This window comes from Arachis stenosperma, chromosome 3 (genome assembly GCF_014773155.1).
Source record: "Arachis stenosperma cultivar V10309 chromosome 3, arast.V10309.gnm1.PFL2, whole genome shotgun sequence".
Taxonomy (NCBI): domain Eukaryota; kingdom Viridiplantae; phylum Streptophyta; class Magnoliopsida; order Fabales; family Fabaceae; genus Arachis; species Arachis stenosperma.
Window position 1 is genome coordinate 34,047,275 of NC_080379.1, and position 144,179 is coordinate 34,191,453.

The following is a 144,179-nucleotide window of genomic DNA, read 5'->3' on the forward strand; positions in this document are numbered from 1 at the left end:
CAGAGGGAGGAAGATGTCCAAACCACAAGAAAAGTCATCATCACAGCCCCAACCAGCCACCAGCTCAACACCCATAACCAGGTCCAAGTCATTCCATTCTCAGCCTATCTCTAAGCCCACAACACATGCATCTAGGCCCAAGACAACACCAGCAGCTACTCCCCAACGAAGGCCCAAGATGAAGCCCATCAAAAGCTTAACCCAACCACCACCAGCTACCAAGGAGAAGGGTGCATCCAGCTCAAGCCAACCAGTTATGAACAAAGTCTCCTTCACTCACAACATTGCACTACATGTTTCTCCAAGAAAGTTGAGGCTGATGGCAAAACTGCCTCCAAGGGATTGGAGAAAACTTTAACAATGTTTAGACACTATTTAAGTTGTTAGCTGGTTAATGTAGAGGTAAGTTGATCATACTGTATGGTTGTGAGATTTCATTTTGATTGCAACTTATTACATACTCTTTATGCTTAATGTTGTGTAAAAGTGAATCGAATTAGTGTTGTTTTGTTCTAAGTCCAACTGTCATCTGATTTAATGAATGGTTTAAGGTTATTACCCTTGGTTTGTTAATGAATGAAGTCACATGGTTGTGTTTTGATGTATCTGTTTTTGCTTTCATTCTGATGTTGAGCAAGTAATACATACTACATATTATGCATTATTAAACCAGACACAATTCTTCAGTCATAATTCCGGGCAACCATTTCCACTTTCATTACCAATTTCTTGTGAAATTACAAACACACACCATCACTTACATACACATAAACTAACCTACAAAAACCAGTTTCATTACCAAAATACTATCTAGCCACAGCAGCAGATTTTAATTACATAAAGTAGACTTCAATGTCTAAGTACAAACTAACTAAAATTGCCCTATTTTCTACCTAACTTTCATCAACCCAGTTTCAGAGGTAGCAAACATGGTAAACCCTGCCTGTGATTCAACAAAACCTGCAACCAGCAAAATAAACAACCAACCCAGCCAACCATGCCCAACACTGCAGCAACCTTCAACTTCCACTCAGATGCCTTCACGTCTGCCTTCAGGGCTACAACTTTCCTCTTCAACCTTGCAACATGCGGATGTTCGCTTTCAGCTTCTGGGTCTGCCCAACGAAAAAATTGACACTCATCTTTAACCTACATGAACCCACCAAAGTCAGTGCCCAGAAACAAAACGTTGGGGTCAGCTGAGAACAATACAACATGAACTCACCTCATAGTAGACGCAGCCCCAGAATCAGCGACCTGGTTTTTCTTTGGTTCCCGAAACTCGTAACACGGGTCTCTCTCCATGCCCACAAAGAAGCCCCCTTTTCTGCGCAGACCCCCTAGTCCAAGACGACCTTGAGCTCTCCGACGCCATTACTGCACTGGAACCCTAACCCTAGCTCACGCTTTATGATTCTGGTTTGGGGGTGAGGTTTTTAATTAAAAATAAAACTTAATTTTCTATACCATTATGTGGTTCAACTACCGGTAACAACCTCAGGGGTAAATGTGTCCAAAAATTTTTGTAAATGGGGGGAGGACGATTTTAATGTGTTTGTAAAGATTGAGGATGATTTTAATAATAAAAAAAAGATTAGGGACGAAATTGATTTTGACCCCAGACCTTGGGGACGAAAAAAGTACTTAACTACACATCCAAGTATTTTTGTATCCAAGTCCAATCAAGCAGGCTCAAACTCAACAAAAAACACTTTAATTACACCAGTGTGTACACACGCATTTCAATAACGCTTCTTTGTTTTCATGTTTTTTCTTCTTCGCGTTCTTCCTTCTTCTTCTTTGCCTTTCTTCCTCCTTCTTCTTCGCATGTTTTCTCTCAATCGTCTTTCTTTTATTGTTATTGTTGTCGCTGCGTTTTTTTTCCTCCTTTTAATTGAGGTTCATTTGAATCCAAAATTGAATTCAATGTGGTGTTGTTGATGATTGAGTCTTTTTTATTGCTTGTTGAAAATTGAACTAATTTCGGTTCATTTGTGAATTGATTGAGGTTCACTTGATACTGCTGATAAGTATTGACCAAATTTTTTATTTCTTAAGTAAGTTTAGTTTATTTCTTAGTTTAATTGAAAATCATTTGGATCCAGAAATAAATTATATGCGTTTTTGTTTATTATTGAGTCTTTTTTACTGCTTTGTTCAAAGCTGAACTTATTTCGGTTCATTTGTGTGTTAATTGAGGTTCAGTGGATGCTGCTGTTAGGTTTTGACAAAATTTTTTGTTCCTTAAGTAATTTTGGTTCATTTAGAATTCAATGTGTTTTTGTTGATAATTGAGTATTTTTGATTGCTTGTTCAAAATTGAACTAATTGAATGAAATAGAGTGGAATCTAATGCCATTGAATAAAGTGATAATGAATAATTTCATTCTTCTTTGCTAAAAAATTTGATCAATACTTATCTGCAAGTAAATCTCAATTAGCACACACATAAACCAAAATTAGTTTAGATTTGAACAAACAGTTAAAAAGACTCGATCATTAACAAAAACACATCGAATTCATTTTTGGATCCAAATAAACCTCAATTATATTTTTTGTCAATACTTATCAGCAGCATCAAGTGAACCTCAATTAATACACAAATGAACCGAAATAAACAAAAAATGAACCGAAATTATTTAATAATAGCATCAACTAATAAAAAAGTTAGCAAAATGTTAGTGTTATTGGTGATGAAAATAACGAAAAAGAAAAGGAAAAAAAAGAAGACGCAACATTGGGGAAGAAGAAGAAAGAGAAGGGAAAGAAGAAGGGAAGAAAAAGAACCTCCAAACACGAATTTGGAAAAAAGAAAAAGTTGAAAAAAAAAAGAGGAGAAAGAGAAAGAAAAGAAATAAAGAAGGAGAATGAGAAAATAAAGAAGAAGAAAAAGTTGAAAAGAAAAAATGAGGCACTTGATTTAAAAAGTTATTATAACAACTTAGTTAGATTTTGTTAAATATTTTGTTTAGATGTAGAGTTTTATTATTATTATTATTATTATTATTATTATTATTATTATTAATTTGATTATACGAACTCGGCGTGCCAAGCTCGTGAATGTCACTAGTTGTTGGACAAAATTGGGATATTACTCTCATTTTCAATTGACGCGAACGGACCGAAAAGAAGAAGAAAAAAGAAAAGCAAGGTGGAAGCAAGCAACATCGTCATCCTCATGGTTTTGGTAATGTGATGACGGGTTGGTGATCCACTTGTGTCCGATAGCAGCAAAACAGAGCAGAAGCAATGGCAAGGCGATCCTACAAGATCGACTTGGGCTGCATAGCCTGCGACGAGCTCATCGAAATCGGCGCCGGCAAGTCAGGCTGGCTCGTTGACAACCCAAACCTTCTCTGCGCCATCGACACTCATTCCCTCGCCCTCGCCAACCGCTCCTCTATTCTCCTCATCCTCTCCTGGTCCGACTCCAACGCATCTCGCGTCATGATCCGACCCGAATTGTCTCCTATCGAGGCCGAATTCATCTCTGCCATCGAGTGGTTCGTCTTGGATGACGTCAGCGTCGTCGTCGCCGGCACCTCCTGCGGTTACCTCCTTGTTTTTTCGCTCCGTGGGGAACTCATTCATAGACAGGTAATTGACAGAACTGGTTTGATTTGTGCATTTTGAATGGGAAACAAAAACAAAACTTTGATCTATTGATGCGTTGAATTGCTATTGTTCTTGTTGAAAAGAAAGAAAAACCTATTTTAATTCCTCATGAAGAAAGTGCCATGGGACTGATAATCTTGAAGTCCAATGTGCGTTCGTGTGCGTGCGTGTTTGTTTGGGATACAAATTTGGTTTAAAAGGTCAAATATTTTTTCTTTTCTAGATACAGCAGAGATATTCATTTCTCAGCATTTCGGTTTTCGTGAATGCATTATTCGATAATAGAAACTGTAATCTGCTTGGTATTATTATAACCTCATGCGGATGTTTTGCTTCTCTGTATCAAATAATCCATCAAAACCACCACATCTATATCAAATACTCCACCTGCAGATACAACACAGTTATTAACGCAGCACCTACTGGCAAACCATGACTACTAAATCATTAAATATAATAATCCTCTGCCCTCCTTCCTCTGTTATGACTTATGAGTGGATCTCACCGTCAAAAGGTCGCTACTCCTTTTCATTATTGTCTAAAACTGAGGCCAGTTCCTATCTCAAAGCTAGAGAGTTTGAATGTTGGGTAGAGGTGATGAAGGGGAATGTTGTGATTGCCGTTGGATGCTAGTGGGTATAAAAGAGTTGAGCTGTGTGTGGGAGGCCGGTTCCTATCTCAGAGATAGGCAATGAAGGCAAAGGGTGTGATTGCTGTTGGATTCTACATGCTAGTGGGTATATAAGATTAAGCTGTGAGTGAGCTGGTAGAAAGCTCGTCTCATTGCTACGGGCAAGGGACATTCAGACTAAAGGACTGGACATTTTTAACACCTCTCTTGTGAGAAAAAAATGTTTGTAGTTCATAGTTTGGACATTGCTGACCTGTGTAGTGGTCCAAGGGTGGTTTCTTTGTCAATTGGATGTTAATAACTCCTTGCAACGGGGGTTGGAAGGAGATGCATTAAGAAGATAACACTCACCGCTAAGTCTTGGCTAAATCATGGCAAGCATCCAAGTTACTCAAGTCATTTTATTACCTTAACAAGCATGCTGAAGGTTGCATTCACGAAATTTTCCCCATTTCTTGTTGAGTGTGGATATGTCCCAAGATATGGGAAACATTTATGTCTAGTAATGCTGATATGATAATTCAGTTGAGAAGTTGGTCATTTATCTTGCAACAGAAAATGTAATTTTCGGGTTCTTAATCATATGATCCCCAAAAATTTATTCAAATACTTTGTTCTTCTTTCAAAAAACCTTTATGACAGAATTAAAACTTTCAGTGCTACCTTGTCATCTTAAGCGTGGGAAACTCCACGGGGTATACAAATCAGATTATGATAAAAATCCTCAACACAAATTTAGATTTATATTTGTTATATTCTTTTGCTATACAAATATGTCTTATATCAATTTGCTTCTACATAGATGATTTATCCTGGACGAGTTTTAAAGTTAAGAGTTCGGGGAACAAAGAAAGACTTAATTCAAGATACTTCATCAGAAGAATTTTGTGTCATTATGCCAGGCGTAGTTGCCCGCTTTGATGGCTCGGATATTCAGGTAAACATCAACTTCTGTATTTCAGCTATTTATAACTTTCTGAACTGTAGTCCGTGTGTTAAATGTAAAACTTAGGATGCTTTCTTGGGTATTAGAATATTTTATCTTGTTTACTGTAAAAGTGTTTGCTGCATTTAAGTGGATCTTGAAAAAAATTAAAGTAAATCGGAAAAATGCTACAATCTTAAAATCTGGATTTTGAGTCTAATAGTATCCATTGCAATGTTGAAATGTAGAATATGCTTCAGAAATGGTTTGAAGAAGAATATCCTCAATTTTGGGTTCAAAAGCCAAAGAGCCAAGATTCAGAGGATTTTGAAAATCAATATGTAAAATTACCTTACCAGTTATGGAATATTGGCAAGTATGGTACTTGTGCTGATGCAGCACTCACAGGCATAATGCCTCCACCACTATTGGAAAACCAGGTAAAATCCATTCAATAATAATGTCAAGTCTGCATCACTGATGATACAAATTCGTTTCATGAAACACAAACATCATGTTGTTTGCTTTTTGCATTGTATAATCGCATATAACCTTTTTGAAGTCACCCTTTTTTATTTCTTTCTTCCATTTAGCTATTACTCCTTTAGTTGCTAGTTAGCATATTTAGGCGTTCTTTTGCCCTTCCTCCATAATCTGAATGACTATTAAATTCCTGCTGACTAGGAAAATCACATATAATTGTGTCTCTCAATACAGAAATGATAATAAATTTTATTTGATAAATTTCCTTGATTTCCTTTTCAATTTAATTTATTTGTTTTTATTTATTGATTTTTATTTTTTCAATTGCCCAGCTCATCTTTCACAGTTTCACTTTATCTTACTGTGATTTTCATCTTCCATAATGATTGTTTTTGGTTAAATCCTAGAAAGTGGATGCTTTCTGAAGTCATTTCTGGTATTTGAATTCAGCTGCTTTTATTCTTGGGCAGTCCAGTCAACGTTATTATTGTGCAGTGGCTGTTGGAGAGGATGCTGTGATCTCAGCATACAGGTACTTCGTGGATTATGTAATGTGCTTCTTCAATATTTATATGTGCCCTGATGTGCTTCATTAAGTCTTTTATTGATCAAGTTTGGTTTGACCATTTGGAAGACTCTCTGAGGACAAAGGCAGGTCTTTAGTGGGAGAACTCTTGTCTAAAGTTGTACCCGCAGCATTTTCCACAGTAGCATCTTTTTCGAAGTTGATTTGGCGGAGTGAACAGACGTCTCCCAAGAAATCTCCAAAGAAATCAGAGGAGAAGCCACAGCCCTTTGCTCGAGGTAGGAGGAACTAATATCATAGTCTTTGCTTGTTGTGGTTATAACGACACATGAACTTGCAAAATATTTTGGATATGAAATAAATAAGCTTAAACCAAGTAAAAGGAAAGGGAAATTTTATAATTTCCTGGTAGTTGGAATTATTTAGTTGCTGAAGTTTAACCATGATGCTTGAATAGAGACCCGGGGCCTCGAGTTTTTACATCAGTTTGGTCCCTGAGCTTTAAGCATACTTAATTTGGTCCTTGAGTTAATAATTGTGAATCAAGTTAATTCTTCTGTCACCAATTTAGTTAATAGAATGCTTATGTGTACCTCACCACTATTAATAAATGGTTAATAGAATGCTTATCTTGAATCAAGTGCTCCTCCCTAACCCACCTCCATTGCCTCCCTACCCACTCCACCTTCCTCTGCCCTCCTTGCTCCTCTCCCTCCTTTTTTTTCCTAGTCTTTCTTCTAAATTGACCATTTTGCCCCTAGACCACTTCTCCACCTTTGAAAACAGCAAGCGTGCTTCGACACCATCGAAGTTGCTGGGGTGAGGAATTTGGGGATTCACAGATTACGAACCCTATGAGTGTGAATGCAAATGGAAATGGGTTATCTAATCCCAAGAATGGTTTTGGAGGTAACAATGGGAGTTCAACTGCAACCGCATCTCAAATGAGTGAAGATGTGAACGTGGAGCATGTATAGAGCAATGATGGTAGTAGATAGTTGATTCTGGTGTTGGTTCGGCCAAACCAAATTGGATTGGGTTCCATTTGTTAATTGATTGTCAATTGAATGTTGAGATGAATTCTACTAATTCAGTGATGGTGATGGTTTTTATGTTGAATATAACGGAAGGGGTAGTTTGGGAATTTAACATGCCACACTTGCTTATCTCTTAATGGAGTCAACATAGATTTAACATTTGGATACTTTTTGTTAGACGAGGCTCTTTTCTGAGTACAAAGTGAGTTTAATTCTTTTGTTAATAATTTTGTGTTTTTAATTTTCATCTTTCTAGAGTAGACATAGTAGTGTTTTTGGTCAAAGGGGGCCAAAGAACCTAGAGGATATTTGAGAATCCTCTCAACCCTCCTCACTTTTTTGCTATTCATTTCAAGTCTCCCTTTATATATAGTAATTTCATACAAATCCCACCGTTGGATTAGAGGCTTATATATTGTAAATAACGTCTATAGGATTTCACATTAATCCAAAATAATTCGACATAATTTTTATAGTTCAAAATTGAAGGTAATATAAAAGTTTATAATGTGTTTGAATATGAGTTGCTAGTTCATGATTTTATTGATGTTCAAGTTTACAAGATTTGGAATGATCTTCATGATAGATGATTGTAATTCAATGGTGTCATCAATAAAACGTGTTATGTTGGTTGTGTTGCTTCTATTGTATACTATAAAACGTGTTATGTTGGTTGTTTGCTACAAGAGAGTTGTGCTCAAAGGCACAACGAGTAAAATTTACCTACATATAGAGGAGGGTAACATTTATCCCAACTAAGAAAATTTATTCCCCATATTTTGTTCATTTATTCAAACCAAAAATATATTTTTTCCAATAAAATAGGAGATACCTCTTTTAACTCAATCTTTCCTAATCTTTATTATCTATCTTCCTTGCATAATTGTCCTATTCCATCCTTTTAGATTTACTCAGGCTTCCACTTTCTCTTCAGACTTCCATTTCTTTCATAACCTTAATGATAGGGAATCTTATGAACTTAATTTTGATTCTCTTAGGTCTCCTTGATGGTTTTCCATCTTTTAACCTCGACAAAAGTATATGGTCTCTTTACATCTCTAGTAGTTTTACTTGTAAATCCTTTTCCAATTTCTTACCGATTCATCCAACACAACTTTCCATCTAGACCCCATTTGGAAGTCCAAAGCTCCTTCTAAAGTCAAATCTTTTATATGGATAGCTCTGCTTAACGGAATTAATACCCAATGGCATGTTACTGGTTTGAAGGCCACATAAGGATATCTTCCCTGATGTTTATGTTATGTGTGGGGAAAATTCAGAGTCAAATTCATGTGTTTTTTCATTGCCGGATGGCCTCTTTTATATTGAAACAATTTGTTTAGCATCTTTGATGGTCCTGCAACCCTATGCAAATTTCTATTTACTAGGTTTGTTTGGTTTGCTAGTAGAAAATATGCAAAATTTTTGTGGCACTGTGCAGTTTTTGCCATTATCTGGACAATTTGGTCGGAGCGTAATACACACACCTTCAATGACAGATTTTTTGACTAGCATATTTTATGGGCTAGGATTAGACACGTGGCATCTACTTGGTGTAAAACTCATGATTTTATAAGGGACTTCCCCCCTCAGAAGCTTATTTTGATGTAATTTGATATTAAGAAGCTTATTTTGAGTGTTCTTTTAATTAAATTCAAATGATGCACACTTGAGTCTAATCAAGAAAACGAAAGAAATGTTGTTGGACCTACCCTTTTCTAGCAATGGATGAATTGATAAACTGGTTGTAGGGTTAATGTCCTCCTTAGTTGTCTGACTTTGCTATCATTGTTAAATGCAGCTTCACCTTTGACTTGTTTTAAGGATCACCCTAGGAAGGGTGAGAAGCTTACCTTATCCCCAAGTGGTACATTGGCTGCTATAACAGATTCACTTGGTCGCATATTGCTGCTTGATACTCAAGCGCTTGTGGTTGTGCGCTTGTGGAAGGTTCTCTCTTGAACCCCAATTTTCCCTCCCTGAAATATCAAAATATAGTATTTGTTTTATTCTCTTACTATGGAATTCGCAGGGATATAGGGACGCCAGCTGTCTATTCATGGAGATGTTGGTTAATAAAGACACCACATCGTCAAGCTCTAATCACTATGAACCTGTGAAGAGTGATTACTGTTTGTGTTTGGCTATTCATGCACCTAGAAAAGGAATCATTGAGGTACATTACATATTTTACCTTTACATTGCAATTAAAAACTTGAATTACTAAAATGATATTATGACTAATTTTCTGAGTTCTCTCATTTGTTGTTAGTGTAACACTGACATTTGACAGTTGAACTTTATTAGCATGCATAAATAATTGAATAAACTTTCTTTTATGAAAAATAAATAAACAAATAAGTGAATAAACTTTTTAATTGCATGAAGTGGCTTAATTTCTTTCCTTTGTGAATGACATGAAGATCTGGCAAATGAGAACTGGACCTCGTCTTAGAACAATTCCTTGTGCAAAAGGTAGCAAAATGTTGCAACCAACGTACAGGGTTGGTGCTTCAACGTCTTCCGCTCCATATGTGCCACTTGAAGTTTTCTTCTTAAATGGGGACTCGGGTGTGATTTCAGTCTTAAGTCGAACCTTGGATTCTTGAAAGGTTTTAAGTTTATTTTATTTTTCTCTCACCTTCTATACTAAACTATAATACATGCATTGTTAAAATTTCAATTTAGTCAATGGTGATTGTTGTTTTATCTTTGTATTCAGTTAAGGTCAATGGTCGCATATTACCAAATACCAATATCACATAGTAACATTAAGATCTGTAAGTTTCTCTTAGAAAAAAATGAAAAAAAAAAGGACAAAAGGGGATCCCTAACCGTAATGATTTCCTAATAAAATTTGCATGCCGATGGGGGGTAAATGTGCTTGATTAAGGTTGACTGTATTTTCTTCGTTTTGGAATTGGTGATCATAATTGTTTTTTATTTCTTAATCAACAAATTTTCTCTAGAAAATGGTTATGGATCGATGCGATGGGGACGTGGAAGAATGATGCATTAGCTTTCACTGCACTTCTATAAGTTGAGTTGGTTCCACAATTGAATAATGTACAAAATTTGTTTCCATGGCAAATTGACTGTCAACTAATCAAATGGCTAACATGGCTCGAATGAGTTGCGCTTTTGGGCTTTTGATTTTTTCATTTAAATAAAATAAAATAAAATAAAAAAGCTGCTAAATAACCAATTTGGGTTGGTCGAGTGGTAAGCTCACTCGTTCGCTTAAGCAAGTGTCAGGGTTTGAATTCCGCCTTGTACATGCAGTAATTCATTGGCCAACGACAGACTTTTAAATGAAGCTCAGAAAAAAGCTGCTAAATGTACAAGAGTATAGTAGTATAGAAACCATGGTTCTAAATACGAACCGAATTGGCAAGTTGAATTGGTTCAACTAGATATCGATGCTTAATCCGGTTCGATTCTTAAACAAAATCGGCCTATCTTTGAATTCTGGAGGTAACTACAAAACTGTCGGAAATTGGTATCTTAGACTACAGCTTTTGAACTTTTTTCAACTTCATACTGTTAAACTCTTTCTTAATCCGAATATTTGTGTCAAAATTTTGGCTCAAAATGGTTAGGAAGCAATTCATATCTTCATTACCGATTGATAAGTACCAAGGTTTATTAATTCAATTTTTTTATTCATTGAAATTAATGATACCTACGTTCATAACCTTTCATAAATTCAAAGTGACAAGCCTTCATTTACCTTTCATGGATACTAACTTTTGTATTATATTGTACAATTTTTTTTGGCACACATGTTCTCTCTCTCATACAGTTACACCCAATCTTATCCCCTTCTAATTTGTGTATACACATCTAACACAGTGTATTGCTCAATCAACTTAAAAGGTAAAACCATAAATAGCAAAAAAAGAAAACAGCAGACAACAAAATCTAAATCAATCAACTTATGATCCATGTTTGAGAAAATCCGTGCTCAAATAGAAAACGAAAAAAAATTAAATCTATAAAACAAGGAACTCATAGTAAAAGAATTACATGCATGTATGGTTACAAAAAAATATATCCAGGTAAGATTATCCTAAACTATACATACAAATTTTTTTATGAATTAAGTCTAACTAAATTAAATAATAAAGTTTGAATGAGTAAGTAAATGAGACTATGAGAGTGATGAGAATGATTTTTATTGATATTAGACCAACTTAATTAAACTTAGTTAACAAAAAGACTTGTATGTGTAGCATTATTCTATTCTAAAAGTATCAATCAAAAAGTGTGATGTCCATTGTCACTAAACTGTCTAAATAAATATCATAATATACAATACCAAAAAATATATATATATGATAATACATATTATTATATATATTGTCTCTGAACTAAAAAAATCATTCACATAAATTAAATAATAATGTCGATTCATTTACACTAAGAGCAATGTGTCTTAGTTTACATTTTATAAATACCAAGCAATAAGAACCTTAATTCATCGACTTATTATAAACACCAAGCTAAGTTTCATTAATTTAACTTTTACATCTATGATATTAAACTAAATAATTTACCTTTTCAGTATTTTTGACTATATAATAACATAACGTTGTTAATCATTAGACCTTATTGGCATTATTGATTAAAACTTAGAAAAATGTTAAAGACTATCAGAATTTATTATTTTTGACAATCACTTAGTCATTAATATCAATTTTTTTAATCTAATAATCTAATAACATACTTTATCTCATACTTTTAAACATTAATAACTAACCAATGACCAAAACAAATAAATTCTAATAATTCTCTAACATTCTCTGATTTGACACAACAAATAAAAAAAGTGACATGCCAAACAATGGAATGAGTTTTATCTATATATACCTCTCTCCATACCCTAGAGTTGCATATATGTGAAAAATGTACCATAATTAAGGGTTGTTGGCACTGGATGTTTTATAATGGCCAAGTTCTCCACGACAAACCTCTTTTTACTTGTCCTTTTGGCTTCAGGTTCCCACATCATTCTATCACATCTGATATTCATATTTTTTGTCTAATCTGTATATATTTTCCCCCTCGTTCTATGATCTATTGAAATTCAATATTCTACATCAAAACATCATGTTTAATTTCACTCTATTTTCAGTTTTCTCAAGGACAATTCAAGTTGTTAAGGGAGCATTTTGTAGAGTACAGACGGGTAACTTTTGCATACAAGACAACATTTGCGAAGAAAAGTGTGAAAAGTTTCAACTGGGAACTTATGCCCTTGGATATTGTGGTAATTCATTTTGTATTTGCACCTACATTTGTGGATTGTAGTCTTGTAGATTAGAATTTCGGATTACCTACAATCGCAATGTTGTTACAACATGTAAGAGTAAAGATTTAAATAATTATCATTTATGTGTTTGAAGTGAAATTGTATTGAAGAATGCAATGAATATCAATAAAGTGTGTTGTCCATTACCTTTAAAATTAGTATTTTTGCCCTCTAATATTATTACGAGAATATAAATTTAAAAAATTACATTAAATTTTGTTCTAATATTATAAATTATAACAAAAAAAATATAAAATTAAACTACTTTTATAAAAAAAATTAATAAATAAATAAATAATAAATTTTTTAGTTATTATTTCATATAAAAGAGTTTAAATTTTTTTTATTAATAATAAATTTTAATATTCATTATCTAAAACTTGAAAGAATTTAATGTCTATACTTTTATATTTGATTAGGTGTTAAGTTTGTTACACAAATAAAAATAATTAACTTTTATACTTGTTATTTAAAAATAATATTTTCTTTCTCTATAAAAATATAGTTACATATTAGTATAAAAAAATATATTGATAGTTATAAAATTAATTTAAAATTAATTTTTTTAAAATAATTAAATCTTGATTCTAATTATTAATCACAATATTAGTATTCTCTTCAAATTATATCTAATAAATATTTGAAAAAAATGAAAATATAAATAAAAAAATTAAACGGTAAAAATTTAAAATTAAATAAAAAATAAAAAAAATACGCATATAATATTAATATATTTTTATGTGAATAATATTAAATAATTATTTTTTAATTATATTAAATTATACATTTAATATATTTGTATAATTTTATAAATTTATTTAAAAATACTTAAATTTATGTTTTTTATAATATTTTAAAATTTTAAAAATTATTCTACTAAATATAATTATTATTATTTGTATTTATTAAAATTTATTTTTAATTTAATTTATTAAATATAAATACTATATTTTTTAAAAATTATCTTTTAAAAATTAATTTTTATAAATTATTCTTAGAAAATAAAATTTTTACCAAAGTAAGCCTTAGTGGTAACTAAATTGCTCACCATTTCTAAAGTGTCGGCAAATCTCAATCAGCAATTGACAAAAAAACCAACTGCCACCACACGACAAAAGATTGGTAACTAGATAATATATTTCGAAAACGTGCCAATTTAGTAATTGGATCTAAAATCAGTGGCAAATAGGTTAAAAAGAACCTTGATTGACCAACAAACTCAATGTGGTTGGAGAATGGGGGAATTTAGGACAACTTTCACAATCAAAAGAAATTTTAATTATAAGATAGCATTAACAGCTTCAAAGTAACTACCAATTACTAGAAAACGTGAAAGCTTTCTTTTTTGTTTTTGGTAAGAAAAAAAATGGAATGAATCCCTCCAACAAAAGTTCAAACCCGGCCTTATCGAAAATGAGGAAGTCTTCCAACCAAAAACCCCAACATCCTACTCAGCATCATTAATCCACCTTGTCCGACACCTCCTGCATGCTGCTATTTAGAGGGTGGTAAAACGGGTCGAACCTATCGACTCGATCCGCTAAAAAATCGGATCGAACTAAGATTCGAAATCCGTCAAATTAAAAAAGTTGCCAAATCTGCATTGTCAAATTGACGGATTTTGGCAGGGTGGCGCGGGTCGATCCGCCGGGCCGAAATTTTTTATTTTATTTTATTAAATAAAAGAGTGATTATTATTATAAAATTAATAATTATAGAATTTTTAAATATTTTTTTCTTATTTTTTATTTTTATTCTTCTTTTAGTTATTAACTTTATTTATTTTATTTCACAATTTTGTATATATGCTCAAATTATGTGACTTATTTTTTAAAATAAAGATGATTCAATTGATAAATATTATTTTAAATAATTTTATTAAAGTTAAAAATTAAAAAAATAGTAAAAAAATTATATCATAATTTGATTATTTTTTATTTGTATTTGATTTTTTAATTATTATTTTTTAGTTAATTTTAATGAATTTTATTTTTCAAAAAAAAAAAAGTCAAGCATGCTGGCCCGCCAATCCGCCATAAAATGGGGCGGGCTAACATTTTGAACCCATTTTAATTGGCGGGACGGATCGGTCCGCTCTGTTTATGGGGCGGGACGAGTTGGAACGGGCCGACCCGCATTGCCACCCCTAGTGCTACTGTCACAGACGCTGAGAGACAGCATTCCACGCGTCACGATTTCCAGCTATCCACGCATCTTCCTCACCTGCAGAATAGAAATTGCTTCGTCATGTTGGCATTACCCATATATCATGGCCATCTATGGCCGATTCATTCCAAAATTGGACCAATGAATTAATTAATACTCACATTATCAATATATATTTATATTATTAAGATTATTAATATTTTATTTTAAATTGATGATAATTTTATTTATTAATTAGACTAATATTTATTTACCTGAGATTTTTTTAAAAAATTCACAAAACATTTATTTTATTCGTAGATTCATTTATTTTAAGGTTTGATGAATTAAATAATTAATTAGTTGATATAAATTATTATTATAATTAATTTAATTTAATAAATAAAATAAAATAAAACAAATTAAAAAATATATCACATCAAATTTTATTATGAAGTGTAGAAACAGAATTGCTATACATCTAAGTATTTTTTCATCAAAATTTATTCAAATAGGTCCAACACTAACAAAAACCACTCTCATTAAAAAAAAGTGTCATTACACGCGCTTTTTCTTCTGCTCCTCTCCGACGCTTCTTCTTCTTCTTCTCTTCTGCGCTTCTTTTTCTTTCAAATACACGCATACCTTCTCCTCCTTTTTCTTCTTCTTCGCACATACAGATTCTTCTTCTTCTCCTCCTCCTCCTCCTCCTCTTTTTCTTCTTCTCTCGTCATCACCAACAATATCAACATTTTGCTAATGGATTTATTTTTTCAATCGAATTGAATGGAATGCAATTGTTAAATGAATTGAATTGAATTGAATTGAATTGAATAGACGCAGGTGTTCTGAATTGAATTGAATTGATAATCTCTAAATTGTAGACACATGTGTTTTGAATTTGATTTTATATAATGGATAATGTTTCGTTTAATTAGTACTATACAATTGTTTCACCTTAATAACGTGTTCGGTTCATTATGTAGAAAATTGTTTTGAATTTGATTTTATATAATAGATAATGTTATGTTCATTTAGTACTATACAGTTGTTTCACCTTAATCACGTGTTCCGTTCATTATGCAGAAAACTGTTTTGAATTTGATTTTATATAATGGATAATGTTCCATTCATTTAGTACTATACAATTGTTTCACCTGAATAACGTATTCAGTTCATTATACAGAAAGCTGTTTGAATTTGATTTTATATAATGGATGATGTTACGTTCATTTAGTACTATACAGTTGTTTCACCTTAATAACGTGTTCAGTTCATTATGCAAAAAACTGTTTTGAATTTGATTTTATATAATGGATAATGTTCCATTCATTTAGTATTATACAATTGTTTCACCTTAATAACATGTTCGGTTCATTATGAATTGAATTGAATAGATGTATGTGTTCTGATTTACCTGCGTATGCAAATTGGAAAGAAGAAGAAGTTTGTATGTGTTTCGTTGAAAGAAGAAAAATAAGAAAGAGGAAGAAAAGAAGAAGGAAAGAAGAAGAAGGGAAGAAGAAAAATCTGCGCGAATTTAAAAAAAGAAGAAGAAGAAATACGAGGAGGGAGAGAAGGAGAAGAAGTGCGTGATTTAAAAAGTTGTTACAACAATTTTGATAAATTTAGCTAAGAATTTTATTTAAATGTAGAACTTTATTCGTGTAAAAATATGATTTCATTAATATAAAAAACTGTATAAATAGATAGATAATAAGTATCTTTTCTATTAATAAACTCTTTTTATTATTTTAAAATTTTAATTAAACTATAATTATCATATTTATTTAAAAAAATATTATTCGTATATTAAACACTATTAATATTCGTATAAAAATATAATTATTATTAATTAATTATATATTTTAATTATTTTAAAATTAAAAAATAATTCAAGTTCACAATTATGGATTATATACTTCCTAAATAATAGTTAGCATACAACCTATTCCTATCTTCTAGGATTTCGGTTTATGTTCAATTTTAATTTTTCAAATTGAACAGAATATATTATTGTACTTCCTTAAAATTTGAATTGTTAATTTTAAAATTTAAAATTTTGATTTGATTTGAAGAGAGATTTAAGGAGCGAATATTATCCCAGACACTATTGTTATTAGCGTATGTTTTCGTATCCCATATGGGATAATACATTAAATTATATAAAATTTTTTTATTAAAATTTAAATAAAAAATATATAATTATGATAATTATAAATATTTTATAATTTAAAAATATTAAAAAAATTAATATTTATTTTAATTAATTTAAATTGGTTGAATGATTATCTCATTTATTCGCTTAAGTAAGTATTTGAAGTTTGAATCTCGTCTTGTGCGTATAATAATCCATTAGTTAGCACAGACCCTTAATAAATAGAGTATAAATATGTGGTGAATTAGTTATCGACTTGCTAAGTTAGAAAATTTGTAGAAAAAATTGTATTTGTCTTTAAAATAGATTAATTTTTTATTAATAGCAATACTTATGAACTTTTATCTTTGTTAAAATTTACTTGGTACAATTTTATTTGTTGGTATCGTATTCATCCTTTAAAAAATGATGTCAATTAAAGGGCGTAGACTTAATTGAATTGTTTATCTAACAAGAGTTCGGAGTTTTAACGTTTCTTGTGGGATTTTTTTTATAGATAAATAATTTAAATATTTTATTTTAAAATATAGATAATTTATAATATATTTATTATTTTTTTATATATTTTATTTATACTATAAACGAATTAAAATTGCTTATATCTTGTTTATATTGTAAATGAGATATTTAAAATTTTAAAAAATACATATATCTCGTTTACTGTATAAACGAGATATATGTATTATTATGAGAAGAATATGATTAATATAATATTTATGGTATGATTTAAATTGATTTATAAAATAAAAAACGATACAATTTGTTACTATTTAGATCAAATTAGATAAATTTACAAGTAAAATTTGGATATAATATAAATTTAATTAAAAAAATTAGTGATAAATTGGTACTTTTACAATTTATAGACCTAGTTCTTAGAAAAGCCATTAATAATTACTTCTCTTATTCAATTTTCAAGTGCTTTCTATCTTCCAACATTGTAAAGTTAGACGATTAATCTCTCCTAAAGTTAATCGCTCTTACAAATTTATAAATCTTTTATTTTTGAGTAAACTACCATTTCTACCCACGAAAGTTAAGACGCTGACATATCTACTCATCGAAGACAAAAATTACCATTTGTACCCATAAAAAATGACTTTTGCAAATAAAATTATCCAAACCCTAAAAAATTAAATGAAATTCTTAAACTACCCTTCTCTTCAATCTCCACCACTACTACCATCGTCTTCCCCCCTCTTCCTTTTCACCTTTTCCCAGACCAAAATATGTTCCAGAGAGTCAGCCTCTCCCTTTTCTCTTCTCTCGATTACGTACTATTCTCTTTGGTGGCGTCGTCGGAACCCACGATCAGACCTTTCTATCCGAATCAGCAAGGTCCGGCACCAACGTCCAACCGAGAAGCAAATCAACAATGTCACGGAAATAAGGCTGAAAGCACCTCAAGAACTTTAATGATATCAAAGTGATAACCCAACAAGCCTATGCAACAAGCTCAATGAAGTTCTCTCATCCTCAAGTAGCACCTGACAAGCTTTGAAAATTTGCAAAGTATATCTCTCAACTCCACCAATATCCCCAACATTAAGAAACTCACGCAAACCTTTCAATGCCGATTCCTTCGTCCTATCAACGGTATTGAAATTGCTTAACAAGGGCAACGCCCAACCTATGAAACGGTCAACCAAACCACCAAGTATAACATGATTCTGTCTACTCCCATTTGATGTCACAAAAATCGAACATATCATTACATATAGTGTACCGTATGCTACAACATCTGCTTGCCTAACCTCATACAACCTAAAATAAAGAACGACAAAAGATGAAATTTTTATCAAAAAATTGGAAAAAAATTTGAAAACTGAAAATTGGAGAGTGGAGATTAGGGTTTAACTTACTTGTCGGAGAGGAGTTGGGAGAGACCTTGGGAGAGAAAGTAAGCGGAGTGAGTAACAAGGATCGAGTTGTGAGGGTAGAGGATGGTGCGGTGCAGGGAAGCGATGGCAGCGAGGCGAGGGGAAGGGTCTGGGAGCGCGACCGATGAGACGGAAGTGGTGGAGGAGGAGGGAGTGTGAGTATTGTTGTCGAAGGGGAGGGCTGCAGAGAGAAGGGTGACGAGCTGGTTTTGGTGGTGGTAGTTGGGGATGAGAGTGGCGGTGAAGAAGAGTTTGGGTGGTAATGCGATTTGAGATTAGAAAAGTGGTGGTGAAGATAAGGGTAATTTAGGGATTTTTAGGTGATTTTTTAGTGTTTGGATAATTTTGTTTTGCAGAATCCATATTTCAGGGTACAAATGGTAATTTCCTTCTTTTATGAGTAGAGCTGGGTTTGGTAAAATTTTTTCAAGAGGAGTAGAGCTGGGTTTGGTAAAATTTTTTCAAGAGGTGCTTGTGCTTTTAAAAAGCTCAAGCACCTCATTTTGAGTTTGGTAAATTAAAAAGTCCAAGTACCTGTACTTGCGGCTTTTAAAAGATAAGCGGGAGCTTTTCAAAACTGGCTTGTGCTTATCAAATTTTATTTATTTTCCCGCACCTATTTTCCACTATTATATTGCCATTGAAATCCTCATATATTTTTAACTTCTTACCCTAATATTCACAAATTCTAATACAGTCTTCATATATTTTTTAGTTTTCAACCTAATCTTCATAAATTTCAACACAAATATATCTCTATCACATATTAAGTATGAACTTCTATCTATTTATATTATTTTTTTGTGCATTGTTTTTATATTTTTTCAATAGATCTATTATGTTTGTTTGTTTTTTATCTGTTCTTTGACATGTGAAGAGGATGACTTAGTTTATGAAAACTAATCATAAAATTTTTCTTGCATGAACATTAATCAAAATTATAATAACAATATGTATATACATATGTAAATATAGATATATAATCTTAAAAGTAGTTTATTTGAGATAAGTATCCCATTTTTTGTGATCGGTAAAAGTGAGCCAATATATAGGTGGGTAATGGACATAGCCAGTGCTAATACTAAAATTTGAGTTAGGTAATTTAGTATTTTTAATGATGATGTTTAGGATAAAATAAATTTTTATGATACTTATATAAAATTTTAAAGTTAAAAAATAAAAGAGTTTATTTATTATATTTATGTTTATTATGAATTTTTTATTTTAAAATTATTTTATTTTAAAATATTATATAAAATTTTAAAGAATTTGAAAAAATAAATTATTCTTTGTTATAAATATGTTTATTATAATTTTTTTAGTGTTAAAAGCTGTTCTACCAAACATATTTGTAGTATTTGTGTTTGTTAAAAGTAATTTTTAATTTGATTTTACCAAATGTAAGTGCTGGAAAGCTGTTTTCATAAGCTACTTTCAAAAAGTAAAAACTTTACCAAATCAGACACTAAATTTAGATATGTCAACGTTTTCAATTTCTGTGGATAAAAATAATGGTTTACTTTTTATTTTTTTAACATTTTTAATATGATAAATGGCCAACTAACAAACGAAATTTGAAATATATAATTTAAATTTAAATTTAAATTTAAAAATTAATTCTCAATATATAAAAAAATTTAAAAATTTTGTTTTAAATTTTTTATGTACTCTTATGAGTACTCATCTTTAAATTTAAATTGAAAAATGTGAGAAAAATTAAAGGTTTGTAAATTTGTAGGAGGAATTAACCGAATCTTATAACTAATGATAAAAACTACTTGTGGATAGGAATGTAATTATTAACGATTTTTTTTCTTTTTCGAAAATTATGTTTGCACCAATAGAAGCTAAGCGAAATTAAAAAAAAAAACTAAAATGGAATAGTAGAGCAAGTGGCCGCGGTAGTGGTCGCCACCGACGATGACACCCATGAATTTAATGCTCTCTTATATCCTGATGTCTTGACAGTAACCGACGATAAATTCTGAAGATTCTAAAGGATATTTGCAAGTTTAATTAATTAATAGTATTAATATTATTCATATCATTTTAAATTATTACTAGGAGTATAATAAGTATAGCTTCTTTAATATTATCTTAGGAAATGATAACTATGGTAAATTAAAAAATATACACGAGAATAAATTATATTTAATAAGAATTTTTTTTATTATAAATTAAAAAAAAATACCACTTATATTCTTACATGCAATATGTATGTGATGACTTTTATAGCGGCCATATTTTGTGGTGGCTAAGTGTAACTATAGTTGTATGGCTAAGTGTGACTATAGTTGACTGACTAATAAAATTAGAACGCATACATAAAAAACAATAACTAATGTATCCTTTCAAAGTAAATACGGTAGTCCAAGAAACATCACTATAATGGGTAGAATAGTAATTACAAATTACAGGTTTTAGAACTATTTTTTTAATGGATTCGGCCTTGAGTGAAATGAACAATAAAAAGAAATGGAACTAGAGTGAAATATTCTAAAAATGTGGTCAAAATAAAAGAAAATAGTAATTGAACATTCAGTAAATTAAATGGTTAGAATGTGGTTTAAAAAAAAAAGAGTTGATACAAAATAAAGTAGTAAGCATTGTATCATATTATACAGCCCAAAAATAACAGTAAATATTGTAATGCCTAATGCTCCAAGGTTCCATCCTAAACAACAATAAAGTAGTAAAAATTATTAATTAAAATAAAAAAACCGCTCCTAGTAATATTATACTTAATACAATAGCAAATCTTTAACATTTTTTTAATAAAGTAAAATATATAAATAACATTAGTATGTTAAATTTGGGATTATTTAAATTAAGAAGCTATGTATTTGCGACTAATAGTATCAGAAGTAATATTCATGGTGTAGCCAAAATAATTTAGATCAAAAGGTTTGAGTATTCAGAAATTAGAGATTATAATAAATTAAATTTAAAAGTTGTTAAGTTAAAATTTAAGATTTAAAATTTAAAAAGTATATATATGATTCACGTTTTTATATCTAAATTATTTAATTTTATTAGTAATAAAATTAATGTACATTTTTTTATTGTTCTCATAAATAACAATTTTTTTTCTTTTTTTTAATTGTTCTCATAGCATATTTAAAATATAAGTAATATATTGTAGATAAAAAAATGAATTTTGTTTTAATTGTTCTCATAGCATATTTAACTTAATTATTAGATTTTAAAATTTACCAATTGAGAGAGAATTTACTCTTTTTTTTTTTAAATGTTAAAGACTTACAATTATATAAACATAGTATAGATTTTCACACTTTACTATTTAAGATTTTGTTTTACAAATGTTAACAATGGTTGCGACTTGCGATTTTTTTCATTTCAATTAATATTTTTACTTTAATATTATTACAAATGATAACAATTGTTTATAATAGATTCTTGAGCATTAGACATTACAATGTTTATTATTTTTATTTTTGTATTGGATACAATATTTACTATTTTATTTTGCATCGTCTTTTTTTTTTTAACCAGTTCTAGGTATTTAATTTACTGAGTATTCAATTACTATATATTTCGTCTTACTTTAACACACATTTTTTGAAATATACTATTATAATTTTATTTTTTTTTGTTTGTTGTCCATTTTACTCAAAGTCCAATTAAAAAAAAAATGGTTTTAGGACATGTGATTATTACCCTGCCATTGTGGTCATATTTCAATTTTTGAAATTAGTTATACCTAGCCAACTTTTTCATACAGATGTCTTAATCTTATTGGCCAGTCAACTATAAAACCTTAGCCACCACAAAACATAGTTACTAGAGAACTCACATATGTATAATATGTATAAAGAAATCTTTTTGTTTACTATTTCAACCACACAAATACTAAGTGTATATTTTATTTAATTATTAAAAGATTTTTTTCGTTTAAGAGAATTAAAATTTTTTTATTATTACTAATTAAAAAATTCTTAAATTTTATTATATCTTTAAAAATATTATTATTAACCTGATAGCAATTAAGTGTGAAATAAATATTTCTGTAAAAAAAATTTCGTTAAAGAATTAATAGAATTTTTGTATAATGTGTATAATAGATTATTTATTTGATTCAATATGAGTTAAAAAAATGAACATTTAAAATAAAATACTATTAATTTATCAAACACAATATATCTATATTATTCAAACTAATCATCCAAATACCAAATATTCTATTAACTCCCTATACTTTCTCCTATAAAAAAATCTAATCGTACCTTGAGATGATCTTTTTGTATTATTGGTTCTTCCAATGTGAGAAATAAATATCTCAAAATTGCGCAAACCATCCGAGGAATAAAATGAACTCCAATCCATATTAAAACCGCTTGTTAATGTGAATATTTATAGTAGGTGTTAAAATATAAGAATTCTATGCAGTTGTATTTTTTAACAACTAGATATAGATAACGTGAACGGTACTGTACCAATTTATTTTTAAATTTTATTTTGTATAGTCTAAATTATATTATATCATAATTTTTGTTATAATAATATATATATCTTATTTATGCTGTAAATGAGATATATATATATATTTTATCTTATTTATACAATAAATAAAATATATATAATTTTAATTAATTTACTGTATAAACAAAATAGATAAAAAAAATAAAAAATAATAAATATACTATAAATTATCTATATTTATAAATAAAATATTTAAATTATTTACTTATAAAGAATCCTAAAATTGGACCAATGAATTGATTAATAGTCACATTATCAATATTTATATTATTAAGATTATTAATATTTTATTTTAAATTGATGATAATTTTATTTGTTAATTAGACTAATATTTATTTACCTATTTATTAGAGAATTTTCAAAGAATTCACAAAACATTTATTTTGGTGGAAATCCAGTGCAGTCAACTTTATATAAAGTTAATAGTTAAGAATCGATAGATAAAAATTTAATTAAATCAGTCAAATTATTTAACGACTATCAACTATCAACTTCAAGTGAAGTTGATTGCACTTGAATTTTCACCTTTATTTTAATATTTGATGAATTAAATAATTAATTAATTGATATAAATTATTATTAATATAATTAATTTAATTTAATAAATAAAATAAAATAAAATAAAACAAATTAAAAAAATATATCACATCAAATTTTATTATTAAGTGTAAAAATATGATTTTATTAATATAAGAAATGTATAAATAGATAGATAATAAGTATCTTTTCTATTAATAAACTCTTTTCATTATTTAAAAAAATGTAATTAAATTATAATTAATATATTTATTTAAAAAAATATTATTCGTATACTAATATAACTATTATTAATTAATTACATATTTTAATTATTTTAAAATTAAAAAATAGGTTCAAGTTCACGCTTACATATTTTATTTTATATTTCCTAAATCATAGTTAACATACAACATATTCCTATCTTCTAGGATTTCTGTTTATGTTCAATTTTAATTTTCAAATTGAACAGAATATTATTGTATTTCTTTGAAATTTGAATTGTTAATTTTAAAATTTAAAATTTAAAATTCTAATTTTGATTTGATTTGAAAAGAGATTTAAGGAGTGAATATTATCCTAGAAACACTATCTGTTGTACTAGGGTCAAAATGATGTCAATTAAGGTTATACACTTAACTGAATTGTTTATTTAAGAACAGCTGGGAGCTTCGACATTTCTTTCGTTATACCTGTTGTGTTGTTTTGTTTCCTCCTCCGCGAGAGTAACAAGGAGGGGCATTACTATCATCGCAAATCTCCAAACCAATATGGCCGATAATGCCGTGTTCCTCTTGTTCTTCCTCTTCGTTCTGCCGAATTTCCTTCTTCAACACCCAACTTCCGCTTCAAATCTCCACAAAATGAAGCAACTCACTTCGGATTCGGTTTCCCAAGCCACACTCGCCGACGACTCTAAGACTAAACAACCAATCGAGTATTTCGAGGTGACAAAACCCATTGAACTCCCCAAAACAAAACCCTGCTCATACCTTGTTCTAAGCCATGATTTTGCTGACACATATGGCAGACCACCCGTTCTTGCGAATTACACGCCTCCCTCTGATTGTCCTTCGCAGAAGTTCTCGAAGATCGTGCTTGAGTGGAAGGCCACATGTAAAGGAAGGCAGTTCGACCGCATTTTCGGCGTTTGGCTCGGCGGCGTTGAGCTTCTCCGGAGCTGCACGGCTGAGCCTACGCCCACCGGAATTGTTTGGACTGTCAAGAAAGACATCACAAGGTACCATTCTTTGTTACTGCAAAGTGGTCAAACCCTTGCTGTTTATATGGGAAATCTTGTTGACAAAACATACACTGGGGTGTACCATGTTGATATCTCTATTCACTTTTACCCTGATGAACATGAATCCAAATCTGGAAATTTAGCCTCTGGGAACGGTTCCCCTGCGGATCTGATCTTACCTGTTTCAAGGAAGCTTCCGTTGAATGGCGGATTGTGGTTTCAAATCCAGAATTCCACTGATGTTGGTTTGAAGAATTTCAAGATCCCCCAGAATGCTTACAGGGCTGTGCTCGAGGTTTATGTGTCTTTTCATGAGAATGATGAGTTTTGGTATACTAATCCTCCCAATGATTATTCCGATGCGAATAATCTTTCGTTAGTGAACGGAGCCTTTAGGGAGGTGCTGGTTACTCTTGATGATAATCTTGTTGGATCAGTTTGGCCATTCACTGTGATTTTCACCGGAGGTGTTAATCCCCTCATGTGGAGACCCATTACTGGGATTGGCTCCTTTGATCTTCCAACTTATGATATCGAAATTACGCCCTTCTTGGGGACTATTTTAGATGGGAAGGTTCACTCATTCGGATTCAGTGTGACTAATGCTGTGAATGTTTGGTATATAGATGCAAATTTGCATCTTTGGTTGGACAGTAAAAGCAGTAGAACAGAGGGGAAAGTGCTCAATTACATGGCTCAACCTTTGGTTGAACATTTGGTATCAGACTTCAGTGGACCGAATGGAACTTTTTTAACAAAGACAAGTAGGTCGATTTCGGCTACTGGGTGGGTGAGATCTTCCTATGGTAACATCACAACCACTTTGGTTCAAGACTTCATTTACAACAATTCTATGGAAATGGGGAACAATGGTAACAAAGAGACTGTAAATCAATCAATCTCTTTCAACGACAGCGTTCATTCCGAATCTCCATCACAGTCTCATAATTTTATTGATGAAACCTTCAGAACATTTATCCTTTACGTGAACGAAGACGACACGGATCAGGGCAATGATACTTTTTTATCTCTTACAAATGTTACTCTTGGATTCTATGAGAACAAGTCGAAGACTTCAGATTTAGGTTTATCAAAGAGCTCTCTCAAGAATGTTCAAGAAGGCCAGGGTACTATTCTTGTTAAAAATAATTTGGTCCTTGTGGGACAAGGCAAAAATAAGCAGGATTACAGCTACATAAGCAATGAAGAAGCTTGCTATTCTAGAAAAGTTGGCAGCTCAAATTTATCTATTGTATATGATAAAGTCAGTGATCCATGCCACACAAGAGGACAATCACGTTTTGGTGTTGGTTTTATCAACAAGCCACCTGTTATGCTCTAAGTTCCTTCTTTATGCAAAAGTTTACACTGTCACTGTTTTGTTTTATGAAGGTTTCGCTCTCCGTAATGCAATGCAATTATGTGCTTTAGTTATGTGCTGGCTGTGCTCCTAATTTCTTTATGAGTTTGAACTTTCAATTTTTCCATGTTGTCCTAGAATGTTTAAGCTGCTATCGTTCTGCACCATAGCAGGTTTATTGGCATCCCTGGTAAAGGATATTAGGAAATTAAAAGAAAACTATAAAATCGATCCTAAAAGAATTTTAGATGGACCCTTTATTTTTCAATAAATTTTTTTTTTAAAAGTTCTTGAGTATTATTCCCGAATCCTAATTCGTCTTATAATGATATTTTTTAGACTTAATCACTTTCAATCAAATTTTTAATAAATGCATAACAAAATTTTATTATAAGATTATTAAGAGACCATTTTATTTTATGGGAGTAATTTTTAAGAAACTATAGAGAATAAAAAAACGGTTAGAAACTAAAATATCTAATTTAAAATTCATTGAAAACAAATTTAGGTATTAACTTACGTATGAGAAAATTATTTGAAATTGAGTTTAAAATTAAGTTCTCTACTTTTGAAAGAAAGTATCAGACAACTATAACATATCATAGAACTATATTTCAAAGATAGAAAGGGTTTTTGAACCAAAATGATTAAATTTTTTTATTTCTCAACAAATTTTAAATCTTTGAACTTTTTCAATTATCTTATAAACAGACACAATAGTGATCTCTAGACCATTGTGAATGGCATATGAAAACTCAAGTTTGTTTAATCTTTTGATTATTGACTAACCATTAGTAACTTTAAAATTTAATATGCACCTATGCTTATGAATGTTATTTTCAAGTTGAATGGTTATGAGTAAGTTTGCCTGAATTTGATTATGTTGTTTTGATATGTTTAGCTTTCTTGTTTTCTTTTGGGGAAATATGCATAGTTTCGCAAATTTATTTAGATATACTAGATATAATGTGAATATTTTCTTTTGGGAATAATTTTAAAAGTTTTTCTGGGTAAAATTTCCTGTTAATAATAGCACCTAATTTATATATTTATAGGAATAACTTTATTTCAGTTTATTTAAATTTTTTATTTTAAAATTTCGTTAGTTTCTTTTCTCAATAATGTTACATATGATCAAATTAATCAAGTTAGTCTAATAATTTATTGGCACAATAAAAATCAATTAGAAAAAAAGACACTAAATTTTTTTTTATTAAAATTCATTGCAAAATAATTTGATCACCTAACATTTTTTCTTCTCATATATTTTTACCTTTGAAGCATATTTTGCCAAGTTTAACATGATTAATTTCAACTTGAAAATAATCCCCGTTAAATTAATAATAAAAGTATTAGTTAATAGACATCATTAGAGTATATGTTGATATTATTATTGATAGGAGTTTTTAAATTCTTAGTGTATATATATAATTAATGTATTAATAATTTAATTAAAATAAGAAGGGCAAGATAGACATTTCATACCAAACCCTTTCTTCCACCTCTGCCTATAAAAGCACACTGTAATCTTAGGCAGGTTGCAAAGTGCCTTTGAAAGAACCAGGCGGCCTTGATTCAGCATTGGCTCCTGTGTTCCGTTGCGGGCACAAATTAAAACCCTAAATTCCCTTCTTCCGTCTGCAGTTAGATTGGCTGGCTTCTAATAAGCGACATGGTAGAAGGGATTTACATATTCATATTGTAATATAATATCTACTGTATAAGTGTGCTGTATTTTTCTAGTCTTATGTATATGTTTTGATTTGTGGTTCATGTTGATGGCCGTTCCAATGGGATCTCAGCAAAATGGTGTGTGAGAGCTCAATTTCACCCGGCTTAAATGTGGTTTTTGTGGGCAGCTTCAAGGTTTGACATGTCTTTTGCATCATGTTTCAATTTAGGGAAACTGCCCTAAATCTATTTTTTCTTTTAATCGTTTATTTGAAACTATTTTTCTAAAACCGTTACTTTCATGGCTTCACCTATGTCGATCCATTATACGTTTTTATGAAAATCAAATGAGGAATTGGCATCTAGATTTGTTCCTTCTGGTTTAAAGGGTGTGTCAACTGTAAGGGCTCAAAATTTCAGGCTTTATTTGGACTTATTTTCTATTGGATTCATCTAATATGTCCGTAGATCACTTGAGATCCCATTTCATTGTGAAGGTCATATTGTAACCATTCTCCTGCTGTGAACATGGGGATAGAATGATAGATTGAAAACTAGGTCTACCTGATTGAGAGCGGCAGCCTTGGATGTGGAGTACTTTTTTTTTCCTACCCAACATGGATACTGAATGTCTTTGTTTTGTATTTTTTTTTTGGCACGCATATTTATCTGTTTGAATCCAACATGAACACAAATTTAGCTACCCTAACACCACAACAAACCACCTGCAAGTGAGATCTGATTTCTAGAAATGAGATCTGATTTCTAGAAATCTGACGGATCGATTTTTGTACCATCAGATTCGTGGTTGAAACGTGTGGCGTGATCCACTGGTCAAGGAACTAATATTAAAATTAAAAAGCGGAAAAATATGAGTATATGTATATTAGATATTACACATCTCGATTACTTATATACACATATTAAGATATTTGTATATTTTATTTATCTTTATCTCCTATGCAGCGACCACGAATTTGAATTTAATTTTAATTGATTTATTAAAAAAAAAATCAGTTTCGCTAAGAACTAGGAGGTAGTCAATTAGTTGAAAACAGAAAGTCTGTTATAATAAAAATCTTTTATTAACCTAATTTTTCGAATAGTTAGTTTTTTAGATTTAAAAAAAAAATTGATATAATTTATTTTTTTATTTTTAATATAATTCAATTTTATTCAGACAATTTAAAATTTTTGAATTATAAATTTTATAATTTAAAAATTTTAAGTAAGTTTACCATTAAAAATGTCTTTGAAATATAATCTCCATTTTTATTAAAAAAATATCTTTAATTAATTTAAAAATAGAGATAATACTCAATTCAATTTGTCAACTAGTATACGAATTTTAATTTAGTCTCTAAAATTTCAATTGTTTCTATTTAGTCCTCAAATTTTATAAATGTGACTTATATTAGTTTTTGGGATAATTTTCGACAAACATTAATAGAGGCGTCGTTTTGGGTTATTCAAATGCTAAAACCAAATAAAACTAGCGTTGTTTTGGGTTATTTGAGCGCTAAAATTAAAACTACACCGTTTTACAAGTTTCAGCATAGTATTTAGTTGTTTATGTCAGTATTTGGTTGTTTATGTCAACGCCTTATTTACATTTTTGTGCCCAAAATTGTCTTGTAAGTTACGTTTACAAAATTTGAAAAAATTGACCCAAATAATTCATATGGTTACAATTTTATTCCTAAAACCACTACGATCATAATTATAACCAAAACTTATTTCAATTACATTTTTAGCCTTCTTTTTATTCGAAAATGATCAAAACACCCTTTTTACTTTATCACACCCAAATCATTAGATTGAAATTATTCCTTCTAAACTTTTTTAAAACTTTTTACACATTACTTTTCAGATTTTTAGTGGTTGAGATTTTTAGAGGTGCAATTTTATATTTTTATCCACCTTTTAGAGAAAAATAAATTTCATATTTTACTTAAATAATAAGTCAAAAATAAAATTAGATCACAGAATTTTCAAAATTTTAAAATAAGTACAAATTTACCATAAAGTAACTCATATGAACACCAAATCAAGCACAAATATATTTTAACTGATTCTAACCCTTACTTCTAGTTTAATTTAGTCCTTACACACTTTAAACTTCAAAATTTACTCAAATAAATGGAAAAAGACAATTAATAAATTTTTAGTGCTTCTTGGCCAAAATAGTATCATAAAAAATGATGAACTTCAACTACTTTGAGCTTGAATTTCTTTGATTTTTTAGGTGTGTTTCATATGTGCTTTAAGAGGAATTTTCTAGACGTGGAAGAGAGCAAGAATTTACCTTAAAATTAGTTTGAAAAAACGAAAAAAAGGCATAAAGAATAAGGGTTTACCATGTTGGAATTTCGGTTAAAGTGCAAGAATTAGCAAGAATGAGCAAGGAATTGTTCTTGAATAGCTTGGATTCTTGAAGAATAGCTTGAATGTGGGTTGGAAGTCCAGAAAAAAGTGTCAAATCCTCTCTGCCTCTCTCTAAAACACAATTATCTTTCTCTTTTTGCCTAATATTTTTGTCAAATTGTTGTTTAATGATTCTCTTAACTAAAAGGCTAAAATTAATTTAATGTGGTAAATGGATGAAAAAAATCAGAGGAGAATGGGCTGAAAAAAAGAGAAGGGGCGTGATTTCAAGGAAGCACAGTCAATCTCATAATGATGTAATTATCTGTAGTTAACTGTGGTTAGTTACTCAAGATTAAAAATACTGTAAATAGGAGATATATAGCAGAAATAATCTCAGCTATATGAGTGAGAGAGAGAGAGACATTTTGCTTGAAAAACAAGCAAAACTATTCAGGATATCTAAAAAGTATTTGTAGAATGCTAGTCAAAAGTTCGTTTAGAAATAATTTTTACTGCATAGTAAAATAATGAGCAATTGAAATTTATTATTAAAGAAATAAATTAAGAATGAATGTCTAATAATTACTAGCTTTTATTTATTTTTATTTTTCTTTATCATTAGATTTGTCTCCCTAATCCTTAATGGACCATAGTCATAAATTTTACGAAATAAATTATAAAATAGTAAAAAAAATGAGTTTACCAAAAATTGAAATAGAACTTATACATCAAAGAGTGCAGTATCGTGGAAGCAGGAATTAGATGACATGTAGCAAGCCGGTGTACGTGCTCAACATCTCTTATTGTTAATTATGTTATGGAAAAGTATGAGGAGCCAATAGAATACTTGTACAATGTATACAATGAAAGTTTATGGAGTATTAGAGATATAATTATTAGTATTACCTTTTTTCATCAGCTGAAATTTTTGGGATGAGTGGTATCATGACATGGTATTAAAACGCTAGATTCGAAAGGTCAAGAGTTTGATCCTTGTTGAACTCCAAAATCAGTTTAATTTTTCGGGAAGATGTTTATTATCCTTAATACTCGAATAATTATTCTAGATAATATAGAAGATGTTTATAACTCAATAGTCCATTGTCTCCCTAGCGAAATCTTTATGTTATTTATTTTCTAATTATCTGGTGATAACCTTGTTCAAAAAATAAAATATTGTAGATTGGTGTTATTTTAGTGTGTCAAATAGTATAGTGCAGACCAAGTAATAGACAGTTCATTTATGTACAATTCACTTCTAATGTTTTAAAAATGATTGAAATATCTGACTATTGCGTGACTCTGTATTGAATTATAATTCAAATAACATAATTTTTTTTATATTCATCTAAAGATTGCAATTTTAAGTCTTTCTAATTTTGTTAAAAAAAAAGCAATTCTCCTAGTTCCAGGTTGACATTCTCAAAGGCGGTGAAAATGTACCTACAAGATACGCTAATATTCAAATCAATAATAGTTTAAGGATATTAGGATTAGATATAGATGACATATTTCGTAACACCAATTTAAATCAAATTAATCATTTTATTCACTTTTTTCTAACATGTTACACTAAATAACAAGTGATATATTAAGAACGTAACATGAAATAGACTTTACCTCTGATGATGTTAGTGACACATCAATAGAAAACTTTTTTTTTTAAAGATAGATATTATTTTATTACTATAAAATAATAATATTTTCATAAGAAAGTATAAAAGAAGTTGGGTATTTTTAATTATCATCAAATGTGATTGAAAGACAAATAACTTAAGAAAGAATAAAGTAAGAATAAAGAGAAATTGTTAGCATTTATGTATGGCTATTGAGTTCACGCACTAGACTCTTGGCTTCTTTCACTATCTCCGGCGCTAGGCTTATTAGTTTCTCAAAGACATATCTATTCCTCGCTTTCCAAGTGCTCCAACACACCACCGCGATGAAGAGAATCTTTTGTCTACCTTCGATTTGAGTCGCTACCCAAGATAAGGCTCGTTGCCACCAATTGATGAAGGTCTCCTCTTCTCTCTGCCATAAATCAGGGGTTATTAAGTTTAGACTCCAAATTATTGAAGACAGAGGGCATTGGAACAAGGCATGAGAAATTGATTCATCTTTCAACATGCATCTTGGGCAAGTGGAAGGGGTGGATGCAAACCGGCTATGAATTTGTTGCAAAATCGGAAGCTTTTCATGAAGTCTCTTCCATAAAAAGATCTTAATTTTATGAGGTAATTTCAATTCCCAAATGCTAATTCATAATATGTTGTTCTGTATGTTCTGAGGCATCAATGAAGTAGGAGAATGAAAGAACTCATAAGCAACTTTGTATCCTGACCCAACTTTGTATATACTAGATTTTGTCCAACACCAATTAACTTCATCTTCCTCCTCTGTTGGTTTGATGAAAAATTTTTTTATTGCATATATCAATTGGAAAAATTGACTCAATCAAGTTTCTGTTCCAACTTCTATCAGGATTTAGTAGCGCGAATAAATGACCATTTGTACGCATGAGAGATGAAAACGCTGACATTTGTACCCATGAAAGCTCGAAACTAATCTTGTACCCATGATAGATGTTGTCCGTGTGACAAAAGTGCTCTGGCTTGGATCTGAGCTTGGTTCGTGAGTTTCCGAACCTACATGGCACTCCCAACCCCCCCCCCCAAAATCTGAGCCAACCATTCATCATCATCATCTTCATCTTCTTCACCATCACCATCACCATAACCTCCATAACCTCCATCACCATCACCTCAGCACCGCCATAGCCACCTCCTTTCACCACAACCTTCGGCGACAACCCACACCGTCGCACCCCTTTCTCTTCTTCTTCCCCCCTTCTCACCTTTGCTGAGCCCAGAAACCACAGCGCCAGCTCCTCCTCTCCACCAAAGTCCAGAGCGGCAGCGGCCACCTTCTCCATTCCTGGGTCTCCTCTCGTCTGTCACCAAACAGCCACGACACCCAACCTTCTCCGCAGCGTCCTTACAGCGTTCCAACCCGTCACCACTCCCCTGTCCGAACCCTAGCTCCGCCAACCATCACCGTCGGCCTCTACGAGCCACTGTAACCCTCTTCCCTTTTCTTCCCTTTGCGTGTTCTCTGTCTTCCTCAGCCACACCAATGAACCGGCCACCTTCTCCTCCCTCTCTCTCACTGACCGAACCGCCCCGCCATCGACGAGCCACAGCCACACCGACGATGAGCCCCTTTTTCCCTTTCTTCTTCCTTCTCTGTCATCCCGTCTCACCATCGCGAACCAGCCTAGCACCGTCGCGATTCCAGCCCTGTTTCCCGTTCTCCCATGGAACGACCAGAACAGGGTGCAGCCCCTGTGTCTTCATCCCCTCCGTTTTCCCCTGTTTCATGGCTGCGTTCACTCTCCGCTGCTGCAATTGAAGCAGTGCCACTACCAGGCCGCCGCTTCTGCCCCGGCCAATTCAGCCATCATCTTCCCTTCACCTGTTCATTCTCTGCTTCCTAGGTTCCCATTTTCATTTGTTGAGTTCTGTTTCTTTCATTGTATTGCTTTTAGTTCATTTTGCTTAATTTGGTTAGTTAGAAATGCATGTTAGTGGATTTAAGTTTGTTTTTATTCATGCTGGTGTTTAAAAATTTTGCTGTTTTGATTCATCCTGCTGTTTGAAAATTTTGGCTTGTCTGATGCTGCTGGGAGCTTTGGGGGAGGTATGGTTCGGACAGGGGAGTGGTGACGGGTTGGAACGTCGTAAGGACGCTGCGGAGAAGGTTGGGTGTCGCAGCTGTTTGGTGGAGAGGAGGAGCTGGCGTTGTGGTTTCTGGGCTTAGCGGAGGTGAGAAGAGGGGAAGAAGAAGAGAAAGGGGCGCTGCGGTGTGGGTTGTCGCCGGAGGTTGTGGTGAAGGGAGGTGGCTGTGGTGGTGCTGAGGTGATGGTGATGGAGGTTATGGTGGCTGGGAAGAGACAGTGATAGATGGGGATGATGGTGAAGAAGATGAAGATGATGATGGTGAATGGTTGGCTCAGATATGGCTTTGGAGGGGGGATGGGAGTGCCACGTAGGTTCGGAAACCCACGAACCAAGCTCAGATCCAAGTCAGGGCATTTTTGTCACACGGACAGCATCTATCATGGGTATAAGATTAGTTTCGAGCTTTCTGGGTACAAATGTCAGCGTTTTAATTTCTCATGGGTACAAATGGTCATTTATTCTTAGTAGCGCACTAACATAATACACTTGCAGATTCGGTGGGATTGTCACTCCAGCTTGAGGAACATTAAAGGATAATGGTGGTGGGAGCCAGGGATCATGGAAGATGCGGACATTAGCACCAGAGCTATTTTCCATAACAAGCCTTTCTCAATCACTTTATTGTCTTCAAGAACACTTCTCCAGCCCCATGACGATATGCTTCTTCTCTACATGTAAGAAATTTGTATATCTAAAATATTTAGCTTTGAACATTCTTGACAGTGTAGAATTAGGTATTTCATTAAACGCCAACATTGTTTACCCAATAATGATAAAATTAATTGACGATAATATCTTTCAAAAACTAAATTAAAATGTTGCATCTTCGAGGGAATAAATTGATTTATGCATAATATTAGAGATCAATTTAAACATTAATCCTATTCTTTATGATTTTTTAGTTTTTATTTTTCTACTAAACTTCTAGATATTATCTTTTACTTCAAATAAGAACTGGATTAATATTATTTTCACCTATTGAAACCTATAAAAACCAAAACAACTAACGCAGAAAACTTAATAAGCATTAATCCGGTGAACATTATTTTAACAAGCAGTAGCGATGTCTGTTCAAAATGAATAGTTTCAAGTTTGGCGAGATAATTGGCTGAAATTACCTTAAAATTTTCAATGTGATTCAAAGCATTTAGTTCAATCCGAACGCTTGATCAAAACGTGCAACACTTTATTTATCAATTTAAGATGATGTTCTAACATCTCAAATCTCACAACTCGCACACTAATAACTCCTCCATTATTCATTTACATTGCCAGCACTTTATTCTCAAGATCAAACAAGAACCATATCTCATTCACCCTATCATCAAATTCGAAAGGCGAATTGTACTGAGCGACGATGTAAACAGAAGCATGTCCAGCTCTGTGGCTATTTTCAATAGCACTAGCCCACTCAGTGCCAGCAATAGCATCCTTCAATGCAGCAGCTTCCGCACCAACGGTTGAATCACTCACAAAGCCACCAAACTGCCTGACAGCCACGTGCACCGCCTCCCATCGCTGGACATGGAGTCCCTTAGCAGGAGGAGGGTTTGCTTGGTTCTGTTTTGGCACAAAGAAGCTCACAACAAATGAGGATTCGCAAAAGGGTCCATCACTGGGTGACACTTCAGTGATCACTGGTGCTGTCATCTCAATTTTTTGGTTGTACTCGTTCTTACCCTGAATATAATCAAATAGGCTGCAGAAACAAAAAGCCTGCTCATCTTTAATTCAATCTAAATTTAGATATTTTTTCTTACAAAAACAAAGAGCTAAAAATGTATTTCTACACAATTGGTATGGTAATTTTTGGTTTTCACTTAATATTTTTAATAATTATATATGCACTTATTGCAGGATTGCTGATGTCACAAATACAATTAAGTTCCTATAAAAATAAATTTTCGCCATTTGATCGCTTTAAATCTTGAGGGTCATCGCATACTCTGTTTCTAGCTAGCCGAATTGTGCTTACTACGCTACATGGCAACTCCAACGGAACGGTTAAAGAATATTGTTATATATATATAAAATAATTTTTTTTCATATATAAAGAACCCAGGAATTCAGAAAATACCAAAAAGTACTAGTTAAGAAGTTGAAAAAAAAAAAAAACCGTATCTTAATTAAATTAGAGAAGAAAGAGAGACCGAAAAAAACCTGAAGAAACCAGTTCTGGTAGCTTCAACAAGAGAAATATCTGGAATTGGTGGATTTGAAATCCAGACAGTGGAATTATAGCGGCGAATTTCGTAGCCATTTCCGACGTGAACGACGTCGTAGGCAGGGCACTCTATGCGCTTGCATGTGGGAGGAGTAAACGTCACTACATTCTGGCGGGTATCTGACAACACAGTTGTGAAGATTGAAACTGAGAGGAGGCTCAAGAGTAGTGAAAGCTTGAATGCGACGCTTGTTCCCATTGCCATTCCCAGTGCTAGTGTTGCTCAACACCCCCAGAGACCACTAGGTTAAGATGATAAATATGTTGATTTTCTACGGTCACAAACAAACTTAGTTTAGCATCCACACGTTCGCCTTGCTTGATTGATTTGATGGAGCTCTCTCGTATCCTTTAGAAGAATAATAGAGGTACCACAAGACAGCTATTTTGGTGTTTTTGTTTCTTTTGTTATTGTTGTTTGTTTGTTTTTTTTTTCCCTAATAAACGCTGTCTATGGACTAATAAATATTCTTGTTTAATAATTTTTGTAGCATTCCTTTTTATTCCTATTTGGGCTTCTTCCATCATTGCCACATCGGGTGACTTAGATTACCCAAATATTTTATGGATCAAACCTTTTGTTCGGGTTCTAACTTTCCTAGCAATCACATTTGTTTTGGGTCTCCTACCATAATAAAGGCTAACGGCTAACCTCATAGTGAGGGAATATCAATAAACAAAATCTGATTAGCACTTAATCAGTAAAAAAAATGAGTAATTTCGTATTATTAGATATAATTTCACACATAATTTTATGTCTAAAACGAGCACAACAATTATATACTTATTAGATACGCCACATTTATATAGACTATTAGATTTGATTAAATAAAAATTAAAGGCTAACATAAAAGAAGAGCATTGATTGACTTTAATAAATACAGAATATCCTAATATCTAAATAAATACTTTAAATGATAGTACTTTAATACATAATATTTTAAATAGTAACAAAATCTTTTATTCTTAAATAATTAGATATAAAACATATAAATACAAAAATATGAGTTTTATTCAATAAGATTAATTATTATGCAAGAAATTTTTGTGATATTAAAAAATCATATTAAAATAAAATTTTAAACTGTAACACAAAAATATAAAATAATTAAAATTTTATTTTATATTACTTGATAAATAATTAGATTATTATACTTAAAATTTATTAATTAACTAATTTTATTAAAAATATTATTATATAATATAATTTATTTAAAATATTATATATAATACATGAAAATATTAACCTTTTTATTTTTTTCAATTTTTTATTTTAAAAAACGGAATAAATAATATAATTCTAAAAATATGCCTATCATATTACATATTTATTTATATTAGTAAGACCTAAGCTAAACAAGCTTACGTAATTAAAAATATAAAATATATAAATACAAAAAAAATAAAAGTATTTTAAAAATATTATGACATTTATACACTAATTTTATATATATATATATATATATATATATTATATATATATATATATATATTATATATATATATATATAAATTTGGTTGAATTAGAGAATGAAAAATTTAACTAAAACAATAAAAAAATATTTGGAAATAATAAAAATAAAAAATGATCTTATTATAAATATATAATTTTAAATATTATATATATGAAACTTTAAATATTAATTTTAATAAATAAAAAATATTTATTTTTTGTATTTATATGTTTTATATTTTTAATTACGTAAATTTGATTAGTTTAGATCTTACTAATATAAATAAATATATAATGTGATAGGCATATATTTAAAATTATATTATTTTTATTTCATTTTTCTAAAAAAAATTGAAAAAAATAAAAAAGGTTAATATTTTTATGTATTATATATAATATTTTAAATAAATTATATTTTTAAAATATTTTGATGAAAATTTATTTTATATAATAATATATTTAACAAAATTAGTTAATTAATAAATTTTGAATATAATAATCTAATTATTTGTCAAGTAATATAAAATAAAATTTTAATTATTTTATATTTTTATGTTATAGTTTAAAATTTTATTTTAATATAATTTTTTAATATCATAAAAATTTCTTGCTTAATAATAAATCTTATTAAATAAAGAATATTCATATTTTTGTATTTATATGTTTTATATTTAATTATTTAAGAATAAAAGATTCTATTACCATTTAAAGTATTGTCAATTACAGCATTTATTTATGTACTAGGATATTCTGTATTTATTAGAGTCTATCAATACTCTTCTTTAATTGATAGTTACAAATCAAAAAACTTATTCCCCTAACACTTCTCTAATTTAAATATAGAAAATATCTTGATTATATACCTTGAAATGAGCCTGTATTGAATAATTGTATGCAAAATGCACGATATATTTTGTAGTTTATAATTTTTATAATTTTTTTAACTGCAAAACATAAGTTATGTTTTATTTTTTATTTTTTTTCTTACAAAATATAAGCTAAGTTGCATTTTTTTTAATACACACAAAATGTAGTTTACGTTTTATTTTTATTTATTTTTTAAATAAAACACAAGTTTAGTTTTGCTTTTGCTTTTTCTTTTAATGGGTTGCTTTAGGCAAAACTTAAATTGCATACTTTTTTTCTATAATAAATAAATAAATATTATTTTTAGAAAGAAATTAAAATGACTTTATTTACTGAAATCTATTTTTTTTTATCTTACACACAATTCGCTTAGTATCTAAGCGACCTACATCATATTTTTCTAATTTACTTAAACACTGAGTAAATTGCATTACATTTTCTTCAATTCGCTTAGACATTAGGCGAATTGCATCAAAATGAAACAATTCGTCTAGTGATTAGGCGAACTGTGCCAATCCTAAATTCTATAAATACAGCGAGTATGAAGTGAATCCACTCGCACCAAATCTCACGTGCACAATTTTCACTTTTTTCTCTCACTTTGTTACTTGTAAAATATTCCAGACATTGTTGTTAGTCATTCATTATGATAAAAAATATTATTAGATCATAATTAAGAGGTTATATTTAGTTCTTCTCAACTGATATTTATTGATATGCCACCAAAAATGAGATGTGTAGTGACGCTGCATAAGTTTGTTCTATATGCTATTGGTTAGCAACACAAAAAACTGATGAAAAAAATTTACTACAAATATCCAATGGAAGTATATGACTATTTTTGTTAGGTATTATTTTAATAAGTATGAATTAATAAGTAATTTTGTTGTATTGGACTATTTGATAGCGTTATTCTTATTTGTTTAGTATAGGTATCACCTATGTGATGATGACGTAAAGTTAACCAGGAGCTAGCACAATCATTTTTCAGAATTCATATTTTGGAGTTGTTTATTTTTCTGGTTGATTTGTGTGAGGAGAGTTCTTTAGAAGTTACTGATGATACTTAGTTGGGTGGGTTTGCAAGAAAGCTAAGAATATTAGAAGATTGATGATTGATCTAAACATGCCACGTAAAGGCATCAATAAGGAGTCAAATCATGAAGATCCAAATATACTGCCAAAGGACATGTGGCAAACAGATGTTGAAAACAATGAGGACTTTGTAATTGGAGACCCAATGATCGATTCATAACAAGTTAACCTTGTATCCAATAGTGAGCAAGTAAAAACTGAACCAGTTGATATTCCTGATGAGGAGGAAGAGAATAATGAAGAGATGAACTACTTCACAAGCTTACAACTTTCACTAACTCAGCCTGCTATTTCCTAGCCATACAATCATCCCCCTCATTTTTTCACGCTGAATCTCGATGCAATGAACCAAGATTGGTCTTTTGGACAGGGAGACCTCGATAGTGATCCGACCAATAAATTCGTCATTGGGCAACTGTTTGAGAATAAGGGAAAAGTTCTTTTGGCAATTAAGAAGTATAAAATTAGGAGGACTATGTAGTATATAAGATATTAAAGAGTGACCATTTGAAGTATTCAGCTTAGTACATTAAGTTTGGAGCGAGTTGTCAATGGAGCATACACATTTTCTAATATCGAAGGAATGAAAAATGGGAGATGAGGACATACAATTGTACTCATTCTTGTATGCAAACATCAACAGGGCAGGATCGTTGAAGGTTGGAATCGAAAGTGATAGCTCAAGTGATCTTTAAAATGGTAAAAGCCGATCCAACCATTAGCATAAAGATTTTGCAAGGATCTGTTGAGACCAGCTTTGCCAACAAAGCATCCTAAAAAAAGAGTTGTCTTATAAAGTAGAGGGTAATTACTAGAATATACGGAGATTGGAAAGAATCATACAATGAGTTTGTTGGGTGGTTGCATTGCAGATGTACTTACCAAGTATGTGTCATGACCTTGCCTTTAGTTACATATGCAATATTAAACGAGTTTATGTTCTAAACATTATCGTGGTATAGGCATATGGGTTCAACTTGTAATTTAACTATACCGTGGTGATGAAGACAGTACTATATTTTATTGGATATTTTAGACATTTTCACCATGTGTTGAGGCTTACAAACACTGTAAACTACACATTTTTATTGATGGTACTCACTTGTATGGTAAATATGGAGGCACTTTATTTATGGCTATTGTCTAAGATGAAAATTCAAATATATTTCCTATTGCATTTGCAATAGTAGAGGGAGAGACGAAGGAAGCCTAGTCATTTTTTATAACTTACCTTAGGCAGCATGTCACACCTCAACCTGGCATCTTGGTAATTTATGATAAGCACAAGTCAATTGATGCCGCGTTGAAAGCTAATGGAAGTGGTTGAAAATTGTCGCTTCTAGGTCTTTTGTACAAGACATACTATGGCCAACTTCATGAAGCATTTCAAGAACAAAAATTTATGGAAGGTACTTGTCAATGTAACATATTCAAAATCATGAAGGGAGTTCACTCACTACTTTGGTTAATTAAGGAAAGAAAATGTGGCTATTACCAACTAGTTAGAGAAAATGCCACAATCAATCTAAGAACATTATGCTGATAAAGGTCATAGGTTTGAGGCATGACCACAAACATATCTAAATGTTTCAATGGTGTTATGAAGGCCACATGCAATCTACCAATCACTACTCTTATCAAGTCAACATACTTTCGTTTGGTGAGCTGTTTGCAAGAAAGGGAACCAAGGCTTAGGCATAAGTGGGTGGGGTTGAATTTTCGCAGATGCTAATGAAGGGAGTTTAATTGCACATCATCACCATGAATGTTTACTATGTTTGATCATTCTAAGTCATACTTCACTGTGGAGTAGTTGGTAGCAGTACTAGGATCTAGACAACAGAGTTACCAAGTCTTACTTGATGAAGGTAAATACGATTTTGGATATTTCCAAGCTCTTCATATTTCTTGTCGACATGTTCCAGTAGTGTGCTCCCATGATAGACTTCATTGGAAGGATTTTGTGCACCATATGTATCGCATGGATACCGTTTTTATTTATAGAATGGAGTTTAGACCGATTAGTCATCAGGAAGACTAGCCAGTATATAATGGGCCCAGTATTCGGTCCCTTAGATGATGTTAGTGAACAATTATTTAACCATCTGATGTTTTATAACATGAAAGTGCTTACAAAATAAATATTAACAAAATAAATTCTAAATCCAAGTACTAATAGCAGCATATGATGTTTCATTAAGTTGACTGAAATAATGTAACAAAATAAATCCTAATAACAAGTACTGCTAAAAATATACACCAAACTAAGCTCAATGTCGATCACCACGTCCACCATGCACTCGTCTTTTGTGGTGACTCATGACAACCATCTGTCCCACAAGCAGGAGGATGGATCTCCCTTTGTCCTCTACCGAGTGGTGGTGCATCAGCAGATGGTACATCAACGGGGGGCTCCATCTGCGGGTGGTGCATTGGTGGGGACTGCATCAATAGGGCGTGCATCAGCGGCTATTCTATCATCCATATATGGCATCATGTCTCCTTTAAGAGTCTCATATCAGAAAGATCCTGACAACGAATCATCATCCATATGTCTTGGGGCATAGAATGATAGTGGCAGGTAGGCATGCATCTATGTGAAATGGAGTGTAGTATATGCAGGGCTACCATATACACGCATGGCATCCACAGGCACATCTAGAAAGGATAGTATCTAATAAGTCAGATTTACATATTTTAAAATTTTTTAGAGATTATTTTAAAATTTTTTAACTCTTCGAAGACGATTTTGTACTTTATCTTAGGGATTGATTTGTGCAGATCACACATGTAGACACTTAACAGTCACGCGTGCAAGTTAACATTTCACGTCAGTCGTCATTGTTAGTGACTAATGGAAGATGACTGTATTGTCTAACAGAAGTAAACATTAGGGACTGTTTTGTGTATTTTAAAAATTGAAAGACTAAAATGTCCAATTTTAAAATTCTTAGATATTGATTTTGGTAATTACTCTATAGATTTTTTTGGCTTTTGAATTTCTTGAATAAATTTATTGTGAAATTGAGATTTTAGAAAAAATAATTTTGTATTATGTAAAAAATTCAATGTCTTTTGAATTAATATTAGGGTAATTTACACATTTAAAACAATTGGAACTCAAATTTACACAAATGTAACATTCTCAATTAGTTTACATTTCGATCCTAACACAAATTTATGTAAATCGTTATAGGCTATCGAATTTTTTAATTTTTCATGTAAACCGCCATATCCTTTCTGGGGATTACGTGTGAGCACTAATAAACATAAAACCGTTGCAGCTTAAAAAGAATTATGCACAAAAAATGAAGTGCAAAAACCATTATATAGTACCACGGATTATGAATAAATTTGGTGACGTAATCTGCAGTAGATTACGTATTAAATATTTTTTTGGATAAATTAAATATTTTAAGTTAAATAATTTTATAATCTTATATTAAATTTTTTAAAAAGTCTAAAATTTATTTTGTTATCTAAATAAAATTTAAGATAAATAAAAATAAAAATAAAAATAATTATACATAATTTACGTAAAATAACATGTGATATTGATATATATAATAATATATAGATGCATAGCAAGTACTAACTATTAAAATATAGAGTAAAGGACATTTTCGTCCCTGACCTTTTTTTTTGCGGACATTTTCGTCCTCAAGCAATGAAAAATACATTAAAGCCCCTGACCGTTGAAAAACGTGGACATTTGTGTCCCTCCGTTGATTTACTCCGTTTCCACTCAACGGAAAAGGCTGAGGTGGCACAGTTGGCGCTGAGGTGGCACATAACGGAGGCCACGTGGCATTGGAGCAAAAAGTTATAGGACATATAAGTCCCTGGAGACGAAAACGACGCCGTTTCGTCTCCTCCCCCATTCAAAACAGTTGAATCCCCATATACAATACCCAGAAGACCCATAGTTGAGTGAGAGAATTACAGAAAACCCTAACCCAAACGATCAAACTCCTGCGTCTCTGTTTCTCCCTCCAAAACATACAACACGTAGAAGAGTAAAAGGCCAGGGGTGATCGCTGGTGGCAGAGGCTGAGGAGAAGCTTCGTCTGAGGTCGTGGCTGGTGTCGTCGTCACAAGGTAAGATTGTTATGCTTAGCTAGGAATGCAATGTGTTTGCATGTTTACAGAGTAAGAAAGAAAGTGAAAAAGGGGTGTATTGCGTGCTGTGTAGGATTAGGGGGAGGGATTGTGTTCGGGAAATGTAGTGTCTTCCATATGTTGTGGTGTTTCCTTTTTTAATCCTAGTTCTGCACTGGTCAATTTCAGATGGTTGACGTGTTTGTGGTTCCGGTCTTTCATCATGGAGGGAACTTCGTAAGAGGAATTGGTGGAAAAATGGTTTATCAGAATGGAAAGGAGGAGAGGTTCCCTGAGATGGACCTAGACTTTGTGAATTTCGGAGACCTAGTGACACTATTTAAGGGTTTGGGCTACCAGTCATACAAGGCAGTATACTGGTATGATCCATCAAGCACTGAATTTGAATCCGGGATGAACATATTGACTGGCGATGTCGGGATCAATGCAATGCGAGAGAACCTAATGAAGCACCCAGGGCGAGGTGAGTTCCATATATACTTTGACCATCCTATCGACGAGCCGGAGGTTGTTCAGGATGCTGCCCAGGACAGAGGCACTACAGGGGAGGTGGATGAAACTGCAGAGAAAGTGAATTCTTCCTCTTCATCTAATGACGGGTACGAGAGCACAGAGGACATCTTGTACAAACCTCCACCGGCTGGAATTGAGAGTGACAGCAGTGAAAGTGACAGCAGTGAGAGTGACAGCAATGGTGGGGTCACTGCTGGAAAGAGGAAAAGATGTGTGAAGGGTAAGAAGAAGGTAGTTACTCCTAAGAAGAAGGTAAATACTCCTAGGAAGAAGGTAGTTACACCAAGGAAGCAAGGGAAGAAGAAAAGACAATTTTGCACAAGGGTTAATGAAAGAGGGGAAGGGAGTGGGAATGGGACTGATGCATGTGGTGAAACAGGGGATCAAGGACCTGATGTCCAGCCGGATTATGCAGTCGGGGGTGGGTTTTATGTCAGTGAGCTCCCAACGGAGGTGGAGGAGATAATATTTGAGTACGAGTCTGAAGACTTACATACTCCCATATCATCTGATGATGAAGGCAGAGGTGAAAAGTTTCCAGAGTTTAATGATGAGTATGCTCATGGGGAGGGCAGGTTTGAGCTAGGAACTAGGTTTGCCACTGTAGACAGGTTCAAGGAGGTAGTTAAGGATTGTTTCATCGTTGAGGGTCGGGAAGTGAAATGGATAAAAAATGACAAAGAGAGAGTGAGAGTGGGGTGTGGGGATAAGGAGTGCCCTTATCTGGTTCACTTGTCATACAACAAAAGTCTACAGTGTTATCAAGTGAAGACCTACCATCCAGAACACACTTGTGCGAGGGATTTGGGCAGCAACGCTGCTGATCAACACTGGCTAAGTAAGAAGATTGAAAAGCGGATGTCCACCCAACCACACATGAATACAAAGGAGGCTACTGATTTTCTTAAGGAGGACTTTGCCCTCTGTCCCCATCCTAAAATGGTTTATAGAGCAGTGAAGGAGGCTAGGGAGAAGATCCAAGAAAATGAAAAGGAACAATACAAGAGATCCAGGGATTATTGTGAGGAAATACTGAGAAGCAATCCAGGCTCATCAGCCAGACTTGAGCTCATGCCAATTCCAGATGGTCCCCCTGTTTTTGATAAACTATACATTTGCCTAGAAGCTTGCAAACAAGGTTTCAAAGATGGTTTCAAAGATGGTTGTCGTCCCCTGTTCCATTAGGAGGACATATGCACACTGTATTAAGCCTGTTCCAAGTCCAGAATTTTGGGTTGGAACTGAGTTCTCGAAGCCAGACCCACCTATTATCAAAAGGCCAATTGGACGGCCAAAGGTTCATAATAGGCAAAAGGATCCGGCTGAGCCACTCATGCAAGAAGGAAAACTGAAAAGGTCATTCGTTGTATCCTGCAGCAAGTGTGGTGAGAAGGGTCACAACTACAAAACATGTAAAGGAGCCCCTTCCAACCCAAACTGGAAGCCGAAGACAAGGCGCCCTAGCAAGAAATCTGCTACTGCCTCTCAGGCACTGATTGTGCTTCCACTGTCACAATCTGCTCCAGGTTCAGAGGTAAGAACCCTATAGTGATTACTTTGTCTTAGTATTAGGACTACTAATGTTAGGGATTAATCTGTCTTAGTATAGAAATAGTTAAGGACTACCATGTCTGATTACTGATATGCCTAGGGACTATTCTGTATTAGTACTGCTAAGCTTAGGGACTAATCTGTCTTCCTAATACTACTCTGTTCACATCTTACATGCATATTTGCAGGATGCATCCAGCAGCCAACCAGCCAGCTCCCCAAATCCCACTGTTGTGGAATCACCTGCCACAAGCAATCCACCTATGCCACAAGCTCCAACAAGGGTGACAAGATCCACACTTATCATTTCACCTCCAGGGCCAACAACTACTCAAACCAGGCCACCAGCCCCAACTATAGGCCGTCCATTTAAACCTCCAGCGAAAGCCAATGACACATCTCGCCCACAACAGTCCAGGTTCATACCAAAGCAGAAGATCTTCAGGCCGCCAGCTTCAGTCACTGCATCCACAATCAACACTACTACACAACAGCCAACTCCACCAACCATCCCATCTGCAGCTCCAAATCAAAAAGCTCGACCCCAAAGTTTGCCAAATTCTCCAAAAACAAAGGACTCGAAAGCATGAAGACTACTGTCATTAGGTGCTTTTTGTGATAACTTTTTGTCTATGTAATGGTTGTTGATAAGTTGTACAAACAATTTAGGTTTCTGTCCCATACTTTTTGAACACCCTTTGTGGGTCAGATAAACATGGATGTTAACTAAACAACTTTTTTGGATGACTAATGCAATGGTATGTTATGTATTAGGGAATCAATTTTAATTTCCTCCACATCTTACACAACAAGTTCAAGGCAATACAATCATCAATCATATAAATAACACTGAATTCACCTATAATTGCTGCAACAATATTACACACTTTTTTATTCATTTGTCAACTCTTACAACTTAGAACAACAAAAATCAACACAATGACAATGACACAGATACACCATTTTATTGGCTTTCTTTTCATCTCTAGAGCTAATATCCTCTTCTCCAAGCAACTTATCCTCATTTTCATGTCCTGCTGCCTGTGATAATCTTCTACATCTACAGATTCTTTCTCTCCCATATACTTTGTTGCTGTCAATCCAAGTCCAGCAACGTGCTCATCAAGCCACACAAAAAATTTGCAATACGGTTGTCTTGCCTGCAGCAAATCAACCCACATAATTCAAACCCTAAAAATTAGTAACCCTAACAAATCTTCAACCAAACGTGCATCACATTTCGTTTTCATACCTTGTAAAAGGGACAACCCAAAAACAATCTATCCGGATTGCTTCGGGTCTTCGACATGAAAAGGACTGCGTTTTCTCCACAGAAGCACTTTGGTGAGACGCCATGTTTGCTGTCTTTCTCCTTAGGACGCGAGTTCGAGGCCACCGGACCTCCCCCTCTTCTCCAGCTGGATGATACCACTTCAGATGCCATGGATGGAGGAATTTCCTTTCTGCCACAACTCCCCACTACACCCACTACGCCATCACTATGCAGACCAGGGGTGAGGGAAGACGAATTTCAAAGATTGGGGGAGGAGACGAAACGGCGTCGTTTTCGTCTCCAGGGACTTATATGTCCTATAACTTTTTGCCCCAATGCCACGTGGCCTCCGTTACGTGCCACCTCAGCGCCAACTGTGCCACCTCAGCCTTTTCCGTTGAGTGGAAACGGAGTAAATCAACGGAGGGACACAAATGTCCACGTTTTTCAACGGTCAGGGGCTTTAATGTATTTTTCATTGCTTGAGGACGAAAATGTCCACAAAAAAAAGGTCAGGAACAAAAATGTCCTTTACTCTAAAATATATGTTAACCATGTTGAATTAATTATAAATCCTATTTAGATAACTTGATGTAAATTTATTTATCAGAAAGTCCAAACATATGTTTTATAAATTTTAGAAAAATGTAGGACCATTGTTAAAATATAATTTTGTGTCTTATTTTAGATATAATTATTTAAGGTGACAAAATGATTATTATATTATATCAGCTTTTTTAAAATAGGTAAGACATGTGTATGAATTTTTAGATTAAATAAATTTACATCAAGTGATTTAAATAGGATTTATGGCTAATTCAACATAATTTATATATATATATATATATATATATATATATATATATATATATATATATATATATATATATATATATATTCAATAGTTAGTATGTATGTATCACAAGTTATTCTACGTAAATTATGTATAAATTGTTTATTGTTATTTTTATTTATTTTAAATTTTATTTAGATAACAAAATTAAGTTTTAAACTTTTTATTATAAAAAATTTAATATAAGATTATAAAATTATTTAATTTAAAAAATTAATTTATCCAAAAAAAATATTTAATATGTAATTTATGACAAACTATAACAGATTATCTCACCAAATTTATTCATAATTCGCGGTATTTTATAGCAATTTTAGCACTTCAATTCTTGCATATAATTCTCTTTAGGCGGCAGTGGTTTATGTTTACGAGTGCTCACATATAATTTGCGGTAGAGTATGAAAGTTTACATAAAAATTTAAAAAATTCTGTATTCTATAACGATTTGTATAGACTAGAGTTAGGGTCAAAATGTAAATTGTTTGAGAATGTTATATTTGTATAAATTTGAGCTCTAATTATTTTAAATGTGTGAATTGATTAGTTTAAAACTTTAAATAGTTTAATTATTTTTTCTCTTAAATCTTTTACTTTGCCGCATCAGAATCAGCAGTAGAGACATAAACCATAATCCATACTCTAATCTTATTTATAGTTAATATATGCACAAAGGTTAATAAATTAAAAGCACAGACAACAGTAAATAAATATTAAAAAATGGTGAAAAATCCAAAGTTTACTTTGACAAGTAAAAATCTAATTTTTCATTTTATAGTATACCTACATAATAAACAGACTATTAAGCGAGAAATGAAACATTATGTTAACTGTACCATGATAGATGAAATCAGAACAAAATTTATATTCTACCAAATACAAGGAGAAAGAAAATTTGAAAAAGACAGACTAGAAAAAGCAATTATGCAAGGACTCACTGATGGTCCATGGTCCACGACAACAGCGAGAACTCAAAATCAGAAGACGACGAGTGATGACTCCACGATGGTCCACGATCCACGGTGACTCGGCGACGATGAATACCCAAAATCAGAAGGCGTTTCAACGAATTGTTTCTGTTGCCGGCAACAAGGCGAGAGGATCGACGAGACGCCGACGAGTGTGAAAGAGAAGATACTCTAGTGAGACTGAGAGAGACTCTAGTGGCGGTGAGAGAGAAGAGAATTTGAGTATGAAATTTGAGAGTGTGAAAATGGGTTGAAAGAACCCACTAAAACAAAAAAGTGTTTTTTTTTAATATTTTCAGTTTTTTAGATATGTTTATTTTTTTTATATGAACAATGATGAAAAATTAGTGTTTATTAAAGTAAAATTTTTGTAGTGTGAATGAATAATTACGTGTGTTTTTGTTTTATTTTTTACATTATTTAAAGTTTAAAATTATAAAATTAAAATTAATTAAATTCTAAATTTTGATTAATTTAAAAAAATAATTTTTGTTTCATAAAAAAAGATATTTAAATTTTTTTATAAAATTAATTTTTTTTAATTTTATTAAATTAATAATATATTTTAATAAAAATATTGATATAATAAATATTTTTTTAAAATTAAATATTGACATAGAAAATATAATTTATATATCATTTTGTTATTTGTTTATATTTTTAAGGTATTGTATATATGAATTTATCATTCTACATAAGCAAACACCTATCACCTAGCTCTTAAGTTTTAAACATGTGAAAAATATTTCTCAAACTAATTACTTCTTTAATGTTTTAGTTCGTTACAAAATGAACGTATCTAGACAAATGTTTGTTCCGATACATTAATATTTTAATCAATCAATAAAATAGAAAAGTGAAGTAGATATAAAGTAGTCAAAATCCGTATTTTCTATAAATATCTTTCAACATTATTCTTTAGCAAATTTTTTGGTGTCAATCAGTTTTGTGTCGAATTTGCAAAAATTACTTTTTATAGTAAATTTTAAATATTTAAAAATTATTTAGTTTTATATTTTTTAAATTAAATATTAATTTTTATATTTTTTTAGTAAATTAGAGAATTATATATAAGCAGGATATCACGCAACTTCTTCTCATTTATCGGTGGAAGACGGGTGGGCTGGTGGTGATTCGGGGGTTGTTGGTTGTTACACCTTGCAGTTCAAATCCCCAGGTTTCCACTCCCCTCTCACTTTTCATCATTCATCCGACAGTTTCTCCCAACTAACTCCCTCTACCATCTTCGCTCAACTGCTACGCCGGAATGGAGGAACCGCCACCACCGCCCACCTCCGCCGTCCCCAACGCCCGCACCCGGAGCTACTGGCGGTGGAGTAAGCAAGACTTCTTTCCGGAGCCCTCATTTCAGAGCTTCACCACCTACCGGGCCGCCCTTGCCTCCGCGTGCCCCCGTCTCAGGGATCGCCTCCTCAGCCGCTCCTCTGACAACAACGAGCTCAACGTCCTCCCTCAGGCTAGCGAAAATCCCATGCGCCGCTGCCTCACCGCCTGGGACCTCACCTGGCTCGCTTTCGGCTCCGTCGTCGGCTCCGGAATCTTTGTAATCACCGGCCAGGAGGCCCGCACCGACGCCGGTCCCGCCATCGTTCTCTCCTACGCCATCTCTGGCTTCTCCGCCCTCCTCTCCGCCCTCTGCTACACCGAGTTCGCAGTCGACGTCCCCGTCGCCGGCGGCTCTTTCTCCTTCCTCCGCATTGAGCTTGGTGACTTCATTGCCTTCCTTGCCGCCGGAAACATCCTCCTCGAGGCTGTTGTAGGCGCTGCCGGCCTCGGCCGTTCGTGGTCCTCTTATTTTGCCAGTATGATCAAGAACGATCCGGATTTCTTCCGGATCCGGGTGAATTCCTTCCAAGAAGGGTTCAACATGCTGGATCCAATTGCTGTTGTCGTTCTTTTTATCGCCAACGGTGTTGCAATGAGCAGCACTAGGAATACCTCAATCCTGAATTCGCTCAGCTCCATTGTCACTACGCTTGTTATTGTGTTCATCATCGTAGTTGGATTTGTTCACGGTAAAGCCTCAAACCTGACGCCATTCTTTCCTATGGGGATGAAGGGAGTGTTCAATGCTGCTGCGGTTGTGTATTGGTCTTATACAGGCTTCGACATGGTGGCAACTATGGCTGAGGAAACCAAGAACCCTGCCAGGGATATACCCATTGGTTTGGTTGGTTCCATGTCGATGATCACGGTTATTTACTGCTTGATGGCTTTGGCGCTTGTGTCAATGGTGAATTACACTCAGATCGATGTAGATGCGGCTTATTCTGTGGCGTTTGTTCAGATCGGAATGAAGTGGGCTAAGTACCTTGTGAGTATCTGTGCATTGAAAGGAATGACCACAAGCTTGCTTGTTGGGTCAATGGGGCAAGCAAGGTATATGACACAAATTGCAAGGTCTCACATGATTCCTCCCTTCTTTGCACTGGTTCATCCCAAAACTGGTACCCCTGTCAATGCCACCTTGGTTATCACTTTGCTGAGCTCCATTGTTGGGCTTTTCTCAAGCTTGGACGTTTTGTCCAATGTCTTCTCCATTAGTACTCTTTTCATTTTCATGCTCATGGCTGTCGCGCTTTTGGTGAGGAGGTACTACGTCAGGCAGAAGACGTCCCAAGAAGATTTGATGAGGGTTCTTGGCTGCTTGTTCGTGATCATTGCATCTTCTGCCGTAGGGACTGCTCTTTGGAACGCCAATAAACTGGGTTGGATTGGGTATACAGTGGCTGCAGTTGTGTGGCTAATAGGTACATTGGCAATGAGCTTCCTTCCCAAGCAAAGGACTCCAAAGGTTTGGGGTGTTCCGTTGGTTCCGTGGTTGCCTTCTCTGTCAATTGCTACCAACCTCTTCTTGATAGGCTCATTGGAACCCGACGCTTTCTGGAGATTCTTCCTTTGCACTGCGTTTATGCTTCTCTATTACATTTTTGTGGGAGTACACGCAACTTATGATGTGGAGCATCAAAATAGCCAGGATTTCAAAGATGTGGAGCCAACGGACGAACCCAACCACGCTCCTTTTGTCACATAGTTTCAGAGTTGAATGGCACTAAGAATTTGATGTACAGAAATAGCACATCCTCTACATTTTTCAAGAAATGTCAGAACGAGTTCAGTCCTTCCCTTTGATGGCAACAACTATGCTGCAGTAGTAAAATACAGTGTCTTGCCCAATTTTCGCAATGTGAATATTCGTTTTTTCCCCTTCCGGACATTTTTAAATATTCTTGCTTTTGTTGGATAATATGTGCTTATTTGGTAGGGTTTTTTTTTTTTTTCAAATAAGTTAAATGCAATATTTACTAATATATGTAATTATGTGAGTATTTATATTTTTTTCTAAGATTACACATCTCGAGATACATGTTTATTTTTTACAAGGAGTCTATTCGTACTTTCGTAGGCATATTGTTTACACGTAAATGAAATATAGTGAATAGTCTTTTTCTTTCCTCTAAAAGATTACAATTTTAAAAAAATAAATCGTAAATGATGCAAATGTTAAAGTAACTGCCAACTATATGTTTTATTTGACAAAAATGAACCAAATGTATATAAGTATATAAAAAAATTGACTAAACATTTAATTTAGTTTGTTAAATTTTTTGTAGTTATTTTGTTATTTACACCGTTTAAAGTTCATTTTGTTAAAATCATAATCTTTTAAGAATCAAAATGGTAATTTACTTGGCAATTTTTTTTAATCTATTTAAAGAGATCCACGTAAGTATCTATCACAATTTACTCATTCATCTTGTCTCTTTATCTTCTAATTTACTCATTCACCTTTAAAACGCATTTTTTCATAATATTTTCCTAATATGTTTTCCAATCCTCGAGCATATTTTTCATAAATCTATTTTATTTTGTTTTCTTAATCTATGCACAAAGGAGCTCATATATGAATATATAACAAACCATAAATCATTCTATAACCAATATTTTAACTTTACCAATTATCATATAAAATATTTTAAAATAAATAAATGGTTTGGACTCATGTTCAAACATTCAATACATTGTCCATGAATAGATAAAGTGCTTTTATAGTCCGAGATAAATACAACAATCATAAAAAACAGAAGACATTCAAATGAATGAACCCAAAAATGAACTACATGTAGTGTGTGTGTGTTGTGTGCGTGTGTTTGGTGCATGGGCTGTCTAATCCATCTGACCAAAAAAACAAAAAACAAAAGACATTCAAATTAAAATTCTTCATACATAAATGATTATAGTTTTGCTCCCCAAAAGGGCATCATTTTGAATCTTACACTCCATTAATATGGTTACCCTTCAAAAAGAAAATAAATAAAATAAAATCTGAGGCAAAATTCACATTTACAAAGGTTAATAGATATATCACATTTGTAGGATATAATAAAATCTACCAAGTTGAATCAACAACAAAAGCACTCATGATCGAACTAGATGATTAACAATTATCAAGAAGAGCGGAAATTAATATTTCTTACATCTCTAATTCATTGTTCAAGACTTTTGAGGTGAAATTGAAAGTTACAAACAATGAGAATAGCTAATGCACTTTTGATAACCTTATTTTATATTGCACTAAATTGTTATTAATAGATGCAACTACTAAGCTAACCTCTTCTTTTAAAGGAACCATGGACTAACCCTAATGAAAAAAGATTGTTTTCAATATGTTTTTTTCTGAAATCAAACACATAAAAACAAAAAGAACTAGTCTCCATCTCAAGACATTATTCTTACCAAAGCAGCTCAGGAATAAATCATCTATACTTATGCAACTGCCTCATAGTGCATTAGCCAAAGACTTTTTTTGCAAAGAAAAATATCTTTATATCAATTGATTTAGTTAAATGAATTAGACTCAACACTTACATGAAGTAGCCTCTTTTTACTGCCAAGAAATATTAAATGAACATGAATTAAAGTTCAGAGGTTTTTTTTATCTTGCCAACTTTTTCTCTGAAACATCAAATATACAAATAAAAAAGAAAAAAAAAAAAGGGAAGAAAACAAAGTTAGCCTACACAGAATGACAAAAGTAACAAAGAAAATAATGGTTTTAATAGCCTCCACAAAATGTATATATGAAGTATACTGAGTATGTAAAATAATGTTATTGAGATATTTTATGAAATCTTACGGGATTAAACATGATTTGATTTAAGCTTTCTAGCTAATTGAGATATTATATGTTCTCGTTAGATTATCAATGAAACCAATTATACTGTTGGTTCTTTGGCTTTGGATTGCAGTAACGGGAAGCAATTAATCATTTTTTCTCTTGAGGCTAATGATATTAATAGGAATTGTATATTTACATGTAAAAGTATATATGTAGATATTTGAATTGCATACAAAACCTAATCACTAACATAAAACTACATTGAATAAGTGGCTGATGAACAATCACAATGATGATACAGTTTAATCAAACATCAATCATGTGTATGAATATCCTTTACAATTTTCAATTTCCAGTTTATTAAAACCTGAGTCATAGGCCAACTTGATGAAAACCTGAAGCTTATATCACCAAAATAAAAAAGCTAGAAATCAAACAAAACAGCAATATCTAATGGCAGAGAAGAATAGAGGAAGAAAATAACAATTTAAAACTATTCCAAGACATCTACCTCAAACTATGATATGTTATTCTACAAAGTATTTTATTTATGTTTAAAACAAAAGTATTTAACTGGTCCAGAACCTTATATGATCATCCAGAGATAACAGCGTATTTCACCATATTCATCATTAAGTTGAATTAAAACTAATGCAAACTGCAATTCAAGTACCAATGCCACCAGTTTGGGTCTCTCACTCATAGATCATGAGTTTATCAAATGAAAAAATAAGTCTTAGATACTACTGGCCAATATAGCAAGCAGTATCGATACCTACCAATTTGATTGGAGACATTGCAGGTTCCTTGCCTCTTCAATGAGCCAACTTTTGCTCCCTAAAAGCTCAATAAGATCCTCAAGAACGCTAAACGCTAGTGACATGGAATTTGCATCATGGAATCTGCAAATGAATTTTGTGATATAAATATCTCTATTAGTATCAAACACCAAAATGCAAATATATAATAGTAAAGTAAACTACAAATTGATCTTCCAAGAAACGTAAAATTAGAGACCAAACAGCCAATTTATAATTTTCTTCTGCCTTTTCAAGTAGTAAACTACAGATTGATCTTCCAAACAGAAGATACAAATTCTGATTCCATGAAAAAATGCTACAACTTGCACTAACCCAATGGCAAGGAAGAATATGGTGGAAAATATTCAGTAGAAGGCATTTTTGTTTAAAGGAAAACACATGTTCATATATGGATTAGTGCAAAAAATTAATTTATGAACAAAAAAAATTACTAATTAATCTCTTTTTATTATATTAATATAGTTAATAGAAGACAAACACAGTAAGTTATCCAATAACAAAATGTGATGAAATAGTGGAAGCATGTATGTTTTCATGCAAAGGTGTACTAAATAGAACATGATATATACGTCATGACGCTAAAATGAAACAGCAGAAGCATCACATAATATTTTTCAGTATCTCTTACAAAATTGTGATGCTTTGAGAAGCTTAATGAGAAAGGGAGCACAATTTTAAAAACTGGTCATAGACTAACTCATACTACAAAAGTTGGTCATGAGGTCGCAGATCTAGATAAGCAAAACATTTAATCAGAACTTTGAAAAAAATCACTAAGACAGTTTTGAACATAATGCACGTAGTAATCACATCATGACTTATCTCCATCTGAAAGATAAAATAAATAAATAAACATCATCGGCCACCCAGAAATAAAATCTAGACAACATAAGCATTAAGGCCAAAAGGATGAACGAAATTTCATGTCAATAGAAAATGCCCCATTACTCTCCATACAAAACCAAAAAAAAAAATTTGTATCCAACTCCAGGCTCCAGCTAGACAAAACAACAATTAAAAGAAATTAAAAGAAGGGTGAAGAAAAAATCTATGAAACAAGAATTCTAAAAGTAGAGTTAGATCACTAACTTTCTACCATAAGACCACTTTCACTCTGACTTGCAGGACCAGACACCACCATAAGCCGTACCTTTCACACCATCAACCATTTTATTAAGTCTTTCTTCTAATTATTATAGCTACAGAAACAAAATGTGTCCTAAATTACTAATTAAAAAGATTTTACAACTGTCTTCAATTTGCATTGTCCAACAATAAAATTGGTAACTATAATAAAAAACAGATTACATATTTTAATCTATATAATTTATTCTTAATGAGATGAAATGAGTATGCGAGATTGTTGCAGTGTTACTCTTGCTAAAAAACACAACAGGATAAAAATTTTTAGCACATATATGCATATAATCACCGAAGGATGAATCTAATGCATGCTTTGAATTAGTTATTTTTGGAAGGGTGTGTAAATATAGCATTAAATAGAAATAGTTGAAAAATAACAAAACACACATTATCAACACCTTGAAAATCATGTTTAACTTTTAAAAAACTAATTAAGGAAGAGAAGCCAATGCAACAACTTATATAAATGGACCAATGAAAAAATCAGGTAATTCCAAAAACAAAATTAAAGCCAGCAAATAATATTTACCCTTGTTTTTATCCCTTATATTATTTGAGTACTATTTATTACAAATGCTAAGTAATAACAAATCAATATAAGTTTCTTCTCCAAAACTGCAAAACTGTCCAGGCATTCATTAGAATTAGGGAGGTTATTCTTGCTTATGGCTACTTCCCACTCTCTCAATTATTGGTATCTTTTCCATTGAGGTGGCTGAACAGAATTAAAATTTAGATATAAATTTTCAACCAAATCATAATTAAGCACGCACATCAAACCTACCATGTGCCCAGAAGAAATCAGATAATCATGAGAAAACAAAATGTAAATTATACACACCATGACCCAATTTTAAGCTAATCAATTTAGAAAATAAACCCAAAATCTTTCAAATAAATAGGATCACTTAAAAATTGGCAATATTACATCATGCAGTCATATCTCAAGGTCAACTAAAAAATGCCAAACTTAGAAATATTGGCTGGATGCAAAGACAGACCCACACTTCAAGACCCAAAAAGAGAATATACATCAATGAGATAGTTATTCATCACTACAAATGCATTACACGCATTGACTATGCAATGGCTCCCTATACAATTGCAATATTAACCTCTCTTCCCCTTCCATTCCCTTTCCCTTTCCTTCCCCTTCCCCATTCCCCTTCCCTTTCCCTTTCCTTCCCTTAAATCTGAAGCATTCCCAAAGACTCGGAAATTATTCCGTTTTGCTAAATCAGGGTTTAAGGAATACTTTAACTTTTTCCAAGACGTTGCAAAACGAAATTAGTCAATCAAAACTCAATTAATTTTAAATTCACTAAAACTCCTCCAAATGTAGTTCTTAAATCAAATTCAAAACATAAGTCTATTCATATTTAAATTGACCTCAAAAACACAATACTTTTCTTAAATAAAATAAAATCGAAGATAATTCTTTTCTAAATAAATAGAACTCAAAATATAATACTTTTATTAATAATTAAAACTCAACTTAATGCTTCCATAACTCAAAATCATAGCATAATTCATTCTTTTGATCTTTTCTTAGTAAATCAAAATCAGAAAATACAATTTCTTAAAAATCTAAATTTCCCTAAATAACATTTTAAACAAAGTCTTAAATTTTATAACGAAATTTCGGCACCACTCCCCCTAAAACTCGGACTTTATCACCCTTCTCAGGTCCCAACTAAACCATTTTCAAATCAGATCATTTCCAAAATCAAATCATTTTCAAAAGATCAAACTCATTTTCAAAACTCTAGAAAACCAATTCAACAACCGCCAGTTTAACAAAATCAATCAGCAATTCAATCAAACAAACAGTCGTATTCATCCAAAACAGGCGAGACAATTCATAAGACTTACATAATCACCAAAAATATATTTCTCAATCAATATCCATTTATAACAATCCTGAAATATAAAACAAGTCTTTAGATAAACCCCTCCCTCGAAAAGTTGAAACCCAAAAACCAAACACGTCAAAGGAACCTTTTTCTCTCGGCCCACAATCAGCAGTAGACACAACAACAGCTCCGCTTACTTTCACAACAACCAAAACAACTTTAATTGTAACATGCAACCTCGGTAACTCATTCCTAAAACATTAACATCACGAACCTTAATAATACATGGTGAATGTTATGGTGCCTATCACATTGTCCCTAAGTTACTAAAAAGAATAAATAAATAATATTTAATAAATTTTACATAATTTATTTTTTACTTTAAACATTTTATTTTTTTTAAAAGATAAATTAGGCAATTTAGGCACCATAACAAACTCACCATAATACATAACAGAATATTAATGCGAGCTTTCTGAAACTCACCATAATACAAACATGCAGTGACGATAACGTTCCTGGAAATTCAAAAGAATGAAAACTCGAAGCAAGAACCTTGCCGGCGGTGGATCTCAGTGACGGCAGCGCCGTTCTCCGGCGACAGAATCTCGGCGGCGCATCTTCAGCAGCGGCGACGGAGCCCGGCGGCAGTGGCAGAACCGGCTTCTCCCCTCTCGCGCACACACTCTCCCGTCGGTTTCTCTCACTCTTCGCGAACTCTCTCTCTTCGGCTTCACCTACAGATGACGGCGACACAGTGACGACGACGGCGACGCGGTGAGGACGACGGCGACGCGGTGAGGACGACGACGGCGATGCGGTGACCTTCCCTCCTTCTCTCCTCTGCCGCGTGGCTTCTTCCACCTTGCTCGACAACAACGGCAACGACGGCAAGCTCGGGGATGGAGGCGGCTCCACAGAACGGCAACGACGGTTGGGGAGGGCGTGGCAACAGCGGTGACGAGGCCCACCAGCTCCGGCGCGCCTCTCCTCTCCTCCTTCCCCATTTCCCCCCTCTCTTCTCTTTCTTTCTTCAGCTGCTGCTGATGATTTGTGTGTGTGTTGAGTTTTGTGTGTGGTGTGTTTGCTGAAGGAAAAAGGGTAGCAGTTAGGGTTTTGGGAAGAAAAGGAAAAGCCTCTGAGTGTAACTAGGTTTACGGTTTTAATTTGGGAATTTTGGAATTAATTTGGATTTGACGATTTGTGTTTATTTTAATCAAATTATGATATAAAATATTAATTTAAAATTTAATTAAACTTTTAAATTTTTTTATAAATATTATTTATGATATTAAAATATTAATTAATTTTTAATAAAAAATTTTAATTAAAAATATAAGATAATATATTTAATTTTTTATTTATAAAATTTAAAATATTAAATTACAAAAAAATTAATTATTTAAATCTAATCATATAAAATTTTTATTATTTTAAAATTATTAAAATTTATAATTTAAATATAAAAAATAATTTAATAATTATAAAATTAGATAAAAATTTTAATTTAAATAATCAAATTTTATTATTTTTAAATTTTTAAAATTTTAAATTATAAATAAAAAATACTCAATAATTATAAAGTTGGATAAAATTTTAATTTTATTTCAAATTTAATTTATTAAAATTTGTTTTAATTATTTTTAATAAAATAAATTTTTAAAATTAAAGCTGTGAATGAATAAATGATTTAAAATTATCTCATAATAAATGATTTTTTTTTCCAAAATTTCTGGTCTTATAATTTACAGCTTGAAATGAAAAGGTTTTTTTTTCAATCGAGTCCATCAAATTTGGTTCTTCGATAGCTAATGGATCGATAATTCGAATAGAAAAAGTGATGGAAATAGTCATTGGCTGAACAGGTAATTAAGCTTTTTAGGTCTGAGGCATATAATGAAAGATCATTTTGTTGTTGAAAGAGGATGAACTTAAGTAATGATCTTCCTCATTTTCTGGATCGATTTGTACTATCGACACCAAAAGAGTTGGTTGAATGGTTCCTCTAGCTTTTATCATAATAAAGGTAGTAATGAGTGGAATAAAATAGAAATCGATGAGACTAGTTTTGAATTTAATTAAAAATTATACCTGGGTAGACCTTCTCGGTTTGAGGTGCGAAAATTGAGAAGAAGTTTTCTATGAATCATTCAAATTGGAATCGCTGGAGGAAGAGGAGGAATCTTTCGAATGGGAAGGAGTTTGTTTATTTGAAGGTTGGCGGCGGAACTTTTGCAAAATGATTGTTTCTAAAATAAGGATGAGGAGATTTAATATGAGAATTCTAGGAAAATAAACAAAAAAATTAACTAAGTTTTTATGTTGGTGGATTTGGTAAGCTTGGTGGAAGTCTTTTTGTGTCTTTTGTTTTTGTTGTCTCGAGATTTCAGTAGCTTTTTTTTTAGTCCTTTTTGGGATGCCTCAGAGACACTCGGAGAAGTCTTCATCAAGCCTTTCTTTATTTCATCCAGTGAACGGTTGTATCGAGAATAGTAATTATTCCACCATTCAACAAAAAATTTAGTGACGAAGTCACTATAAACAAAAGATAGAGGAGAGTAGCGACTTCGATTATTGTCACTGATATCAAGACATTTTTTAACATTCTCCTTTGGTTTGAATTCTATATGGCACAAAGCTTTATCTTTCGGAGGGAAAAGAGTTGAGAGAGCTTGTGAAAAACTCATTTGTCTAGCAACATAATGGGGGGCATGGAGAGTCACTTTGAACTGTTCCTTTTGGTATTGAGAAATTTTCATCGGGAACACTTGAACAGCAAAAAAGTTAGCCCAAATTGTGTTGTTCAAAACGTTATCATAATCATCATTGGAGAAAAGGAAACGTTGAAACCAAGACGGGCAACATCTTCGATTTGAAAAGGGGATAAGCATTAATTCCTTAATTCAAAAATTTTTGCATGAATAGAATTTCGAGAATGCTTCCGAAAAGAGCTCTTCAGTCGAGTGTGCATCTTTGAAATTTGGTTGAAGGATAACTAAGTGAAAATTCTCAATGCTTAGTTTTTTTGAAGTTGTAATTCTTTCGTGTTTCATGTGTTTTTTAAAAATGGCATTTAAGCAAAATTTTAGAAGCCAAAGGAGACCTCCTGCACTGATCAAAGACTTCTTTCGAAGACTATCGACTAATTACCCCAATTCATCGTATAAATTTCCTAAGGACAATTTGACCAGATTGAACATATGCCCTTCATAAAGTAAGGCGGCCAACGGGATAAACAGTTTTTGCATTGAGATACTTCTCGAGCAGAAGATAATAGCGTTTAGCCAGTGTATAAGAAGGCTATATTTTCATCGTCCATAACAAAACTGTCTTCTTTACCCATATTGTGTTTAATAAAGTCTCCATAAGAGTTCTGCTGGATTATGTTGTAAGATTTGTTGGACTTCATATCAAATGTAGTTATAAGGTTGCCCATCAAAAGTCCAACATGACAGCTACATCGAAGAGTTTAGGACCAGCCATTTCATAAGGGAGGTAAAAATTATTTGTAGTATTGTTCCAGAAGCAGAGCACAGCGTCATTCATCCGATGGTGAGTAGTTAGTGTAAAATGTAAAAGACAAAGGAGTTCATGTATACCTTGAGTTTTTCAAGTTTCACCTTTTATAGATTTGAGTGTGTGGAACCAAGTGAGAAAATCGACAGTCTTAAAGGAGACATTGAGATTGTTTCGGAAAGATTTTTTTCCCATCAATAAAGGGTGCAATCAAGAGGTTTTGTTTGATAAGCAAATCTTCTCCCTTGATACTGAAAAAGTAATGGGCATTTTTCTTGGCTTGTTCTAAGATTTGCAAAGGACTAACAAAATAGCAAGCATCATCTTTGATCATGAAAGGAAAAATATTTTTTTTGTCATTTGTAATGTTCTCAGGATCTTTGATGACAATATCTTCGAATCGAGATCGTATTTTCAAGTCAAACTACTCGAAAATTTCAGTTATAATTTGTTTGTCCTAATTTTTTACTGTTGATGTTTCTGGGGTTTTGGAAGAAGCCATTGATGATGGAAAGAAAAAAAATGAGTGTTAATTTAGTTTTGGGCGAAGAAGGGTGCACAAGAAATTTGAAAAAAAATTGGCATATCTATTAGAAGAAGATGAATTTGAAAAAAAATGAAATGTGAAAACGAAGGGTTTATAAAGAGAATTTTGCGAAAATTTTCAAATTTTGAAAATAAAGAAAATTCTTTGAGAAGGCACAGCTAAAGTAGAGAGAAGTTAGTATTAATGGAAAAATAGGCTTTCGTGGATGTTACTTTTGAAATAGTAGAAACGTGGGTAATTATGAGTCGTCTCGTGTCTGAATTAATTGTTTAGTTATGGGTCTTAAAATTTTGAAGAGAAATTAGAATTGAGAATTTTACTGATAGTTTGATAGACACATCAATACTAAAGAAGTCATTTGTTAGTAAAAAATAAATAAGTTTTGAACTTCGAAGTATAAACTTTCTTCATGGGGCTTATCAAGGATGGCGTGTTGACAAAGGAGTGAATTTCGGTTGATAAGTACTCATTGAGGAGGAATTAAGTAATCAAAGAAATGAAGAAGTTGATAAGTGAAGTTAACTGATGGTAGTTATCCACATTGTGCAAAAGAGCAGAAACAGTTACTCAAAGATTAATACACGTGGAAGTTATATTTGAATTTGATTGGCCAAAGACTCTTATAAATAGGTGAAAGTTCGAAGAAAAAAAAGGTTGGAATCTCATATCAGAAAACACTCTCACACACTCATATTCCCAGCGAATTCCTTAGTCTGCTAAGAGCTTTTTTTTCTGTAGGGTTCCTTCCATGTTTTTTAAATTTCCTTTAAATTTCTTGCAACCTTTATTTTTCTTGCAAATTTATCTTTCGAGCAAGTTATCTTTCTGTTTTCTTTTAAGATTCGTCACTTTATTTTTTATTTCAAAGTCCTTCGATCTTGTCGAATGTAGTTTACTACTTTATTTAAATTCAATGTTACTTCTTTTAATTTCAGTCATTTTACTTTTCAAATTTATTTTGTTTTTCTTTTAGATTTTCTTTTGTTGTTTTGTTCATTTGAAAGAACCTTTTGATGCACCTTCAAAAACTGGTACTCACAAGAGGAGTAAGTTTCACTCTCAGATCACTAGATATCGAACTACTTAGATTTGCTAAAAATCTATAAAACAATGGGTTGGTTTCTAAGAAAATAATGTGTTAAGTTTAAATGGATAGTTTTAAATTACGTGATACGCTTAGTTGCTTATTAATTAATGAGTTAAAATCGGCTATTTCCCTATTATTTTGAAACCATTTATCTTTCTTATTATTTGAAACTATTTATCTTCCTTATTATTTGAAACATTCTATTTTTAAGAGTTTGTTACTATTTAAATCAGGCGAGTTTTCCAGTGTAGATATTAAGATTTCATCTACATGTGTAGATAAGTGTTAGCAGTTTCTGAGTGCGACAAGTGTTGATAGGGTTTAGACATTTTCTGCACACTTCAAGGTTGTTGCATCCGTCGCGGATCTGAGCTCCATTTAAGGGTCTGCCGCTGGTCAATGGGTTGCTGCAAGCACAAGGCAGGATTCGAACCCCCAACACTTGCTTAAGCGGAAGAGTGAGCTGACCACTCAACCAACCCAAGTTGGTTTACAATAATTAGTAATTTATCCGATGATAATTATGCCTTGGTAATATGGACTTCTTTTGTATTGTTTATTGTTTGAAATTCATAGTGAAGGTTGTAGTAGGTTTAGAGAAGGGGGGTTGAATTTATGCCTTTCTTTTAAGTTATTGAAATGACCCTTTAAAGCAAACTTTCAATTCTGATTCTGTTTGAACTCAGCAATAGAAAATTTATGAGACAATTTATTTTTGTCTCATGAATATCAGAAAACAGAACATAGCAGAGAAGAGAGAAGCTACACCAGCATGTATCCTGGTTCGGTTGCCATGTGTTATGCAACCTACGTCCAGTCTCCTCCACAACAATGGAGGAATTTCCACTATAGTTATAAGTATGACATACACCAATTCTACAGGATTGACACAATCCTTTCACACTCAAGTTCTAACCTAACTTGACTTTGGCTAAGCTAATACCTAACTCTTCACTCTTAGTGCTAACCCAATTAAGAAAGGGATACCTCACAGGTACAAGATACAAGACACAAACATACCTAAAGAAATCTGAAAATAACTCTAGGCTTTTTTCTCAAGTGTATCAGTCAGCCTCTTTCTACTCTTGGCTTTTACTTGAGCTCTCTCATTATGTCTTTTCACTCAAAAAATTACAGAAAGATAAATATTGAAAAGTAAATTACAATCTATAAAACATGAAGGAGATTGACTTCATCAACAGCATCTTTGCTATATGATAAACCAGATTTGTAAGCCTCTGATTTAGCTCTTCAATATTGGTCGAATGCTTCTTTGAAAGAAAGCATTATTCAAGTAGAGGAACTTCTTCAGGGAACTCTTCACAGAACACAACTCACCAAACTTTGGTTTTCTCTCATTGCCTCTAAATGAACAGAAAATCTTCTTTTATCTCCTTGCATGTTGCTGGGTTCTTCTTCCTAGGTCAACTTATTAAGCACTGTGCTTCACCAACCCACAAACTCACTTTTTTCTCATTAATCCTTAGAGTATAAACTTTGCTTCTGACCTTCTCTTATTGACCGAAAGCCATAAAACAGCAACCACAAAAGTCTTCCAATGGTAAACCGAATCTGAGCCACTGAGAAACTACTTGGTCCCCAAAAATCACTTGTGACCGTAGATACACAGCAGTGAAGAACAGAAATCAACTTTTCTTTGTATCCCATTTCGGACTGAGTAGAGAATTGGAAAGAGGAGAAGAACATATGATGCATGCATAAGGAAATGGGTTACCTTTTAGCTTCTGATGTTTTCTTGATGTGGTTTGAAATGATTGATTAGACCTTACCCTTTCTTGCATATCCTTCTCTTTCTTCCTTCTTCTGTGAATAGTTTAGGAACTAAGCACTTTCTCTTACTTCTATGATTTGACTGAGACAGAGAAAAAAGGACGTTGCTTTGGAAGCAAGATGGAGGAATTTGCTGAAGTCAAATCGGGCTTAGATCGGGTCTTGGTTTGCTTGGCCCGCCTGATCTCTTGTTTTGATTTTCTTTGGGCTTCTCTTTATATTTTAGCCCACCAACCTTGATTATAGTGTTTCAAACACTTGGGCTGCTTGCTTTTATATTGGGCTGTTGCAACAATTCATTTTTGCCTGCACACTTAATCTCAAATAATTAGCAAAATATAATTATAAATAATCAACATTTAATTATTTATTTTGCATAATAAAACAATGTTTGTCATCATTAATTAATTTAGTTAATTTCTTAACTCAATAATCTCCCCCTTGATGACAAACATATATAAAACAAAGATCAAAAGGAAATGAATTTAAGTAAGATTAAGAAACTTTCCTTTGAATGATGTTAATTGTTTTCATGTTGCTCCCACTTTCCTTTTCAAGAGTAGCTCCCCCTGGATTTATGCTCTTTCCTTTTTGTTCCTGTTTACATTAAACTTACAAAAAGAGCTGTACATAATGTAACTTGACTAAGGGATACTACATAACTAGCAACACAGATTCAGCCCAGTATTTATCATATCATGTCAGCAGCAAAAATAAAGTATCAAGAATAATCATGGGGAAACTAATAACATATGAAAGCAAGTTCCAATTGTTATGTCAACACATTCCCTGCCGCAGCAAAGTTACAAAACAAAAATTATATGCTCAACACTATCATCAGCAGCAATAAGAAATTCACAATTAAATAAAAAAATTCAGTAGCAGCAAAAGTCAATTCAGCAGCTATTACTCCCCCTTTTGTCATCAGGGGTGGAGCATAAGCAGGATCAATGAAAGCAGCATCTTAGATCCTGCAATAATGTGTTAAAGCACAGTCCAAAATATGAAGTAAACAAAAATTAAGTGCAGCAGTAGTTAAAGTATTACAGTTATCCAAGACAACAAAAACTAGTTCAAAAGTAGCGAAATGAACAAAATTCATGAGACAAAAAGAATAGACAGCAGCAGCTTTATGAAACAATCCTAGGCATCTGAACTATTTCCCTCCGAATCAGCTTCCTCTTCAACATCAGTGGCAGGATCTTCATCTTGGTTAAGATTGTCAATGAACTTCATAAACACAGCCACTCTATCCGTTGATTTTCGCAGGAAATTCTCATGTTTGCTGGCTAGCTTTCTTTGCTCCTTGCTCATGGCAATCATGTGATTAGATTGGAAGACAAACTCCTGAACAACATCCTTGACAACATTCAGCAGAGTAGATTTTTGGCCTGTAGAGATGGAAGTACCCTCGGTGGAAGGAGGAAGAGATTCGTCTGGAATAAACTCTTCATCATCATCATTTAGAACCACTCTTTCAGATCGAGTAGGTCCTTTTTGCTGTTTCACTGCACCACCTCCCTTTAGATATGAATGTCTATTTTCATAATCCTCATTGGTCAAGTCAACACCAAAATACTCAAATATGCAAGTTAGAAACATGCCATAAGGAAGTGCTTTATCTTTTTCACTCCTAACAGAGTCAAACATGTATCTAACCATCAAATATGCAAATGAAATTTCTGTTTTGGTGAGAAGGGCATATAAAACAAGAGTATCAGTGTAGGAAACCCTTTGATATGAACCACTTTGAGGAAGTATGATGTGGTTAACCATTCGGTGCAACTGAGCACGTTCATATCCTAGGGCTTTGTGAGTGGGTGTAATGCCACCAATCAAGGAGACATGTTCACAAATATTAGCCAAAGCATCATTATAAGAAACACCAACTCCTCCATCCCACTTAATAGAAGCATAAGCACAAGGCCCAACATCAGTATACTTCAATGAATCACTGATTGTTTCATTATTTAAAATTATGTCTCAGTCCTTTACATATGAGTGAACAGTGCCTTCATGATATGTCATGTTAGCATAAAATTCTTTGACCAAAAAAGGATAAACAGGCTTTTTGATGTCAAATAGATGATTCCAGTCCATAAATTTCAAGTTTTCAACAAAAAGAAAACCTTTTCTTTTCAAAGTTGGCAAATCAGCAAGAAAAGAGGGACACAAGAAATGGTACTTAATAACTCCATCATAAAAGTCATTATTCATAGCAGATTTGAATCTATAAGGGTTATAGTTTGAATGAGAAGTCAAGAAATGAGATTTGTGATCAAAAGGGCCAATGTCTGGTCCTCTAACAGATTTAAGAGGAACTCGAATTTTACCTCTCTGAGAACGTAATGGAACAGACCTTGACTTAGGTTATGGTGGCTCAGCAATAGGTTCAGGTGCTGCTGGTCGTTTCCCTTTTGACATGCTAGGTTTCGACGATCCAAGCCTTGAATGAGGTTCCTTTGGAGGAGGCGTTGGCTTGGATGAAGGTGGAACCCCTGGAGGGATTCTTTGTACGAGCCATAGGGTTACACCGAGGAGGTGAGGTAGGAGGAGAGGGAGATGGAGTGAATGTTCTGTCTTGGGAGCGAGTTGAGGGTTTAGTAGGTATCTTGTAGACTTTTTCACGAGGAGGCTTGTGTGCTACGATTTTCTTTCTCATTTGGTTGGTTTCATACTTTTTAGGGAAGAGAAGCAGTAAAAATAGTGGGAAGAAACCGAAAGGTTTGAGGAGGAGTTATGGAGGGAAGAGAAGGAGTGTTGGTAACCGTACCCAAAAGAAAATTTGTCAAACCATGCAACTGCATCACCTTTTGATATGACTTAAAAAGACTTGACATCACAAAAGAGAAAGATTTTATTTTATTTCAAAATAAAAGGAAATCAGTTAAGAATTTTAAAAAAATCTTTATTGGACTTAAAGTTAAAATGAAATTAAAGGAAACCCTTTTTGGACACAAACTGAAACGCACAAGGCAACAAAAAATAAACATGTAACATTCATATTGGGTCCAGAGGTGGTTTGAATTAAGGAAACACATAAGACCACCCATGATCTGAATTTTGAGGTTGGCTCAGATAAATCTACCCTTGCAACACTTCTAGAACACGCTGATTTGAAGGGAACTAATCTTCACTTGCCCATAATTGTCTCATACCTGTTTATGAGACAAAAATCCTAACAAACACATCAGCAACCTTAAAACAAGGAATCATGGCTTAAAATCCCTAGAATAGTCCTAAGCATGCAGAATCTGTCCTCAGCAAGTGGTTTTGTGAAAATATATGCTAATTGCTCCTCCGATTTAACAAATTGAATGCTAATATCCCCTTTTTAGACATGTTCTCTGATTGAGTAAAATTTCACTTCAATATGTTTAGCCCGAGAGTGCAAAACTGGATTTTTAGAAATATTAATGGCACTCATGTTATCACACAGTAAGGGAATATTTTCAGCATTTAATTTGTAATCGGCAAGCTGTGTTTTTAACCACATAAGCTGAGAACAACATGAAGAAACAGCTATATACTCAACCTCTGCAGTGGATAAAGCCACTCTTGGCTGCTTCTTACTTAACCAAACATTTAAGGACCTTTCAAGGAACCAACATAAGCCTGAAGTGCTTCTTCTATCAACTCTATCCCTGGCAAAATTTACATCACAATAACCAACTGCAGAAAAATTATCAATCTTAGGATACCAAGGACCAAAATTGGATGTGCCATGAACATATCTAATGATCCTTTTAACTGCAGAAAGATGTGACTCTTTTGGTTTGGATTGAAACCTTGAACACAATCCAACACTTTGCACAATATCGGACCTAGAGAAAGTTAAGCACATAAGAGAGCCAATCATTCCTCTATACCTAGTCTCATCTACATCTTTTTCAGTTTCTCCCTTATCTAATTTTGAACTAGGGTGCATGGGAGTTCCCATGGGTTTGCCATTTTTCATACCAAATTTCTTAACTAGTTCCTTGGCATACTTCTCTTGATGAATGAAGGTACCATTTTTAGTTTGTTTAATTTGCAGCACAAGAAAAAAATTAAGTTCACCCATCATACTCATGTCAAATTCACTTGTCATGAGTTTTCCAAATTCAGAACAAAGGGATTCATTGGCTGATCCAAAAATAATGTCATCAACATAAATTTTGACTAAAATGAAAGAATCATTAGAGTTCTTGATAAATAGATTTGTATCTGTGGTGCCTCTTTAAAAACCATTTTTCAAAAGAAAAGAGCTAAGCCTCTCATACCAAGCTCTAGGAGCTTGTCTTAAACCATAGAGAGCTTTTGATAATTTGAAAACATAGTTAGAATGCTCTTTATTTTCAAAACCAGGTGGCTGCTCCACATACACTTCTCTATCTATCACACCATTCAAAAATACACATTTCACATCCATTTGATATAATTTAAAACCACAAAATACAGCACAAGCTAAGAAAAGTCTTATGGCTTTCATTCGGGCAACAGGAGCAAAGGATTCATCAAATTCTATTCCTTCTTCTTGATCATATCCTTGTGCCACTAGCCTTGCTTTGTTTCTTGCAATGCTACCATCCTCTCCTAGCTTGTTCTGAAAAATTCACTTGGTGCTGGTCACTTTCTTTCCATTCGGCCTTGGAATCAATGTCCACACTTGGGTCTTCTCAAACTCAAGAAGCTCATCCTCCATTGCTTTTACCCAAGAAGGGTCACTAAGGGCTTCCTTAACATTTTGAAGCTCCATTTGTGAGAGAAGGGCAATGTTTGATCCTTCATTTTCTTTTCTAGTTGAAGACCGAGTTTTCACCCCATGAAAGAAGTCCTCAATAACAAATTCCTCTGTATAATTCTTCAGGAATCTCCATTCACGAGGTCTGGTGGGCTTGGAGATGGATTCAGTCACCAAGGGATTCTGGGTACTGCTGGTTTCAGGATCTCCTTTAGATTCATGAGACAAAATAGAATTGTCTTTTGAATTTTCAGCAGCTGCAGTTTCTGGTTCAGCTTGTCCAGAATTTTCATTTTCATGATATTGAGAAGTTTTATTATCCTTTTGAGCTTGATTCCCTGCATCACAGTCCTCAAAAATACTTTGAACCAAGTTAGTATCACAAAATGTAACATGTATGGACTCCTCAATAATCCTAGCATCTTGATGATAAACCCTATATGCTTTACTAGTTGTGGAATATCCTACAAATAAACACTCATATGCCTTTGGATCAAATTTTCCCAAATTGTCTTTGTTACTTAGAACAAAACATTTACATCCAAAGATATGCAAGTAGTCTAAGTTTGGTAGGTAACCTTTCCAAAGTTCATAAGGGGTTTTCTTCAAAATTTTTCTTATGATTGTTCTATTTAAAATGTGGCAAGCTGTGTTAACCGCTTCAGCCCAAAGAAATTTTGGAACATTCCTCTCACAAAGCATAGCTCTTGTCATTTCTTGTATGCTTCTATTTCTTCTTTTCACAATACCATTTTGTTGTGGTGTCCTTGGACAAGAGAAGTTGTGAGATATTCCAAATTCCTCACAAAAGGATTCAAATAAATTGTTTTCAAATTCGGTTCCATGATCACTTCTTATAGAAGAGATCTTTAAATCCTTTTCATTTTGAATTTTCTTGCAAAAGATTTCAAAGGCCGAAAAGGCTTCATTTTTATGTGCAAGAAATAAGACCAAACCAAACCTAGAATAGTCATCCACAATTACTAAATCATAATGTTTACCACCTAGGCTTTGAGTTCTTGTTGGACCAAATAAATCAATGTGTAGCAACTCAAGTGGCCTTTTAGTAGAGATGTCTTTCTTTGGTTTAAATGAACTTTTTGTTTGTTTTCCCATTTGGCAAGCATCACAAGTGATGTCTTTGTCAAACCTTATCAAAGGAAGACCTCTTACTAACCCTTTCTTTACAAGTTTGTTTATTTGAAACATACTTACATGGCCCAGTCTCTTGTGCCATAGCCACTTTTCAGATTCTTTAGAGTGAAAGCAAGCTACATTTTGATCCTTTAGTTCATCAAGGGTAAGTCCATACACATTATTAAAATGCTTGGCAACAAAAAGCACTTCATTAGTCTTTTCATTTACAACACAGCATTCAAGTCTTTTGAAAGTCACTAAATATTCTAAGTCACACAACTGACTTATACTCAAAAGATTGTGCTTTAAACCATATACCAAGAATACAACATCAATGAAAGTAGATTGTTCATTACCTACTTTTTCAACAGCAATAATTTTACCTTTACCATCATCTCCAAAAGTCACAAAGCCTCCATCATACTTGTTTAGTTTGACAGTAAGCTGACCTTCCAGTCATGTGCCTTGAGCATCCACTATCCAAGTACCACATATCCTTTTTGTTCTTGGATGCTAGGCAAATCTGCATGAAAAGCTTTAAGTAACCTTAGGTATCTAAATTAATTTGGATCCTTTGAAGTTAATCCATCTTGGTTGTCCAAGTGCATTGAAATCACACACAACATTGTAAATTTTGTTTCCAACAATTTTTTTCAATGAAGCATTGTGAATATGGATGACCAAATTTTTTGCAATTAAAACAATGATTTCCTGATGCATGTTGCTGAAATTGAGATGAGCTACCATGCTAGAAATGATTAAAGGATTGAAATTTTCTGGTTTTTTGAGGAGGTGCATTTCTTTTGACAAACTGATTTTTGTTATAATTATTCCTCTTTGCAAATACATTTTCACCAGAATTTTTGAAAACTTTTAGATTTTTCGAAAATGAGGTTTTATTGTAAAAAAGTGGTTTCTTGAAAGCTACCTCATTTTTCGAGTTAAATCCCAAACCTGATCTGTTTGAAGTAGGTTCGGCTCTTGGTGAAGGCTCAGTTTCACTTGTGTGAACTTCATCAAATTTCTTCTCAAGTGTGGGAACATATCCAATATCAGATTGGTTTGATGGGGATTTAGTATTTGATGAAGAAGCCACAAATTTTATAGAGGAATCATTAAAAACTGCATTTTCCTTTGTTATATAACATAAACCAAATTTTTCAAACAATGGTCTTTGGCTTGCAAGTAATTTGTCCAAGTTACTAGAACTCTGAGCAAATTTTGCTAAGTCACCATTTAGCCTTTTAATCATATAATTTAATCTTTCATTTTCAGCAATTAGCTTTTGGGAAGGATCCACAATGTGCTTTCCTTTTAGTTTTTCAAGTTCAGATTTTAGAAATCTGTTTTCTTCAATAATGTCCAAAGCACATTCAGTTTCCTTCACTTTTTCTTTTAAAAAATTATTTTCAGCTTTCGACACATCTTTTTTAAATATGCACTTATTGTATTTATCTAGCAATTTTGATATGTTTAGAGTGAGATCGTCAATAATAGCATGTAAATCATCTATTGTCAAATCATAGTAATTTACCTCATCAAGATTATTGTTTCCAGTCATGAAGCAGTCTTTATCTTCACCTTCAGAATCTTCTTCATTGGAGCCGTTCTCAAGATCCTCCCAAGCTGCCATGAGCACTCTTTTCCTTTCTTTCTTTCCTTTGTCCTCCTTCTTGAGCTTTGGACAGTTTAGCTTGAAACGTCCAGCCTCCCTACAATAATGACACGTCACCTTGCTCAAGTCCATCTTGTGTTCCTTTGAGTTTGAACCCTTGTATTTGCCCTTGTTCTTCATCATCCTTCTAAATCTTCTAACAAAAAACATGAGCTCATCATCTGAAATACTATCACTAGAATCACTCTCTTTTGGTTCTATTTTTGACTTGAGGGCTATTCCCTTTTTCTTTGAGTCCGGATTTTTGTGTGTAGTTTCATAGGCAAGGAGTTTTCCTCTCAGTTCATCATAGGTTATAGGGCTTAGGTTATTGCTCTCGGCTAGGACAGTGGCTGTGGTTTCCCATTCTTTTATGAGACTTCTAAGGAGTTTTTTCACTAAGGTTTGTTCTGAGTAGTTTGTACCCATAGCATCAAGGTTGATGATTATGATTGAGGATCTCTCAAACACTTCATCAATGCTTTCTCCATCCTTCATGTTGAACATCTCGTACTCTTTTCACAGCATATCAATCCTTATTTCTTTAACTTGTTTAGTGCCTTCGTGTGTAACCTGGAGTTTTTCCCATATTTCTTTGGCTGTCTTACATCTAGACACCTTTTGGTACTCTTCAAAGCTGATAGCACAGTGAAAAAGGTTGATTGCTTTAGCATTCAGCTCAATCTTCTTCTTATCATCTTCATTCCATTTAGCTTCTTCTTTTGGAGTCAACACTCCTCAGCACTTGTTTTTGTTGGGATCTTGGGACCGTTCACAACAATCCTCCATATGTTGTAGTCAATGGATTGGATGAAGATCCTCATCCTTTCTTTCCAATAAGCATAGTTCTTTCCGTTGAAGAAAGGTGTCCGGTTGTTTGACTGGCCTTCAGTGAGGGTGTAGGCAACTGTGGTTGTGCCCAAGTTGTTCGCCATTGAATCTTTGCTCCAAGCGGTTAAGCTTGATTCTTGAGACCTTAGCTCTTGATACCAATTGAAGGTTATAGTAGGCTTAGAGAAGGGGTTGAATCTATGCCTTTCTTTTAAGTTACTGAAATGACCCTTTAAAGCAAACTTTCAATTCTGATTCTGTTTGAACTCAGCAGCGAAAAATTTATGAGACAATTTATTTTTGTCTCATGAATATCAGAAAATAGAACATAGCAAAGAAGAGAGAAGCTAACACCAGCATGTATCCTGGTTCGGTTGCCATGTGCTATGCAACCTACGTCCAGTCTCCTCCACAACAATGGAGGAATTTCTACTATAGTTATAAGTATTACATACACCAATTCCACAGAATTGACACAATCCTTTCACACTCAAGTTCTAACCTAACTTGACTTTGGCTATGCTAATACCTAACTCTTCACTCTTAGTGCTAACCCAACTAAGAAAGGGATACATCACAGGTACATGATACAAGACACAGACATACCTAAAGAAATCTGAAAATAACTCTAGACTTTTCTCTCAAGTGTATCACTCAGCCTCTTTCCACTATTGGCTTTTACTTGAGCTCTCTCATTATGCCTTTTTACTCAAGAAATTACAGAAAGATAAATATTGAAAAGTAAATTATAATCTGTAAAACATAAAGGAGATTGACTTCATCAACAGCCTCTTTGCTATGTGATAAACCAGATTTGCAAGCCTCTGATTTAGCTCTTCAATATTTGCCGAATGCTTCTTTGAAAGAAATAATTATTCAAGTAGAGGAACTTCTTCAGGGAACTCTTCACAGAACACAACTCACAAAACTCTGGTTTTCTCTCCTTGCCTCTGAATGAACATAAAATCTTCTTTTATCTCCTTGCATGTTGCTGGGTTCTTCTTCCTAGGTCAACTTCTTGAGCACTGTGCTTCACTAACCCCACAAACTCACTTTTTTCTCATTAATCCTCAGAGTAGAAGCTTTGCTTTTGACCTTCTCTTGTTGACCGAAAGCCATAAAACAGCAACTACAAAAGTCTTCCAATGGTAAACCGAATTTGAGCCATTGAGAAACTACTTAGTCCCCAAGAATCACTTGTGACCGTAGATACACAGTAGTGGAGAGTAAAAATCAATTTTTCTTTGTATCCCATTTCGGACTGAGCAGAGAATGAAAAAAGGAGAAGAACATATTATGCATGCATAACAAAATGGGTTACCTTTTAGCTTCTGATCTTTTCTTGATGTGGTTTAAAATGGTTGATTAGACCTTACCCTTTTTTGCCTATCCTCCTCTTTATTCCTTCTTCTGTGAATAGCTTAGAAACTAAGCACTTTCTTTTACTTCTGTGATTTGACTGAGACAGAGAAAAAAGGACGTTGCTTTAGAAGCAAGATGGAGAGATTTGCTGAAGTCAAATCGGACTTGGATCGGGTCTTGGTTTGCTTGGCCTGTCTGATCTCTTGTTTTGATTTTCTTTGGGCTTCTCTTTATATTTTGGCCCACCAACCTTGATTTTAGTTTTTCAATCACTTGGGCTGCTTGCTTTTATATTGGGCTGTTGCAACAATTCATTTTTGCCTGCAACACTTAATCTCAAATAATCAGCAAAATATAATTATAAATAATCAACATTTAATTATTTATTTTGCATAATAAAACAATGTTTATCATCACTAATTAATTTAGTTAATTTCTTAACTCAACATATAGTATTAGGCCCATTAGAAAAAGGATATAACTAGTATTTCTAATGAATGATAAAAAAAACAAAAAATTAGTCATGCTAATTTAAAAAAAGAATATTACTAGTTTAAATACAATACAAAAGAAGCTCATATTACCAATGCATAATTATCATCGGATAAATTATTAATCATACCTTTAAATGGAGTTAAGTACCACGATGGATTAATCCTTAACCTGTCAGAAAACCGAACTAAAAAATATCGTCAAAAATAAAAAAAATTATTAATTACTGTGTAAACCCTTCTAGCATATACCCTGCAATAACCTATAAGTGTGCAAAAAATATCTAAATCCTATCAACACTTGTCGCACTCAAAAGAAGCTGCCAACACTTATCTACACATGTAGATGGAATCTTAGGTATTTACACTGGATAATTCGCGTTTAAATTATTAATATTTTTTATTATTTTTAAAAATTATATTTTTTATGTACATATAATCAAATACACATATTTCGTTATCAATGTAATGTAAATGAGTAAATACGCTATAAATTAAATTATATATTTCGATAATTAAAATAATTAAATTATTTATTTAAAAAAATTCTCTAGTAGTCAGCTAGGTGTCGGTTGGCCATCGCCTATCAGCTTGCCGCTTGGCTATTAGCAGGCACGATCGGTCGATGACGGTCCGTGATCGCCCAGCGTGAGTGGCAGACTACAATTTGCCATTGTGGGTGGAGCATAAAAATATTATTACATTTCAAACACACCATGAGCAAAAAGACGAGGTAAGTCTCAAAGTGGTCCCTAAAGTTATCCTCGAACCGCATAGTAATTCTTAAAGTTAAAAATTACTCATATTTATTCCTAAAGTTGCACTCCATGACTCAGACTCGTTCTTCCAGCCAATTTCGTTCAGCTGACACAACCGGAAAGTTAAGTTGGACTCGTTGGTAACACGCTGTCAGCACAATAACTAGCTGACGTGACGATATAAGCTGTTTTGATTTAATTTGGTTCCTAAATTGAGATTAAAAATCCTAATCTCCAATTGAGTTTTTTCTCTCTTTTCTATCGCACCAGAGGTGATTCTCTTCTGTTGCTTCTTCTATCATATCTTCTCTATCTTTAAGACCATACATATGAAATGAAAATTAAAGTATGTAAGGAAGAAAACTCAAGACTATTAAATTAATAAGCAAAAATTGAATTGTCAATATTTTAAGATGTTGAAGTAAATTAAGTGCTATAAACATTTATATGCCATTTTCTCTTGGAGTAATAGAATGAGAAAAATAACTTTTTAAACATTCGTCGTGACATATTGAGTGTGCTTACACTTGTAGCAAAACCTTTAAACTACAAAGTGGATAAGAAGTTGGGAATCATTCCACCTGACGCACCTCACTATAAAGTTGATCCAAGGATTGTAAGCATCCTAGTTTTCCCGTCCTAAGTTATAAACGCCTAAGTGTTCATGAACCCAAAAAAAAAAAAAAAAAATCGCCCAAGGATTTACCTAAACTATTCAACTTATCAATTTTTAAGGTATAATATTTAATTTGGTCTCTAAATTTATATATGAGCTTCAATTTAATTCTTAAAATTTTAATTATCTTTATTTAGTTTTTAAATTTTGCGAACATAATTTATGTTAGTCTTTGAAACAATTTTTAATATATAGACGTTAATAGAACGCTATCATAAACAGGTGAAAATCATACTAGACTATGTAAAATGATATCATTTTAGTTTTGACACTGAAACAACCTAAAAATAACCTCATAAGTGGTGTTTATTGAAACTTTATCTAATAAAACAAGTGATGCGACATTATTTTTAAACTATTTGAATGCCAAAATTAAAACTGTATTCTTTTACAAATTTCAATGTCTCATTTGATTGTCTATTTCAACACTCTATTAATGTTTTTGAACTAAAAATTGTCCTAAAAACTAATATAAAATACGTTTATAAAATCTGGAGGCTAAATAGAAATAATTAAAATTTAAAAAATTAAATTAAAATTTATGTTCAAGTTCATGAGCCAAATTGAATATTAGCTCTAATTCTCAGCCAATCTTGGCCAAATTTTCTCAAGCTTACATGCTCAATTAATAAATCACGTACTCTCGTTGCATATGCGCAAGCGTGATATGATTATTGAATCAATTCCGTTACGTTATCAACAGTATTTCTGCCAACTTCTACTAATGATTGTGTTTAAGAGAAGTATCTTCATAGATGTGTCTAATAAAAATTTCTTTTTATGACTATGTCTAATAAAAATATTTTTATAGATATATTTTTTGAATGTATCTTCTTATACATATATTTAAAATATAATAATTAATTATTTTTAACAATAAATTAACAGATAATGTATTGATATTCTATATTTTTTTTTATTGAATTTGTTGAAAGTAGCAAGCAACTAATAGATATATCAACTAATAGATATATCACTGAATAAATAATATTTTATTGAAAATTGTTTATATTACCCAAAAACAAAAAAAAAAATTGAAATAATTCAAAAGAACAATCATACTCCAGCATAAGAGTATATTCACTTTGAATTAAATTATCTCAAAAATTTTACTTTGGTTATATGTCAAAAAAAATCTCGCTACAAGAAAACCTTTTTGTTGACTCTTCTAAAAAAATTCACTAGTCATCGACATAACCACCATCCCACATGATGCATCATACATCATGAACCCACTAATAGTAACTCAATTTTTTTCTCTGGCAGCACAGAATGCCTTGCGTTATTTTAATTTATACTGATAATAGTAGATATAAATTAAATTATATAATAAAAGAGTAGTAGGTTTTTTCATTCAATAAGTGACGCGTTCAGTGCTCGACAAGTGTATAGACTCAATGTTCGTTTGACAAATGGTAAAGCAACAAAATTTAATAAAATAATAAAAATTAAAAATTCTGTAACTGAGAACAGTATTAGGTGGGAGTTTAATGAAGTTCAAATTTAAAACAATTTTATTCCAATTTTTGTTCAAGACTTTCAGCTGTCCATCATTTCTAAAATCATTCTTTCTCTCTCATCCTCATATATATGTTTATTTGTTCAACCTTTTTACTAAAAGATCAAAAATTAAAAAAATGAGAAGAGATGATCAGAGACAAAACGAAGCAGAGAAGAACACGACGGAGGGAGAAGGAGAAGAGGCTACCAATGAACCCGCATCTAGTCCAGAGCCGCGTCGCAACCGCTCCTTTGCAGCCGAGCAGTAGGTGCTGTGAATGTGATCATTATGACGTTGTTGTACGTAGGGATTTGGATCCTGAGGTCAACGAGAGTGGTTTCGACTTAACCAGGAATGAGGTACTTAAAATTGTTAGAGAATCATTAGAATCAATTTAGATCAATTAGTATCGTTTATATTTATATAACATATCTGTATATTAATTGTAGGTTTCTATGCCTTTATTACTTTGATTCATCTAGCACCTATAAATACCCCTTGTATATTGTACTTTTGATCAGATTGAATAATACACAAAAACACTTTCTTCAGCTTGGTCTCTTGTTTCTAATATGGTATTAAGAGCCTAAAGTCTTTTTTTTCCAATGAAAATTTGTTCATAACCTCCTTATTTTTCTCTTCCGACAGTGCTTCTTTGCTCTCGTTTTCGATCTGTTTCCGACGCTTTGGTTTGTCACTTCCGCCATCATAGTGTTCATCTCTTTGTCAAGATTCCAACGCCGCCGGAATCGATGCATGAAGCCACCGGACACGCCCTCACATGCCGCCGAAACCTCCCTGCCCACCTCCATTATTCCTCATCCCAGAAGCTTCAGCAGCCGTTGGATCTTGGTGCCGATCGCACGATCATGGAGCTTCCACGTGTCACGATGCCAGCTTCCCAGTAACCCACATTCGACCCGACCTGGTCTGCTGGTTGACCCCCGTGCCGACCCGCGCTCCACCTCATCGTCAGCCTGTCTTCTCCGTCCTCTCACGGGCCGCCACATGTCATCGTTCCGCTGATGTGGCAGACAAGCGGGACCCTCCCAAAGTTTTTTTGTGAGTTCTTTCCGATTCTGTCCTCTATTTTCTCATTTTTTGCCCCGAATTTGTAGTTTCTTTTCCTTTTTTGCCATTGTCTCTATTACTATGGAAAAATGGGATGTCTTTCAGCTTATCCCTATTATCCTTAATGGATCCAACTATATACATTGGGTTGAAGCTAAGCGAGAATTTCTTAAAGGACGAAAATTATGGCGATATGGGACTGATGATATTGCCTGTCCTGTTAAACCAACTGTGGCTGACAAATCCAGAGATGGTGCCTCCAAATCCAACGAGGATGCTGAGAAGGACTTTGCAGAAAATTGGAAGATTGAGATAGTAAAAATCATTAGATTATCACTTGGTTCTGCAACACTTCTACTTCTGGCATTCATTTACAGTTTGGGCATTTTGAAACTGCTAAAGAGGTATGGGATCATTTGACAAAGCGTTATACTATTTCTGATCTCTCTCATCAGTACCAACTGCTTAAGGAACTTCATAGCCTTAAGCAAGAACGTGGCCAAGCAATTTTTGATTTTCTTGCTCAAATGGGGATTATTTGGGATCAGTTGACCTCTTGTGAGCCTGTTCTTAAAGATCCCACTGATGCTAAGGCATATGAGGATTATCGGAACCGGACATGTCTCATCCAATTTCTAATGGCACTTACTGATGACTATGAGCCGGTTAGGGCTTCTCTTCTTCATCAAAATCCCTTGTCTAGTCTTGAAGATGCTCTTCCTCGTCTTAAGTCTGAAGAAACGTGCTTGGGATTGCTTCGTTCTAAAAGTGAAACTGTCTTTGCTGCCACTGACAAAAAGGGAAAAATTTGTCAAAACTGTAACAAGCCTGGGCATTCCTTCTCCGACTGTCCCTCTATTGAATGTCTTAAGTGCAAATAAAAAGGCCACATTGGCTCCAATTACCCAAAATTGTTCTGCCATTATTGTAGGCTCTTGGGACACTTGATTGCTACCTGTCCTACTCGACCACCACAATCAGATCAGAACAAGTATCAACCTCGTCCCAACAGCTCTCCCTATGTGCCTGTTTCTACTGCTGCTGCTATTGAGTCCACCCCTTCCACATCTCTCAACACACCTTCTGTCTCTCCATCAGATATTGAATCTCTTCTTAAGCAACTTCTCTCTTTTTCTGGTAATACCCATACTACTCTTTCCACCCCTTCAGATAACTCTAAATGGCATTTTGATTCTGGTTGTTTTAATCATATGTCTCCTTTGCGTCATCTTTTCTCATCGTTGTCTCCCACTACAAATGCACCTTCTGTCAACATTGCTAATGGTTCCCTCTTACATGCAACCCATCACAAGATTATTTCACAGTCCAATATTCATCTTTTTGATGCTTATTTTGTTCCAAAATTGAATTTTAATCTTATCTCTATCGGTCAGCTTGTTGAACTCAGTTTTGATGTCATTTTTTCTATTTCTGGTTGTCGTGTGCAGGATCATCGAACGGAAAAGATCATCGGGGCTGGTTGTAAGGTCGGACGTTTGTTTGAGATCGAGAACCTTCATGTTCCCTCTACGTCAAATCTCTGTGATGTTACCTCTCCATCTACTCTTCACTTGTGGCACTGTCGTCTTTTCCATAGCTCCTTTGAAAAATTGCGTCCCCTTATATCTACGAGTGTTTTAGGTCAAGTTCAAAATGAGTCTTTTAATTGCATTTCTTGACGCACTGCAAAACAACCTGCTTTATCCTTTAATAATAATTTCTCTATTGCTTGCTCTCCTTTTGATCTTATTCATTCTGATGTTTGGGGCCCCGCTCCCACCGCTTCTATGGGAGGGGCTTGATACCTTTTCATCTTTATTGATGATTATTCACATTTTACTAATCGTCATGAGTTGCCTCAGATTTATATTAACTTTGCCACTATAGTTCGAACTCAGTTTTCAAAGGTCATTAAAATCTTCAGACGTGATAATGCTATGGAATATCGTGACTCCAAACTTTTAAATTTTTTCGCTGAACAGGGTACTTCGTTAGAGTTTTCTTATCCTGGTACCTCTCAACAAAATGGCAGAGCTGAGCGTAAACACCGTCACATTCTTGACTCTATCCGTGCGATGCTTATTTCCTCTTCTTGTCCTGAACGTGCTTGGGGTGAAGCTGTTCTCACTGCTGTTCATGTTATCAATAGACTCCCTTCGTCTGTTCTTGGTAACACTACTCCCTTCGAGCGTCTTTATCGTACTTCTCTCAATTACAGTTCTCTTCGTATTTTTTGTTGTATCTGTTTTATTTTTCATCAGCCTCATGAACATAATAAGCTTGAACCACGGGCTCGCATGTGTTGTTTTCTTGGTTATGCCTCTAAACATAAGCGTTATCGTTGTTGGGATCCTATCTCTCGCCACATTCGTATATCTCGTCATGTTGTCTTCTGAGAGCATCACATGTTCTCTAGTTTTTCCTCTTTTGAGTCCATTCTTTCTACTCCATCACCGTTTTTTACTAACCCAAATGTTGATCTCTTTCCTAGTGATGATACTACAGGGTCTAGCCCAAGTTCATCCCTCGAGGCCCCTACTCTTTCGCCTTTTCCATCTCCCGATGATTCCAGACTGGACGGCGATCCTGCTCCTACCGTCATGCCTCCTCATCCCACTCGTTCTTCTAGGGTAAGGAATCCACCACCTCATCTTCTTGATTATCATTGTTTTTCTACTATTCTTCATCAACATGAACCTAAGTCATTCAGAGAAGCCTCCATAAATCCAAATTGGCAACAAGCAATGCAGGAAGAAATACAGACACTTGAAAAACACTTGGGATTTGGTTTATCCTCCTTCTAATCAAGAAGTTGTGAGCAGTAGATAGATATATAAGATCAAGACTCGCTCTAATGGCTCTATTGACCTTTATAAGGCATGCTTGGTTGCTCAAGGTTGTACGCAAGAGTATGGTATTGATTATGAAGAGACTTTTGCTCCTGTCGCTCGTCTTACGTTTGTTAGAGCTCTTCTTGCCATTGCTGCGGTTAAAAAATGGTCTCTCAGTCAGACGGATGTGAAGAATGCATTTCTTAATGGGGATTTAAAAAAAGAAAGTCTATATGAAACTACCTCCGGGATATCCTTGTCCTTCTAGTAAGGTTTGTCTCCTTCGCAAGGCACTTTATGGACTTAAGCAAGCTCCTCGTGAATGGTTTGACAAGTTCAGCACTACCATATGTAGTCTTGGTTTTACTTCTAGCCCTCATGAGAATGCCCTTTTCATTCGTAAAAGCAAATGTGGAGTTGTTGTTCTACTTTTGTATGTTGATGACATGATCATTACTGGAGATAATGTTGATGGTATCTCTGATCTCAAAGCCTCACTTCACCGTACCTTTGAGATGAAAGATCTTGGTTCTCTCAGCTATTTTCTTGGTCTCGAGGTCATCTCCACAGATGATGGCATCTATCTCTCTCAGACTAAGTATGCTTCAGATCTTCTTGCTCGCGTTGAGATTACAGATAGTCGTACTGAGTCTACTCCTCTTGAGTCTAATGTTCGATTTACCCCTTTGGATGACACTATTTTAGATAATCCGACTCTCTATCGACAGTTAGTTGGAGGTCTCGTCTACTTGACTGTCACCCAATCAGACATCGCCTATCAAGTTCATGTACTTAGCCAGTTCATGTACTTAGCCAGTTCTTGTCAGTTCCTCATACTACTCACTATGCGGCAGTTCTTTGCTACATCAAAGGCACTCTATTTCATGGCCTTTATTTTTCTACCCATTCCTCTTTGTCTCTTCAGGCATACTCCGATGCTAATTGGGCTGGTGATCCCACTGATTGTTGTTCTACTACTGGTTACTGTTTGTTTCTTGGCGATGCTCTCATTTCTTGGCGTGCTAAGAAGCAAACCTTCACTGCTCGCTCAAGCACAGAAGTTGAGTATCGTGCCCTTACTAACACCACTATTGAGGTTATCCCAATTTGTTGGCTTTTCGAAGACCTGGGAGCTCCTCAGTCGTCCCCTATTGATATTTTTTGTGATAACCGCAGTGCTATTCAGATTGTCCATAATGATGTGTTTCGTGAACGCACCAAACACATTGAGATTGATTGTCACTTTGTTCGGCAGTGTATCCTTATTGATGCTGTTTGTCTCATTGCTGTTGGAACACTGGATCAGACTGCTGATATCTTCACGAAAGCTCATCACTCGACTCGTTTCCAGAGTTTATTATCCAAACTCAAGCTGGTATCCTTAGCTCCCACTTGAGTTTGAGGGGAGATGTTAGAGAATTATTAGAATCAATTTAGATCAATTAGTATCGTTTATATTTATATAGCATCTCTGTATATTAATTATAGGATTCTATGCCTTTATTAATTTGATTCATCTAGCACCTATAAATACTCCTTGTATATTGTACTTTTGATCAGACTGAATAATATACAAAAACACTTTCTTCAGCTTGGTCTCTTGTTTCTAACAAAAATCTTTCATGTTTTCTTCCTATCTTTTTCTTTTTGGTTTCCTAGAATTTTTGTTTGTCCTGCAAAAAGTTTGCAACTTTTCTAATTGTAATTTAGATTATAAGTTTATATGAATATTTGTCCAATTTTTGGTCTCTCTAGCAAAAACGAACTAGGGAAAGAATGAACTTTTGTGGTATGAACGTCTTCTATGGGGTTAAAACCTGAGATCAGGATCTCTCTTATTTGCCTTTGAACTCTTAAAATCGTAAGTTGTGTAGTTGTGTTATCTTAAAATCCTAAGCTGTGTAGTTGTGTTATCTTTAATCTTTGTTGGATCCTTATTGCACTTTCTTTGGTATAAATCTATTTTATTAACAAGTTAAACACAGTGCACATTTTTTGTTTTGATAAATTTACTCATAGTAGATTAGTAGTTACTTTCCTTTTTATTTTGTGCTAATATTTATTTCGAAATTGTATGAGGAAGCTTTTAATCATGAACTGATAATGAACCTAAAGTAAAGTGTTATTATTAGAACACTATAATCAGTTGTTATGATTTGGAGATGGTTGATAAGGAGAAGTATGTTCTTTTATTTGATCACTATATATTATGATATATATTGAGTATTTTTTTCGATTTCTTATAAATGGATCTAATTTTCCTTTTCTCCTTATGGAATGTTCATTGGCATAAAGAAAAAAAAAGGACAAAAAACATCATAAAAAAATTGCTAAAACTGTACAGCTAGCTTCAAGATTTTCATCAAATTCATCTTATATATGATAGCATGTTGGAATCTGAATTAAATATAATCTACTCATACCTAGCATTGGGTTTAGTAATCACTAAGGAATGCAATTCATGAGTTGTGTTAGTTTTTTCTTATTTCATTTTATTAGCTTAATATGTTTTTCTTAAATTCTATTGTTTGGCATTGAAAAATATAAAATGGTAATAGAATTTTATGATTTGTTAACAGAATTTTATGATATTATCTTAAAAAGAAGAAGCAGTTAGCAGTAAGTTGATGACACCTGTAAAGAGAACGGTGAGATTTAATATCCTATTGGACAGTATTATAGAAGTAATTTACTTTTAAGTTAGAATAGCCACACAAAATCATTGTGTCTCTGTGAAATCAATAAAACTAAGGAAGTATTTTATTTTAACCTTTAAACTTTACTAAAAGACTGTGTTTTCATATATCTGAAAAATTACAAAACGTTTAAGAAATTAATGTGATTTAAATCTTTTTTTTCAGTGATAGCAGATAACTAGGAGCTAAAATCATGTTTAGGAAAGTCACTGAATTTTGCTGTTGTCAGTGAATATGGTTGTGAATGAAATAGAAAAGACCTTGCACTACCAAAGAAGAAGCCACTTTCTGAAGGTGAGTAGAGATATATATATATCTTTGGTTTTCTTTGCAGAGTTTATATATTAGATTAATTATAGTTGTTTGTTTACTATGATCCAATAAAAAAATAAAAAAGAAGAAATGACACTCATAAAAAAAAATGTATGCACATAGGCTGATAATAATTGTTGTACAGGCAGGGAGATATTGTCAGTTCTACACTATATGGCCCATATATATAGTTTTACATTCAAGATAAGAATATACTTGGAATATAATGCAGAATGAGGTCTATTTGGTAAATATTATGATTGGTGTGAATTATTTAGTACATATCCCATGACATATAATCTCCTCTTTGCTCTCCTGTTTCTGAATAGTGCCACAGGTTTGATCAAATTCATTTAAAAAATTTGTAGTCTGCTATGATTATTTTATAATTAAATATGGATTATTAGCTAGTTTTCTTTTTCCAATTTTTGTATAGAATGATTCGTTTCTAAGTAAGTTAAATGGCTGAAAATACTTTCTTAATAGAATTTTATCATTTTGTATTAAAGAAGTTTTTTTGAATGATAAATTGGGATACTGTAACTAATATAGCTGCTTGCTTGATATTATATTTGCAATAAAATTTAAAAATGGTTGGTAGGACAAAGGAATTTCCAAAACTAGAAGAGATAATTGAGTAGGTAAAATGAAGAATAGTTGTTGCATCTCTATTTGAATATATTTTAAACTTTGAACTGAATTTAACAACTTGATTTTTTTGCTTTGCATATCATGTCTTTGATGAATGGATTTAACACCCCTTTAGTTGAAATACCACTATCTTTTATTCATTTATGCGGTATAGGGAGCTACCTATATGTTACATTATTACAGACTCTTTCGCATTTTTGTGGTGAAACAAAATTAATTTTCTTTCCCTGAATATTTGTCACCATATTCTCCTTCTACATAGCGTTACATGTAGGTATATATGATGATAAAGATATTTTGTTTACTGCAGGATTTATGAATTTATCTTGACCTTTGTTTTCATTTATTTATTTTGCAGGATTTATGAATTTACCTTGGCCTTTGTTTTTATTTATTTATTTATGTCGATTTTATATCGATAGTGTTTGAATTTTATTCGATCACTATGCATATATAAAAATATGTGGTGTTTTGTGACTTATAGCTGCTGTGTTTATTTATCATAAATGGACATGTATTAATGTAGTCACATTTTTTGAGTTTTAAATGAAATAGAAGTTATTGCATGTTCTTTGTTTTACTATTGTGATACTAACTGGGTGGAATGAATAGCTTTTCGTCAATGGAGTGTTCTCTTTTAATATTGTTAATTCATGATGAAAATGGCAGCAAAAGTTTGAATCTATTTTTATTTTATTTTTTAATTTTTGTTTCTTAATTTTTTTTAAAATTATGTGCTTCTCATAGGTCAATAAAAAAAAGTGAGGCTCACAAAGTGGTACGCCCCATGCTCTCGAAAGAAAAGATCCAAGGTATATATGGCCATGTGATTAAATATAAAGTTTCACATTTTTAATTCATTATTATATATTATATATTTTATAGAAGAGGATCATATTTCTTTTGTTAATTTAAATTATTTGATCTTGAGCTATATTATCATTTGGGCAAAAGGTTTTAAATTAGAGTAGGAGGTTGTAATTGTGGTTGTTGTGATAAAAATTTGTTACTTAAAAATTTATTTGATGAAATCCATTACAAGCTATTGCAAATCACAATTGCAATATATGATACATTTGTAGTAGAGATTCTTTAAAATATAGAATTAGTAGAGTGTAGAAGAAAGTAATCTGTCCTATTTTATAATTGTGATCTTCTAATTTGTTTAAAGAAAAATTTATATTTGTATTTTATAATGCTTTAAAGCTACATCTTATTGTTCTGTTTACTCAAATATTTCTATCATGAAAGTAGACAATCATACATGGATATTTGAATTATGACTGTGATTTAATGTAGAAAGTATGCTTTTAATTTCCTAGAATTGACAAATGCACATGTTCATATTTTAATTAATATAATTATTTTTATAATTTTCTACTAAAATAATAACCTCTTTTAAAATGACATAATATATTAAGGTACATAGTAATATTTATTTTTTATAAACATATATTTGCTTAGTAATGTATATACAGGACTTTAAAAGCTAACCTCATTTATTCAAATTTCATTTATAAATTATAGTATAATATTCATATACATATTAATTAGATATATTTTATATACATTAAATATTAATTTAGAATAATTAAAAAATTGAAATAAATAATTCAAATATAAGTATAGTCTATTAATGTATAAAGAGAAAAATCTCAATAGTTAATTTTATTCTTATATAACAACAAACACATTTACTTATTTATTTTTTAAATTAATTAAAATGTGCTCTAAACAAATTATTTGAAAAAATTATTAAAAAAATACAAATTATTAACCATTGTAAAATTCATAACTTGTTTTTGTAATTAAATTAAATATCAAAATAATAAAAGTATATTAACCACTTAATTCGTACAACGTACAAAAAACTTTGTTATTCATATATGAATTCTTTTACGCATAAATTAAGAAAATGAAAAATAATATAGATTTATGATCAGCATGCACTAAGAATGAGATACATACTAAAAAAAATATTTGAAATAGTTAATTTTACTTTTATATTAGTTAATTTATCTAACTTTTTTTTTTAAATTTAGTTAAAATATATATTAAAGGTTACTATTTAAAATTTTTTTAAAAGATATAACTTAATCGGACTATACATAAGTAAATTAAATTTTTCAATAAATATATATTATTTTTTTTAGTAAACAAACTATACATAATATAATAAAGTTGATTAAGTACACGATCCGTATATCCAATAATAATAATAATATATCTAAATCTTAGCTTAGTTAGTATTAGTTGTGTATGATTATAATATAAACTATTTTTTTTTGAAATATTAATTTTTTTTAATTGTATATTAATTAACAAATTATAATCACATTTATTTAAATATATAAACATAATAGCTTTTGCATTTAGATAGAATCCGTTAATATAGACTAAAAAATTAAGATTATTTAGCTTCTAGAAAAGAAAGGAGATAGAACAATCTTATACTATACAAAAAAATTTTATATACAAAATTTTCTTCAAGTTAAAAGTAACAGTTATTATTATTAATGAATAAATATCAATAAATTTTTATAATGAAACAATATTTGGTTCGCACAAAGCGTGAGTTTTACACTGGTTGTTATAAATATGTGAAAATAAGAATGACATTTATTATCACTATCAATGGAGACTAATGTTCAGACCCAAATAACACTAAAAAGAAATGTACAACTGATCATAAAATATGGTTTGTTATTGCTGTCATTACCTTATTATACAAGATTAATAATATTATTTGCAGGCACAATGTTGAATTGCACATTATAAAATTTTTTTACAATACATAGTGTACACGAATTGCATTTTGAATTTAATTAATAACGTTTATTTACATGAGATTAGGATATGTGATAGTTTATTTATTTGTAATCTTGATTTTTTTTCTTATTATTATTATTATTATTATTATTATTATTATTATTATTATTAGTAGTAATAATAATAATCGGTGAAATATATGAATTATATTATGATATGATCATTTGAGTATTTGTGATAAATATAATCATATAAGATTGAATAATTATTATTAAATGTATTTATAATAATCAATAATATTATGTCTATATTAAAATTTAACATAACTAAATCAGTCATTCATATATATATTAAAATATAAAATACACATTAAAAATGAATTAAACAACATATATTTATATATAAATATATAATAATTGATTGAGTAAAGCTAGGGAACCAAAAGCATATCAGCCAAAATCCAACCAAATACCTATAGATGAATTCAAAATCTCTACGAGTTAATATATATGAATGTTTCTTCTACTAAGTATCAGAATGTTTCTTTTTCATATTAAATGGATGTTCTTTTATGTATTTTTCGAATTTGTGTTTGTTGGAGGTGGATAGGTTAATGTAAGAGAAAAGAGGAAGGTTTTTATAGGTTTTAATTATGTTTACTTAATCAATTTAAAATCGGCGTCAATGATATCTAATGTAACGATGAATTGTGCCACCAAATGGAAGAGAAAGTTTGATTCGGATTTGACCAAAGGGAAAATGAATTTTGGATCGGGCTTACTCAAAGGGTTCTGTGATCCCAGGAGTGGTTATTGGGGATTTGAAACATATTAGTCAATGAGAGATTTCATTCAAAGGGCAATTAATAACAAACATTAAAAATTAAATAAAAATTAAATTAATTAATTTAATGTTATTTTGTTTATCTTTTGACTGATCTCCTTTTGGTTTCACATACTTTTCCTAATTGATTTGATGATAATTTTTTATATACATGTAACATTTTTATTTATAGTACGATCACTTTTATATTTAGTACAAGAGTAATTCTCCTTTTAATCGAACAAACATGAAAGAAGAAAAATGTTTCATATTTATTTTATATATATAATATGTATTTTTGTTGTAATAGAAATAAATTACTAAAATAATAATATAAACACAAAGTAGGATTTGTTTGGGTGATTTTTTATGAAGAGATTTTGTTTGAGTTATCTTTTTTAAAAAATTTTGTAGAAAAATAAAAATAATTTTATGTTTTGATATTTTATATAAAAAATTTTTTTTATTTATCAATTATATTTGGGTATAATAATATAAAAATATTTTTTTATTTATTTATTATATGAAAATATCTTTTTAAAAAAGATTTTTTTAAAAAAATATTTTTTTATTTTTTTTAATATTTTTATTTTTATTATTAAAAATTTATTAAACATGCTAAAAAATAAAAAATATATATTTTTTATTAAAATTTTTTTTATTAAAATAATGATACTCAAACAAATACGTAGTCTAAAGTAGATTTATAATCCAAGTCAAGGATAACCATTGAAGGTTTTTTAACGGAAAAATAAAAAAAAGAAAGAAAGAGAACGTTATTATATTCAATTAAAAAATCCATATATGCGGAACAAGAAATAAAGGATGGTTAAAAATAAGAGAAAAGTTTTGAGAGGTAATATCACAGTCAATATTTAATATAAAAAATATCTAAGATTTTAATGATAAAAATATTTAAAATATTTAAATTTAATAAAATTTATTAAATTTTTATATTAAATTTGTTTGACAATTTATTATAGTGTTGATTTTTTAATGTTATTCTAAAAATAATTAGTGCATAGGCAGTTTGATTTTTAGGGGTGAATACAGATCGGTTTGGTTCAGGTTTAAGGTAAAATTAGAATCGAACTGATCAAAATGTAATTGGTTTAGTTTGGTTTGTATTTATAATTTTTTGTATATGTATCCGAACCCAACTAAACCGATTAAGAACGGATTGATTTAGTTCGGATAATTGGGTACCCGATGACTTTGAAATTCATAAAAAAAACCTAAATTTTTATCTTAAAAATTCAACAAGTACAATAAACATGTAACATCAATAGAAATAATCCAAACATATTGAACACCAAATATATTAAAAACTAAACTCATTAAAATCTAAAGATATTAATAGTGAATAATCATTGTCTAATAAAAAAGTCATATATATTTTTATTTTTATTTATTTAATTAATATATGATTGAATTTATGGTTGGTTTAGATTCTGCATCCTCAGAATTGATACCCAAACTAATTACTAACAAAGATTATCAATTTAGTTCAGATTAGATCTAATTACCCATTAGTTCCAAAACTAATTTAATTAATTTGGTTCGAATTCAAACGGATAATTAGATACTCATTATCCATACCCACCCCTGTTGATTTTGCATTAAGTGAGACGGGTCCATATCTTGCATTCGTACCAATAATCTCATAATCTCATACCATATTAGGATGGCTAGCATATCCAAAAAACAATTAGTCATTGTTCAATTTTTTTGGAAAAAATCCAAAGCTATAAACATCATTTCTTATTATTTAAAGAGAGAATATCTAGATATTAACATTGGGAAACACTTGCACATGAGGATTACACGAGTTGCTGTAAGAGTAAGAAATTGTCCGAATTAACAAATGATATTAAAAACAAATAAATAGCATATGGTCCGTTGAAAGTTGAAACACGTTAGCACGGGGTCCAGATAAGGAGGAATCTTGATTGTTGAACCAATTATATGGAGAATTTTGGTAAAAGATAATACTCCTACCTAGCACTTGAAGAAGATATAGGACTGCCTTTACTTTTTTTCCATGTTTCATGTTCTCCGCGTTATTATTGATCAAAATAATGACTATCATCACTCATGGTTAATCAATATTCTCAAATTGAGTAAACTATCAATTTAATTTTGGCTATTTTTTTAAAATTACAATGTCACTCTTTAAAATAAAAATGATTTATTTTAATCTTTATTTTTTATTTTCGTAATATAACTTGATTTTTATGAGTATTTTTTTTAATTCTAAATAAAAAATGTTAACATGTCAGATTTAGAATTAAATAAAAATTTAATTGTCTTTAAATTTAAATTAATTAAAAATTTATTTATCATTATTTTTTAAATAATATTTTTTTAAATTATTTTTTATTTATTATATTTATATTTTTAATAAATTATTAAATATATAGTATAATAAATATAAATTAATTAATAAATTATTTAAATTTAAAATATCATTTATTATAAAATTAAATAGATAATTCTCAAATATAATTAGTTTTCTGTTTATTTTTTAACCTGACACATCATGTCAATATTTTCATTTTAAAACTAACAAAAAAACATCCACATAAATTATATTGTGCCACGAAAATAAAAAATAAAAAATAAAATGAATAATTTTTATCTTAAAAAATCACGGTATTATTCTAAAAAATAAACAGAACCGAATTGATAATCCACTCCATACATTCATATTGTTTTGCACGTTTTTGTAAGTTAGTAAATTACCACATAAAGATGGCACTCCCAACTATTTTGGATAAGCACAGTAGCAACCACAACAGTACCAAAGAAAGACAGATAAATCAAACATTAAAAAAAATGTAAATTGAACATTCAACGATAATAAAAATAAATTATATTTTTTATCTTTAATATTTATAATTCTTTTAAAAAATATTTTTAATATTTAATTATATTTAATTTTATTTTTAATATTTTTAATTTATGTTAAAATTATCTTTAAATATTAATTTTATTAAAATACTAAAAATTAAAAATTTTAAAAAATAATTTTAATATGAATAAAAAATATTATAAACAAAATTAAATAAATAAAAAATATTAAAAATATTTAAAAATATAAATAATAAAAATATAAACAGATATTCTACTCTACTAATAATAATAACAATAATAATAATAATAATAATAATAATAATAATAATAGGTTGAATTAAATATTTAACAATAAATATTTTTAAATATATTAATATAAATATTTTAATAATTTTTAATTATTAATTTTAATTATATACATTATATATATTTTACCGTTAAAAATGACTGTAGTGATAGATTTAAAATTTTTTTCAATAATAATAGTAGTAAGGTGAATTATATGGTAAAGATGTAAGTTTATAGATTTTTTTTATAGAATGAAAGAGAAATTAAAAAAAGTAGAACCCACACTTTGAATAACAATAAAATAATAAAAAATAACTATATAAAAAATTTATTTTCTCTCTCTATACCACTTCAATCTATATAGTAGAGTGTTCCTACTAATAATAGTAGTAAACAGTACACACCTTATCAAAGGCATCTATTGATGCGACTACTTCCGTGTGTGCGATAATAAAGTTGTCAGTTGTTAACAATATTTTAATGGTAAGTGATGAACAGATTACTTTTCAATAAGACTCACATGGCCGGACTATTTGAATTTTTTATTTTTATAAATTAAATAAATATAATAATTATTAAAATAAATAATTTTAAAAATATTTATCGAAAATAAATATTTATCTCTTATTTTATTTATATTATAAATGAGATATATTTATATATATTTTGTTTATAGTATAAATTAAATAAGTGTTTTTTCAATATATATATTTTGTTTATAGTATAAATATATATTATTTTATTTACACTATAAATGATATATATATATATATATTATTTATAAATAATTAAATATAATTTTTTAAAATAATAAAAAATATTAATAATATAGTTTGGATCAAATTTTTGGAAATAGAATGTTTTAGATAACAGAAAAGATAGATAATTTTAAATAACGAAAAGATTAATTGTCTCTTTTACATAATAGAGAAGATTAATTGTTCATTTTCATTAAGCATGTTTACGTGAAAGTATTTAAGTGCACCACGTTATTTTTTTTTTCTAACTTTTCACTATTAATACGGAAATAGATCCTCTCCATTTTTGCTAACACTTGAGAGAACAAAGTGTGATCTCTCACCTTTAATTCTATAAGTGGGATCAAAATTAAATTTCTAATTGATAAAATTCTAAAATTTTGTATGTACTCTCTTTATTAACTTTTAAATTCAAATTTTTAACTGTCCACTATCAATATTATTGTTTATAACCGTTTATCAGTTAGGAGAGATCGATAGAGATAATGAAAAGAAAATTGAAAAAAGAAAATTGAAACGGCTAACTCTCACGTAGATAATGGGAGATAACGTGAGAGATCATCCATGAGAGATAACTCACGTGGGAGATAAATATTTCAATTCTCTTTCCACTGTCTCATCAATATCTTCTAACAATTCGCACACAGTTATTTTAATTTTTCAAATTTAAATCAATCCAATCATAATTTAATCTAAAATTTTTTATGTATTCTTTTTTTAGTACTAATTGATCAAACATATCCATTTTAATTTTTTTACCAATTTTTTTATGTATCATTTGTATGCTAAAAATTTTGATTATTGATATTATTAATATTTTTTATTATTTTTAATTATTTTTTAAATACATGTATCTTGTTTACACTGTAAACATATATCTTGTTTACCGTGTCTATCTCTCTTATCTTGTTTACACTGTAAACGAGATACATATATTTCGTTTACAGTGTAAACGAGATAAGAGAGAGATATTTATTTCAGTAAATATTTTTTAAATTATTTATTTCGATAATTATTATATTTGTTTAATTTATAAAATAAAAAATTCCTGACTATTTTATCTTTCACTGGTTGGTAATTTAGACACTTTTTAATTTAAATGTAGAAGGAAAAATGACGTAGAACTTAATTATGGAGTGTATAAGTGCTTTACATAACTACGGTGTCAGTAACAAAAATTGTACCATATGATTTTTGGGTCCGATTTGTGTACTCTAAATTTTTTTAATTTTTTAAATACAAATCGGAGAATCTAATTACCTTCGCCAAAATTTAAATTTTCTCTTGCACACTAATCGGACTGTTGGATTAGTAGGCTTAATTTTTTTAACAAAGAATCGCATGGTCCGATTTTTTCATCCCTTGTTTTAGAAAAAGCTGTCCCATATCCATGTCTAGCACCCACATTCTCCACAACAACATACAACATACATACTTCTCATATCCAAAAAAATTAGCCTAATTTAGAAGGCAAAGTTATGGTTTGGCTTGGTAAATTTTTTTGAAAGGTATTTATATTTTTTAAAAATTTAAGTTTTTTATTTTGTATTTGATAAATTTAAAAAAGAAAAAATCTAAGGGATTAACAATTTTATTAAATTTTGGCCAACATATAACCAACAAAAGAAAAATGAGTAATTCCATTTGATAAAATTTTACACTATTAAAAACATCATTGATGACTACTTGATGGCTACAAATCACAAAAGTTGTTGGCCCTTAACACTCCTCTTACAAAAATTATATATTTGTGATTGTAATTTTTAAAAGATCGGGATACTTTTGAAAGTATCTAAGCTAGAATTTTTTAAAGTTGGTTTGTACTTTTCAAAATTTAAAAGTCTAATATAACCTCGTATGTTAATTAATTTTTAAATTTAATGCTTATATTTATGTTTATTATAGTATTTTTAAATTTTAAAACCTATTTTACTAAACGCAACTGTTGTTGCTATTTATTGAAATTTATTTTTAATTTGATTTACCAAATATAAATATTACAACTTTTAAAAAATTATCTTTTAAAAATTAACTTTTATAAATTACTTTTAACAAATAAAAATTTTACCAAACTAAATCTAAATATATATTATACAGATAAGATGAACTAATGAGATTTTTTGAACTGATACGAGGTATTATTTTTTTGTCTTCATTATTGGCTAATTTATTTTTTAATGTGAATTTTTTAAAAAGATAAATTACTCGAGTTTTGCAAATTAAACAAGGGAGACGAAGACTTGAGTAAACTATCGTTTTTGTCTCTAACGTTTCAATCGTCCTATTTAAGTTCTTAACGTTTTAAAATTGACTCAATGTTGTCCTGTCATTAAGAATTCGTAAACAGAATTGACGACGGGACAAAATTGAGACGATTTTAAAACGTTGGGTACTTAAATAGGACAAAAATGTTAGGGACAAAAATGATACATAAAAATAAATTTTAATTTTATCCTTCAATAATATCAATTTTTTATTATACATAGTATTCAATTATTTTTTAATCACATCTAAATAAATTACAATTAATCATATTACTTTCATTTTAAATAAATTAATTTTTTTTAATTTTACTCTTAAAAATTTTTAGTTATCATGAAATATTTGTAGAATGACTAGTATATAAACTTGCAGAAAAGAAAAAAATAATATATATACAATAAAATATAAATTATACATTTTGTCTCTAATGTCTCAAAATTCTTTAAAATTATAAAAAAATAAATTTATTTAAAATGAAAGAAATGTGATTAAGTGTAATTTATTTAGATGTAATTAAAAATAATTGAATACTATGTACAGTACAAAATTAATATTATTGAAAGATAAAATTAAATTAAAATTTATTTTTATGTATCGTTTTTGTCCCTAATGTTTTCGTCCTATTTAAGTTTCTAACGTTTCAAAATCATCTCAATTTTGTCCTGCCGTCAATTCTGTTAACGGATTCCTAACGGCAGGACAACATTGAGTTAATTTTGAAAGTTAGGAACTTAAATAAGGCGATTGAAACGTTAGGAACAACTTTGGGACTTATCCCAAACGTTAGGAATAAAAACGATACTTTACTCTAAAGACTTTAACTAAACATGCGATTAATAATATTATTAATAAAAGATAATTTTTATGTTTTTACGAATTAATTAATGTTTCGTATTAAAAGATTGATAATTTTTATAAACGATTTTTTTTAAATGATAGAAGCATATTTATCTTCTATGTCGAGATCATAAATTCAACAAAAAGATAAATTTTTTTACTTTGACCAATGCTTTTTTTATTATTTCGTGTAAAATTTTTATAATCAGTCGGTTAGTTACAATGAAATTCTTATTGGCTTCGCTTTTTTAATTTGTAGCTTCTTTATTATGGACAGAAACATCAAATTAATGTTTGCCCCTAGGTCACAAAGAATTTTATCAATGGTGTCATCCCAATGGTGCAAGAAATTTGAAAACTATCAGGATCTTTTAATTTCTCTTTTAACTTCTGTGGTAGTTTTTTTTTTTTTTTTGGAATAATTTCACTACACTCTTTGGTGATAATTACCATCTCATCTTTCTTGAAGGTTCTTTTCTTGAACGGCAACTCCTTCAAAAATTTGGCAAAGAGTGACATTTGTTCTAGAACTTCGATGAAAAGGATGTTGATTTGTAGCTTCTTAAACATTTCCAAGAATTTGAAAAAGTGCTTCTCTTGATCTTGTTTCTATAGCCTTCGAAGATATGAAATTTGTGATTTATAGGTCTTCACTTTTTCTTTCTTGATCTCTGTCGGTGCAGGAGTTTTTTCTTCCCGTAGATTTTTCTCTTTTTTCTCTACTAGAGTTTTTTGGTTTTTTTTTTCATCTTTCTTGGGAAGTTTCTTATTAATCATTCTCCTGCTTTTTAGGGAGATAACATTACATTCCTTTCTAGGATTTGGTATTGTGCCACTCGAAAAGGAATTTGCAAGCCTCTTTACCAATTTTACCAATTACTTAGTAATTTTTCCTATTTGCACCTCTAGATTTTCGATTGAGACTTCTTGATTTTTAAAATTTGCCCGTGTCTCTTGCATGAAAGTTTTGTGTTTATTGAAAAACGCATAAGTAGACTGATATAGTCTCTCAAAAGTAAAGTCAACAATGGATTGAGATAGTCTCTCCATAACAAGTTCAAGAGGATTTTAGGATTACATTGGGTTTACTTGTTGTTGGTACAAAAATATTGAAATATCCTTGTCCTTGATTTTTTCCAACTAGAATAAGGGTAATGCTTCCATGGATGGAGGTATGGGTTATTCTCTGACCTTGAGAATTGTCCCATAAAATTTAATTATTCAGTGGATAATTGGACTTTTTTAAATAGTTCACACCTCTCATATTTGTGTGTTCTTCCACACAAGTCATACGTAATAACGTATATTTGTTCTATTTATTTTGTGAGTGAGGAGATTTGTTGAAATATGTGTCTATTGAGTGTTAGAATTGTATACATAGTGTCCAATTTCATCACTCTTTTGCATACACAAAAAAAAAGAAATAAAATATACCATGTGAGATAGAGAAGAAGAAAAAAGAAGAAGAGAAGAAAAATAAAAAAGAGTAACAACAAAATAAAATAAAATAAAATAAAATAACACAAAGATCTAATTTAGTAATTTAACTAGATGTATGTTATCAATCTCAATAAATCTCCGATAATGGTGCCAAAAAACTTGACAAGCCAAAAACTTGATACGCTCGTATATTAGTAAGTGCACCAAATCGCTCCAATTAATACCACAATGAGTGTATATCATTTCCACAAGGATTAAAGGATTGAGATAAGTAACTTCTAGTTGAATTAGATCGATCAAACCTTAACAAGAGGATGTGAATCTTAAAGTAGAATCTTGAAGTAACGAAGAACAGCGAAGGTGAGTGTTTGTTTGTGAATGTGAGCATGCTTATGATTCTGAAGAAGTAATTAGTGAATGAGACGTTAAAGGTTTCAGAGATGTTTAACTTTTAGAAAAGATAATGCTTATGTTTTCTTAGTTTGACTCATGCAAAAATACTTTCACACCAAATCATATGTAACCAAATTTCAATTGTTTGACAATTTAATTTCTTTTAACTTAATTAATCATCAATTCTTTGGTCAATTAATTAAGAGAAGAGGTTAAGCACAATTTTGATTTAACACCGCACAACTTTTAAAATACTATTCCTAGTCAAGTTGAAAATCATGAGAAAGAGTTTTAAGTTAATTCTGATATTAAATTTTTCAGAGTAAAAATAGAATTCAAAATAGAATTATAATATTTTTCAATACTTCTAACTATTAAAAATGAAGAACGAGACTCAATCCTAAAAAAGTATAAGAGCATGAATTAAAATAAAGAAAACACTTACATTATCAATCCATAAAATCAAACACAGTTCCTAACCCTTAACAAAGGAGGTTTAGTTACTCATGATAAAGAAAACAAACTAAAACTAATGAGATGCAGGATGATGATGGTCGGGATCCAGGGATCCTCAATGATTGATCACTGATTTCTTAATTTCTTGTTTGTGAACCACATGTTCATTTATTTATATTCTACTTCTAATTTAGAATTTAAATTAAAAAATAAATCTAATCTTATCTTTTGAAGGATAAGATAGATAAAAACAACAATTCAAATCTAATTTAAAACTAAATTCTAATAACCAAATCTTATCTTTCTATAAGAAGTTAATACAAACTAATCGTTTAAATCTTGAATCTTCGGTTGAATTTAGAGTTTCCTAGGACTGGACATTGAACTTGGCACTGGACTTCATGGATTGGAATTAGACTTTGATGAATTCTAGATACCTGAGAGTTGCAAAATTACTTGAAGTCAGGGTCTGAGATTGGGCGCTAGGCGCCACTTCTCAAAGTTGGGTGCCAACTCATTTTGGGCTTTCTAGGTCCATGAAGCCGCCAGATTTTAAATCCTTGAAGTTAGGCGCCCAATTGGGCCCTGGAATTGGAGGTTTGGGCTCCCAGCTTGGTGTCTTGGAGCTGAACTTGGAAGTTGGGCACCTGGCTTGGAGCACTGGAGCTAGGCGCCGATGTTGGGTGATGGGCTTGCTCTTGCTAGCACGAGGCTTGGATCCTTGAAGCCTGGCATCAGCTTCTCTTTCTTCTCCTGGCAGTGTACTTTGTATTTTCTTATTAATTTTATCTTGATTACTTTAAAACAAATCTTGAAAATATAATTATTCTAAAATAACTTTAAACATATGATTAGACATAAAAACTTCACTAAAAATATAAAAACTTTAAATTAAATCTAAGAAAACTATTTAAAAAAACCTAAAAACTATTAAAAATGCGTAGACATCATTAATCATCACTTTTTATCAATTCTCAGAACTCCATACCCATTACATATATTTTTATAATACTTTCAAGTCTTCTTAAAATTTTTCTTACAATCTTTAATTTTATTCTTTTATATAATTAATTTTAGTAACCATCACTTTAAGAGATATTTACATAATTTTCAACTTATATAAAATTATAGTTTAGCTCCAAGCTACATAATACATTTGGCCATCATAAATAAACAAGTATATCCATCCAAAATTCATATTAAACACATATAAATCATATCAATCACTCTCTCAATATTCAATAATCAACATAAACACTTAAAGGCAATAAACATCATCAAATTATTTATTTGTAAATGAGAGAATGTTTATGAATTTGGGAAAGTAACCAGTGAATGAGATATTAAAGACTTTGAAGATGTTTAACTTTTAGAAATTCTTAATTTGACTCATGCAAAAATACTTTCACGATAAATCATATATAACCAAATGTCAATTTATTGACAATTTAATTTCTCTTAACTTAACTAATCGTCACTTTTTTGGTCAACTAATTAAGAGTAGAGGTTAAGCACGGTTTCGATTTAACGCCGCACAACTTTTAAAATACTATTTTTAGTCAAGTTGAAAATCATAAGAAAGAGTTTCAAGCGAATTCCAATATTAAATTTTTTAAATTAAAAAAAAATCTAAAATAGAATTAGAATATTTTTCAATACTTCTAACCATTAAAGATGAGGAATGAGACTCAATCTTAAAAAAAGTATAAGAGCATGAATTAAAATAAAGAAAATACTTACAATACCAATCCATAAAATCAAACAGAGCTCCTAACCCTTAACAAAGGAGGTTTAGCTACTTGTAATAAAGAAAACAAACTAAAACTAATGAGATGCTAGATGATGATGGATGGTCGGGATCCAGAGATCCTCAATAATTAATCACTGATTCCTTAATTCCTCGTTTGTGAACAATGTTCACTTATTTATATTCTACTTCTAACCTAAAATTCAAATTCAAAACTAAATCTAATTTTATCTTTTGAAGGATAAGATAGATAAAAATAACAATTCAAATCTAATCTATAACTAAATCCTATTAACCAAATCTTATCTTTCTACAAAAAAGTAATGCTAACTAATCGTTTAAATCTTGAATCTTCGGTTGAATTTAGAGTTTCTTGAGAGTGGCATTGAACTTTGCACTGGGCTTCATGGATTGGAACTGGATTATAATGAATTTGGATACCTGGGAGTTGCAAAATCACTAGAAGTCGAGGTCTGAGATCGGGCGCTGGCCACCACTTCTCAAAGTTGGACGCTAGCCTATTTTAGGCCTTCCAGGTCCACGAAGGTGTTGGGTTTTGGATCTTTGAAGTTAGGCGTCCAGCTTGGTGTCTTAGAGTTGGGCTTGGAAGTTGGATGCCGGATTTGGAGCACTGGAGTTAAGCGCCGGTGTTGGGTGCTGGGCTTGCTCCTGCTGGTACTAGGCTTGGATCCTTAAAGCCGGTGCCAGCTTCTCTTCCTTCTCCTAGAAGTGTATTTTGTGTTTTCTTATTAATTTTATTTTGATTATTTTAAAATAAATCTTGAAAATATCTTTATCTTTATAGTAATACAAATGGGGAGCTCATTTGCTGACGTGGCGCTTATACGTTGAGTCTGGGAGTTTATTTGCTTACGTGTCGTCACTAGAAATTTTTAGATTTATATTTATAAATTATAAATTATTATTTGCTCAGTTTGTTATTTTCAAATTTTAAGTTTGGGTTGTTTTACTTAGGTTGTTATTTTTTAAATTTTAAATTGTTTTATTTGTTTGGGTTATTTTACTCAGGTTGTTATTTTTTAAATTTCAAATTATTTTATTTAAGTTATTATTTTTTAAATTTTATTTAGATTTTATTTAGATTGTTCTTTTTTATATATTAACACTATTTTTTAAAAATCTGTTAATTCTTTTTAGCATAATTTTTTAAAAGTTTGTTGATTTTTTTTTAAATTGCAGCTACATAAATTCTTTTAAAGAAATTTAGAGTTTTAAAAAATTTACGTTAATTATTTTTCGGTTGTTACATACTAATATTATAATAAATAAATATTTACGTTAGTTTAGAATTTTTAAATTATTATTTATTTAAGTTGTTATTTTTAAATTTTAAATTTGGGTTGTTTTACTTAGTTTGTTATTTTTTAAATTTTAAATTAAAGTCAACCAAATTTTAAAATGTTTAGTTATGATGCAACTATAAAAGGATAAGTTATGAGAGATGTAAAGCACCACAATTTAAAGTACATCAATCCTTTTCTTTACATATATCCAAAATCTCTCTACTTATTCCAATGGCTGATATTCACAAAATTGTTGACATCAATCCTACAATCGACAATTTGTGTGTACGTATACGAGTGATATGGTTATGGACACTATCAAGTTACGAAAATTCTCCATTGCCATACTCAATTGAGATGGTTTGACTCGATGAAGACGCGAGTTTTCTACTAATATCCTTTTATCCATGAGTCCAAGGTTATTTATTTATTTATTTAAATTAAAGTCTATGTACATTAGATTAGATATTAAATAAGTCTATATTTAACTTTTTCTTATGTTATTTTCTTTTTTAAGCAAGTATCGAATAAAGTTTGGTGTCATTGATGATTCTGACTGTGCATGTTATGTAGTCTTTGACAAGGAGGCAAAACAAGTTTTGGAAAAGAGCTGTGTAGAGATACTTGATCCACTCCTATTGGTAAGATCTAACCAATATTTATTTCTAAAAGCATTAATGAAGATATTTTTATCGGTACTTTTTATATTATTTATTATTAATATATTATGTAATATCCTGCAGAAAGGAGATCTATCAGATACACCTACACTTTTACTCAACCTAATTGATAAGATATTTCTCTTCATCGTTGAAGTTCAAATATCTGATATTTCATATTTTTCACCTTCTTATAAAGTTAAGAAGATGACTAATAATGTGGATCTCATAAATAAATTCAAAGAGACTCACCCTATTCAAATTGTGAGTATATATGAGTGTACTTCTATTAAAAATTAATTTATTTTTTGCTTTCGTGGTCATTAGTAATATCTAATTTATAAATAATAATTAATTATAATTTTAGGATGTTGACTACACCGGTGTTTTGTTTCCAATTTCAAAGACATCCACAATCATTGAAGGGGAGAAAGTAGAAGGTACTAAGGTATTTGTTCAAAAAATAATTTTTTTGTTTGTTCTCTCAAAATTAGATCTTAATTTTATTCAAAAAATATTAGTGAGATAAAATCAAAGGTTAGAAAGAAGTCTTTAATTTAACGTGGTTTTTTATATAGAATTTGTTGCTTGAATTCTCCAATGAAGTTGCGGCCAATGATGAATCTGAATTGTTGGAAATTGCTATTACACCAACTAAGTGACTATCCTCGGAATCGGAAGATTCGAAAGTGGAAGGAGATATCTCAACTTGCAAGAAGATCAAGATTGAGAAAGAAACTTGAGAATTTAGATGCACATGTTTTGGAATCTCTTTTAGAGTCTATCTAATAGAATAATGCCAAGCATATGTTTGTTTTGGTGGAAACATTGTCTTTTCTTGAGTTATTATTTTTCTTTTGGTTCTTTTCTATTTTTATGTTTGAAATTTAGAATTTTTTTAAATATAAATTGAAGTTATTTGGTTATTACTTGTGGTTTTATTTTTAATTTGATTATCACCGTTGATATTTTGATAATTTTAATTTAATATTTAATGTCATAAAGTTATAAATTTCTTCTTTGAATTATTGTTGATATAATTAAGTTAGTTATTAATTTTTAATGTGTATTTATTTAAAAAAAATCTAATTATAATTTTTAATTAAAGTATTATGTTTATAATTTTAAATTTAAATTCAAATATACTTTTTTTTTGAATTTTTACGTAAGCAATTGGGTTTGAGAATATTTTTTAAAAATTTATATAATTTATAAGTTACTATGCTAATTATAAAGGATTATAATAAAATAAATAGAATTATCAGTCTTATTAAGATGTGAAATTATTTATACTATTTAAAAAAAATGTAACACTGTTTAAATTTTAGAAAAAGTATAATAAAGTTAATACTATTTATGATGAAACTAAAAAAATTATTTTTAAATTAACAAATTTCTATATTGCTAATGGACAACGGACGTTTGATTATAAAATTTTATTTAAAAATTTAAAATTTATACTAGCTAATTAGAAAATTCTATTTTAAAAATTTTAAATTTGAATTTCTAATACTAATTTCTAATTAAGTAAGTTTTTAACCATTTCAATTTTTAAATTTAAATTTTTTTACTTGCCACATTTATAAATTTTTTTTATTATCTTTTAGATTGTCTCTCCACAGTAGAAATACTTTCATCTTTTTCTCTTTTTTTAAGTATTTTTTCTAAATTTATGTAATTTATAAGGTTATTAATTTTTAGATTGTATTTAATTTTATTTATTTTTATTGATAAATAATAGGATTGATACTATATTTATGACGAAACTAATAAAAATTATTTTTAAATTAACAAATTCCTATATTCTTAATGAATAACAAACGTTTAATTAAAAAAGTTTATTTAAAAATTTTAAATTTGCACTAGCTAATTAGGAAATTCTATTTAAAAATTTGAAATTTAAAACTCTAATACTAATTCCTAATTAAGTGGCTTCTTAAACGTTTTGATTTTTAAATTTAAATTTTTTTAATTGTCACATTTATATTTTTTTTCTATTTACTTCGTTTACATTGTTATTTTTTAGATTATAACAATAGAGGTACTTTTATCTTTTTCTCTCTTTTTACTTATAAGTTGTTCATTTTCAATATCTTTAACTATAAGTTGAATTTATTGATCGTGAGATTAAACTTATATTTATTTGAAAAAAGATACTTTTGTAAAAATATATATATTATTTTCTGTAAAATATATTTACGTAACTAAATAAATGAGAATAAAAAAGAAATTAAAGCCATTGAAAATAAAATCTGTGCGATTTTACATAGACACAAAAAGACACTAATTTCATATTCTATTTGGTAAGTTAGACATGAAAAAAATTGTAAAAAAATTAGTGTCTTAAGTTAAAAAATTAGTGTTTCAGCATTTCAGAGAGACACAAAATACATGTTTTTAATGGGTGTTTGTGTACGACTATGTCTTTCATCATTTTTGTCTCAGTAAACAAACACCATACATGTACTCCTGTGTACTCCTGTATCTATATTTTGAAGGACATATATACCAAAAACAGACGCTGTCATATGTATACTACTTTATTTTTTTTAATAATATAAAAAATTTGATAATAAAAATGTATTATGTATAATGTATATATATTTTTAATTGGTTAAAAAATTTATTTATTTGATATTTTTAGGTATATATTGAAAGATGCAAGAAGTTCAAAGAGAAATAAGATTATATTGAAGAGAAAATTGATATTAAGAGACAAAGAAAATACAAAGCAAAGCACAATTTAAGGTAGATTTCATATAAAAAAATAAATTAATTATTTTATCATTTTTGTTTTTAGGTTAGAATAATATATTTTTTTATTTGGTATTTTTAAGTATGTCAGTTCTATATATTTAGTTTTTATTGGGTATACAAAATAACTAACATGTCATAAGTATTTTGGTCGAATGAAAGCCCATAAAATACAATATTTTTTATATATTATTTAGCTATTGACAAGTAATAAATTATTAATTTACATTGTCTTCGTAATATGTTACTAAATTTGTTTATGAAAAAATTACAGGAAATTCAAGTGATAGTTCCAATGGTGTGCATTTTCAATCGGTGTTGTCGAACATTACAAATAGCATTAATACAGATTTATTTTTGGATGATTTTTTTTGGAACTTGCTTATGGGAATGTACATGCACTTTATGTATTTTGATTTTCCTATTATTTATTCAATTATAAACTTTAACAGAAAATATGTTCAAAACTAATATTTCGAGTTATCTTATTAGGTAATAACCCAACACTATATTGATCAAGGTCTCCAACTACTAATCTACACTCTGTAGATGAAAAAAAAAACGATATTCCAATATTAGTGATATTAGTAATTCGAGTATCACACATGAAGCATATGATAGTCCATGCCATCAGACAAGTCAATAACATCTTCAACAAACATAAAATAATATCTACCAGCTACTATGTTATTATGTTTTTATTACTTAAAGACCAAACATTTAACTTTTTAATTGGTCTATTAAAAACAATCATTGGTATATGCTAAATAATTATTATAGATTCATTGGAGTACACAAATCGAATTAGATTGCAAAGGGATGTAAGACTGAATAGGAAGACTATGCTAATTCAAAAGAGACATGGTAAGATAAGCATGATAGATTGTAATTATCACAAAGCTAAAATTTTACTTCTTTTATCTTTAATATTACCTTCATAATATATATTCATAATTCAGCTGATTCAAACATTTAACATATATTCATTTTTTTTTATAATATAAAGTACTTGATGTATTATCTCTAATGATTACAGGAGCAAGTACATTTAATTCAAATTTAGATACTAAAGAATTAGAAGAAGTGTGCATAGCTGAAAAAAAAAGACACCTGACACAAAGAGAAACATTTTTGAAGGAATTGACTACAAATTTTTCAAAAAATTTTCAAGAAGTTGAGGATATTACTAAAAATACGACTATTTTAGATGATTCTGTGCAAATTTAATACCCAGCCATATTCGATGTTGCTGAGAATACAGGTAATTTAAGAAGTAGCAATATCAGCACTTTATTATTTACTATTGTTATGCTTTTTATAAACAAAAAATTATCGTTTAGTGTTCAAGTTTTAAAATTCAAACTAAAATATGGTTATATATTATAATTTTTGTATTTGAACATTGATTTATTGTAAAACTTAAATCTTGAGGTTGGCACAATAAAATTGTATTATATGATCTCATCTTTTTAATCCATAAATTGCATTGTTCGGTAATCTTTTATAAATATTATTTTTATACTTAACATGGTGAAAGAAAGGTATATTTTTATATAAAGTATTTGTTGCAGATATAACTAAAACAATTTATTATCTTGGTGATTATTAGATGTGATAGATATTGGTGACCCAGAATTTTTTGTCGGCATTGCGACGCCATGATGTGGTATGAGGAGAGATCAGAGAAGTCCAAAACAGGATCCAATTTTGAGTTCTCAATATGTTGTATGCAAAGGAAGGTACAACTGCCGTTTTGAAGCACTTGATCGGACGCTCAGGAGTCTTATGTCAGTTACCGATCAACATAAGACACATCAACCATTTGGTGGTAAGATTGTTGTTTTAGGAGGTAATTTCAGACAGATACTTCCGGTGATTCCGAAAGGAAGTAGACACGATATATTAGCATCCGCTATTAACTCATCCCATCTGTGGTCATTTTGCAAGGTTGTGAAACTGCATACGAATATGAGGCTTCTAATGTCTTCTTCGGATCAAGATGAAGGTGAAATGAAGATATTTGCTAATTGGATACTTGATGTTGAAAATAGAAATATTGGCTCTGTTGTTGGTGATGAATTAGAAGTTGAAATTCCAGATGATCTATTGATTACAACTACTGATGATCCTCTCTCTCATTTGGTAGACTTTGCATATCCAAATTTGTTGCAAAATATGTCAGATTACAGGTATTTTCAGAGTAGAGCAATTCTTGCACCCACACTTAAGAGTGTCGAGAAGGTAAATGATTTTGTCTTGACAATCTTTCCAGGGATGGAAAAGGAGTATTTGAGTTCTGACACAACATGTCAAGCTGATGAGAATGAAGATGTAAAACAAGAGTGGTTCACACCAGAGTTTCTAAATGACATCAAATATTCGGGACTACTCAATTACAAGTTGACTTTGAAGCCAAGAGTCGCTGTAATGCTACTGCGAAACATAGACCAGACTTCAGGTTTATGCAACGGGACAAGATTAATAGTTAACAAACTTGGCAGCAATGTAATTGGAGCGACGGTAGTGACCGGTAGAAATATTGGAGATAAAGTGTACATTCCAAGAATGAACTTGATCCCTTCAGATTCAGGATTGCCATTTAAGTTCCAACGGAGACAATTTTCATTAACAGTATGCTTTGCAATGACCATTAACATGAGTCAGGGTCAATCATTATCACATGTACGGCTTTATTTGCCAAAATTAGTGTTCACCCATGAACAACTTTATGTTGCTTTGTCAAGAGTTAAGAGTCGCAGTGGCCTCAGGATTTTAATTCTAAATGAAGACGGCAATCCAAAGTCATCAATAACAAATGTCGTGTTCAAAGAGGTTTTTAATAATATTTAGGTAAGAATAATATTATTTTCATTTTAATAGCATGTTATGATTTACACTTTTGCACAAATCTTTACTATAGATATAACTAATTTATCTGTAACTCTTTTTTCAAATTTGAAATGAAATGTGTAACAATGAGCACAACATCCAATGATTTTTTAATGAAGTTAGTAAGATACTAGGTTGTCGATAAATTTTTATTAGCTTTTTGATATAAAATTTAGGGTAAAATTAACATGCTATTATTACAGTTATATATGTTCTTATTTTTTTATCTCCCTCCTTATGGTTCAAGAATATTATAAACTTCGAACTCTTCTATTCATATTTTACTTTGAATAAAGATAAAACAACATATTTAATACGTTTATTATATAACGATGATGATAGTGTTATACTAAATTTAAAAAATATATGATTCAAAAATATTATTTTTAATTTAACTTATCAAATTTAAATATAAGCCCGTGCATCGCACGGGTTTAACACTAGTAGTAATACAAATGGAGAGCTCATTTGCTGACGTGGCGTTCATACGTTGAGTCTGGGAGTTTATTTGCTTACGTGTCGTCACTAGAAATTTTTAGATTTATATTTTTAAATTATAAATTATTATTTGCTCGGGTTGTTATTTTCAAATTTTAAGTTTGGGTTGTTTTACTTAGGTTGTTATTTTTTAAATTTTAAATTATTTTATTTGTTTGAATTATTTTACTTAGGTTGTTATTTTTTAAATTTTAAATTATTTTATTTAAGTTGTTATTTTTTAAATTTTATTTAGATTTTATTTAGATTATTCTTTTTTATATTTTAACACTATTTTTTAAAAATCTGTTAATTCTTTTTAGCATAATTTTTTAAAATTTTGTTGATTTTTTTTAAATTGCAGCTACATAAATTCTTTTAAAGAAATTTAGAGTTTTAAAAAAATTTACGTTAATTATTCTTCGGTTGTTACATACTAATATTACAATAAATAAATATTTACGTTAGTTTAGAATTTTTAAATTATTATTTATTTAAGTTGTTATTTTTAAATTTTAAATTTTAAATTTGGGTTGTTTTACTTAGTTTGTTATTTTTTAAATTTTAAATTAAAGTCAACCAAATTTTAAAAAATTTAGTTATGATGCAACTATAAAAGGATAAGTTATGAGAGATGTAAAACACCACAATTTAAAGTACATCAATTCCTTTTTTTACATATATCCAAAATCTCCCTACTTATTCCAATAGCTGACATTCACAAAATTGCTGACATCAATCCTACAATCGACAATTTATGTGTACGTATACGAGTGATATGGTTATCGACACTATCAAGTTACGGAAATTCTCCATTGCCATGCTCAATTGAGATGGTTTGACTCGATGAAGACGCGAGTTTTTTACTAATATCCTTTTATCCATGACTTCAAGGTTATTTATTTATTTATTTAAATTAAAGTCTATGTACATTGGATTAGATATTAAATAAGTCTATATTTAACTTTTTCTTATGTTGTTTTCTTTTTTAAGCAGGTATCGAATAAAGCTTAGTGTCATTGATGATTCTGACTGTGCATGTTATGTAGTCTTTGACAAGGAGGCAAAACAAGTTTTGGAAGAGAGCTTTGTAGAGATACTTGATCCACTCCTATTGGTAAGATCTAACCAATATTTATTTCTAAAAGCATTAGTGAAGATATTTTTATTGGTACTTTTTATATTATTTATTATTAATATATTATGTAATATCCTGCAGAAAGGAGATCTATCAGATACACCTACACTTTTACTCAACCTAATTGATAAGATCTTTTTCTTCATCGTTGAAGTTCAAATATATGATATTTCATATTTTTCACCTTCTTATAAAGTTAAGAAGATGACTAATAATGTGGATCTCATAAATAAATTCAAAGAGGCTCACCCTATTCAAATTGTGAGTATATATAAGTGTACTTCTATTAAAAATTAATTTATTTTTTGCTTTTTTGGTCATTAGTAGTATCTAATTTATAAATAATAATTAATTATAATTTTAGGATGTTGACTACACCGGTGGTTTGTTTCCAATTTCAAAGACATCCTCAATCATTGAAGGGGAGAAAGTAGAAGGTACTAAGGTATTTGTTCAAAAAATATTTTTTTTTGTTTGTTCTCTCAAAATTAGATCTTAATTTTATTCAAAAAATATTAGTGAGATAAAACCAAAGGTTAGAAAGTAGTCTTTAATTTAACGTGATTTTTTGTACAGAATTTGTTGCTTGAATTCTCCATTGAAGTTGTGGCCAATGATGAATCTGAATTGTTGGAAAGTGTTATTACACCAACTAAGTGACTATCTTCGGAGTCGAAAGATTCGAAGGTGGAAGGAGATACCTCAACTTACAAGATCAAAATTGAGAAAGAAACTTGAGAATTTGGATGCACATGTTTTGGAATCTCTTTTAGAGTCTATCTAATAGAATAATGCCAAGCATATGTTTGTTTTGGCAGAAACATTTTTTTTCTTGAGTTGTTATTTTTTTTTGTTCTTTTCGATTTTTATGTTTGGAATTTAGAATTTTTTTAAATATAAATTGAAGTTATTTGGTTATTACTTGTGGTTTTATTTTTAATTTGATTCTCACCGTTGATATTCTGATAATTTTTAATTTAATATTTAATTTCATAAAGTTATAAATTTCTTCTTTGAATTATTATTGATACAATTAAGTTAGTTATTAATTTTTAATGTGTACTTATTTAAAAAAATCTAATTATAATTTTTAATTAAAGTATTATGTTTATAATTTTAAATTTAAATTCAAATATACTTTTTTTAATTTTTACGTAAGCAATTGGGTTTAAAGTTACTATGCTAATTACAAAGAATTCTAATAAAATAAATAGAATTATCAGTCTTATTAAGATGTGAAATTATTTATACAATTTAAAAAAATGTAATACTGTTTAAATTTTAGAAAAAGTATAATAAAGTTAATATTGTTTATGATGAAACTAAAAAAATTATTTTTAAATTAACAAATTTCTATATTCCTAATGGAGAACTGACGTTTGATTAGAAAATTTTATTTAAAAATTTAAAATTTATACTAGCTAATTAGAAAATTCTATTTTAAAAATTTTAAATTTGAATTTCTAATACTAATTTTTAATTAAGTAAGTTTTTAACCATTTCAATTTTTAAATTTAAATTTTTTTACTTGCCACATTTATAAATTTTTATTATTATCTTTTTAGATTGTCTCTCCACGGTAGAAATACTTTCATCTTTTTTTCTCTTTTTAAGTATTTTTTCTAAATTTACGTAATTTATAAGGTTATTGATTTTTAGATTGTATTTAATTTTATTTATTTTTATCGATAAATAATAGGATTGATACTATTTATGACGAAACTAATAAAAATTATTTTTAAATTAACAAATTTCTATATTTTTAATGAATAACAAACGTTTAATTAAAAAAGTTTATTTAAAAATTTTAAATTTGCACTAACTAATTAGAAAATTCTATTTAAAATTTGAAATTTAAAACTCTAATACTAATTCCTAATTAAGTGGCTTCTTAACCGTTTTGATTTTTAAATTTAAATTTTTTTATTTGTAACATTTATAATTTTTTTCTATTTACTTCGTTTACATTGTTATTTTTTAGATTATAACAATAGAGGTACTTTTTTTTTTTCTCTTTTTACTTATAAGTTGTTCATTTTCAATCTCTTTAACTATAAGTTAAATTTATTGATCGTAAATTAAACTTATATTTATTTGAAAAAATATACTTTTGTAAAAAAAAATATATTATTTTCTGTAAAATATGTTTACGTAACTAAATAAATGAGAATAAAAAAAATTAAAGCAGCCATTGAAAATAAAATCTGTGCAATTTTACATAGACATAAGAAGACACTAATTTCATATTCTATTTGGTAAGTTAGACATGAGAAAAAATTGTAAAAAAATTAGTGTCTCAAGTTAAAAATTAGTGTTTCAGCATTTTAGAGAGACACAAAATACATATTTTTAATGGGTGTTTGTGTATGACTATGTCTTTCATCATTTTTTGTCTCAGTAAACAAACACCATACATGTACTACGCTATCATATGTGTACTACTTTATTTTTTTAATAATATAAAAAATTTGATAATAAAAATGTATTATGTATAATGTATATATATTTTTAATTGGTTAAAAAATTTATTTATTTGATATTTTTAGGTATATATTGAAAGATGTAAGAAGTCCAAAGAGAAGTAAGATTATATTGAAGAGAAAATTGATATTAAAAAACAAAGAAAATACAAAGCAAAGCACAATTCAAGGTAGATTTCATATAAAAAAATAAATTAATTATTTCATCATTTTTATTTTTAGGTTAGAATAATATATTTTTTTTATTTGGTATTTTTAAGTATGTCAGTTCTATATATTTAGTTTTTATTTGGTATACAAAATAACCAACATGTCATGAATATTTTGACCGAATGAAAACCCATAAAATACAATATTTTCTATATATTATTTAGCTATTGACAAGTAATAAATTATTAATTTACATTGTCTTCGTAATATGTTACTAAATTTATTTATGAAAAAATTACAGGAAATTCGAGTGATAGTTCTAATAGTGTACATTTTCAATCGGTGTTGTCGAACATTACAAATAGCATTAATACAGATTTATTTTTGGATGATTTTTTTTGAAACTTACTTATGGGAATGTACATGCACTTTATGTATTTTGATTTTCCTACTATTTATTCAATTTTAAACTTTAACAGAAAATATGTTCAAAACTAATATCTCGAGTTATCTTATTAGGTAATAACCCAACACCACATTGATCAAGGTCTCCAACTATTAATCTACACTCTGTAGATGAAAAAAAAAACGATGTTCCAATATTAGTGATATTAGTAATTCAGGTATCACACATGAAGCATATGATAGTTCATGTCATCAGACAAGTCAACAACAACTTCAACAAACATCAAATTAGGGGTGCACATGGGGCCGGGTGAAGCCGGGTTTGCGTTGACCCGAACTCGACCCTAAATAATGACCGGGTCTATTTATGAGACCCTTACCCGGCCCTAGACCCGATGAAATCGTATTACTTTCGGGCCACACTAAAGCCGGATCTAGACCGGGTGAAGCCCGGGTCTTGATCAACTTTATCACGACATTACCAAAAGTTGGATTCTACATCTCTTAAACCTCTAAATTTTGGAAAATAATTATTCCATAACATCACAACATTCACATAATAACACAAGAATCAACCCTTCTTCAAAATTAAAGCATAACCACAATCAATACTAATATTGTCTAATAACACCAAATATTTAAATCAATACAAATAACATAATGTTATGCATTCTAAACATAAAACATTAACTTATAGTCTTATAATGACTAATAATACAAAATATTAAGGTTTACAATACTTAAATTCCACATAAGAATAGCCATAATCCATCACTAATAACACAAAATATTAATTGTGTATGATGACTGGGCCACCGGGCCGAGTTCGGGTGACCCGAGCTATGGCCCAGACCCGACCCGAAATAATGACCGGGTCTATTTTTGAGACCCTTACCCGACCCTAAACCCGGTGAAATCACACCAAATTAGCCCCTAAAGTGTTCGGGACCGGGCCGGATCTTCGGGCCGGGTCGGGCCATGTGCACCCCTACATCAAATAATATCTACCAGTTACTATGTTAATATGTTTTTATTACTTAAAGACCAAACATTTAACTTTTTAATTGGTCTATTAAAAACAATCATTGGTATATGCTAAATAATTATTATAGATTCATTGGAGTACACAAATGGAATTAGATTGCAAAGGGATGTAAGACTGAATAGGAAGACTATGCTACTTCAAAAGAGACATGGTAAGATAAGCATGATAGATTGTAATTATCACAAAGCTAAAATTTTACTTCTTTTATCTTTAATACTAGCTTCATAATATATATTCATAATTCAGCTGATTCAAACATTTAACATATATTCATTTTTTTATAATATAAAGTACTTGATGTATTATCTCTAATGATTACAGGAGCAAGTACATTTAATTCAAATTTAGATACTAAAGAATTAGAAGAAGTGTGCATATCTGAAAAAAAAGACACCTAATACAAAGAGAAACATTTTTGAAGGAATTGACTACAAATCTTTCAAAAAATTTTCATGAAGTTGAGGATATTACTGAAAATACGACTATTTTAGATGATTCTATGCAAATTTAATACCCAGCCATATTCGATGTTGCTGAGAATACAAGTAATTTAAGAAGTAGCAATATCAGCACTTTATTATTTACTATTGTTATGCTTTTTATAAACAAAAAATTATCGTTTAATGTTCAAGTTTTAAAATTTAAACTAAGATATGGTTATATATTATAATTTTTGTATTTGAACATTGATTGATTGTAAAACTTAAATCTTGAGGTTGGCACAACAAAATTGTATTATATGATCTCATCTTTTTAATCCATAAATTGTATTCTTCGGTAATCTTTTATGAATATTAATTTTATACTTAACATGGTGAAAAAAAGGTATATTTTTATATAAAGTATTTGTTGCAGATATAACTAAAACAATTTATTATCTTGGTGATTATTAGATGTGATAGATATTGGTGACCTAGAATTTTTTGTCGGCATTGCGACGCCATGATGTGGTATGAGGAGAGATCAGAGAAGTCTAAAACAGGATCCAATTTTGAGTTCTCAATATGTTGTATGCGAGGGAAGGTACAACTACCGTTTTAAAGCACTTGATCGGACGCTCAAGAATCTTATGTCAGTTACCGATCAACATAAGACACATCAACCATTTGGTGGTAAGATTGTTGTTCTAGGAGGTGATTTCAGACAGATACTTCCGGTGATTTCGAAAGGAAGTAGACACGATATATTAGCATCCGCTATTAATTCATCCCATCTGTGGTCATTTTGTAAGGTTTTGAAACTGCATACGAATATGAGGCTTCTAATGTCTTCTTCGAATCAAGATGAAGGTGAAATGAAGATATTTGCTAATTGGATACTTGATGTTGGAAATGGAAATATTGGCTCTGTTGTTAGTGATGAATCAAAAGTTGAAATTCCAGATGATCTATTGATTACAACTACTGATGATCCTCTCTCTCATTTGGTAGACTTTGCATATCTAAATTTGTTGCAAAACATGTCAGATTACAGGTATTTTCAGAGTATAGCAATTCTTGCACCCACACTTAAGAGTGTCGAGAAGGTAAACAATTTTGTCTTGACAATCTTTCCAGGGATGGAAAAGGAGTATTTGAGCTCTGACACAACATGTCAAGCTGATGAAAATGAAGATGTAAAACAAGAGTGGTTCACACCAGAGTTTCTAAATGACATCAAATGTTCGGGACTACTCAATCACAAGTTGACTTTGAAGTCATGAGTCGCTATAATGCTAATGCGAAACATAGACCAGACTTCAGGTTTATGCAACGGGACAAGATTAATAGTTAACAAACTTGGCAGCAACGTAATTGGAGCGATGGTAGTGACTGGTAGAAATATTGGAGATAAAGTGTACATTCCAAGAATGAACTTGATCCCTTCAGATTCAGGATTGCCATTTAAGTTCCAACGGAGACAATTTTCATTAACAGTATGCTTTGCAATGACCATTAACATGAGTCAGGGTCAATCATTATCACATGTATAGCTTTATTTGCCAAAATCAGTGTTCACCTATAGACAACTTTATGTTGCTTTGTCAAGAGTTAAGAGTCGCAGTGGCCTCAGGATTTTAATTCTAAACGAAGACGGCAATCCAAAGTCATCAACAACAAATGTCGTGTTCAAAGAGGTTTTTAATAATATTTAGGTAAGAATAATATTATTTTCATTTAAATAGCATGTTATGATTTACACTTTTGTACAAATCTTTACTATAGATATAACTAATTTATCTATAACTCTTTTTTCAAATTTGAAATGAAATGTGTAACAAGGAGCACAACATCCAATGATTTTCTAATGAAGTTAGTAAGATACTAGGTTGTCGATAAATTTTTATTGGCTTTTTGATATAAAATTTAGAGTAAAATTAACATGCTATTATTACAGTTATATATGTTCTTATTTTTTTATCTCCCTCCTTATGGTTCAAGAATATTATAAACTTCGAACTCTTCTATTCATATTTTACTTTGAATAAAGATAAAACAACATATTTAACACGTTTATTATATAACGATGATGATAGTGTTATACTAAATTTAAAAAATATATGATTATAAAATATTATTTTTAATTTAACTTATCAAATTTAAATATAAGTCCGTGCATCGCACGGGTTTAACACTAGTAATTATTCTAAAAGAACTCCAGATATATGATTAGATATAAAAATTTCATTACAAATATAAAAACAACTATTTCAAAAAAAAAAATCTAAAAGCTACTAAAAATACTTAGATATTATTAATCATCACTTTATGAGTTCTCAATACTCCATACCCATCACATATATTTTTATGATACTTTAAAATCTTCTTAAGATTTTTTTTACAATCTTTAATTTTATTCTTTTATATAATTAACTTTAATAACCATCACTTTAAGAGATATTTATATAATTTCTAACTTATATAAAATTATAATTTAGGTCCCAACTACATAATACATTTGACTATCATAAATAAACAAATATATCCATCCAAAATTTATATTAAACACATATAAATCATATCAAGGACTCTCAATACTCAGTTACCAACATAAACACTTAAAAGCAATAAACATCATCAAATATCAGACATGAACTTATGAACATTCGTGAATTTATTTTTATCTAAATTTTTACTATGTATTGAATTGGTTAAATGTATAATTATTTATTTAAAAAATAATACATGAGATTTTTTTATTATTTAACAACACTTTTAAAGAATATTACTAAAATATTACAAAAATATATATAAAAAAAGAAAAAACAATAAAAATACTAAATAATATGAACAATAGATATATTGGATGTAATTCACTAGGTGTACGGATAGTTATTCTAATATTAAAATTTAGGTGGTTAATTTGAGAGTGTAGTGTATTTTTACTTTATTGGACTAATTATAAAATCTATTGTTCACATTATTCACAAAAACTATTGTCTATCTAACAAAATCTATAAAAAAATTTGAATTTAATATAAGCATACTAAAATTCACACACAAACACACAGATTTATATATAATATATATATTAGTTTTATATTACTATACTTAGTATTGCTTGCAAAATCAATTTACTTGAAAGATTATACGTTGAACAATCCAAATTTTCTTCTCTTTCACTATCCTCCGGCCCCCACCCTCTCTACTGTCTCTCTTCCCCTCTGCCCCCACGAAATTTCCTGGCTATAAATAGCGAAGAGCCCAAACCATTCCTCACAAGCATCTTCCATTCAATTCACATTAATTCGACTCTCCATAACCTCTCTGAAGACAAACTTTGTGTCTTTCTTTCTGTATCTAGCACTTGAGGAAATAAAATAAAACATAAAGCACAAAAAGAAGAAGAAAGATGGTGGTGTTGTCCAAACCAACAACAGAGCAGTACTCCTGCATAAGGAAAACACCCACATTCCCTACATCCATCGTCCCTGTGGTGGACCTTTCCAAACCCGGGGACGCAAAGACTCTCATCTTGAAGGCGTGTGAGGACTATGGCTTCTTCAAGGTCATTAACCATGCTGTCCCTATGGAGGCTATCTCCAACCTGGAGTCCCAAGCCGCAGAGTTCTTCTCCCTCCCCCTCACTCAGAAGGAGAAAGCAGGCACTCCCAATCCATTTGGGTATGGCAACAAGAACATTGGACGCAACGGTGACCTTGGTTGGGTCGAGTACCTTCTTCTCACAAACAACCATGACTACAACTTCATCAGACTCTCTTCTGTTTTTGGTCCAAAAGCAGAGCAGTTTCGGTACGTTATATTCCAAAAAATGAAGGCTTTTTTTCCAACTATCAAAAAAGGAAGGAAAAAGCTCATTGATTTATCATATATATATAATTTTGGCAGGAATGTGCTAAGTGATTACATGTGTGGTGTGAGGAAGATGGCATGTGTGATTCTTGAGCTGATGGCTGAGGGATTGAACATTGAGGAAAAGAATGTGTTCAGCAAGATGATGATGGACAAGGAGAGTGACTCAGTCTTCAGGCTCAACCATTACCCTCCATATCCTGAGAACTTCAATAATAATGGCAAAGGCATGATTGGTTTTGGTGAGCATACAGACCCACAAATCATATCGCTGTTGAGGTCCAACAACAGTTCGGGACTCCAAATTTGTCTGAGAGATAGGAGTTGGGTTTCGGTGCCACCTGATCACAACTCTTTCTTTGTCAATGTCGGTGATGCTCTGCAGGTATAATAGACATAATACAGAACATGTTAGTTTAATTTATTGTTCGAAGCCAATAATGAGACATATACTTATTCCTGTTCCTATGGATAACATGTGTTTAATTGCTTTGACATGTGGATGCACTCATCTTCAAATCGTTTCATAAGGACTATAAAAACACTATACTCGTAAAGCGAAACATAAACACTGCAACATCATCTAAAAGAATTTTTGTTATTGATTGGACTCTCAAATTTATGTTTCCCAATCATGTTAGGAAACCAACACCACAGCCAGCACTGCAAAAACAAAAATAAAATTTACATTTTCTTTTAAGAGTACCCAACAATACAAAAAAAATTATTCTTTTAAATAATTTTTTTATTCTTTATTATTTTTTTTTTCAAAACACTATAATTTTATTCATCCATCACTAGTCATCACCAACCAGTCAACCACTATTTTTTGTTGTTACAGCTATTATTATTTATTATTCGTTACCAATTTTGGTTCTCATCCTAAATTTTAATTCTTAAATTTTATGTCTTAAAATTTAAATTTTATATTATATATTATAAAATTTAATCTTAAATTAATTTTATTTTATTTTATTTTTAAATATTTTTTAAATATTTTTATTATTTTTAATTTTAGATTTTTTTTATATTCAATTGTTAGCTGATTTATTAGTTGAAAAAGAATTCGCCTCTTTGACTTTTTTTTTTGTTATACCAACCGACTTTTATAGGTTTAGGAAACATTTTTTATTCAAGATGACATGGAATTTGTACGAAAAACATAAAAACAAAATGTTTTTCGTATTCATGTTGTGTCAGCATGGTTTTGCATACTATATTTGAAATGGAATATGCCACCCACTTTGTCTAGTCATCCTAAATATCTCATTTTCATTTGACGATTATTGTTATTATTATTATTATTAATATTCTTTTCACTTGTTTCGGTCGGGGATATGCATCCACAGGTTTTGACCAATGGACGGTTTCGGAGCGTACGGCACAGGGTTCTGGCAAATGGGTTGAAATCAAGGCTGTCAATGATTTACTTTTGTGGTCCACCTCTGAGTGAGAGAATAGCCCCATTGCCATCTCTCTTATTGAATGGAAAGGAAAGCTTATACAATGACTTTACTTGGTTTGAGTATAAGAGTTCTGCTTATGCCACAAGACTCGCAGATAACAGGCTTAGTCGCTTCGAGAGAATTTCCACTACTTCTGCTTCCTCATAATGCACCAATATATTTTGTATGTGTCTTTATTTTTTGTTTTTACAATTAAATAAGATTGTGTATTTGATGTCTCTATACTTTTATGTTAGGGCACTTGTCAATAGTGTATAGGACTTTAGTAATATACATATAAGATTTTGTTCCTTTAAGTTCTTGTGTTCAATATTGGCTTCATATTGCAAGTATAGTTAAGTTCATGACTTATCCGGCCTTGCTTCCCTTGTTCCTCAAATTTATGGCTTAATATAAATTAGACATCCAAAACTTATAGACAAATAATTTTAACATATATAATTTATTATGCAAAGTTTGACTTGTACTGTGTACCCATAAAAATACTAAAAGAGGATGCACTGATGAAGCAAAACGATGTTGAGTTTTTTATTGTTAAAAAACAAGTGCCGTTGCTTGTGATCTTGCCTCACCACGAGTCAAATAAAAAAGGGTATAGGTTCTCGTAACCATTAAAATTGAATTTGGCAGTTATGTGTCCAAGTCGTATTTTGGAGAGGAGACATCATAATAGTCACGAATTAAGGGGTTTTAGAGATTGTGGACATGAAGTTAAAATAAGATTCAAGAAATTAAATTCAGACACAACTAAAGTGTTTCGACATATTTATGTTATTTTTTAGGAGGATTTTCTATCATTGTCATATAAATTATATAAATGTAATTGGATTAACTCGTTCTAATAAGTAAATTATTAAAATGAGAAAAATCTATTAGAGTTTCTTAATTCAATTAGCAAAGCTCCAACAAATTAAGTTAACCATCTAGGACGTGGAATATTTGTTGGAGTTGAGTCAATTAAAGTAATCTAAATAACCTAATTATTATCAATCACGAAAATTAGTTAAACTCATGATTCTCCTAAGTTCTTATTCTTAAGCCAAAACTAAGATTTTAGTCATCCATTCCAAATTAAACATCAGCAAACAATTATAGTGCAGAAAATTACACCAATCCACTGCTTCAAAGAATTAGAACTTAAACTTACAAAACTTGAAAAATTTAGCAAGAATTTAAATCAACATCAATATAAAACTTGCATATCATAAGTGATCACAAAATAAATAAAAAAGTTGCAATATGGGTCTAAAAAGGCAATATAGGTCTAAAAGGGATAAAATGGTTTAGCTTATAAGTTTAGGCACACGGACAAGTTAAAATCCATATCTTGTGGGTCAAGTACTCTAATAGGGAGCTCTTCTTCTCTCAATAGGAGAATCCTCTAAGAACTTTAGGTTCTTCTCCAAGAGAGAGCTTTTTCATCTTGTTCAAATTTTACAAACAGTATTCTTACACAATCATTATGCTATCTGATCCATCAAAATTACTGCAAAACCTGAAATATACAACGTCAAAAATTAGCAACATATAACATGAATAGCATAGAAGGTAAAGTCATTAAGCTCAACAAGCCGGAAGAACTGAGGTATAAGAAAGATTGTTTGAATGTGGTAGAAAAGATAATAAGTGATAAAGAGCTTAACTTCAAAACTTGTAGGAATGTATTATTGAGAATGTAAAAACACCCACAAAGAATTGCATATACTGACATTGGTCTGAAAAAGATGTTATTCATCTTCAAAGACAGGAAGAGAGAGTTAGTAGATTATTCAGAATGGTCCCTAGAATGTCAGAAAAAATATGGTTAATCTCAGATTATGGATGGAGGGTGAATAAATTTTTGAAATTAATCATGATTTCATGGAGTTTTGAATTTAAGTTCATGGAATTCTACATGATCACATGAATAAAGAGACATGAATTCCTATCGGAGGAATGCTAGGAGTATTGGTTGAGGCTGAAGATCCAATAGTGGATGGCGTTCTTAGGAGGTCTTTTCTAAGGATCAGGATTGGCATCAATATTACCAAAGTTTTGTCTACGTGTTTCTGTTAGACAGAGAAGAAATGCCACCATTGTGGGTTTTCTTCAAGTACGAAAGGCTGCTGGACAGTTACTGTTTCAACTGTAGAATATTAGGACATGAGAAAAAAAACATGCAAGAATCCAATAGCCATGGCATGCTGGGATGCATCCAAGAAAAGGTACTTACCAGGATTAGGAGTTAGCCAAGTTCGACCAATTTCAACTATGTGAGGAGGAAGTTTGAAACAACATGGATGGAGAGAAGATGGAGAAGAGCAGGCATGTGATCAGCAAAACCTTGAAAAAGAGAGTGGTGAGGAGCAAAGCACTGAAGAGAGCAAGATTATGGCTAAAAAAGTTCTGTAGCAGAAAATCAGGGAGAAGAGTGTCTGGGAAAACCAAACAAGGAATGAAGAAGAGATGGTTGAAGCAGGAGAGCAGGTAGGAAAAGTACAAAAATTTCCTGATTTTCAGGGATATGAAGATATGCAGCTTGACCTAGGAGCAGCCTACAAATTTAAGAATCTCATTAGAAAGATAAGAGAGAGGAAAAATGATTGGGCTCACACCAAACAGGCCTAAAAGGAAGAAAAGGGGGAAAGAGGTTCAGGAGGTGAGTAGATACAGGCCGAAAAGGATGTTGAGCCCAATATTTTGGCAAATCAACTATAGGTTTGGAGTGTTGAAAGAGGTGGGCTGAATTTATATGCAACAGAAAAAGGGGAGGTGAACAGCAAACAAAAAGAAGATTGGAAGTTGGTCAAAAAAAAAATAGAAAAAGTAACCATGGGCTAGGAACTTAAAAGACTTATGACAGCAAAAAGGAAGGAAAATATGTGAATGTTGATCGAGAAGGGATCAATGAATTTCAAAAAAATGTTGAAGAGTGAAATAGGAGAAGAAGAACTCAAGAAGCTATTCAATGAAGCATAGGATAGAGAAGATGAATTTGTGGGGTGGCATGTAAACTCGGGTGAGAATGTCTACTATGTAGAATTGGCAAGCAAAGAAGATGAAGATGATAAAAGGAAAGAACCTGCTGAGGAGTATGAATTATTCATGTATGGTTCTGGTCACTTAAAGGGAATACAAATGGCTGAAGAGGCGGGCCTTAGCATGCCCCACCCTCAACCATGAGTATCATTGGTTGAAATTGTCAGAAAATAGCGACTACCATGACAATCTCCGAGTTATATGATCTTTGCAAAAAAGTTAAACCGCTCATAGTGTTTCTAATGGAAACTAGGGCTAGATAAGAAAAAATGAATAGAATAAAAAGAAGGTTTCATTTTGACAATATATTTTGTGTAAAACTCCGGAGCATGTCTGGTGGGCTAAGTTTGTTATGAAAATCTAATGCTAATGTTAATATTTATGAGTGGTGTGATAACTATATTAAAGCTAATATTAATAACAATAATGGACTGAAATGGCAGGATATCTTTGTGTATGGAAATCTAGTTTTTCAAAAGAGAAGAAAATTTTGGTAGGAGCTCATAGTAAGTAATGTGAACATGGAAGAATCTCAAACTTATTTGGGGGACTTCAATGATATTTTAAGTCACGATGAAAAGGTAAGCATTCATCCACAGTCAAAAATTTATTTAGAAACTTTTAGGAAGTGTGTAGATGATAATGGATTAATGGATGTTGATCTCAAAGGTAGTAAGTTTATTTGGTTTAGTAATCCAAGAAATAAAGTTATTTACTAATGATTATATTATTTTTTCAGGGGTGCAAGAAGAGAAAATTTATCAACACATTCAGATTATTAATAAATATATGGAGGCATCAGGATAAAGAATTAACATTAAGAAGTTCGGACTGAATTTTGGAAGTCAGGTACCTATCCAGAGTAGGGTGAACATAGAAGAGATCACCGAAATGGCATCGTGAGAAAAACCCGGGAAATATCTAGGGTTGCCAGCGAGATGGAGAAGATCAAAGAATAGAGCTTTGGAGTGGATAGAAGAAAAGATACTAGATAAAATTTAAGGATAGAAGGAGAAATTATTAAATCAAGCTAGAAAGGAGATTTTGATAAAAGCAGTAATACAGGCGATTCTAGTCTATGCCATGAGCATCATTAAATTTCCTAAATCTTTCTACAAGAGAATTAAAGCAGTGTTTGCCAGATTCTGGTGGTCGAATAATGGGAAAGAAAGAAGAATTCATTGGAAGAGTTGGGGCAAAATGACAAGGGGTAAAAAAAACGGAGGCTTGGGATTTAATAACTTAAAATGTCAAAACGTAGCACACTTGGCTAAACAAGTATGGAGGCTACTAAAAGAGGAGGATGCAATATGGGTTCAGATATTAAAGGCCATTTATTTTCCTAATTGCAGCCTGTGGGAGGCAGTAGAAGAAAGAAACACATCATGAATATGAAAGAGCATGTTGGAGGAAAGAGATTTTCTTAGAAGACAGGGTAGGTGGAGTGTAGGGAATGGAGTAGAGATAGAAATTTGGGAAGATAACTGGATGGTAGGAATAGAAAAACTGACAAAGTGTGGAGACGGATGAATTAGAATAGTGAGCGAGTTGATAAGAGATAGGGAGGGTTGGGACGCGAACATAATTTAGGACATATTTCCTGTTAATATAGCCAAATTAATATTCAAAACACCCATAAGTTTGATCAATAGAAGGATTATTTTGTTTGGCTGTATAGAAGCGACGGACAGTACTTAGTGAGAACGGGGTACCATTCTGCGAAGGAGGATAAAGATGCAAAGAAGGAGAGTAAACTTAGCAAAGCTTCAACAAGTTAGAATTAGAAGTTTAGGAGACACTTTGGAGGTTACCAGTGCCACAAAAGGTAAGAATGTTTTTATGGAAAGCAGTGTATAGAGTTCTGCCAGTAAATGCAAATTTATATTAACAAAAAATAGTAAAAACACCCTCATACAGCATATGTCAGCAAGAGGATGAAACTATCGAATATGATTTATTATTGTACCCGTGGACTAGAGCGGTGTAGTTCAGTTCTAGCTTACAAATTGCGCCTACGGTTTATAATGTGAGATCCTTTGGGAGATGGATGATGGATACGATTGATAAGATTAAGAGGGAGACTGGAAAGGATTAGGAAAAAATTTTATGCATTTTAGGATGTGTATGTTGGTGCATATGGAAAGAGAGGAATCAACACATATTCTAACAATAAAAAATCAATCCAAAAAAAGTAATAATCAATTCAGAGTATCTAGCAACAGAATTTCACAATGCAAGAGAGGGAATTAATAATGAAATCAGATCACAGGGAGACAGGAGTGGTGAGAGAAAGAGAATTACCTGGAGGCCTCCGTCCAACAATTGGTTGAAGGTGAACATGGATGCGGCTTTCCACAAGGAAATAGGCACGCCAGTTTCAACTGTGGTAGTCAGAGACTGTCAAGGGAGAGTTGTCACCGGGTCAACAACAATATTTAGAACAGTATCAGATTAGCAGTAGAAGCTCAAACATACAGAGAGACACTCATTCCTATAAAAAATTTCTAGCTAGCAAAATGTATAATTAAAATAGATTGCTTACCTCTGGTTTAAGCAATTAAGGCAAAAGTGCCTATGGCAGAAGCAGACGCAATTATCAGAGACATTCTCCAATTACTGGATGAGGCTCCGGAGGTGGGAGCTACATGGACTCCAAGGGATGGCAACAATTTAGCTCATCAACTGACAGCGATGGCAGTAGAGAATGAACTACAGAGACAGTGAACAGTTAATCCACCTATTCAAGTTAGAAAAATAATCAGAATAGAAGCAGGGTTCATAGTACTTCAACAAGAACACAGTATACAGAACCACATCTACATAGTTTCAGTTTCAATCAGCCATCAAACATTTCACACAAAAGAGATGCTACCTGGGAGGGTGAAAGCAGAAATCAGGAATATGGAAGAAGTTGAAGTAGATGAATAGGTTCAAGCAATAACAACACATGAGGCTACAACCAGAAACTTCAAGGAACGAATTGAGATGGGGAGGAAGGACCATGGAGGAGGTCACCGAGAGTTTCACTGCATGGTGGATGGCGTGGCGGGAGGAGACGAGTGGGGTCAGATCAATGCTGGAGTACGAGAAGCTTCAATACTTAGACAATTGCGATCCAATGACAATAAAATTTTAGCCAATTTGACAAATGGGATGAGAGAAGGTGAAGGGGGAAAGGGGTCACCATTGAAGACGATGATCGTGCTTCTCAGATTGGGGGAGATGAGACTTCGACACAGTGCAGCATGGGCAGGCTTCAATAGGCAACATCTTCGAATTCTGGTGGAGTCCACGGTCGAGGATAGGGGAACTTGGCCTTAGCTCCATGCAACAAAAGTCAGGTTTTTTGAGGTGAAGCTCCATTAACAATGGAGATCTTCAGAGACTGAAAACGAGGTAGGGAGGATTGGGCCTGTTAGGATGGGTGGGTCTTTGTATGGGTTGGGTTGCGGGTTGGTCTAGGTTTTGATTGTTTGGGCCGGGTCAGTTTTCTGGCCTAAGGCCAGGTCCGAAAAAAAAGTTTAGGCACACATATCGAAGATCTTAGATATTTAGGATTTTAGTCCAATAAGCCACTTTTTTCAAAATTTTTATATATAGTATATAAATTTTTGCACATAGTACATAAATTTTTTTTGCGAATATATTTTCTTTGTTAGATGAATCAATGTTCTAGACATGTGCTTCTTCAAAAAATTTTATATTATGTACCAAAAGTTTTGTACTATGAATCAAAATTTCTGTGTTCTATACCAAAATTTATGTGTTATGCATATTTTGTTGGTTGAGTGTCAATGTCTTGAGCATGTGGTTCTTTAAAAGTTTTTATGTTGTGCACTAAAATTTATGTATTGTGCATTAAAATTTATGTACTGTGTGTATTTTGTTAGTTGATGGTTAATATTTTGAGCATATGATCCTTTAAAATTTGTGTTGTGAATCAAAATTTATGTACTCTAATTTTATGAACATATATAGGAGAAGAGAAGATGAAGAATACGGCGATAAAGATAAAGATAATGAAGGAAGATGAGAAGGAAAAGATAAAGTTTTATGAACATATATATGATCCTTCAATATTTATCCTATTATATATAAATTTTTTATTTTTCTTTTGTTTGAATTAAATTTATAACTTACTTTTTAGGTGCTATTGTGATTAAAATTTATTTATTCTTCATTCTTCATGTTATTAAGGGCAAATTACCAAAATAAATTATTTGAAAACTAATATTACCAAAATGCAACTTTTAAACATTGCATACGCAAATGCAACTTTCATATTATTATACAAACTGTGATAGGGATATAGTGGATTAGGATTTGAATGTAAACCACGGTAGGGGTACAACGGTTTATGTTAGATTGCGTGAAAGCAGAAATCGCTATACCCCTCTAGCGGTTTCTTCATGAATGGTTAATATGCATAAACCCCTATAGCGGTTTATGCTTGACTATAAATACGCCGCACCCAGTTGTGGATTATTCAGTTCGCATGAGTAGAAAAAAAGTTTAGAGAGAGAAGTTATTTGTTTTAGAGAGAGAGAGAGAGAGAGAGAGAGAGAGAGAATTGTGGATTGAGAGGGAAAGTTGCATAAGGCTTAGAGAGAATTTGGGCATTTGGAATTCCTAAGGCACGAGACCATCGCAGACGAATGCAGCTTGTACCGACTCAACGGCGTTGCGCACGTTGCCGGCGGCATCAATGAAGAGGTAAGTTGGTTTCTTTTAGTTATTAAATTTTATATAACATAAGATGTCACAGTTGGCGGTAGACTTAAACAAGCCTGCAGGCAGTCCGTATGATACTTGGTTTACCATAGGAGGGACGCTTCTATCTGCATTTGGAGTGGGTCTGCCAGCTGATCGTCCTGCACAGCAGCCTAAGAGGCCTGCCAGAGTGAGGTGGCCTACTCGGTGTGGTACAGGCTCGCATCTCCTTGGACCATTTGGGAACGACGCCCATGAAGATGATAATGATGAGCAAGATCATTAGTTGCTTATTTATGTTTAGCTTCATGTACTCATGCCTGTCTTTATTTCTATGACCGTATGTACTGTTGCTTATTTATGTTTAGTAGCATCTACTTATTGCATGCTGACTTTATTATATGTATGACATTGTAGTTTTGTTTATTTAGATATTTCGCTATTTCATGTTTAGATGGCACATCATATATTGAATGACAAATATACAGAAATTAACTTTACTCAACAAAATGATCACTACATAGAGCAACACATAAAATAAAGACAGAACAACAAAAACTTGATCACAAGGACAACATTGACTAAAATAAAGACAACACAAATATAAAAGCAACGACATCATGACATGCATCACCTCCAACCATGGAGCCTCACTGAGGGCAATTCCTACAAGTGTGTCCGGACTGTCTGCAGAGGCCACAATGCTTTGGTCGACTAGGATTTGCCCCATCCATTGTATTATGGATTCTGGTAGACCTCGGTTGCCTTTCTCTTGCACATCTCATGTTAGGATCAGGAACAACAATCGAACCGTCATAATGTGGCCAAAGTCCATCTGGAATAGGTGGCAAAAACCTTATCTGGTATACACTGAACACCTTACTCATGGTATAAACATCATGAACGTATGTAGCCCAGTTTAGTCGGGACTGAGCACAGCATGCAATCGCATAGAAACATGGGTAATGGAGAGTCTGAAAGTACCCGCAGTCACATGTGCAATCTCTAAGGGAAACTCGATACCTACCAAGCAAAAAGTTACTGGTAGGAGTTGTCTCAACCATAGTATACATAGATTGATGTCTGTCAAACAGAGTGACGATGAAGCATCTCAAATCTCTCAAGTTGCGCTCTATTGTTTTCATCAGGGTCTGACAAAATTGGTGTCCAGTTTCCAATTGTGCCTCTATCATCTGTCCTCGAATGACAAAAACCTTTGCCAACCTCTCGTATGTGGACTTCACCAATGCAGTGACCGAAAGATTACGTGTGCTCTTCAATATAAAATTAACACACTCAGATATGTTCATCATCATATGATCGAACCGTCTGCCTCCATTCTGGTGCTGGGTCCATTTATCATACTCCATTCGCTTTGTCCAATCACACATGGCCGAATTTTCAATCATCATAATATCAAACTAATAGTCAAATTCTGCCTCAATATTGGCATAAGCTACATTCACAAGTAGTTGCCTTGCATCCTGACCCTTGAAACTGAGGACGAAATTAGCTGCAACGTGATGAATGCAAAATGCTCGATATGCATGAGATGGTAGCCAACCACTGTCAGGTACCTCTAGTGCAGCCTTAATGCCATTGTGCCTGTTAGAGATCACCAGAATACCTTCTTGTGGGGTCACATGTTGACGCAAGTTGGATAAGACAAAAGCCCAAGACTCTGTATTCTCCTTTTCCATAAGTAGAAAGGCAATGGACAATATATTCGAGTTATCATCTTGCACAATAGCCAAAAGTAAAGTACCGCCGTACTTCCCATACAAATGAATCCCGTTGACACTGATTAGAGGCTTGTAATATCAAAATGCCTCAATGTATGGAGGATATGCCCAAAACAGACGATGAAAGTACATAGCAGATTCATTAACCTAATCACCGACATGCATCGGAGAAGTCTTCAACAACGCTACAATTCCATTCATCGTGGATTGCACACCAAGGATCCAACGGGGCAACTCGACATACGACTCTTTTCAATCCCTGTAGATCTGTGCAACTGCCTTCTGTTTTGCCATCCAAACCTTCCTGTAACTAGCTTGAATCCGTAGGTTGCTTTAGTAGCTTCTTGCAACACTTTTATCGTAATCGCTACATCGGCTCTAACCAATGAAAAGATCCTCTCACAAATGACATGATGATCGAGCAGTCGGTGATCGCTCAAAATTGATGTAGCCAAGCAAGTGTGATGTCCATTGTACCTTCTAACCTCCTAAGTACTCTTTCATTATCGAAGTGTGATGCAAATCAACCATGTGCAACCTTTTCCGAACTCCTTGCATCTCCTATAATACTTGAGATGACCTGACTCCATCATCTGGTACTCAACTCCACGACGGATGCTATAATCCTTTACACTCAACACAGCTTCCTCCTTAGTTTGGAAAGATTGGCCAATCTGAAATTCCACAGAAGGATGTCCCTCGTGTAATCCTTGACCTCGAAAGGTAGGATCTATGTCCGGTTACTGGCCGATGGCTTCCATGTTCAGCATTGAGAAATGTGGAGGATGTTACTGTGTCCTAGAACTGGATGGCCCCTTATGTGTAGGTGGGTTCCTCGGAGCATCCTCGTCACTGTCCCCCACGATGTGAGCATACTCTTCGTCCAAATCATCATCTCGCATCAAATTTTCAACCTGACCCGGTTCACCATCACATAAAATATCCGAAATCATACGGGGTGACCTAGTTATCCCAACTGCAGCAGATGAAGGATCAGCCAACAAACAACCGGGTAAAACAATAGGCATCGAGGTAGAACGACCCCCACCATAGTCGACTGAGAATTTGGCGCTGATACCCCAAAACTGTTGGCGCCGTCTTCCAGCTTGGTGTCAGCTCGTGTATTCTCACTTTTGAAAAACTTCGTCGACAATAAAACAAAACCTGCATGTCTTTATCCGACCCTATCACAAATGTTTTATACTTCACACCAGTTGACATAACCGCAATTGAAATCTTGTAGAACAACTTCTTCACCCACTTAGTCCCACACAATCCCGCCTTTTGCAATATAAGAGCTTTTAGCTCTGACAACGTACTTGTTGGCCAAACAAAAATACTCACCGATCTGTAAACTCTCCTCACTATCCATTTGTAAACTTGTGAAAATGACAATCTACTATTACACCACTCTCTCCTGCTTGGTATTTATAGGAATTTAAGCATTTCTTTGCCAGCATAAACTGCTATAGGGATACCGCGGTTTATACATATTAACCATTCATAAAAAAACTGCTAGAGGGGTATAGTGGTTTTTGCTTTCATACAATTCAACGTAAACCACTGTACCTCTACTGCGGTTTACGTTCAAACCCTAATCCATCATACCTCTATTGCAGTTTTTATAATAATATAAAAGTTGCATTTGCATATGCAATGTTTAAAAATTGTATTTCGGTAATATTGGTTTCCTATTAACCTTATTTATATAGATAATTTGAAAATATTTGGTGATATAAAGAGAAAGTTTATGTGGTATAATCTAACATTTTTAGTAGAAAAATTAGATATCTATTTTTTAGATTTTTGAATATTGTAATATTTCAATTTATTATAAAAATAAAAAAATACTTTTTTTTTAGTTTTCTTTTTCTTTAATATCTAATTTTTTTAGTTTCTTCATGAATGGTTAATATGAAAACCATTGATTTCATAAGAATTAGATATTAAATTTTTTAGTATTAAATACTAAAAAAATTAGTTTTTTTTTTCACTCTAATTCTATTAAATTTTTTTAGTTTTTTTAATATTCACTATTGATTTCATAAGTGGAACCAAGAATAAATATAAAAGAGAAACTATTTAAGGATAGAAGATCACATTTTACTCTCTAAAATAAAATTCAAACTTTAGAGAATCCAAATCCTGTTTAACCATACTTTAAAACTACAGTGATTATGATTATAAAATTGAGCTTATACATTATGATTTATTTATCAAAAAAAATACAACAAAACAGCTCGTAAAGTTAAAAATTTGTCATACTCGATAACATGCAAAGCTAAGCTATATTTTATGAATAAATAGCGATTCTTTAATTATTTAAATATCTGTAGTTGTATATTAAATATTTTTATTATTAATCTATTTTTTATTTTAATAAATCATGAAAAGAGTGAAAACCAATCTCTTAATAGAATTAGTTAATATAAACAAAGTAATTAGTTAAAGCCAAGAAAAAATTCATAAAATTAAATAAATTTAATTAATAGTAACAAAAAATATTACAACTACAAATATTTTTGTTCAAATATAAAAATTTCGAATATCGAATACATAGACTCAAAAAATTAGGAGAATTAACATGATTATTAGGATAAAAAATGAAAAAAATTACTAAATTATGTAATTTAAAGATAAGAACATTTAAATTTTGTGGTTAAATTTTTCCAATTATATTTCTAACCCAATAAACAAAAAGTATATTTTTTTCATAATAAATTTATGTCATTTTTTTTCTTCACTAAAACTTACATTTTACTATAATTAAAAATTTTTTAAATACAAAAAACTGTTATTTTATTAAATATATTATTAGAGATAAATTATTAAAAATTATATGATAAATTTAGTTAATTATGATAATCACATTTAAAGTTATGAAAGTTATTTTTATATAATAAAAATAATATACTTTAAAAAATATTTTTATATAATTTATTAACAAATATATATGTTATTATTTATCATAATTTTTATTTTTAATAAAAAAGTATTATTATTTTAAAGTGATATGTTTTAAAGGTGTATAAATATTTTTTTTATTTTTTTAAAAAGAATTTATGAGATATTAAATACTATTTTTTAAGTTTATTCTTAGCATTTAGTTTTAATTTTACCGTTAACATTTTAATGTATTTCAATTACACCACTAAAATAAATAACATTAGTTACAAATTATTAATTATATTAATTGCTTGATTTGACTAAAATAAATATTAAATTATTTAATAAATAATTAATAAAGAACAAAATAAATTAAATTAATTTAAATTTTCTCTTATTATTTTTTATATAAAAGAAATCAGGATGCGCTTTATACCTTTTTTCTCTGTCTTTTCTATTTTAGTTATAATTTTTGTAATTTTTTATTTTTTGATTTTATTTATCTTTATTTAGCCAAAATCTTTTATGATTTTGTTTTATGTTATTTTTTATATATTTTGATTAATAGTTTTTAAAGGTATTATTATTTTGTTTATTAATATTTCAAATTTTCTGTAATATAATTTTTGAATTTGATTAATAAGTTCTTTTTCATAATATGTTTTCTTGAATATTTTTAATATGAACATATCCTAATTTTTTCATCTTTTATATTCATTGGCTGTACTAATTTTTTTATAATATATTTTTTATCAATTACACGCATAGTCTTTTCTGTCTTCGTTCTTCTTTTAATTATTTTTTTTATCTTATTTTTGTTGATTTTACTTTTATTCTTTATATGTTTATTATATTTAACTTCATCTTAGCTTAATTTTAAAATTATCTTTAAATTGTATAAAATTGAACAATTTCTTTTAAAATATACTTAAACATATTATCTATTACAAATAATTATTAGGATAAACAAACAAAAATAAATTAAATATATAATCTAATTTAAATTAAAAACTAAATGAATTATAAAAAAATATCAACTAATTTTATTTTTAATTTTTCTATAATTTTGTTTAATAGTAAAAATCTTTCTATAGCCACTAACATTGTTCATACAAAAAAAGTATAAGTTTTTATAAAATAAAATAAAATATATAAACAATAAATAATATATATGTAATTTTGAAGTTATTAATAATAAATTATAAACAAATTTTTAAAAATAAAATCTTACAAATTAATATGTAATTTTTTAATATTTTTTATTTTTTTCTAAAATTATCCAAATTTTTTATATTTTATAATATAATTTTACAAGTTATAATATGTGATATTAATTAATCATTGTTATATATATGAAAATATGATTCATATAGTGTTTTATCATTTATCTTCGATTAATATTGTTAAACAAGAATACATGTGATTTTATGAAAATGATATAGTGTGGACTTTAGTTATCTAGAAATTTACTGAGTGACTGGAATAGTTTCACATCACAAACCATCGAATATTAGCAATTGGGATAATGAAAAAATAAGACAAAATGGATATTTGCAGAAATTACTTGCAATTTGGAATTAAATATGAAAGCCCAAAAAATCTCTACGGGTGGAGACCCATATCATCCAAGTGAAATAGACGAGAGCATAGTTATTCACCTCATGGGTAGGGACGGCAAAAATATCCGTATCTGCGGATCCTCATGGGGATTATCCTAGCGGGGAGGCTAATGGGGATCCGCAAAATCTCCATGGAACGGAGACCCACTGCGCAAATAAATGGGATAGAAGTGGGGATTGAGGTACTTGTCCAAGGGGACCTGTAAAATTCTCATGAAAAAAAATTTATTTAAATGTCCTTATATATATAAATTGTGTAAGTAATCCTAATTCATTTTAGGTTTAATTATTCTATTGGTCTCTATAATTTCACAAAATTTTTAATTAGGTCCTTATACTTTTTTTCTTTTAATTGGGTCCCTGTACCAATTTTTTTTTTCAATTAAGTCCTTCTTGACAGTAATTGGTTTAATTTTATAGGGACCCAAGTAAAAAAAATTGGTGTAAAGACCCAAATAAAAGAAAAAAAGTATAGGGACCCAATTAAAAAAAAGTTTTAGTGCAAAGACTCAATTAAAAAAAAAAGTACAAAGACCTAACTAAAAATTTTGCTTAACTATAAAGACCAACAGAATAATTAAACCTTCATTTTATTTTAATTTATATGTTAAAAATTTTTATTTGTATGTTATTATGTCAAATTTGTGTTTGATTAGATATGTTTGGTTGAATTGTATAGAATTTTATTATAGTTGTGTTAATTTCATTTTTTTTAATTAAAACTTAATAATATCTATGGATACTTGCCTCCCCGCGAATAGAAGTAAATAGGGATCCATAATGAAAATAGGAGAAGACTGGAGGCTTTTTACTAAATAGGGATAAGAGTTGAGGGAGGTCCCCACCCTACGAAAATTCATTATCATCCCTATCTTTAGAACTCATTAAATCTACTTGAATATAAAATTATTGATTTATTCTAATTTATATATATACAAATTCATTAATAATTCCAATTCCTGTCTCCAGTTAAAACCTTTATGTTTTCTTCCAAACTCATCCTTGACCTCAATTTTGTATCTCTTACTTTAACCAATTTTTTTTATTTTTCAAATTTGTCATTATGTCATTGAGTCTCATCCAAAAAATTTTATTATCTTTGAAACATGTTTTTCTATTTTTTTCTTTTCAAATTTTATTTTTTTCATATTGAATGTGTTATGAATTGTATTAAATTATGTTGAATTAATTTTTATTATTATATTATGACTTTTTTTTGTTTTTTTTTTCAAAAGTTTTCAAAAAATATCCATAGATACTTGTGAATATATTAGTGTTCCCCAAGAGGATAATTATATAGAGCCTTGAGACGAAGATGAAAATAAGACGGGAGATATTTTTTTTTTTTAAAATGGGAGTCAAGAACGAGAAAGGAGACCCATCACACCTCCGTGAGTATTCATTACCATATCTAATTAGCAACAAATATCTAATTTGGCCGATTTGAGATGGTACACATAGAATTTATCTGCATTGGGCCTTAAATTAATGAACCTAAGTCGTATTTAGATCCCTAACAATAAACCTAGGTTGATCTTACTCGCTTGAGAGGCTTATTAGACATAAGTATATTTTGAATTAATGTTTTAAGCCATTATTGTAACAAATAGTATACTATTTAATTTTATCGCATATAGTATATATAAAACTTGGATATACTTATAAGATATTTTTTGAATCAAATTAAAAAAAATTTATAATTTTTTTCTCTCTTTTAGTTTTAAACATGATTTACTAATGGAATAAAAAATAAACAACAATAATAATTCACATAATTAAAATAGATCATCATATAATTAATATATATATATATATATATATATATAAAGAATTATTACATATGATAAATAATTTTTTTAAAAATAATTTATGTATAAATTAATTAATCTTTATAATGTATAATTTATTGCATAATTTTTTCCTCTCATGGGTAAATTAATGAATTTAATATACAAAATATAATTTATATTATTTAACATATAAAATAAATAGTTTAAGTCATCATATAAAAAAAATATAATAGTAAAAATACCTACTTATTTCTTAGTATTAAAAAAATATAAATAGTATAAACTAATTTTTTTGGTAAAAAATAATAATAAAAATTATTAATTAAATTAATCACATAATAAAATTATTATGAATAATTTTTTAAATAATAATAAAAATAATATCATTATTTTACATACTATAAAATTTATAAATAATAAATTAACCCTCAATAAATTATAAAATAAATTATAAATTAGTCATGTAAAAAACATACGTTTTATATATATATATATATATATACACTGCATCTCTGGTGGCTATGGTAGTCATGGCTAACAACATATATATATATACACTGCATCTCTGGTGGCTATGGTAGTCATGGCTAGCGGTTGTTATAAGATGAGCGTCCAATGAGATGTTGACACGTGGCTTCGTAGTTAGTTTGCTTAAGACATGTTTAGCAAACTAAACACGGATACTTTTGCATCTTTTATCGTGGAGTAGAATTGCTTCTGTCATCACACATATCAGTGTCCCTTTCTTCTGATGTCATACATCGAGTCCATCCATCTCCTACTCTTCATTCTGGGAGTCTGAGCTAGCTCTACTCATTCGTCCAATGGCCTAAAAAGTCGAAGTCCCTTTCCAGATCGATTTTCATTTACAAAACAAATTTTTGATCCCTGCAAATCGAGAGTCCAACATATTACTAATTCTATGACTATGGCTTCTTATAGAAATTGAAACCACTCATATGAAAAGTGAAGATCACCTACCTTGAGAAAACCAGCTCCTACTATTATCAGAAGGTCCTCCCTTTGCTACAGCCAGAAATTTTCGATCGAAACAAGCCAGGCGCCTACGCCATTGACAGTTGGAACCTTATGTTTTCTTTCATGGAAGCCAGCATTCAAGGCTCTCTATGCCGCTTAAGTTTTATTCATGATATTTTTTATTTTCATTTTCTTCAAAATGTACTTCTTTCATCAAGTTTTTTTTTTTCTTTCATCACTACTTGTTTGCTTAATTTAATTTCCACAAGTAGTTTTTTTTATTGAAAATTTTTTTAAATAAATAATTTAATTATCAAAATATGTAATTTATAGCATATTTATCAATTTATATCACATTAATTTATTTTATTTATATTTTAAACGAGATAATTATAAATATATTTTGTTTACCGTATAAATTAGATATGTGTATTTTTTTAAATTCTATATATCTTATTTATTTGTGTATTTGTAAATAAAAAATATAATTTTAAAAATAATAAAAAATATTAATAATTTAAATTGGATCAAACTCTTAAAAAAAAAGAAATTTTCAAATAATAAAAAAGAAGAGTGATTTCAAATAATAAAAAAAATGGTCAGTTTCAAAATAAAAAAAAGATAGACGGTTTTAACTTACTAATTAATGAGTGATTAAATGCACTGTATAATTTAAAATTATCCATTTAAAATTAGTACATTATTTTCTTAAAATCCAATCCATTTAAATCAATATTAAAAAATATAAAAAATATAAAAAATTAAAAAATCAGATATCAAAGTTATTAATGAGTATATAATTCAATAATCAGAATATTGATAACAATAACTATTATTATATTATATTTAAATTTGGTTGTGTGTTAGTATTATTATATGCGTATTTTTTTAAATTTTATATATTGGGATAAATTAATACGATATAAATAGATAAATACGTTACGTTAATTAAAATAATTAAATTATTTATTAAAAAAATTTCTTCTTTACAAGTTTAACTAAATGGCAAGGCTAAGCACAGATCATGAACATTCATAATTACCGTCCTCATTAGGAGAGTTATCGTCCTTTAAATTTGGAGTCCTGTGGTCTAACTCACCAATCAATCCAGCACATGTTGTATCATTATAGGTCAGGCTCCCAAAACCACGCTAGTCACATATCACAACTATACATATATATATATATATATATATATATATATATATATATATATATATATATATATATCAATTATTAAATTATAATTAATTTTTAATCTAATTTAGGCTAATTGAAATTTAAAGAATTAAAATGATTAAATGTCGAATATTTTGTACATACTACTTTTTTTTTGTTATTGAAATTGAAAAGGTGGTTAATTGTTAATCAATTTTGAATTTAAATTTAAATGTGTAAGAAAATAAAAAATTTATTTTAAATTTTATTCCACTAACTAAAATTAATCTTAAAATAAAAAATCACATTATATATTATGTTATAGGATAATGTAGTTATTTGTTTTTTTAAGATAATCATTATCAAATAATATGGTATAAGAAATTAGAGAAAAATGTATTTACCAATTTAAGATATAATAATTCATTTTCTAATAGAATAAATTATATATCGAATAATAAAAAATATTATAGTTTCTCTTCACACAAACTAATACATAATGATGGTATTATTTCGGCAATATCACCAAGGAATATTAATCAATTTAATAGCTTTATAAATTATAATGACATATGTCTATAAATTTGAAAACTTGAAAATTATATCATAAAATATGAAATTTTAACTATGGTAATAATGTTGACCATATTATTTTGACTTTAAAAATGAATATAATACTAATAAATAAAACTGTCACAAGTAAAATTTTAACAAAGACAAATTTCTGTAAATATTCTATCATTGAGAAATTATTATACTTTAAAGATAAATACTATTTTTTTCCATAGTATTTTCTAACTCATCAGGTCCAAGACTAATCTACCATAAATTAAAACTCTATTTATTAAAAATCTGTCACTAACCAATGAGTTATTACATATACAATATAAAATTTAAATCTTTAATATTTATTTAAGCAGACAAATAAAATAAATTTCTCAATCAATCCTAATTAATTAAGACAAATACTAATTATTTTTAATATTTTTAATATTAAAATTGTTAAATTATTAAATTTTAATTTTAATTATATTTTTAAAATATTTATAGTGAAAATTATTATATATATTTTTTATTTAATTTATTTTAATAAAAAAATTCGTATTTTTTAATATATTATTCCGTACAGTATACAAAAACATATATACACTAATTCATTGTAGTAATACACATACTGATTTGAAATTAAATTAAAATATTATCTATTTTTTAATTATACATTAATTATGCATCTATATATATATATATATATATATATATATATATATATATTCCATTAATTATTTTAGTCACTCAATTACTGTACGTTCTATTCCATAATTCTTCCATTAATTGTGTCGATAATCATGTTATTTTATTTAAGATTTTAAACAAAATAAATTTAGAAATATCTATCTAATATTATTTAAAATATTTTTATTTTTAAAATTTAATTTAAAATTTCTGTATGATATTAATATTTTTATCCCCTTAATCCGAGTCAATGCATATAATTATAATGGTTTTAAAACAACTACAAAATTATCGTTAAAAATACCTTTAAATTTAATTTTGATATAAGCTTGGTATTATAGCATTAATAAAATTGTTTAATACAATTATTATTATTATTTTAAAGGATTTAATTTTTATGTATTAATAATTTAAAAATATATAAAAATTACACATAGACAATCATAGTAGTATTTTACAACTCAATTAGTTAGATTTTTCTTATTATCCTGATATAAAATGAATCATAGAAAAAAAATTTAAAATAAAAAAATAAAAAATTATATAGACGCAACCAATTAAAACTAAATTAATCATATCTTAATATTAGAATTAAACAGTTTATGTAATATTTAAACTATTAAATTCTACACCTTAAAAGACATATATATTAATTAGAATCATTTTTATAATAACAATCAATAAAAATAATATAACTATCAAATTAAATGTATAAAATTATACAAATTTAAACCATTCTTTTATTGAATAAGATTTATCATGTGTTATCCATCTAAATAATAAGATATAAAATAATCACACTAAAAAGCCACTAAGCCAGATTAACCTTTATGCTCTTTAGTAGAAATGCATTTACGCACTAAGGGGTGATAGTAACTAAAAAGCAAAAACAAAATCACCATGTATAAAAGATTTTTTTATTTAAATAAAATCGAAAACCTCTCTGTATATCATATTTATCATGCAGTAATTTTTTAAGTGTCCATGATCTTATAACAGTACTTACAAATTATTTTTATTCTTTATTTTTGATAATATAACATACATTTAACTATGAGTGAAAACTAATCTTAGAAGGTATATTTCAACTTTTGATAGAATTTATCACTAAAACTTATTTATTGTCATTGCAAATGACATAATAATGAAAAATTGTCTTCTTTAAAATTTGACGAGTAATATTTCGTTATTTGGAATTAGCTTCAGTTTTAGGATAAGAACAACACTTCCACCTTTGTTATCAGTTAAAGTCTTGCATTCTATCACATGATTTTCCATTCTTCTGACTTGTATTTTTGTTACATTACACAAATCATTAGTTTGGTTTATATTCCGCAACAACATGACAGGGAGCACCCTCCTTCACAATCAATTTGTGTGGTGGTAAATCTGATCAATTTATTCCATTTAGAATCTCTGGTGAGAAGGCATCTAACTCGAATTTTATATTTTTCTCCTCAACACACATAGAGTCAGAACTTAAGTAAACTCTTTCTTCTCTAAATAATCCTTCAATCATTTTGTTGTTGACATCAGTGACAGTTTAGAGTTTGGTGCAAGAATTGTTCTATCGTTGAAATAATTTTTAGCGGACAAATTGGATAACATATTTGGATACACAAAATCAATGAGATCATATAAAACTTTATTATAGTTCTTTACCAAAATATCACGTGGTATCTGAACGGTCGATTCACTATCTATTGTATCACCAGCCAAACCATCACCAATTTTGAGTAGCCACTTTACAAAATTTCTGAGTTCTTGTATGTTGCTGTTTTCACCTAGTGACAATCTCATAATTTTTGTAAGGTTTAGAACCTTACAGTTATGCCATAAATATAAAGAATTAATAAAAGATTGAATTATATTCTACTTTGAACTTTTTGAAATCACGGATAAAATTTGTCTAAAATTTCTTCCTAGGACAACAACTTTACCTCTAAAATGACAAATGAGCATTATACAAATCTGAGAACCTTAAGATTTTTCTGAGGCAATAATACTTACTTATCACTAGAGCTTCATTCTATATGATTAATTTGGCTTTAGTTATTAACCTTATAAGAGGAATTTTCTGTTTAATGTTGCACAAAGAATATTCATTTATGTCAAGAAAATTTTAAATATTGAATGCGTAGTTCTTCCATTACACAACAGAAGAGCAACAATCCCACTTAAAGCAATATTCAAAATTATACCTCCTTTAGATTGAATTGAGCATGATATAGTTGGCCGTAAGAATATTTTTCACAACCACCTTGACCGTATAAAAAAAAATTCACTTATATTACCGCTAACAACATCCATTATTTGATCATACGTAAATTTCTACGCATCAGTTAGTTTTTGCAAGTACCCACTTATTAAAGTCTGTAGTAAAAAAATCTCTCGTACTTATTGTTAAATTTTTCTCAGTTTTTCTGATAATTAATCGAAAAAAAGTAGCTATATGTAATATGTATCCATCTTTATTATATGGAAACAACAAAAGATATTAAAGAGAAAGGTATATTAGATGTATTACATCTATCTTCTGTAACATTTTTTATTTTGTCTCAATTATTATATTCCTATTAAATCTATTTTTATTAATATCTCCAACTATTAATGCAACATAACTTCAGATGTTGTGGACAAATTATATGTCCTTGCATTAATATTTTTTTTGTTATTAACTATAGCTTAATATTAGTGGAGTCATCAACTTAGTGCCTATTTCTGGCATAACAAAATGTCTTTGTTAACACATTTTTTTTCATTCATAATGACTTTTAAGATGAAATAATTTCAATTTTCATCAATTATGCACTGATATTTGACCTATTATAAATAAATAATATATAAAACATTTTTTAAGTATCGAAAAGCTTGCATAAAAATGTAATTGAGATAATACAATAATATAATTACCATTTCAGATAAAATTAGGCAATAAATGAATTGCATGGGTGAGTCCAACAGTTACCTAAACAAATTGTAATCTCATTCTCACTATCATAATTGTATAGCTAACCAAATTTTGGCTTCTTACTTTCTAGTGGTAGTAAATTGCCAATACGATGATATAAGTTCAATTACAATGTATTGGCTACTTTTTTTATTTTTTACTATGATATAATTTTTTTTGTCAAGAGTTTAATAACATTTAATTAAACAAAAATAAACTTATTTAAATGCACCAAATTAAAAACAAATGAATAAATAATATAAAAAATTATTTTATATGTGTATAAAATAAAGAAAATTCACAACTAAAAAATGGATTAATACAGACAGATTTACAGACGGATTCGATTTTTATTACAGACGAATTTTTGGTTACCGACAGATTTTGTCCCTCTGTAAAAGCACCCTCGAAAATTATTAACCGACGGATTTTTTTTTCGTTGGAAAATTACAGACGGATTTTTACCAGTTATCGACAGATTTTTCCTCTGTAAATTTTCTATCCATTTTCCAAAGGCGACGAACTTTCCGGCGGATTTTTCGTCTGTAATTACAGACGGATTTTCAGACGGATTTTCTGTCTGTAATTACAGACGGATTTTCAGACGGATTTTCCGTCTGTAATTACAGACAGATTTTTCGACAGATTTTTCGTCTGTAATTTGAACTTTGAAAAATCATCCCACGTTCTGATTACAGACAGAAAATCCGTCTGTAAATCCGTCAATAAGGTAAAATATAATTTTTTTTATTTTTCTAATTGCAAAATAAACTTGTTTTCATACAAAATAAATATAAAAAAACTCAACTCAACTCAAATAAATTATATATTATTTTTTTCGTCTTTGAGATATATGAAAAATAGATTATCTATATAATATCTCTTTGCATATAACTCTACTTATTCAATAATATATACTTGTACATCCATATGGAGTGAAAATTACATTCATGTCTCACAAACATTAGTAGAGTAGTATCCTTAGAATTTTCTAAAATTTCTTGAATAATGCAAGCTAAGCTAGAGACCACTCATATAGTAAGTGTAGAACTTTATGGCAGCTATGTACACTTTCTTATGGCTGCTATATACACTCTATTGATTCTACAATGTACACTCTATTGAAGCTGCAATGGCCGCACGGCAGCAGCTGTGCCTGCCACGGATACTGCAGCATGCAACTGAGCATTATGAGTCCTAATTTCCTGCTTTTTCCTCTCCTTTTGATCCTTCAGCCGTTACTTTGTCAAAATTTTTCTCAGCAAAGGCACATGCTAGAATTGCCTGTAACCCAACCAAACTTATTATTAGATACTCCTTTCAATTTTTTTGTAAATATATATGTGCTTTAAGTTTCTATAATAAGTAACTAATAATAATATATGGTATATTGGCAGTACCTGTACAGCAACAGCTAAACCATCAGCTAGAAGGGAGGATGTCAACCAGACCTGAAGACAAGTTTGGAATGCAGCCATTGGAATTGGGCCTAATCTTGCTGCCAATGATGCAGCCAATGTCACACAGAATGTCACTGCTAGTGGGCGCCATTAAGCCACGGAGGAGCTCGATGCTCTGCACACACAGCAAACAAAGCTTGATGCTATGCATTAACCAACACCAAACCTTTAAATGAAATTCAGATTTCCAGCAAAATAATTTTTATGACCAAATATGCAGCTTAGTCATTAAAAAAGGCTCCAGTATGATTCAGCATGTTAAAGATACAAAATCGATCATTAAGTCCAATCATCTCTAGGAGTGAAACATTGCAACCACAGTATTGAAGGATTCTAAACATCAAGCATGAATTTAAGAATTGAAGAATTTCAAACACCATATTACTTGAAACAATGCATATGAACCCCAACTCCGGGCGTATGCAACAAAAATTACAAAATCAGACTCACTAGACGCCTGCGTCAGTTTTTCATTGTTTCCCTTCCCTTAGTACCATGTCAACTTTCATTTTCAATAACTTGTGTTTTGTTGTTGTTGCTGGTTTAGGCATATACAAGTCTGTTAACAGAAGGCCGTAAAAAAATATACCTGAAATGCCACACCAATGCACTCCCCTTGGTCATTGAATGCTGGGCCACCGCTGTTGCCTAAAATCAAAAGTTGTAAACGATGGCTATTAAATCAATGCACATAGTTCCATATAAGAGGAAGTTGTTTTTCCAACAGTTCTTAGAATAATAAGAGGCTGGAGAATTTTTTTGCTGGAGAGGAGGTGAAACAATCAAACAACTATAAGATCTACTGACCAGGATTTATTGCAGCATCAATTTGAATACCCAACAAATCAGACGATCCATGAGCATATGATGTGACCTGATTACAGGTTTTTTCAATAACTGAGCACTAAAACCATAGAGTAAAATACTTTTATTGATTTTACGGCATATAAAAATGGTAATTTTATGTTCAATATATCAAACCTCAATGCGAGATACAACTCCCTTTGTCACTGAAATTGTGTCTCCTCCAAGTGGATATCCCACCACAGTAACAGAATCCTACAAGTTACAAGACAAGTATACAAAAATTTCAGTTGATCAGCATGCAAATAGAAATATATTCTATGACAAATTATATGGTATATATTCTTTTAACATTTTCCATTGAAACACTGAGAATTTTCAAATTAAAAAAAAAGGAAAAAAATAAAAAGAAAGCTATTTCAAACCTGAAGATGCGGCAATCGTCCTAATCTGAGAGGTTCCACATCTCTCCATAATTCATCACTTTCTACTGAAAGCAAAGCTATATCACAATCAACACCTCTGGCTAAAACCTGT

At 30.8% G+C, this 144,179-nt stretch overlaps 6 protein-coding genes, 1 long non-coding RNA gene and 1 pseudogene across 7 annotated transcripts; 7 read left to right on the plus strand and 1 right to left on the minus strand.

Annotated features, from left to right (window-relative positions):
* The first annotated feature begins 3,075 nt into the window (after positions 1-3,075).
* On the plus strand, positions 3,076-10,650 carry LOC130966218 (uncharacterized). Its single transcript, XM_057891002.1, has 8 exons — positions 3,076-3,597; positions 5,049-5,183; positions 5,420-5,611; positions 6,125-6,186; positions 6,289-6,458; positions 9,019-9,167; positions 9,250-9,393; positions 9,641-10,650. Exons 1-8 carry the CDS (start codon positions 3,250-3,252, stop codon positions 9,824-9,826), a joined length of 1,386 nt encoding a protein of 461 aa, XP_057746985.1. The 5' UTR covers positions 3,076-3,249; the 3' UTR covers positions 9,827-10,650.
* A 13,730-nt stretch (positions 10,651-24,380) lies between these two features.
* LOC130967719 (peptide-N4-(N-acetyl-beta-glucosaminyl)asparagine amidase A) lies at positions 24,381-26,506 on the plus strand. Its single transcript, XM_057892709.1, has one exon. The coding sequence runs from the start codon at positions 24,498-24,500 to the stop codon at positions 26,310-26,312; it is 1,815 nt and encodes a 604-aa protein (XP_057748692.1). The 5' UTR covers positions 24,381-24,497; the 3' UTR covers positions 26,313-26,506.
* Positions 26,507-27,879: 1,373 nt separating this feature from the next.
* Positions 27,880-28,645, plus strand: LOC130966279 (uncharacterized). Its single transcript, XR_009081252.1, has 2 exons — positions 27,880-28,005; positions 28,133-28,645. It is a non-coding gene; the product is annotated as an uncharacterized LOC130966279 (long non-coding RNA).
* Positions 28,646-35,270: 6,625 nt separating this feature from the next.
* On the minus strand, positions 35,271-36,659 carry LOC130967635 (uncharacterized). The gene is made up of 2 exons (XM_057892581.1): positions 36,266-36,659; positions 35,271-35,804 (listed from the first exon to the last, which is right to left on the minus strand). Exons 1-2 carry the CDS (start codon positions 36,532-36,534, stop codon positions 35,369-35,371), a joined length of 705 nt encoding a protein of 234 aa, XP_057748564.1. The 5' UTR covers positions 36,535-36,659; the 3' UTR covers positions 35,271-35,368.
* Positions 36,660-50,135: 13,476 nt separating this feature from the next.
* On the plus strand, positions 50,136-52,377 carry LOC130966783 (cationic amino acid transporter 8, vacuolar-like). Its single transcript, XM_057891606.1, has one exon. It carries the CDS (start codon positions 50,286-50,288, stop codon positions 52,071-52,073), a length of 1,788 nt encoding a protein of 595 aa, XP_057747589.1. The 5' UTR covers positions 50,136-50,285; the 3' UTR covers positions 52,074-52,377.
* A 54,243-nt stretch (positions 52,378-106,620) lies between these two features.
* Positions 106,621-107,802, plus strand: LOC130965862 (uncharacterized). The gene has a single exon (XM_057890624.1). The coding sequence runs from the start codon at positions 106,621-106,623 to the stop codon at positions 107,800-107,802; it is 1,182 nt and encodes a 393-aa protein (XP_057746607.1).
* A 6,686-nt stretch (positions 107,803-114,488) lies between these two features.
* LOC130965863 (uncharacterized) lies at positions 114,489-115,670 on the plus strand (annotated as a pseudogene).
* A 1,554-nt stretch (positions 115,671-117,224) lies between these two features.
* LOC130970422 (gibberellin 2-beta-dioxygenase 1-like) lies at positions 117,225-119,590 on the plus strand. Its single transcript, XM_057896505.1, has 3 exons — positions 117,225-117,768; positions 117,865-118,213; positions 119,178-119,590. The coding sequence occupies exons 1-3, from the start codon at positions 117,368-117,370 to the stop codon at positions 119,439-119,441; spliced, it is 1,014 nt and encodes a 337-aa protein (XP_057752488.1). The 5' UTR covers positions 117,225-117,367; the 3' UTR covers positions 119,442-119,590.
* Positions 119,591-144,179: the final 24,589 nt, after the last annotated feature.

Bases quoted from the DNA above. Each gene is read 5' to 3' on its own strand.
- LOC130966218 (XM_057891002.1), top strand. From the start codon at position 3,250: ATGGCAAGGCGATCCTACAAGATCGACTTGGGCTGCATAGCCTGCGAC. The intron at 5,612-6,124 runs GTAAAATCCATT...ATTCTTGGGCAG, and splicing joins CACCACTATTGGAAAACCAG to TCCAGTCAACGTTATTATTG. The intron at 6,187-6,288 runs GTACTTCGTGGA...ACCATTTGGAAG, and splicing joins GCTGTGATCTCAGCATACAG to ACTCTCTGAGGACAAAGGCA.
- LOC130967719 (XM_057892709.1), top strand. From the start codon at position 24,498: ATGGCCGATAATGCCGTGTTCCTCTTGTTCTTCCTCTTCGTTCTGCCG.
- LOC130967635 (XM_057892581.1), bottom strand. From the start codon at position 36,534: ATGGCAATGGGAACAAGCGTCGCATTCAAGCTTTCACTACTCTTGAGC. The intron at 35,805-36,265 runs GTTTTTTTCGGT...TTGTTTCTGCAG, and splicing joins ACCAGAACTGGTTTCTTCAG to CCTATTTGATTATATTCAGG.
- LOC130966783 (XM_057891606.1), top strand. From the start codon at position 50,286: ATGGAGGAACCGCCACCACCGCCCACCTCCGCCGTCCCCAACGCCCGC.
- LOC130965862 (XM_057890624.1), top strand. From the start codon at position 106,621: ATGAGGAGAGATCAGAGAAGTCCAAAACAGGATCCAATTTTGAGTTCT.
- LOC130970422 (XM_057896505.1), top strand. From the start codon at position 117,368: ATGGTGGTGTTGTCCAAACCAACAACAGAGCAGTACTCCTGCATAAGG. The intron at 117,769-117,864 runs GTACGTTATATT...TAATTTTGGCAG, and splicing joins CCAAAAGCAGAGCAGTTTCG to GAATGTGCTAAGTGATTACA. The intron at 118,214-119,177 runs GTATAATAGACA...ATGCATCCACAG, and splicing joins ATGTCGGTGATGCTCTGCAG to GTTTTGACCAATGGACGGTT.